This window comes from Notechis scutatus, chromosome 4, assembly GCF_049901735.1.
Source record: "Notechis scutatus isolate UNSWTSFEM ecotype Mainland chromosome 4, rNotScu1.2, whole genome shotgun sequence".
NCBI lineage: Eukaryota > Metazoa > Chordata > Lepidosauria > Squamata > Elapidae > Notechis > Notechis scutatus.
Genome location: NC_142012.1, coordinates 91,202,026 through 91,346,204, shown reverse-complemented (window position 1 = coordinate 91,346,204; position 144,179 = coordinate 91,202,026). Strand labels below are relative to the sequence as shown.

Sequence of the window (144,179 nt, the reverse complement as noted above, 5' to 3'; positions counted from 1 at the left end):
CCTCTAGGAGGCCAAAAAAGGCCTCAAATGGGCCAAAAATCAGCTGGGAGGTACGAAGTACAGGTAAGGGGGAGGTAGGGAGGATCGCATGCTCAGGGCGCGGGGGAGACTGTGTGCATTGCCTTCTGTGTGCTGGCGCATGAGCACGGGCATAATTTTTGGCACAGGAACCCAAAAAGGTTAGCCACCACATCTTTAGGCTCTACAGTTGATGCTAAATTGCATCATACGGCTCATATTTGTTCATTTTCTTATTTCAGTGCAACCATAGTAATCACAGTGTGGGATACAAAATAGAATTAAAACCATATAATCCCAACATGTTAAAACTAGGATGATCAGCATAGCAACAAATGTGCATCAATGAAGATTCGATTAAAAACTTCTTTGAACCAAAAGGTTTTAGTCTATTCAGCAAGCAAAGTGTGGAAGGTTTGGTACAGATAGTCCTCAATTTTTCATTGAATGGTTTTTCGAAATTACATCTTGCCTTGATTGGACTTATAGTTACAATTTTTATTGATCATGTTTTGGACTTGATTCTCTGCAGCCAAAGGCTGTTCCTGGGAGAGTTTTTCTCCAGCCAGAAGGTAACCAGGACATTGGGGGAAAAGTTGGAGCTATAAAGGGACTCTTACTGATTATCTGACTGTGTTGCCTTTGTGCCACGCCCCGGGTCATCACACCATGTTTGTTCATAGTTAGATTCCAAGTTGCAGTTGATTTTATTTCCAAATTAAAGCTTACAATGCCGTCTGCTTCTGATTTCCTTCTTGCCACAGGTTCCTTTCCATTTAGGGCTCCCCTTCTGTCACCCAACATCAATGTACCATCAATGTATCTGAAGAGAGAAATACTCATCTGAAGCCTTATCATTGACATTTGACTGTATGCATGATGCTCAGTCCTAGTGTGTCACTTACAGTGGGCAGCATTGTTATTGTCTGGAGAGATCCATGCATTCATTTCATAGGCAAGTTGGTGTAATATAATGGTTGATTTGGATGAGGAAATTGAGGCTGAAGCCCCACTCAGAAGGGAGCTTGCTGAATGAGTGTGGTCTATTACTTCCTCTTAATCCAATTTATCTTATGGGGTTGTATCTCTTGAAATAAAATTAGGTAAGATCCTTCTGTGCGTACGGTGGTTCCAAAGACAAGGTGGGATATAAAGTCAAGGAACAAAATCCACAATTAGAAATCAACATGTGCTTTACAAACCAGGCACAATATTTGTCCAAACAGTTCCCAAGCAAAAAACAACAACAACAACCCACGGCTCTTTCTACAGCTGTAGATGCTTAATTTATTTTTCTGTTATTTTCCTTGTAAAAGGTTTCCCACTGGGATGCATTAATAATTTTAATCCCAGCATCAATTGTATTCTGGCGTTCCTGTCAAACACACAAGCCATTTGCAAATGGGAACTGGAAAAAAAAAAGGGCTTTCTTAAATGCATAATTTTCATGCCTGGTGAGAACAAACAATAACATTCCAGAATGTAGTGGAAAATGCCATTTTTTGTGCCTGTTGTTTATATTTCTGAAGATCAACCATGCTAAACATTCTGGTCTGCATTCTGAGATAAATTAGTTTAAGGATGTTTGGAAAAAGAAGTTTTTTTCTGTCCTTCCCTCTTCTGCCCCCTGTTCCCTGAATTTTCAGAAAACGGGAGGTATAAATGCTGATATTTAGATGCTGCAGGATGACACCAAAATGGAGCATGGCATGGCATGGCTTCTCAAAGCAAACCCCTTTATATCAGATTCCTGTGAATGATGTTGGTATCAAAGAACCACCAACTCTGAATTTCTACTAAATCCCAATTCTTTATATATTTAAATGTTTTGACATTTTCAGTTATTTCCCCTATCACATCCAATGATGGAAGATGGAAGGATTTATATTCCTTGAAATCATCTGGTCATTAGCACTCTCTCTCTGAGAGTCGTTGAGGCCACATCTGTGGCCTCAGGGTCACCTAAATAACGCAAATGGATATGGAAGTGCTTCTTGGAAGTGCTAAAAGTTACAACACAGTCCTTTCAGCTGTTCCAAGAAGGTTCCACACGACTCTCAGAAAGAGTGCTAACGACCAGATGACTGCAAGTAATATAAATCCTTCCCATCTCCACCATTCAGTCAGAACCCAAGAAGCTTCTTGGAGGAGAAGTGAAATGTCTTCAAGGAAAAACAAAGAAAGTCCAGTTGCCTCTTGAAAAAGCACCTTTGGGAACTCTGGAGTCTGCCTAGTTTTAGCCGAATTATTGTCACATACCATATCTTTGCTGAGATCGTTACATGTTACTCTTCCTTTGTTCTTTCTCTTTTCCCTAATATCCTGAATGAGGGAGAATGGAGCCTCAGTAAATCTTTCTTTAAGGGTAGAATAAGCTCTTAAGTCACATTGAAACTATCAGCAGTTTTGGAAAGTGAAGTTTAGGTAGAAGATTTATGTTTCAGTAGGGAGCTTTGTGCTGGCATTCATTGTCCAGCTAGTGGGAAAAGCACTAAAAGGGGGCACATTCCTAAAGCAGGGCTCTCCAACCTTGGCAACTTTAAGCCTGGAGGACTTCAACTCCCAGAATTCCCCAGCCAGCCGGCTGGGGAATTCTGGGAGTTGAAGTCCTCCAGGCTTAAAGTTGCCAAGGTTGGAGAGCCCTGCCCTAAAGTACTTTGAGAATGATAGATGAGAGGGGGGCCTATTAGCAGGGAAGAAGGAAGGTCCTCACTTAGACCATAATAGCTTCCAACCCTTTTGTAGAAAGACATACATACATATAAAACTTTAGTTTCTAGCCGACGAGTTCTCTGCTAAGGAAAAGAAATAGTTTTTGCAGACTGAAATCATATTTCAGATGTTATCCCCTAAACATCCCCTTATTATATCCTCTAGTTTTATTCTTTTAACAACTACTAAGCATTTATTAATTTTTTTTAAAAAAATCCTCCTTTGTGTTTTACCAATCAATGCAAAGTGGAATTGCCATTCAGTTCACCCTAGTGGAAAGTGTCCTATATTAACTCAGTGGGGTGATTACTTGGGTAATGAAGAGTGACTGAAATGGGACACTCGTTGGACCATTTGTCCAGCAGCTTTTACTGTTTCTCCACTTTTCTCTTGAAATAATGACCAACTTTCCCTTGCAACTTAGTTGGCCCGATATCTCACGGGGATGCATTTGCCCACAGGCGCTGGGGCCAGGATGTTCGTGGAACAAGGTTTGCATGGTTTCACCTATTTATTGCCCCTAGATAATTTGTGATGAATGTCAACCAGAGGTGTGGTATTCAGCAGGTTCTGACCAGTCCTGGAGAACCGGTAGCGGAAATTTTGAGTAGTTCGGAGAATCAGCAAATATCACCTCTGACTGGCTCCGCCCCCCATCTATTCTCTGCCTCCCAAGTCCCAGCTGATTACCTGGGTCATCTTTTGTTGCCCTGCATAGGAGAACGGAGCTGAAAAGCAGGTTAGTGGGGTGGGGAGGGAATGGAGATTTTACAGTACCTTTCCTTGTCACCCCCACCAAGCCACGCCCACAGAACTGGTAGTAAAAAAATTTGAATCCCACTACTGGTGTCAATTATGAGTAGTTCTCAACTTAGAACAATTCGTTTAATGACCATTTGAAGTTACAATGCTGCTGAAAAAAGTGACCATGTTTCACACAACCGTTGGAGCATCCCCATGTCATGTGATCAAATTTCAGACACTTGACAACTGGCTCACGTTTTTGAGGGTTGCAGAGTCCCTGTGATCACACTTTGTGGCCTTTTGATTCACTTCACCTGTGTTACTAACTTAACAACTTCAGCAATTCACATAACAATTGTGGCAAGAAAGGTCGTAAAATGGGGCAAAACTCACTTAACAACTTTCTTGCTTTGCGACAGAAATGTTGGACTTGGTTGTGGTCATAAGTTGAGGACTACTTGTATTCTTTTTAATTGGTATTTATTTATGGCATTTTATGTTGGCGTTTGTTTATTGATTGCCCAGAATTACTTGGATAACATGGGCAGCCATATAAACTTGGTGACATAAAATAAATAACAATTGCTAAGAGTCAACGCCAACCTCTTGGCACAGAATCACAGTTTTAGTTGATCAGGCTCCCCAAAGCAGAAATCTGCTAAAACGTTTCCTTAGCGATTGGTTTTGATCAAGAAAATCAAAGAAGAAGCATTTTGATCTCTTTCTGAACCCGTAAAAGACCAAGCTCATGACCACTGCAAGGATGGTGAAGAGAGAGAATGTGTGTGTGTGCGGGGGGAGGGGGGGAATCACTTTCCTAGGACTGCAGATAGCTCAAAGCCATGAATGCAGCATAGAAATAAAATGTTGGGTTGCAGTGGGTCATACAACAATGATGAATATGAGCTGAATATGAGAAAGCGAGGATATCAGCCTGGCCACTGTCAGTTACACAAATCGTTAAGAACTGTATTTTTAGCAGTTAATTAATTCTTGCCTAAAAGAAAACACTAACTTAGAAACAAATTAATAGCATAGTAAAGTTTAGAGTTTATTCAAGAAGAAGAAAAGGAGGGGAGGGGAGGGAGGGAGGGAGGGGAGGGAGGGAGGAGGAGGAGAGGAGGAGGAGGAGGAGGAGGAGGAGGAGGAGGAGGAGGAGGAGGAGGAGGAGGAAGAAACAGCCTTGATTGTGAAAGTTGGACCTTAAAAAAGTAACACAGGAAGAAAATCAACTTGTTTTGAAAGCTGTGGTGCTGGAGAAGGCTCTTTGTATTCTTTGGACAGCAACGGTGACTAGCAAGCAAGTACTAGAGCACATAACAATAGACATGTCACTGGAAGGCAAAAGAATGAAACTGCATCTCATTGACTTTGGGTATGTCATGAAGGGGAATTCACCGGAGAAAGCAATTATGTTTGGAAGTGTTAGTGGTAAAAGGAAACCAGGCGGTCAAAGAACACATTGGCTGGACACTATCAAAGCTGACACCAGCCAGAGCATAGAAAAACTCAAAAAAGCAGTTTAAGATTGGAAGATGTGGAGAAACCTGGCCCATAGAATTGCCAAGAGTCAGTTTCGATTGAAAGGATAACATCATATTTTTAAGGAGGAAATTATGTTTATGATTTTTGTATAAGTTGCTCTGGGAGTTAAAGGATGAGATAATGTATATCTAAACAAATGCTCACGAGCATCATATTCCTGTGGTCTAAATTTCATTTGAAGAGTATTTCTATGAAATGTTGGATGTGGAAGTAGCTAAGGAGGGCCAGAGAGGGTTTCCTGTGGGGTTTAGTATCAAGGTGCTAGACATAGATTCAAATCTTCTTAGCAATAATGCTTATTGGATAATCTTGGTTAAGACTTAACCAAGATTTCTTCCAAGATTATAGATTGTACGAGGGGAATAAAGAAAAATCCCTTCTTTTTTAAAAATTATACATATTTGTGTTGATGCATGGATAAAAATTATACTTTATTCATTTATTATCTCATTCCAACATTTCAAAAAAGATGTTCAGATGCTGTCCTGTGACAATAATTTGCCTGTGACATCTGTCAGTATAAAAATTGGACTTTAAAGAGGCAGAATAGAAGTAGTACTGGTGCCTTTGAACTCTAGTATCGGAAATGATATTATACGACAGATGATAAAGAAAACAAACAAATTATAAGCCCAATCAATGCAGAGTTTTCACTCAAGGCACAAATGATCAGGTTTAAATTAATCATATTTCAGACAACACTATGGAAAGAGCAAGTTCTTTTGAGAACTCTAATGATTGGGAAAGGTGAAAAGAGAGGGGAAAAAAGATGATTAGTAAGATGGACAGACACAGCAGTGTCATGAGTCAACTTAAAGATCAGGTTGGGAACAGATCCTCCTGGGGAAGTATTGCCTGTGTAGTTGCTAAGAGTCAACACCAACTTCTTGGCATAGAGTAATTGTTTTAGTTGACACAGCTCCTCAAAGCAGAAACCATGTCCTGTGGTCTAGCCACCACATTATGATCAATTATGAGATGGAGAATATACTTAATACCTTCATTTAACTGCTGGTTTTGGAACACAGATATATAATCTGTGCATTATACTTATGGACATTGAAGTCAATTTTATATTGAAACGTATGATTTTGGTAGTGAATGCAGATAGTCCAGCTCTCAGATTTGTAATTTTTGAATCAACCAAGGCAGTTTTTGGTCACATGGTACCCATATTTCTCTCTCCACATCTTCCTACTCTGTTTCTTCCTTAAGATTTTTATGTGTAAGCCCACAGTAAAAATGGAGGGAAAACATGTTCTATAGCTTTATATGCTGCATTGAAGGACTATTATGAGCCACATCTATACATCTATGAGCCGTGATGGTGCAGTGGTTAGAATGTAGTACTACAGGCTACTTCTGCTGACTGCCAGCTGATTGCAATTTGGCAGTTCAAATCTCACCAGGCTCAAGGTTGACTCAGCCTTCCATCCTTCCGAGGTTGGTAAAACGAGGACCCAGATTGTTGGAGGCAATATGGTGACTCTGTAAACCGCTTAGAAAGGGCTGTAAAGCGGTATATAAGTCTAAGTGCTATTGCTATTGCTATTAGGAATTTGACTGTAGAATGGGACTGGCAAACATTCTAAGATTTGGTTCCAAATATGTAGCCATTGTCTCATCATCTTCTCATCGTCTAACACCATCACCAAGTACACCACACGTAACTCAACTGTACCCCAAAGGAGCAAGAAGAACAGGAGAATTTTCAATAGCTGTTCTTGCAACTTTGTTCTGAAAGCCAGAGAGAGAAAGTCTGAAGTTAAAATGGGATTAGCTCATTGGTGGGAATATCGTATTCTACCATAAGTATTAATGATCAAGATTTAAGATTTGAGACCACTTAGTAACAAGTATGAATTTGGCCCTTTGTTATGTAATACAATAGCCATTAATACATTCTTTTGCAAAAATCACTTCTGCAGCAAGTTTGACTTCTGGTGACTTCATATTTATATAGAACTTCTTGGCAACGTTATATGACAGATTTGCTATCCTCTGTTTCTGAGATGCTGTTTTCTTTTTAATTAGCACCCGGTTCAGTTTCAGATTCCTTGGCAGCTTCCCATCCAGGTACTAACCTTGTTTAGCTTCCGAGGCCAGACAAAGTCACTAGTTTTCCCCCCACATGTTAAAACATCTTTAGAAAATTGCACTGCCACATACTCCTTTAAAATCTTATCCTTAAAGAAGTTTTTAGGTGTCAACACCGTCAGTGGCATATGGCTTTCCAGCCGATAATGGGAAATTGTCTTCTTGATTACTACATAGTTTTGTAATTAATCCCCATCCCATTTCTCTCGTGTAAGACTCAAGAGTAAAAAAATGACTTGAAAGCAAATAATATAAGAAGTGTGATTCATAACATATGGAGTATACACATTTCACTTAATCAAAATCCAACTGAGGTGGCATAATCACTGGGTTACTACAGATGCTACTAAAGTTAATATTTTATTATGTCTGTGTTTAGTTGTCTAAACAACCACCCTTGGCGTTCACATGTCAAATTTTATTTCTGGGTGTCATTCCTTACTTTCTTGTGAGCGCAGTTACGTAGTCTTATAATTCCCAGACATTGTGTGCTACTTCAAGCTAATTCCTTAAACATGGATTGATGGGTTCCTTGGGTAGAAGCACGTGTGTGCAAATGAATGTGTATAAGCATAAAAGGCAAGCAATATTAAGCTTAAAAAGAAAATGTGTCTGGGTCCAGGCAGGCCTTCTCTTTTACAGCATACCATCTTGCTGTTTCAAATATTCAGAAGAATTCAATTTGAAAAATGTCAGTGATCATTATTAAAATAAGGGACATTCAAATTGTCATTCTACAACTATTTTTAACTTGCTGCATAGATATAGTCAGAGGAGAACTCTCTTATTATAGACTAAAAGTGTCCTTCTTGCTCGTGTGATTGATAGCTTGCAGATATTCTACCTGAAAAGAACAGAATGGGGCTAATAATTCATTTATCAGAATAATGAAGTTGAAAGGGATCTGGGAGTTCTTATAATCCATACCCCTGATCAAGAGGTCTGTAGGGTGCATGCATAAGCGCACCAATGTGCCTACCGTCCCTGTCCTACTGTTTCTTTTATTTTTCTTATATGTATCCATGTATTCATAACTATGTTTTTATTTATATCTATTATCTTGTAAGCAATTGACAAACCAAATAAATAAAAAATAAATAAATAAAGATGAAGACTCTATACCATTCTGGATATATTTAGGCTGCCTAATCTCTTCCTAAAAACCTCCAGTTATGATGGATCCACAACTTCTGAAGGCAACCCATTTGTCAAGCGCCAGTGAAATCAGGAGATTCATGCTGTTCAAATGAGTATAAAGATGTATTGCAAGCTTAAGCTCTCTATAAGAATCTGACCAACTAATGGTCAAAGAAAATGAGTGAGAGATAAGAAAGGCATTCAAGGAGGGCTGGACTTAGATCTCTTGGGCACGCAGGGACTCATGACTTATGATTCATTTGACCCCTCCCTCGAGCTAGCCTGGTCATCTCCTACCCCACACCATTCCACTGATTAATTGTTAGCATTATACAGAGTGTAAAATTTCAAAGAAAATGTCCAAGGGTTCTCTTAGCGATAAGCACTATTTTTACTTTACAAGGTGAAAGTGACAGCGCGTCTGTCTGTTCTTCTAAAATTCAACCTGCGCTCATTTGCTACTTCAGACAGTCAATTTGAATGTTGTGGTTCTTAGAGGCATTTGCCTGATGTTGTTTCTGAGATCTAGTCGCATTCTACTAGAGCAGCCTTGGATACCAGGAAAAATCACGTACACGTGGTTTAAGAAGAACTGCCTTCCAAACAGCCCATTTAATATTTGCCTTGAAATGAATCTAGTAAGTTTGTCCATATGTGGCTGCTGAGACATTTTCATAGAGCAGATTTTCATAGGTAATAAAACATCATAACTTCAGAAGTCTTTACCATAATTGGATACTAGGCCAAAGGAGAGAACTGTTGAAGTATCCAATCAGGATTTTATCTGGATTAACTACACACATGCAGAAATATGGCTTGTTTACATGTCCGCAAGTATCCTTTCATCCTGTGATTGTCAGATTGGAGCAGGGCATCCAGTTGTAGCATCCACTATTCAGTGGGGTTGAGACACAAAGAGCTCTCTTTATGTTGCTCTTCTTGACTGTCTGAAAGCAAGTGGATGTCTGTTTGCAAGCCTGCAGAAATGTGTGGTTTAAAAACCAGACAGAATTTTGGCAAATGGACATGACAGTGGAGGTGGGAGATGGCAGATGCTTCAAATAGGAAACCGTACAGTAAGATCGACTTACTACAAAATAATGAATTTGGTATCTTCTGATTCTTTCTGATCTTCTGGCAGTTACCCCACAGGTCCATTAAGTTTTCAGCAAGAGAGATCACAGGACACTTCCGCCTTGGCTTGTAAGGCTGCAGCTGGGCATAGATATTTCTGAAAGTTACAGATACTGCATGGGTGTTAAAGTGGAATTAAATGTCTCTCTTCTATCTGGTTAGGGTAGCTGCTGTTGGGCCCATTTTCCAGCAGAGAAATCCGATTTCTAGACTAGGTCATTTCTTTACCACTTGAAGGCTTCCGAGGCTTTTGAATCGTATCTGACTCCATTTCCTCCTTCCGCTTAATATTTTTTCATCCAAAGAAAATAGCTCTTCGAAAAATTCTGATCTTAATGTGACTTGAAAATTGCATTTTCAAACATTGATATGATTATTCCCCAGACCATGAACTCCTTTTGGACTTACAGAAGGAAAAGCAACCCCTCTTAGTTCTCATAGAAGCTGTGTAATTGTATAGGTGATCCTTGCTTAAATGCTTGTTCAGTGACTGTTCCAACTTAACAACGGTGCTGAACAAGTGGTAGTTATAACCAGTCCTCATAATTTACTTTGGTTGCATCATTTCCTTGGTCACATGTTGAGAATCACTTCACTAAGCCTCCTGGTCATATGATGTGGTGCTTTAATACCATCACTTATCGATGGGAATTCCAGTCCCAGTTTCCCTCATTAAGTGAGGATTACCTGTGCTCTGTCTCTCCATTGATCAAATTATAGCTAGTTATTGACTTACGACCACAATGAAGCCCAACATTTCTGTTGTTAAGTGAGACTTTTGTTAAATGAGTTTGGCCCCCCATTTTACGACTTTTCAGTTGTTAAGTAAATCTCTTCAATTGATAAGTTCGTAACCCGGTTGTTAAGTAAATCTGGCTTCTCCATTGACTTGGCTTGTCTGAAGGTCACAAAAGGGGATCCTATGACCTTGGGAACACAGCAACGGTCATAAATATGAACCAGTTGCCAAGCCTCTGCATTTTGATCCCCTGGCCATGGGGATGCCGCAAAGGTCATAACTGAATAATAGCAATAGCAATAGCAGTTAGACTTATATACCGCTTTATAGCCCTCTCTAAGCAGTTTACAGAGTCAGCCTATTGTCCCCAACAATTTGGGTCCACCTCAGAAGGATGGAAGGATGAGTCAACCTTGAGCCTGGTGAAATTCGAACTGCCAAATTGCAGGCAGACGGCTGCAGCGGAAGTAGCTTGCAGTACTGCACTCTAACCACTGCGCCACCGAGGCACATAATAATGGTCATAAGTCGCTGTTTTATTTCCATTATAACTTTGGACGATCAGTAAATGAACTGTTGTAAGTCAAGGACTACCTGTACTTCCTGTAGCAGAAGCAACGTTCAACAGAAGGGGTTATTGGTAATTCCCACCAAGACTTTGACTCTTCTCTGTGCAGTCAGTTTTCATCACACACACACACACACACACACACACACACACACACAGTGAACCTTTTTGAATAAGGTGCTGTGAATTCTGAATTTGGAAAAACCCCAGTGCTGCTTTAAATGAGTGCAAACTTAATTTAGAAAAAAAAAAAAGTGCACCTCCATCATCAGATTGCAGTGAAAAGCAACCAAGAAGCAACTTCTCACTTTTTGCACATGTTACTGCTTTTAATGGACCACCATCGCTCTGGCTCTTAGCAAGGAATAGCGGCCTCTTCCTATTTTTGTTTCTAAAACTCTGCCTCCTTTTTGTTGGCTTAAAAGTGGGAGTAAGCCCAACTGAGTTGGGTGAGTTTTACTCCAAGGTAAGCGGGCACAGCTTTATAGGCTTAAGCTTGGCCCTTTCTAGACAAGGAACTCATTGTGTTATGGGTTGGCTTATTCACTGATTTTTATGAAGGCTCCAGATGGCCTTTTCCCATTTGTGAATCTCCTTTGTTTTTTCCACCCTTGCTTCCACCCTTTCTCCTACTGCGAGACACCCATGAAAAGAGAGAAAAGGTGGAGTGGCTGCATAGAATACCTTTTGTCTGACCGTGTTGATGCCATCTGTTTGAAGGCCCCATTTCCCAGATAATTGCATTATTTCCCCCCAAGTTTCCGACCTCTTGCTTGCTTGCTTTCGTTCCATTCTATGAAGCTTTAATTGCTAATTTCTACTTATAGCAAAGTGGTTACTGTGAGCTGGAGGCTGGGTGGTGTTTACATTCACCCTGAAACTATGAATATGGATACAGCTACGTCGCCGCTGTTGTCTACCTCAGTGATTGCTGTTGTGTGGTCATGACTCAACTGAGGTCAAGGCAGGGACAGAAGAAGAGGATAAGGCTAATTCTTGGTTGCTGATTTTTTTTTTCTTCAGGAAAAGCAGCACTATATAAAACAAGGATTCAATTTATAGCTCGAAATCTCAACTGCCTATTCCTGGTTCTTCCCTTCCTGCCCCTTCCACGTTTATTAAAAAAAAAGTGAATGTTTGCAACATGTTTCTTTTTCTATTTCAGGGGTCTCGGTGTCTAAATAAAGAAAGTTTTAGCATGGAGCACAATTTAATGGGAACTTGGATGACCATATTTAAATATGACCCAGGGTTAGATCTTTTCCTAAAGTTGCTGGTTTTGCCAAGAGGAGTTGCTTTATTATTAGCTACTGAGGAAAGGGGAGGTTAGGGGAGGAACATTGCTCAAAGGATGCTAACCCTGGGTGGTTATGGGACTATAATGCTTCTTTGGAGGTTCTAGCAGGTTCTAGAGTGCAGTTATCGCATATCCTTCACAGAAGATCAATACACTCCTTCTATCTAGACTGGTTGTCCTCTTTCAGTGAAGGAGACACCCCTTCGCTAGCCAGAGTAGCTGAGTCAATCCTAGAAATCAATGGAGTGACAGATGTCACAGCCAGGTCGTCCTTAGAAGTCTCCTTACTATGTTAGCCCAACCTGAAGGAGAGTCTTTCCCTGCCTTCAGGTCCATGCAGTTAATGCACACCGTGTGTCTTTTTAGGTTTCAGGGATGTGGCCCTGGACGCTGCCCAACAGAAAATCCTGTCCATTTCCTCCACTTTAGAATTGTGGATTCGATTCTCTCAGTGGGCTTTGGGAGTTGGCCTCCATGTCTGAAGGAGTGCCCCGACTGGGGTAGCAGGATCCAATCTGGGTTGATCACCGGGACCAGAGGTTAGTCTTCCAAGCTTTTGGACTCATGCTGGAGCCCATCCTCAGGGAAACTTCTCTCTCACCAGAAAGTGTGCTTTGGGCTATGCATAGTATTTATGGGGTGCCTGGTTGCGTGTGGTTTTTTAGTTGTTGGTTGTGGTGTTGATGGCTGACTATTAAGTTGTTGGCTGTTGTTTCCTTGTGCTGTCAAGTCCTTGGCTCCAAAGTACCTGATAAGCTGGTGATAAATCATCACCCCTGTTGACTGACAAGGAGACTGGGCTCCAGCACGGGTCTGAAAGCTTGGCAGAGTAGGTGACTGACCAAGATTGGATCCTCCAACATTATCCTGGGACACGTATATTAGCTTTCATTTGTGAGACTGCGGTAGGCTGAAGGGGAAGCTTGCAAACTGCTGCCAGATTGGGGTATTTATTTAATATGGACAGATCTCAAATAGCAAGGTTGAACCAAGTCTGAAAGAATTTTTTTTTCCAGAGTCACTCTCACCTTGAGTTTGCAGAAACGTAATTTTCTTGGGGTGGAAGAATTCAGGATTCAAAAGAGATAGGCAGACGCTCCTGATTCTAGGGAACTTTCATCCAATCAACTTGGTTCATTTCTCCGCCCCGCCCCCCAAGAAACTAAACGACATGTTTGTGCCATCACCCCAATGCCAGCGTTTTCCTTGATCCTTTCAGTTGATCAGTGTGAGAGTGCCAAAATCAAGATCTGGCTCCACGTGTGTCCTTGCTTAGCAGAAACCCTTCTAAGCAGTTGTGATGGTATTAGAAAGAAAAGGGGTGCCATCAGTCCCAGCTTAGCCTCTTGTCAGTGGAGTGTAGTTCTGATTTAATGTTTCAGATACGAAACATTTAAAGGGTACTTTTGTGCCATTCCGAATGACAGATGTATTCTTAGCTTTTATGGAATGTGTCAAGCTTTTTGGCAGTAAACTACATCTGAAAATGCACAATTCTCACAGCGTCTTTTTCCCTAAAGATTTATTGAGATGATTCAGTTCTGCAATTGAACTATTTCCTTTCTGGAACCCATAAATCCCTGTATACAGTAGGAAGGCTTTTCTTTGTGTTTCTAACTGCCTTCCTTTGGTGTGATGGAGATTTTTTTTTCCCATTCATACAAGGGATATTTTCAATTCTCTATTCACATAACGGTTCTGGACTATCACTCTAAGAATCCATTCCTCTGTATCATATGACACATTTGCCATGCTTGTATTTCACTCAACTGTTGGCACAACTGTTAGCTTTATAGATCATTAAAACCCATAAAAGGTTATGTCACACCGAGTTGAATCTAGGAACGGTTCTTCCAACTGCATTTTTGACTTGACGCTCTGATAAAGGTCAGGATTATGTCTGAAATTTCATGCAAATTTCATGTGTGTTGCATTACTTCTGAACTGTGGATCTTTCAGATATGTTCCATATATGTTGTGTGTGTGTATGTGTGTATATCATGTATATATGCATTCATGTATGAAATCTCCATATTGAACTTAATCCATTTTTGGCAACAATGTGGATATGGTCTGCCATTACTGATGGTAGGATTTTTAAAAATTCATCCTGGTACTCTCTCATCCAAAAGCTAACCAGGTCTAATCAAACTTTGCTTTTGACATCAACCATAGTTGAGTAGGTGCTCAGCCCAACTGTTCTATAGCTTTTGATCCGGAAGTAATCCCCAGAATTGTGTCTGAGCTGTTAGAGTTGTGTTTTGATTTTTTTTTCATATTCTTCGTTAAAATGAAAATCAATCTGCCCATCTAAGAGTTGAAGGGCATCTGATTCCCAGCATTAAAGCCTTTTAAAATTACTGATTTCAGGGGAAAACTGCAAAGGAGGAAGCAGAAGTACAGACCTTACAGCTAAGGAGCCTGCAATTCTTGGAACGCTATATTTATCTCATTCTGTTCAACGCCTACCTTCACTTGGCCAAAAAAGACTCCTGGGAGAAACCTTTCAGTATCTGGATGCATGAGGTCAGTAGTCTTCAATGCCAACTGATAGCACTTGGATAACATTTTGTAGATTTTAGATTTTGATGGGCAATGCTAACCTTAGTGAATGTGGGAGTTAAGGCAGGCAGGACATATCTATATCTGAAGATGAATTTGCTCTCAGCAGGATTCATGGTCTATTTCCCCTTCTCACAGCTTAGTTAGTCTAAACTTGAACTTAGTCACATAGTTTCTGGATGTAATTTTTCAGATCAGAACATGTTGAGATGCATACATTTGTTTATACATATTTTGAAGCAGTATAAGGATCCTTAGATAAATAGAGAATAGGATGCAGTGAGAATCTGGATCTAACAATTCAGACTATCAAAGACCAAGATAATTAGGTTTAATAGGGAGAGTGGTGTGATGGAATTGTGATAGAGTGAATGTATCAGGAGGAAAGGAAGGACTGAATAAACTGATTGGATGGAACTGATGAACTGAGAAGTTTAAAAGCCAAAAGACAATTACCGGATGAATCAAAATATCAATATGATAGAAGCAAGGATGATTTGCAAGGACAGAAAGACATGGAGATGTGGTGTGCACTGCTGTAAGCTAATTCCTCCTCTCTTCAGTTTCTTTGGTTTATTACTTTGTACTCATTTTTCATAATGTTCGTAGGAAACAGAGTCGTGGGTTTGTACATCTTTACTACAAGGCACTTGAGTGTCCATAAACAAGTGGAAGGAGAAAGAGCCAGCAGCCTCTGGGTTTGTTCCTTGGTTGAAAGAAAGTCATGGGTATGCCATGATTGTTGGGACTGGAAAGACAGAATAGAGAGGGAAACAAAGCAGGTTGACAGAGTGATTAACACATACATTAGGTGGATCAGTGCCTCCAGATTGGCAGGATTTAATGGGATGGCCCAAGCATGTCTTGGACATCTCGCAGGAACTTAACAGCTTCTGGGTTATAGGTTCTCAAGTAGACTTTCCATGCTTATAAATATGTCTTGCTGGATTTGGCATTTTAGTCCACCCTATCAAGTCCTTCCCAAGGACCTGGGATAGGCAGATGTTGTTGTTTAATAAATTAAAGATATTTTTGCAGGATGTACAGTAAACTGTTCTCAGTAAAGCTGGCATTTACAATTGATTAATGCTAATTTTTTTTCTCAAGGGATGCTCCGTATGATTTTGAATTGTACCCAAAGCAGAGGTGGTATTCAGCAGGTTCTGACCAGTTCTGGAGAACCGGTAGTGGAAATTTTGAATAGTTCGGAGAACCGTCAAATACCACCTCTGACTGGAGATTTTACAGTATCCTTCCCCTGCCACGGCCACCAAGCCACGCCCACAGAACCAGTAGTAAACAAAATTGAATCCCACCACTGAAAAGAATCTATTACTGTTACTACTATCTTTGTTTTCTTTTGCCATAGTCATTCTATTTCTATTTACAGTTCTTTTTATTTTGTGATTTTTGTCTAGTTCTTTCTCTTTTCCTCTGTCTCCAGGTATTGCAATGTCCACTAAACTTTTTTTGTCTGTCTTATTGACACTTGTTAAGTCTGGGGTATTGTGTGGCAGACGCTTGTTTTTTTGAATTCTAAAGTCCCAGAACACTTTAGCTTCTTCATTTTTTAATGACTTCATCTGTGTTGCCGCCCCATCAGTTTTTGCCACAGACAAGTAGTATTTCTTGCAGATATTCCAATGCGCCATTGTTGATGCTGTTGCCATGCCTTTGTTTGTAATCACTCTATGCAGCCTTCTTGCAAAAGCTGGCTAGGTGGTCTGCCATTTCTTCAGCTTCTTTGCAGGGACAGCACTTGTTGTCTTCTCAGTTCTGGTTTTATATGCATTTGTTTTTAAGGCTTGGTCTTGCACAGCCAGAATTAGCCTTTCTGCCTTTTTCTTCAACTTTCCTGCTCTTGCCAGGTGTTGTTGTTTCTTTGTTTGCTCTTTAATTGACATTTAAAACACGGGTCTTGGTGCTCGAGTATAATATTCTATAATAGGCTCCATGATCTTGTTGTGAAGCAATATAGCCAGGATGGCGAACCTATGGCACATAGAGTTCTCTCTGTGGGCACACGAGCTGTTGCTCCAGCTCAGCTCTGCCACGCATGTGCGCATGCCTCCCGCCAGCCAGCTGGTCTTCAGGTCTCTGTTGCACATGCATGGGGGGCAGGGCGCATGCATAGGGTGGGGTGACAAACCTTTATAGGAACAGCATTTTATAGTCATGATTTTTTTGTTCCCAAATTTACATGTCTTCTCTCTTAATCCGAATCATTGCTCATAGCTGGTTGTAGCTTTCAAAGAGATCCTTCACAGGCCCAAAGAAAGATCCTGTTTTTCATCCCTGGTCATTATTGTTATGGCAGAATGCATTATCCTTGCATTCCTTGAAGATTCATTCCCGTGAACCACAGCTGTTCTTGTGAACTGTTGATGGAGTTCATTATTTCTCACAGTGTCTTTATTGAGTGAGCCTCTGAGGCAAAGAGCAAAGGCTAAGCCAAGTGGCTTCAGAGGACCAGAACTGTCCAGAGCTTCTGACCACAAGCCAGAAGTTTTAGCAGCTGTGGACAAGCAAGGGGGGGTAACTATGTTTGAATCATGGCCATTTGAATGAGAGTGATGGGAGGAAATTGGTGCGTCACAGTTTCCTTATTTCTGACTGCTTTGATATGTCTGCAGCCCTTGTTCTCTTTGGGAAAATGGCTACATTTCTTTACCTGATATATCCAGCTGAAAGGATTCAGCTAACTTTCTGCAATAATGCTGTCCCAGGGTTTAGCTGCAACCCCTAATTCTGAAGAAAGCATGCAAGCAAGACATCTGATCTTAGATCTCATCATAAATCTTATTTTTTGGATCTAGGAAACCTCCATCTAAACATGGCGATCTCATGTACGCCAGATCCAGAATGGAAATAGGGAATATGCTTTGTTTTTCTTTGTGATAACTATAAATCATTAGTTCATAACTGATTAAGTAGCCATCTTACTATAATGTGCTTTAACCCATTAGTTTGCCGTGCTCCGTATCACCTTGCCAATTGGAAAGGAACACTTTGAACAGTTCACTGTTCCATTTGGCCAAACTCCATAGAAAAATGATTTAACAAGTGTGTGCTAAGGTAATGTAAATCCCAGCATGGAAATTTTGGGAATTGTATTCCTGACACACCTAAGCTAAAGAATGCCAAGTTGTTACTTGATAAATGATGGTGAAATATATCCATTTAGAATGTTATTTCTTGGGACAAAGATCAGTCCTGCGCATCACAGGACAACAAACAACATGTGTGTAGCAGTTCTTTGGGGGAACTAGTACAGGCTACAGATAAGTGACATTTGACTCCCTTTATTGTACCAAAACCTCCAGAAAGAAAGAAAACTAAAGCTATCTCTTATTTCCAGGATTTTCCTATAACTCCTACAGACTCTTACCAATCTATCTTCTGTTTCCTTCTTCATGTGTATATATTTCTAAGTTTTATCTCTATAGTTTTTGTGTATCTTATTTTCATAGATTTCTATGTCAGTGGTGGGATTCATAAATTTTTACTAACAGTTCTGTGGCCGTGGCTTGGTGGGTGTGGCTTGGGCATGGCAGGGGAAGATTACTGCAAGATCCCCATTCCCTCCCCACCCCACTAACCTGCTTTCCAGCTCCGTTCTCCTGTGCAGGGCAACAAAAGAAGACCCAGCCAATCAGCTGGGCCTCAGGAGGCGGAGAATAGATGGGGGCGGGGCCAGTCAGAGGTGGTATTTGCCGGTTCTCCGAACGACTCAATATTTCCGCTACCGGTTCTCCAGAACCTGTCAGAACCTGCTGAATATCACCTCTGTTGTGTGTGTATTTAAGTCATGTCTTACTGCTATAGATTCCTACGAAATTCTATTTCTTTTCATCCTTTCTCACGTTTGATCTTCTATAGATATAGGCTGTTGTGTTAATTTTTAGACTTAGCTCTCTTTCTCTTTGCCTGGTCTCCCAGCGGTGGAGGGCAAAGAAACTGGTTGTTTCTCTGTTCTTTCAACCTCAGGCCTTTAGTTACCCCCAGGTTTAACTGCCTTGATTCTGAGCTAGTGTTTTCTAGTGGTGGTGACCATTCTTCACATGCCAGAGTTTTTAGGTTCAGTCCAGTACTTCTCCAGAAAACAGCTGAATCTGTAGAGAGCCATTTCCCATCAACGTAGACAGTACAGAGCGAGGTGGCTTAATTGTGAAATTCCACAGAAAGCGGTTAACTTTTCCTAACCAAGGTAACAGATTTGTTCAAGAATATCAGGATAGCTGCCCAACGAGAGAGAGAGTGAAGCCCGTCTTCTCGCAAGCAAAAAGGACATGGTACACTGTAAGGGTTAAGTGAAAGAAAACTTGAAAGTTACATACCGTGAAATATAGAAGAAGCACCCAAGCTCTAACCCACATTGTGACTGGAGTTCCAGAGAATTGTTGCCTCAGAATGAATCATTCAGACAGAAAGCTGAGAGGCCTCATGATATTTACTTTAGCTATGTTTTAGAGCTACTGTTTACTTGCTTAAATAGAAACACTTTGTGCTGGAAGGAAGCCATTTATTTCTAGTCTCTTACACCTCTATCTCTGCCCTATTCTTCCCACCAGAACATTTTCTTTTGGGGCTTCTTCTGATTATTTTCTCCATTTATCCTCCATTGGTCCTATGCTCAGGTGTCTTATGTCTCCCACACAACGGCCCACCCCTGTTTTCTCCAGAATCCCACCCCCCAAATTGCTTTCATATGCTTTCCCTGCTGTCAATCCTTTTACAGCATCCCTGGCTGTCACACCCAAAATCTAATTTTGTCCCAGAAAGAAATAATAGTGGTTTGTCCGCAAATGAACTTCTTGGTGTTTCAGTGTCTACTTTCCTATGGTTTCACCGTATGGCTTAGAAAATGCAAAATACCTTACACAAACTTGTTAGCTTTTGTTTCAAAGCTAATTCCCATTGCTATTGCTATTCTACTCTTTTCGTTTCCTTTTGTGTTCTACAAAAAGCACAAACAGAAGCGACAAATTAAAAATAACCTGGACGACAAAACAACATGCATTCCATTATGTCAGAAAGAGCCACTTCCTAAGTAAAGTGTAAATATGTATCTTGAATCTAAGTACTTTTTTTTAGAGGTTGAACAATAATATTTGCTTAATAAATCTGTATAATAGTAATATAGTAATTGTAAAATTGTGTAGTAAAAATAGTAAATTGCTAAGATCTACCTTAGTGATAGCCTTTAATTGTTTATTTAAAAAGAGCGTAATTATAGAATTTATCTAACGCACATCCCCATACTAATAGTAATAGTAATTCAGCTATGCCAAACTAAACAATCCAAAAGTATTTTAGTTGAATATATAGCCATTTGTACCAGCCTCTGGAATTATTTCAAAGAAATCACCTAATCATTTCCTAATTGTACCTGGAATAATTGTTTAGCCTTTTTGGTCACCAAATAGTTTCTAATAATCTATTTTCTAGCATGCATACATAAAATAAAAATACTTTGTATCGGCAAAAACAAAGGAAAAATTATACAACTTTATACTTATATAATCCTCCTGTAGCTACAATTATATCCCAACTCTTTAAAAGGAAAAACTAGGTTTTCTTTATTAACCAAGGCTGTCCCAAGAATTTTTTTTCCAAAGAGAGACATAATATGACATTTTCTAATTGGCAGAATATTTCATTAGCTCTCTGTCTTTTTCGTGGGTGCAATTTTTATTAAAACTTTTAAACAAGAAGATAAAAACTAACTGAAGCTAATATAAAGCAAAGAAGAAAAATAAAAAGAAAGCAAAGAGAGTCAAAAGTGCCAGAAAAGAAAAAAAATAGTTGAAGAAAAATAGAAAAGAAAGGGGAAAAAATGGCTTCTGATATTCTTCACAGCATTTTAAGTACAAACATACTCTGTTTAGTCTCTCTCTCTCTCTAAAGTTATCCTAGGTAGAAGCAGATATTTCTCTCTCTGGACAGAATGAGAATATATCTGCTGAACAGAACTCCGCATTGGTGACAGGAAGGGCATCCGGCCATTAAACACTCTGCTAGCTCCATTCCATTGCCCAGACTCCACCCTGCAAGGGATTATGGAGTCATTAAAAGACGATGAACAGTTTATGTTTAGCCACTATATACTTGCAATGTTTTCTATTTATCCAATGAAGCAGGCAATGATTTCAACGTCCAGTAAACAATAAGCAGGTATATATATATATATATATATATATATATATATATATATATATATATATATATATATATATATATATATAAAACTGAATTACTGTATATACTCAAAAATCAGGCCTGGAGCCCATCTTCTCAAATTCACTTCATATATAAGAATATAATCCATGTGTGATTTACCAGATTTATTTCTTTGGATAGTTTTTTAGATCCATCTATAATTTAATCCAGGGCTAAAAACCTTATTTCTGTGGTGAATCACCACAAACTGAATCTTCCGTGTTCTGATTTCATGCTGCAAATTATTTTTGTCACTTTTTCTATATTGAGGTCAATATAGTCCCATCAGAGTGTGGGAAGAAAAAATCTTACATGAGATCAGTTTTTCCTTCTTTCCAGCAAGAAAAGTAGTGATTCATATGGGTATCTCCTAAAACAGGGGTCTCCAACCTTGGCAACTTTAAGACTTGTGGACTTTAACTCAGAGGTGGGTATTCAGGAGGTTCTGGCCAGTTCTAAAGAACCGGTAGCGGAAATTTTGAGTAGTTCGGAGAACCAGCAAATACCACCTCTGACTGGCCCCGCCCCCATCTATTCTCCTCCTCCTGAGGCCCAGCTGATTGGCTGGGTCTTCTTTTGTGGCCCTGCACAGGAGAATGGAGCTGGAAAGCAGGTTAGTGGGGTGGGGAGGGAATGGGGATTTTGCAGTGTCCTTCCCCTGCCACGCCCACCAAGCTACGTCCACAGAACCGGTAATAAAAAATTCTGAATTCCACCACTGCTTTAACTCCCAGCTTTGCTGGCTGCGAAACTCTGGGAGTTAAAGTCCACAAGTCTTAAAGTTGCCAAGGTTGGAGACCCCTGTCCTAAAGCACAGCATAACAGTCTACATCTTAGAAAGTTCCAATATTTGAGGGGATGCCACAAAAGAGAGGGGTGTCAATCTATTCTCCAAAGCACCTGAAGACAGGATAGGAAAGAACAGATGGAAACTTATCAGGGAGAGAAGCAACCGAAAACAAAGAAGGAATTTCCTGACAGTGAGAAGAATTAACCAGTGGAATGACTTGCCTCCAGTAGCTACGGGTGCTACATCACTGGAGATTTTTAAAAGAAGTTGGAGAGACATTTGTCTGAAATAGTATAAGGTCTCCTGCTCGAGCAGGGGGTTGGACTAGAAGACCTCCAACGTCCCTTCCAACTCTGTTATTCTTTGATCCATCTTTTACAAATCTTTTTAATACAGTCTTGAGCTAACAACAGAACCCAGAGTTCATGTTGAGGAAATTTGGACTAGAGGGAGAAGGAGAAGGAAAATAATGGGTCATGAGATTTCTCTGAAGGACTGTGTGACTGGCTATTTTTACTGGACTTACAACTCTACGTTGGCTTATCTTATCTGAGATTTGCTTTCCTCTTTTCTTCCCCATTCCAACTTCCTATTCTTCTCTATAAAAGTCAACATTATCATGATTTTATTTAAGATATGCAAGCAGAGGAAAGATTCCCCAATTCTTATAAGAATGTGCAAAGACCTCTAGTGCAGGGGTCTCCAACCTTGGCAACTTTAAGACTTGTGGACTTCAACTCCCAGAATTCCTCAGCCAGCAAAGCTAGGAGGAATTCTGGGAGTTGAACTCCATAAGTCTTAAAGTTGCCAAGGTTGGAGACCCCTGCTCTATTGTATCTTTATTGTCATAGTGTTGGTTTCCTAGCAAATAAATCTCCATGCCATTTGACATAGGAAGTAAGAAATGAAATTTGGATGCCTTCTTCACAGATTATAGTGAATTGATCAGCTCTTACCATTTAAATGTCTTACGTTGGTCTTTCTCACCTTGGTTGACATGAATGCATTGTCACAGTACCGTGACAGTAAAGTTGGCCAAATGACTTTTCTAGAATAACATGCATTGTCTGGTATTTTATACAGATAGATTGTGTGCATGTAAACAATTCTTGTTAATATGCCTAGACTGCCATCCTATCCATAAAGGGAAAACTAAATAAACATGTAGGTTTTTCACAGATCAATCATAAAAGTTGTCCACAAAATATTCTTATTTTTATTCCATTTACTGACAATCAATGTGGATAAATTGAGCCAGGTTGGTCTCGTGGTTAAGGCACCAGGCTAGAAAGCAAGAGATTGTGAGATTAAATCCTGCCTTAGGCATGAAACATACCTGGGTGGATATGTTTACTGCCCTGGATTATTTGTAAAAATGATAAAGGCAGGATATGTGTGTGTGTATGTGTGTGTGTGTGTGTGTAGATGTAGATGTAAATGAAACCAACAAAATGTTAAAAAGTTATGATATTTATGTAGTTACTTACCAAGCACATCTAAATTATATTAAAGTAGCCAAAATATCTTTACGACCCCCAAGGCTTTCACAACTTTTGAGCAGCCCTAATGTTTGGAAACTGAAAGTTTAAAAATTTGACCCACGACTGAAGGCAAACAAGGTCCAGGCAGAAGTATAACTTCAAAGGCTTCAAAATCTACGGGACTGGTTTGGACAAAACTCAACAAGCACTTTTTCGTGCGGCTGTTGATAAAAATAGGATTGCCAACATCCGATGACAGATATGGCACAAGAAGAAGAAGATTTATTTAGATAATTATCATTGCAAGTGGATTTTTCTGTTTTGAAGGAGAAGCATCACAAAACGTGACTCTTTTAAGATGGTTACATTTTTTCCCCCTCTGTTGTTATCCTTCTGCTGAAGGCGCACTCTCCTAGACTGAGATGAGTTGGTCAGGATGAGACGAGTTACCTTTTGAACAAATAGGACAGGAAGTGATTCAACCCTTCAAAGCTAAATTAGATTCCAGACTCTAGAGCAGGCATGCAATAATTGTGTTCTTTGGGCAATGAAAACACCACTTTTTTTTTTTCCAGATCCCTATAGATGGAGTGGGTGGGGAGGACTCATCTGCATCCCAGTATAAGTACTGCCCCTATTTTTGGAATAGAGTCCTTGGCACACAAGGAAAACATAGTGTGGTCCAAGGAAGCTTTGCACTCTGCTGTCTGGGATGAGCTCATATTAAGGAAACAAATGAGATCAACTGCAAACCATAGCTGGTTTTGACAGTGAGTTTTAGAATCAAGCCCCATCCCTCCCTCAGAGCCCTTAATAAGCATCTAAAGTATCTTTCTTTGCTGCCTTATTCTGCACAAAAGACCTTTTGATGTCTTTGTTTCGTTGCATCTTTGGCTTTCTGCTCTCTTTTATCCATGAGCACTCAAATCTTCCCAAGCTGTTGTCAGCCCCATCCTTTAACTTGGAAAACTATGTGGAAGCAACAGGGGTGGTCCTCGTCTCCTACTTTTTCTCTTTTTGCCCCTAATTTGAAACTTTTTTTTGTAAGTGCAGGGAATTGCAGAGACAACTATTAGTTGGGAGAAATAAGTGTTTACAATATTAACTTCTAGCCTAATCCACCAGAGATGTAGAGGGCTGATGTTTCTGTTAGAAGCATAGTTATCTTACATGGGGCAACCTTGCACCAGTATTTCATGAAGAAAATGCATATAATGTGGAGATTATTACTGCATTTCTACATACTCATGTATATGGACTGGAAGTTCTGTTCAGAAGGTACAGGAGATCTTTGTTAAATATTTTTTATGAAATAGTTTGTTAAAAGAAGTCATGTTAAATAGTTGACTCTTCATTGTAGAACCAATATTTAATACTTGTCAGAGTTTTACACTACTGAGGAACTGAAAGCAACATCTGTGGTTTATCCACCCTATTTCACTTTCATAGGAACCCTGTGCACCTCTCTATATAGCACTTAGCAATAGCAGTTAGGCTTATATACCGCTTCATAGTGCTTCGCAGCCCTCTCTAAGGAGTTTACAGAGTCAGCCTATTGCCCCCAACAATCTGGGTCCTCATTTTACCAACTTCTGAAAGATGGAAGGCTGAATCAACCTTGATCCAGTCAGGATCAAACTTCTGGCAGTGGGCAGAGTTATTAGCCTGCAATCCTGCATTCTAACCATGCGCCACCATGGCTCTTAATATACACCCATTACAGTCATTTTAGGGTGGTATCTACTAAAATGCTCCCACAATTTCAAATAAAGATTGTCCTTGACTTACAACCATTTGTTTAGTGACTACTTGAAGTTACAACGCGACACTGGAAAAAAATACTTACGACTGTTTTTCATACTTATGACTGTTGCAGCATTCCCCCATAGTCATGTGATCAAAATTTGGGCCCTTGGCAACCATGGCTGGCTGAGGAATCCTGGGAGTTGAAGTCCACAAGACTTCAAGTTGCCAAGTTTGGAGACTTCTGTGTTAAGGGATACCATTTGGATTCCTGCCTACTTCAGAAGGGTACAGGGCTAGTGTGGAGAAACTAAGAAAGGATGTAGCTGTGAGACTTGTTACAATGAATGTTGGTATGTGAGTTTTATCTCCTCCTTCAAGGTCTGTATTTTCCAATGGACTATAGCTCACCAAAGTCATTCCATCGTTGGAGGTCTTCGGGAAAAGACTGGATAGCCATTTGTCTGGAACAATAGAATCTCCTGCTTGTGCAAGAGGTTAAACTAGAAGACCTGTGTTGCAGACAAGAGCAACAAAGATGATTAGGGGACTGGAGGCTAAAATATGAAGAACGGTTGCAGGAACTGGGTATGTCTAGTCTACTGAAAAGAAGGCCTAGGAGAGACATGATAGCAGTGTTCCAATATCTCAGGGTCTGCCACAAAGAAGAGGGAGTCAAGCTATTCTCCAAAGCAACTGAAGGCAGGACAAGAAGCAATGGATGGAAACTAATCGAGATCAAGGGAGGTACTAATACCACTCTATAAAGCCTTAGTAAGACCACACCTAGAGTACTGCATCCAGTTTTGGTCACCACATTATAAAAAAAGATGTTGAGACTCTAGAAAAAGTACAGAGAAGAGCAACCAGGATGATTAGGGGACTGGAGACTAAAACATATGAAGAACGGTTACAGGAACTGGGCATGGCTGGTCTAGGGAAGAGAAGGACCAGGTGGGACATGATAGCAGTCTTCCAATATTTGAGGGGCTTCCACAGAGAGGAAGGGATCAAGCTATTTTCTGAAGCATCCAAAGGCCTGACAAGGAATAATGGATGGAAACTGAACAAGGAGAGATTTAACCTGGAAATAAGGAGAAACTTTCTGACAGTGAGAACAATCAACCAATGGAACAGAAGTTGCCCTCGGAAGTTGTGGGAGCGCCATCACTTGAGACCTTCAAGAAGAGATTGGACTGCAATTTGTCAGAAATGGTGTAGGGTCTCCCGCTTGGGTGGGGGGTTGGACTAGATGACCTGTAAGGTCCCTTCCAACTCTGATTATCTGTTATCTGTTATGTTGGATAACCATTTGTCTAAAGCGGTGTAGGGTTTTCTGCCTAGGCAGGGCGTTGAACTACAAGACCTCCAAGGTCCCTTCCAACCCCATTATTCTATGTTCTGTCTCTCCTTCTACCTGAGATCATTTTCACTGAAGATATCCAGTCATCCCAGCTGCAAAGCATCTGTTCTTCCCCCAAGCTCTCTGTTTATTTCTTTCTAGTCAAAACATAACAACAGCTAAAAAGGGGATTGGTAAAGGACCAGCCAAGGGTGGTTTGATTTAAATGGAATTTGCCAATTAGCATTATCAACTTCTGTTGGATTTCAGGCATTCAAGTAAGAGTCCACAAAGAGTCCCTACCCTCAAAAACGCTTGCATCTTTTAATAAGCTCCACTGGATGCTCCAGTGGCTTAAATGATTCTTAATAGGCTTAAAAGCACTCGAAATGTAGCTCTGGTGATTAACTTTACAGTGGAATCACCCAGCAGAAGTACCCAGCAAATAATTACTTGGAATGGGAGAAGGTGATCGGGGAGCAAACGGGTTGCTTAAGCACATTTTATCTGATCCCTTGAGATTAGCCTCTCAACTTTTCTTGCTTGTGTAAACTGTAAGCAAAGAGCCCCTGCCTGATATGCTTGATGGGAAACCTTAGTCTCCTCTCTTGTCTCAGTTAGCTTTGCAAATTCATCTTGGCATGTTTGATCTCCTTGGTGAGAGATGAAAGAGGAATCTGCCAGCTGTGGTTACAATCACAGCCTGGCTATTCTCGATTAAAGAGATTTGCTGGAAAATGACATTAATCCAGTGGGTGGAAGAGAGATGGGAGTGAAATGCACACAGGTCAGAAATGTACTGCACGAAAGGGGTTGAGCAGGGAGAGAAAGAAAGTTCTTTGCACACATTTATCTTGCTCTTGGGAGGGGGGAAGCGTATTGTGTCATGGAACAGATTGTGTAAAGGGCACAATTGTTTTGCTGACTGCTATGGAAATCTTTTTTTTTTTTCCCCATTGTGAAAAATTTCTGGAAGCCACAATCCATATTGGTTGTCACGCCTCCAATTTCCTGATTCATTAAGTATTTGCCAGATCTAACAGATAGGTATGGACTGCTGGTGAGATCCAACTGTAAGAACTATGAATATATCTGGTTGATGGTATGGAAATAGAGATCTGGTGGTCTGTCTAACAAAGAAGCAGGGAACAGAGAAGAACAAATAAAGAAGAAGGAGTCAAGCTATTCTCAGAAGCACCAGAAGGCAAGACAAGAAGTGATGGAAACTGATCAAGGAGAGAAGCCACATAGAACTAAGAAGAAATTTCTTGACAGTTGGAACAATTAACCAGTGGAACAACAGTGCTCTTCAGATGTTTTAAACATCAGTTCTAGTCAGTCCAAGGAAGCATTGTAAGTGGCCCAAGAATATTGGGAATTGTACTCCAAAGCACCTGGAAGGTCCCAGTTTACCTCCCCGCTGTTTATATTTCCCATCCGTTTCTGGAGTCCTGGGAATATAATGTGAAATGCAACATACACTTTTCTACGAAACCAGTGGCCTCCAACCTTTTGGGCATGAGGGACTGATTCCGTGAAGAGAGGTTTTCCCATGGACTGGAGGAGGCGTGGTTTTGTGTACTGCCTGCATTCCATGGATGGAGCTTTGCTTGTTTATGTGGCCCAGTTTCTGGCCTGCCATGGCCCGGTACCAGTCCATGGACCAGGAGTTGGGGATCCCTGCACTAAACTATAAAACTCTTTTACGGTTCTTCAAAGCCTGATACAGAAAGTTGAGTGAGGCATGGTGGCTCAGTGGCTTAAAGACGCTGGAGAAGGCTGTGCTCCAGTGGTTTGGGTCCTAGCACCGCATGATGGGGTGAGCTCCCATCACTTGTCTCAGCTTCTGCCAACCTAGCAGTTCAAAAGCATGTTACATGCAAGTAGATAAATTGGTACCATTTCAGTGGGAAAGGCAGCTCTTTGAGCATCAGTATGGATTCAACTGATGCTGGACCTGCCCAAATGCGATGCCCAAATGTGAGGTGACATTGGTGGTGGGAAAAGTCCCAACTGACTCTGCAGAATACCATTATCCATCTGATTGCCAAGCCAAACCCCTATGGCGCGCTCTGAATAGCATGCAAGCATAAACCAAACAGACTAACTATCATCATCCCAATAACTATTTTGTCTTAACATTGTAGACTCTTGGCTAAAGAGCATCACCATACACTTTAATAAATACAAAAAGTTGAATTTCTTTATCTTACCTGCTTATCAAGGGGCAGATATTGCACATCTATAATTCCATGTCCTCCCAAAGAGATTTATCTGATTCAAGAATATAATTTCTAGGGACAGCCAACATGAAGCTGTGTGTAGGTTGCTGGATTAGGATTGGGAAGACCCCCCATTAAATCCCAGAAGCCAGCTAGATAACCCTGGGAGAGTCACTTCTTTTAGGTCTAATCAGTGTTAGATTCTGCAGACAAGCCAATGAGGATGTTACACTATGCATTCATAAGCTTCACTATAAAAAGTAGGCAAAAGTAGTATAAGAGGACCCTGTAACTAAGTGGAACACACACTGAAGAACAAACAACAAACATGTAATTTGTACATTATTTAATCAGGCTGCAAGCTCTTGTGGTTCTTAGTTAATGAAAGGCAGAAGCATGTTACATTGGTAATCACATTAGCATCTTTCATTAATCTGCTAGCGAAACTGAAGTATTTTTTCAATTCTCTGATCTGCATGTGTATAACCAGCTTTTGCTTGTGACAATAAAACTGAGACCTCGTTTCCAAAATTCATAGCAGATCAACAAAATGGTCATATTCATAATTGGCCCATCAACAGGGGCTACAGAAGGTCTTCATTTAATAATCATTCGTGCAACGATTGTTCAAACTTATGATCAGCCTGAACAAATGGAAATTACAACCGAACTTCATATGTATGGGCGTTTTAAGTGTTCTGTGATTATGTGACTGCAGTTTGTCACTTTCCCAGCTGGCTTCCCACAAGCAGAGTCAATGTGAAAGCTGGTAGGAAGTCACAGATCACGTCATGTGGATGCTCATTTATTGAACCACATGGTCCTCATTTAATGACACCAACCGGGACTGTTGGAATTGCTGACAGTAAGCATTTGGTCACGTGGTTTTCCAATTTACCTGTTGCTTAACAATATAGTTACCAGTCCCAATTACCAATCCCAATTAGCATTACCTGTACTCTGATATTACGAGAGTGTACATTTATGAAACTGCAGGTATAGTAGCTAAAGTTGAAGAAAAATAATATTTGTAATATACATATGTAATATACATATGTATGTATGTATGTATGTATGTATGTATACATATACATATACATATACATATATATATACACAGACGAACACAATACAGAAGCCTGTTGATGGCAGATGAGATTCTGGCGAAACGTTGCTACAACTTTAAAAGCACAACTATAATGACGTGGGAAAATACCTGAACAAAGCTGAATACCATACATTAAAGTACCCGCGTAAACTTAAGAAAACACACACACACACACACACACATACACACATATATACACCCTCCACCCCAGTGTTACAATTGGTTGAATTACTATGGGTCCCTTGTTCCCTGCTTTCCTTAATGATTATATTTTGCTCTCGATATTTATTTGGTTCTAGCTATTTATGATGATGTTGTTGTTTTCCTTTCATTTGATCTATGCAGCTGAGAGGCTCTTGGCATTGGGGCAAGTTATGAGATCTGTTACGTAAACAAAGAATAAATTTAACTCTGTTTAACAAGAAAAAAAAAGGTTCATTCCATAAAAAGGAAAACAACAAGATGTTTACGGCACTTTAGAGTAACCAATTGTTATGATCTAAGTTTCCATGGAATATAATCCATACATAGGCCTCTGGTTAGGAACAGTGAGATTATAGAGTAGTGGAATTGCAAGATTCAGTAATGAGCACCTTATTAGACATAACAAATTAGTGATAAAGTGAGCATTTAAAGTGAGTGCAACTGAGTTCTTCATTTTCTCACTGATAGGCCTCAGTGGATGTGATTTGGGACTAATATTTCTAACACCATATCCCTGAGTGCAAGTTCTCCTCAGGGCTGTATCCTAAGTCCACTATTGTTCACCCTGCTGGCCCAAGACTGTAGTGCAAGGTTTGCTACCAACTATATTGTGAAGTATGTGGATGATACAACAATGGTGGGCCTTGTTCAGGATAATGAGGGTGATTACCAGGAAGAGGTAGAAGGCTTGATGAACTGTTTTAATAAAATTATCTTGGGTTTTAATGTAGGAAAAACAAAAGAGATCATGATTCAACTGTGGAGGTAGTTGGTATATCAAGTTTCTGGGTGTGCAGTTGATGAGTAGACTAGATTGGATGTTCAACACTGGTGAAGGGGGCACAGCAGCGCCTGCATTTTCTGCATCATATGAGAAGAGCATATCTTTATCCTTACCACTTTCTATAGAGGGACGATTGAAAGCATCCTGTTGTATTGTAATAATATGTGGTTTGAATGTATTACTGTTTCAGACAGGAAAATACTGTGTTCCCTGATCTTCTGGAAACAAGACAGGAGATCCTCTGAGGGGCTTTAGTTAGTTGAGAACATGCAATAAAAATCTTTTTTTAAAAAAATTTTTTATTGGTTTTGAAAACAGACATAAACAAACAAAACATAAAAACATCAAGCCATCTTCCATAGGTATACATACAGTGTGCTGGTTGGTTTACAAATTGTTTTGTGCTTCCATTTCGTAGTCTTTAATTACAATTACATTGTATATAATCTCGTATTTTCAATCAAAAATTAAATACCTTAGTATCATTATTAATCAATCATTTGACTATACTTTTATTCATTCATGTTTTACAAGATAATCATAATTTACTTAGTTTGTTTTATAACAGATCATATTATCATCCCAAATCTATCCTAAAATCATTTTGTAGATATAATAAGAAAAAAGTACATCTTTATATATTTATTATTTTCTAAAAGTCTACATATTTCATTACTGTACTTTATTGTCCAACCATTGATAGAAAAGATCCCAAATTTTATAAAATTGTTTATCCTCTTGTTCTCTAATTTCAAATGTCAATCTACTCATTTCAGCACATTCCACTATTTTCTTAATGATTTCCTCCTGTGATGGTGTTTTCTCATTTTTCCAATTTTTAGCAAATAAAAATCCTAGCCGCTGTTAATACATTTACAATCAGATATTTCAAATCTTTACTATAAATTTCAGGTAAAATTCCCAATAAAAATATCTCTGGTTTCAAGTCTATATGTTTTTTTGTCATTTTTTCCAACCACATGTGGATTTTGGTCCAGTATTTTTTAGCATCCGCACAAGTCTACCACATATGGTAATATGAGCCAGGTGTCTGATGACATTTCCAACATTTTTCGGATTTATTCTTGAACATTCTTGCTATTCTTGTCGGGGGGAAATGCCACCTGTAAAACATCTTATACAAATTTTCTTTATATACTGTTGACATTGTCGTTTTATAATTTTGAGACCACAATTTTTGCCATTTCTCTAAATCAATCCCATATCCAAAATTCTTCCCCCAAGCAATTATAGTTTCTTTAACTTGTTCTTCTAATTTAGTTTCTAATAAATATCCATACAATTTTTTAATCACCTTTTCATCAGTACCTGTCAAAATCTTATCTAAATCAGTCAGTTTATCATAGAAACTTTCTATTTTAGAATCTTTATCATACCTTGAATGTATTTGCGCATATGAAAATCAATTCATCTTCATACCTTGTTCCTCTAGTTTTTGTATAGATTTGAGTTCACCCTTTTCATTCAATATTTCACCATATCTAACTGTTTGTTCCTTTTTGTATATTATAGGATAAGAAAATGCTTCAATAGTCGATAGCCAGACTGGAATTTTCAAATAACATTGTCTTTTAATCTTCTCCCAGTTTAACCACAGAGACTCCCGTATATAATGTCTTCTAAAATACCCCTGTGTTTTAGTTCCTTTATACCATAAAAAAGCATGCCACCCCAACAACAAATCATGTCCTTCTAATGTCAACAATCTAGTATTTCTTAGTGTTATCCATTCCTTAACCCACATCAGATTTGTAGCTTGATAATACAACTCCCAATTAGGCAAACCAAATTCTCCCTATTAGTGACAGTTGTAAATTTTCCCATTTCGCCAGATCTAGCTGTTATATGCCTCTATCTTTTCTATCAATTTTGGTGCTGTTTCTAGAGGGTCTTCTAAGATGAAAACCAGATCATCTGCAAATGCTTGCAGCTTAAATTCTTCCTTTTTGATTTTGTGTTATTACGTTTTTTCCATTTGTTTTTGCCTTCTTAATGCTGGACTGAAGGATGCATATACAGAGAGACAAATCACTGGATAACTGCAAATATACATTTAATTTCATTAATTGTTTTAAAAAGAAACATCGAACTAAACTAAGTTTTGGGTCCTTTTTCAAGCCTTTATAATCCTAATGGGTTATAAGCCCCCAGTTTACAGAGGTGATGGAGGCAAAGAGGCCGACAGCTTCCCCGTTGATTTTGCTTGTCGAGAAGACCTGCTCTTTTTATTTATTTATTTATTTGATTTGTCAGTCGCTGACAAAATAGTAGGTATAAGTATAAACGTGAGAAAGAATACAGAAAATAGGTACGATTAAATGGGGACAATAGGACACTCAAAGGCATTGTTTGCAGTTTGTTTTGTGGAGGCTAATATGTGACTTGGCATTCATGACAGGCTTTCTTGGCCAAGTCCCTTCACTTGTAAGCATCATCAGTTGAGCTTTTCTTAGGGAAGGACTTCTGTGAGTTCAAAAAAGGGGCATTGCATTGCAGAGACCTGCCTGGACAAGCGACCTTCTCTTTTTGTCTCACTGATTTGTTGGATGGGGAATCGCCCTTTTGGGCCAGGGAGGGAGTTACTACAGGGAGAAGCTTCTGTCCCGTCCCTGCTCTCTAACAAACGCAACATTGTCAAATTGCACCCACTGGTTCAAAATGTCCGAGAACTCAGTCCACGTGAATCAAAATGTGTGAATGTCTGGCTGGAAAATGCATAGATTGGAGTATTGCACGTACACCTGAAAGTACTTTAGAAAGGAGTAAGGAATTCTGTAGGACCTTGGTGCTCTCTGAGCTTGGTGGGTTTCTTGCAGGCATCTCATTAGCAAACCAGGTAACGTCATCAGTGCAAGAGGTAGAATATTACAAATAGTCTTTTCTACCAGGAAAGAATTTCTTCAAAATGTGTGCTTAATCATTGTGACAGATACACATGAACACACACACCTGGGTGCATATTTTGATATTTACTGCAAATGAGTTTCCTATTTTGTGCATGCTGTTATAGTTAGTCCTCGACTTATGACCACAATTGAGCCCAACATTCCTGTTGCTAAGCAAGACCTGTAATGACTTGGGGTGTGGCACAAAGGCAACACAGTCCAGATAATCAATAGGACTCCCTTTATTAGCTGCAACTTTGCCCCCAATGTCCAGGTTACCTTCTTGCTGGAAAAAAATGCTCCTAGGACCAGCATTTAACTGCATGGAATCAAGTCCAAAACGTGGTCAACAAAATCAAGCCAAACTAAGGTAATTTGTTTGGCAGGGGAGGAGCAAGAATTCTAGACATGAAGGCACAACAAAACTCACACGGTTAGAAAGACACCAGGAACACAGATAAGCAAAGACAACACAAGATAAAGTCACGTTTGCTCCCAGCAGCTGCCAACAGTCAGCATTCAGTTCTTTTAAACCCTCATTCCCAGGTGTGGCTAATGAAGGGAATCAGGGCCCTTTCCTCCCCCGTAACCCACGTTGCTCTCTTTTCCGTTCCTCCCTTCCTAGGATGAGGAGAGGGTGGGCTTGGATCTTCCTCTGAACTCCCTCTCCCTTGTTATATCTCTTTCCTGCTCTACCCAGCCAGACTTTGCCCTTCCCCAGTTTCCTCCACAGCCAACGGAGCCACACTCCCACTCCCTGTCAGCTGTTTGTCTTCCTCCTCAGATTCAGACTCCAACAGGGGCATGACAAGACCATTATGTGAGTTGTGCCCTCATTTTGTGACTTTTTTTGCCACAGTCATTGCAGTTGTTAAGTCAGGTGGTCACTAATGACCCGGACACTGCAACTATCATAAATACCTGCCAGTTGCCAAGCATCTGAATTTTGAATCTGTGATCATGGGGATGCTGCACTGGCCATAAGTGTGTGAAAGTTGATCATTTCAACAGTCACCAAATGAAAGGTGGTAAGTCGAGGACTAGCTGTTGTCAAAAAGAATAGATATCTTTTCTCTGCATTTTTGTGATGACCCAGGGTGGGATACAAAATAAACACAGTCACAAAAAACAGGTGAAGCCCCATTTTATTTCTTCAGTTTGCTTCCAGGCTCCAATATCCTTGACTGGAGACAAAAAACTCCCACACAAGCAGTTACAAGAAGGAGGAAATGCCGTTTATATTATAAAGAGTAAAAAACAACACAAACCAGGCAAGATAAGGGCTGGAGGACGTCCACAGATAACAGAACACACACTGGGAAGGATGCCAAACTCAGAGAGGAACCATAAACTAGAGATATTTACACGATTCGTTTTTAGCACTCGCCAGTACGCATGTCCGTCCTCTTATCCAGTTGTCACAGCTGCAGCCCATGAAGAGGATCAAAGCCCTCTCCTCCCATCTAGACCATATCTCTCCCTTATCCTCTCCTCCCTGCGTGCCCTAGGATGGAGAGGGGATGGGCCTGGGTCTTCCTCTGACTGCCCAGCCGGCCTCTGCCCTTCCCCAGCCTCCTCCACAACCTCCGGAGCCACACTTCCACTCCCTGTCGGCTGTTCCTCCTCTCCCTCAGGGTCAGTCTCCACAAGGTGCATGACAATTTTTTTTTAAAAAAAATCCTCTTAAGATCATTAAGATTTCTCTCTGCGTCTTCCAACTTCCCTCCCGATCCCCTGACTCGTTTTTCTCTTTTCCAGGTGGCAGCCAAGGCAGGTGTCTACGAGATCCTGAACCAGCTGGGTTTTTCTGAATTTGAAACTCTGGACAGCCGGGCACTCTCCCATCTTCGCTACCGCTGGCAGGAGCAAAGCCGTAGTACCCTGCCCTTCCGAGGAGAGTTCATTTAAGACCCAGCATTATTTAGGACCTGGATAATGTGGCTTAAATCACCACCTCTCTCTGTTTTTTTTTTTTTTTTTTGAAGCTTATGAAATATGTGCCTTTAAGAAGGATTGTGTTTCCAAGAAAAAGAGGTTAAACGGCCTTAAAGACATTTTTAGGATTTTTTTCCCCCCAGGTAGAATAAAATAAATTTAAACAAAGCTGATGCTCTATAACTTCTCTTGGTCCCCAGGGTGCCACAAAAGACTTTTTTTTTCCTGAGGACTTGGTGCCTAAGGTAATTTGTATATTATGTATATGCAGAAGTAGGAAACATTTAATGGGCAGCTCCATGTGGCTTAAGTATTTCTTGCGTGTGAATCTCGTTGTTTTGTTATGATGATGCCGATGTACATTTATGATACTTCAATTGGTAATCACCCTTGTTGGACAGTTGTACTGTGCCAAGGATGGGAGAAGGTTACCTACACTGCCCAATCTGGACCTTTCACAGCATGCTTAAGAGGATATTGAAATTTCTAGAGTGTCTGGAATTACACACACACACACACACACACACACACACACACAACAACAACAACAACACGGTGCTTCTCTGAATACAGCAAATGATTAATTCACCTGTCCTGCCTTCTTGGTCTGAATTGGGTGAGGAGCCTATAGACTTGCAGATGTTAAACTACAGCTGATCATTTTTAATGTCTGTGGAGATTCTCAATCATCCAGAACCTAAAAATATTCTTAGTACCTACACTAAGGCGAGGGATCTACAACCTAACAGATATTGTTGCCCCTATAACAATGCCAACAACAAGAATGATGTCCCAAGGGTGCTTTTTCAAAAGGCAGCTGGACTTCCGTAGTTTGGTTTTTCCCTTGAAAACGTTTCACTTCTCATCCAGGAACCTTTGTCAGAACTTGCAGAACTGAAGAAGCTTCTTGGATGAGAAGCCAAACTTTTTCAAGGGAAAAACCAAGAAAGTCCAAATTTGCCAAAGCACCCTGGGGACACACTCTTATTGTTTGGCATTGTTGATAGGGGCAATAACACCTGTTAAGGTTGTAGATCCCTCACCTTAGTGTAGGTGCTTCCTCCCAGCCATTCTTTTTTAGGCTCTGTGACACTCTCTACACTTGGTTTAATATGCAAAAGTATAGGTTGAATCAGTCTTGAACAAATGCTAGCTGCAGAATAGTATCAGCATCTGTATTTCTGGAGTTCTCAGATCCAAATTTCCACCTTTTTTTTCTTCCCAATGCAGCCGCCAGCAATAATGAAATGTATTTTTCTTCTGCACCAGGTCAGTCCAGTCAAGAATGTTGTGTATTCAGTCATCCTTTACCAGTTTCACATTAATTCACTTGACTAATCTGCATATACCAAAGACTAAGTGGGTCTGACATAGTTTGAGTCAGATGTGGAATTCTTTTCTCCTGCCAAGACCTATACATAATATATGAGATTTCAAACAGAAATTGTAGGGGTTGAATCTGAAGTCATGCAATCTCCCTCATGTCATTTGTAACTCTGCTCATGTGTAGCTCTACAACTTTTCTACAATACTTGTAAGGCTATACCGCCGAGTGTTCAAACACAGAACCATGCAAGTCCTAGAATGGAAATAGGAAGGCAGAGCATGCTTATATGTGAGTATGTTTTCTGCTCACAGCTCTTAAGAAGTTGTCTTACATAGTTCAAACAATCCCTAAGAGTAAGAAAAGAGTGCTCTTAAGTCTGTCTAGGCTAGTGTATTTCAACCGTGCAGTTTGAAAACGTGTTGGACTTCAACTTCTTTAATTTAGTTTACTTTACTTTATTGTCATTGCACCTCGTACAATGAAATTAAATACCATCTTCAGTGTACAGTGACACACACACACACACACATCCTTCACATTCTATACAATTGAATTGAAAACCCCTGACACTGCATTCATATTGCACTATACAGTAGAATTCAATAGAGTTACTGCTCTGGGATAGAAGCTGTTTTTCAGCCTATTTGTCCTTGTTTTTATTATCCTGCACCGTCTTCCAGATGGTAATAGTTCAAAAAAATAAGTGTGTGTGTGTGCCCAGGATGAGATGGATCTTTAAGAATATTTTGAACTTTCTTAAGGCAGCGGGAGCTATAAAGCTCTTCCAAAGAGGGGAGAGAGGGCAACCCATGATCTTCTGGGCAATGACGTTAACCCTCTGGAGTGCTTTCCTATCTGCCCCTGTGCAATTGGCAAACCACACAGAGGTGCAGTAAGTTAAAATACTCTCTATAGTGCAGCGGTAGAAGCAAGCCTGGCTGGTGAATTCTGGGAGATGAAGTCCACCCAATCTTAAAGTTGCAGGGTCGAAAACAACACTGATCTAGACAACTAGGACAACTGCATTTTGGAAGTTGAAACCCAAGCATGCAGAAGTTGCCCAGGTAAGTTAACGCTGATCTAGATCTTATTTTATGGACTGCCTTGAGAACTCATGGCTTGTTTTCCTTCCTACAAGTTCTGTTAAAAAGCAAAAAACCCGAGCCATTTCAGCCCTATAAAGTAGTCAGTTATTCTGGCAGCTCTCGTGAGAAGTCTCTGTGGTCCTTCAGAAAGATTCTTTGTCATGACGAGATCTAGCAGGTGTTCTAAGATCTCACGGTTGACCAGTCTCCTCTGAGAAACTGCAACTATTCTCAGGATTGAAGGAATCCTGTTGAGCAGCCAGTATTTAAACTACAGCAGTAGCAATAAGAGAAGGACAGCAGGACATACTGTTTGTTGTGTTATTAGTGCAAAATCTTGTTTGCTGCATTAGTGCAGAAAACATTGTATGACATTGATACCAGGTTGAAGTATTTATTTTTCTCTTCCTCAAGCATAGGAATACTAGTAATCCTCAACTTGCAACTATTCATTTAGTGACCTTTGGAAGTTACAAAGGCACTGAAAAAAGGGACCCATGACCATTTTGCACACTTAATGACCATTACAGCATCCCAGTGGTCATGTGATCAATAGTCAAATGCTTGGGTCACTGGCTTATATGTATGATAGTTGCAATATTCCATGCCTTCCATCACCTTCTGATGAGTGAAGTCAATAGGGAGACTCATTTAACAACTGAGGCAGGAAAGGTCATATAATGGAGCAAACCCACTTAACAACTGCCTTGCTTAGCAATGGAAATTTTGAACTCAATGGTGTTTGTAGATTGAGGATTAACTGTAGAGTCCTCCATTTATGATAGCATTTTTAAAACCAATGTATTCAACAGCAGGGCAAGTGCAGTATGAAGAAACCGCATTTGCTGTTTTTAAGGAAACCATCCTAAAGCAAGAGCTACCATTGCAAAAACTTCTCGCGAATTGTCAGAAGGAATGTTTTAACTTGGAAATTAAAGTTAGGTCTTCTGTTATACCACAATAAAAAGGTTCCTTTTAAGTGACACAGCTACAAGAAGTTTGATGATACCAACATGTCTTCTGTTCTTCTTGATGAAGCTAGTAACATGGGAAAACAGAAAATAGTGCTGGTTGTGAAAAATGTCTTCATGCAAAGTATTTTGAATTCAAGGTACTCTTTCTTGCAGGTGAAATCAATTGGTTTGAGGGTGGAAAGGGCTGCTGCAAATATTTTGGAAGTGTTTCTCCCTCTCCCTTAGGGTAACTCTTGCAAGAAACTCTTCTTCAGGCTGGAGTCATTTCCCTTAAACCTGAACTGGCTAATTTGCACTCGAGAAAGGATGTTTTGGATTTAAAGTCCTTTGCATATCTATCATATTGTATAATTTCTCTCCTGTTTCTGTTCTGGTTTTTTTTATTATTATTATTGCTTTGTTTCCACTTTTTATTATTATTTTTGCTTCATTGTTCTCTTAACACAGAGATGGGGAACCTGTGTACCCCTGTAAATTGCTGAAGTACCAGCCCAAACCTATGGTAGGGAATTGTCATTCAGCAACATATGGAAGGATACAGTTGATTCAACAGGGTTCTGCAAGCCTTTGTCAAAGTTGCATTTTCAGCAGAACAAGCAAGGAAGACTTTTCATGACATGCCGTGCCTTAAAACCTGCATGTTTGGCATGCACCAGAATGATACTGAATCGTCTCCATGGGTGCCATTTTGCCTTTCGCAGTCATCCTGTGCAAACATGCCAGAAACACGTTGTTTTGACAAAAAGAACCTAATGAATAAGATGCTGTGAAACCAATCCACAAACCTGGAAGAGGATAGTTTAGCTTGAACTCAGACAAGGCCACGTATAACATTTGAGTATAATGGGACAGGAGGGGACAGTATTAATAAAATATTCAAGCACTCGGGTCACCTTAGAACATTTATTTTGTGGGGAATAAATGAAGAGATGAGGTGGATGGTTAAGCCTAAGGAGTAAGTTAAACATAAAAGAGCAATTTATAAGCTTACCAAACAATAGTTCTTTTGTGAAATGTAAGTGAATGCGCCCATCAGTCAACAGGGATCTTTAGAAATCTCATTTACTATCTGAAGGATGTCTCAGTATGGTAATTAATTCAACTTTAATTGCATCAAAATCCACTCCTTTGATCATATCCATGCATGAACTAGAGGTTCAAATTACATCACCTGCCTCTCCACCACCCCCTTTCTTTTTCCAATTCAGCAGACTGCAAAACTAAAGGATGGCTTAGCAAACATTTCTTGAACTTTCAAATGCTCCTATGGTGTAATTTGGCATTACAATGTAACACCTGATCCAATCTTAGGTTGAAACAAACGATTACTGTAGTTCTACTGAAGTGTAAATTCAGATTTTGGTCACCACATTATAAAAAAAGATGTTGGGGCTCTGGAAAGAGTGCAGAGAGGAACAAACAAAGATTAGGAACTGTAGGCTATAATGGATCCCCCGGGCCATGGCATGCCAGAAACTGGGCCGAGCAATCAAAGCCCCATTTGGGGGTATAGGCAACATATGAAACCATGCCCCTTCCAGTCTGCAGAAAATCCACCATGGAAACCAGTCCCTGATGCCCAAAAGGTTGGAGGCTGCTGGGCTAAAACATGAAGAATGTTACAGGAATTGGGTATGTCTAGTCTAGTGAAAAGAAAGACTAGGGGTGACATAATAGCAGTGTTCCAATATTTGAGAAGAGGGGTCAACCTATTTTCCAAAGCACCAGAAGGCAAAAAGAGGAACAATGGACGGAAACTAATCAAGAAGAGAAGCAGAAATTTCTCTGGGAGTTGAAGTCCACAAGTTTTAAAAGTAGCCAAGGATGGAAACCCCTGGTCTAAAGCGGTGGTCGCCAACCAGTGGGCCAGGGACCACTGGCAGTCCACAAGAAAATTTTGGTGGTCCACAGAGAAGTGTCCCCCCAAAGAACCGGCCAGCAATTAATCCAGGCTGCACGGAAACATAAGACTGCGCCGGCCACATGGCCTGCCCACCCGCTGGCCCCTAACCTTTGGCCGAGTGCAAACCTTACCTTGAGTAGAGCCACTGGAACTGGAAGGTAAGACCAACGGTGTGGGAGGGAAATCCGCCCTGAGGTGGCTTTCTAACACCAGTGGTCCTCCACCCGGGTGCAATGGCCTGCCACAGACTGGAGGAGCAGCTGCTCCAGGATGACCAAAGGGCCAGTCCTGTGACTACTGCAGCTCTGGAATATGGGACCGACTTTCCCACCAATGTCAGCAAGCCACCATCAGTCAAAATTCATATTAGTGGTCCATGGGATTTAAAATTATGAGTTTGGTGGTCCCTGAGGTCCAAAAGGTTGGCGACCTCTGGTCTAAAGCATTCTCTTTCAATACCAAGTATACTTTGATTCACATTGTGGTAAATATTTTATATGTGTCCTCTCAATTCCTTATGTTTAGTTCGCATATTTCAAAGCCCAGCTAGCTTTCCCCAACTTTTTAACTACTGTGTCCAAAGGATATCCTTTGAGCTTAGCAAGAATCCTGCAGTGAATAAAATAGTTCTCATTGTCCATACAACTTCAAACTGGGATTTCAGATTTTATAACTGCTCATCTTAATCTCTTAATATGTGCTTTGATGTTAGGACCCTTTGCTAAGGAATAAATTTTTAAAAAGCAAATAGAAATCAGTTTGAAAAAACTCATGTTTCAGCAAAAACACAGCATGGTAAGTAACCCTATGACACAGCATTTCAATATTTTGGAGGAAGCATTTATTTATCCCTTCTCGCAAATCAGGAAAGGAATTTGTGACTGATGGATAATGTTGACTTCCACTTGGTGAAATGCTAGAAAAATGAGGTTAGTTTTCCACCCTACCTTTTCTGTGATTCTTCTGCCTATTATTTGGCGTTCCCTACATTTTTCATCATCCTCTTCCTATATACATAAAGTGAATATTGCTCTTAGCAACTTTCATGAACATCTTTGTTTAAAAAGTGCCTGCTGAAAACCATTTTCAAGTTTTAAGAAAATCACATATTCTTTTGACATGGAGTTATTTTCCTTGAGAGGAAGTTTCAAAAGTAGAATGAGGGATTTACCTTTAAAGCTTGGTCTCTTAATCTGTGAACTTCTGAAAAGTCGTTTGCGGGCTTAACAGAATCCTGTGACATGAAATGTCTTTTCTCTGTCTTCTACCTGTTCCAAGGCATGCCAAGAAAGAAACAGATCAGCCTTGTTGAAGGTCAGTGCTGATGACTCGGCAGAGGTCTTCTACAATTATGCCAACATTCCCACCCTATTTTAGGCTATAAGAATAGGTTGGCTAATATGGTGCTTGTATATAAATATTGGAAGGTCACCTTGTAACAAATATTTGATTATTTCCTTTTCACGTGGGGTTCTCCTGCTGCTAAGAAGATTCTGGTCTTACATCTCCAGTTCCTACTTGACAGCAAGCATCTCATGCAGGCAAGATAAATTAAGCATGTACTAGCCATGGGATGACACAATTGCTACTTTCAAAGAAGTAATTTATCTTTATTTTTCAGGTGTCCATTGAATTAAACTAGGTTTGACTTGAATGATTTAGGGGAACCTCACAGATCACTTGATCAGGATTCCCCAAAAAGAAATTTGTAGATTTGTTGGTGCACCGAAAATTTGCTTTTAGAGCATTAATTTCATCTGAGCATGCAAAATGAAATAGGAAAATAACTCATGTGTGCCTTTACTAGTCATCTGTTAAATGCACCTGGATTGTTGATTGATTGATGGATGGATGGATGGATGGATACATGGTTTCATAGATCATGTCAGAATTAAGCATTTTGCCCAAAGCACAGCTATTCAAAAATTCTTGTGAGTGCAATGGAATTCCTTCTTTTTGTGTGAACAGTTCTTCCAAACTTGCTCTCCCTTCCCTGAATATATCAAAATGTTCTGCAAATGCTCTCAGTTTCCAAATTGGCTTCCTCGGGCTAGTGAAGTGGCTCCCATTAAGGCAGGATTTGTACAAGAGGAGCCCAAACACCCCTTGAAGTCGTAGAGTTTGCTGCGTAGAGTCTGTTGTGAAAGCTACCTAATGCAAGACCACCTCAACCATAGTCCATTGTGTTTAGAAGGAACGACAGAGAGAGCTTTCCCAGAATTAAGTGTTGTTTTAATATGTCTGTCCTGCGGGAGATAAGGCCTAAATAATGCATAGCAAAGGAGGTGAAAAACGTTATCTCAAGCTGCTTTATGAGTTGCTTAAGTTCTTCCATTGTTTAAAGTGTCTGGAGTCTGTCTAGACGAAAACCTCTGAATCCATTTACTTTTCATCTGCAAAATGGTTGGATGGTTCCGCTTCCAAGGAAAATGGGGTATATAGCTGCTCTTGTTTGAGTTATAGTGATTAAATCCATTATATAAGAAGGGGACTATAAGGGTAATGTGTGTTTTGCCAATTTCTTGTCTTCAGTGCTCTAATAAACAACTCTTTTGTTTCTACTGGTAGAGTTACAGTAACCTCTAGTTTTTAACTCTTACTAACATTTTCTCTCTTTTTGGTCAGGAAAAAGCTTGTTTGCCAAGCAACTGGAAGACTTTCTACTGCAATGTGTTTATGAAGTATATGCTTGTATATTTGTTTAGGTAGCTTCCTAAGATTTTGTTTTTAAGCTTATAATTGTAATATCAGATCAGTTTACTCTGAAAAACAGGTCCATTAAAAAAAAAAATCCAGTAGCACTAATAGGGTAATATCAACCAAATTGCTGTAGTAGATTTTTTTACCCGATGGACCAATGTCATTTTTAGAAGTATCATTGCACACATTTGGTTTCAAATTCAGATCTGTTCCACATAATATATGAAAAAGACTTTTGGAAATACAAAAATTCTGGCTGGAAAGATTAATTATGAGCATCTATCTTTCCCATACTCTACTCCAACAGCCATCACCCCATTTTGACTTAATGAAGAGAGATTCTGAAATTTAACATTCGCCTTGTTCGCCTATGGAATAAAATAACAGATCTTGTGGTATATGCTTATTATGCTGTAAACATTTTGAGAATTTGATGTCCGTTACTTTAAATGCCTGATCACCCATTCTAAGCTAGGTGTCTTAGCATGTTTGAAGACACTAGAAAGCAAGAAAAAATAAGTGTGATCCGAAGAATATGAAAGGTGAAAAATACTGATTGTGTTAATTGTGCAGAAACCTGTCTGTAAAACTTCTACCTTACAAAGCTGTATTGATGATACCCCAAATATTCTGAAATTGATTGATTAATTGACACTTGTAATAGAATAAAAGTCTAGGATCCGAATTCAGGTGCCAGGAAAAAAAAAAAGAATGGATAAACTGCTTTTCTCTGGTTACATGCTGAAATCCACTGACATTTGTGTTAAAAAATGGCTGGGTTTGCATGGGAAAAGCCCCCAAAGTTGAAATATCTGAATATTGCCTACCACGTTGAACAATCTTGCATACTAATAACCTGAAAGTATTTGACTAAGTAGAAAAGATCCATTAGTATGTGATACTCTACTCAATCTACTTTTGTCTTTCAGATCAAAGAGAATGGGGGTAAAAATATGAGATGTGTAAAAATACAGAACTTTGTTTGGCTGTAAATACCATCATGACTTTTTTTTTAAACTCCTGGCTAAAATGTCCCTACTTCAGATGGCAGTGTGAGAATGCTGAGGCAGGCAAATTCCTCAAAGAACAATTTATTGGATACATCATATTGGCACAACTGGTGAAAGCCAAATCTGAAAGTTGCCACGGTTTTTGCCTAATTAAAAAGTAAAAGTTTCCCTTTCCCCTAAGTCACGCTGTCCAATCAAGGTGCTGTCTGGTTGCTTGGTTACTTTGCTCCTCCTCTGGCCAGCCACCTGTCGGAATGTCCTTAGTTCCCACAAGAAAACAAAACCCCATCTAGCTATTTACCCCCTTTCTGCCCCTTCTTCTATTTTGTGGCAATCCTGACGCTTCCAAGATGGCCTCAGCCAGATTGACATTGGAGCATTCTCCTATCATATCAACCTGATTATTATTGTCATTATTAGTCAATTTATTTGCTGCCTATCTCACCATGGAGCTACTCTACGTGGCTCACAACCATAAAAACCGAAGAAACGAAAAGGAAGTTTAAACCAAGTGAAAGTCAAATAATGGAACAATAAAATAAACAAGGAAAAAGGAAACAATGAAAATAAATCGATCTGATGTTATTCAGAAGCTGGATCTTTGCAGTGTTGTTTCAGGATTTCAGTTCTCCCCAAATCCCCTGAATGTCAAATCTAAAATGCTCTAGATGTTATGGAATTCTAACTCATCACCCCAATGAGTTGTGCAAATGATGAAAGATGATGGGAGCTGTAGTCCAATGGCTGTAAGTCCAACCACTTTTTGCTCAAATGGGCTTTCATATTCAGTTTCCCCATACTGAACTTGATTCAATGATCTTGCCAGCACGGCCCAGTTTGACCCCAAATGAGTTACATGGGAATTCTTAAATATAGAATGTATCGCTTAGTATGTAAACAGGACAGGTCTGATTTACCAAATAACTTTGCTTCGTATGTATCATGTGCTTTCCCAGATGTTAACAATATGCTTAAGCCATCAAAAATAGTTTATGCCAATAATCGGATGTGAAATATTCAGCATTCTGCTGTCTAATATCAGGGCTAACAGAGAAAACTTTCAAGACTTCAAAACACACCAGCAATCTTGGGTTGAGCTTCTTTTTAAAAAATGGAAAAGAAAATAATGATAATGACAATTGTCTTACATCACCATGGGCCTTGACCTTAACTAGCCTTTTCCCACATAATGTGCAGTGATAAATGCAGGTTTCCCACCCTGCGTAGGAAAGTTCCATTCCCTTTTACGTCCATGCCATTTCCTGAAATCATTACCCGGAGCTCTGCTTTGAATGAGAACTGGCCTTTGAATCAGAGGTGGTATTCGGCAGGTTCTCACTAGTTCTGGAGAACCGGTAGAGGAAAATTTGGATAGTTTGGAGAACTGGCAAATACCCCCCTGAATGGCCCCTCCCCCATCTCTTCTCTGCCTCCCAAGTCCCAGCTGATTGGCTGGGTCTTCTTTTGTTGCCCTGCACAGGAGAACGGAGCTGGAAAGCAGGTTAGTAGGGTGGGGAAGGAATGGGGATTTTACAGTATCCTTCCCCTGCCATGCTCACCAAGCCACACCCACCAAGCCACGCCCACAGAACCAGTAGTAAAAAAATTTGAATCCCATCACTGCTTTAAATGCTAGTGAGCTACCTCTTTTCAGTTCTTCACCCAACCCCACTGCACCCCACCTCGGAATGCCCACCTTAACAAAAAAAATAATACTTGGGATTGACTCCCTGGCAGCTGATAAAATAGTTATTATTTTCCTGGCCCTTTTAAGATTTTTTTTTTTTAAAAAAAAGTATGTTCTGCTGAGGCTGCATTATTATTGTTCTTGTCGTTCCAAATCAAAACTTTTAAAATTAATCCATGTTCACTCTGACCTCTCTTTTTTTTTTTTTAAGATTGAATACAATTTCAAAAAAGTTGAATACATTTTCAAAAAAAACCTTTGAAAAAATACATTCAAAACTCATTACGGGTACGGTAGTCCTTGACTTACAACAGTTCATTTAGCGGCCATTCAAAGTTATCATCATGACGTGTGACTGTTTTTTGCACACTTGTGATCATTGCAGTGTCTCCATGGCCACGTGATCAGAATTCAGGTACTTGGCAACTGAATCAAGAAGAACTTCAGAAGAACTTTTACTGAGAGAAAGTGATCGCAGGAAAGCAAGGCAGAATCTGGAAAGCCTCATGGGAAGCCTAAAGCAATTCTTTCATTTCACCAAGCCCAAGCCCACCCTGAGCAGTCCACTGCCAGCCAATGTAATGCCATAAGGTTGTTTTGAGAACGCTGAGGTGCTAGGCAGATGAGAGGTTGTTCTCAGGGCAAGCGGCCTTGGAACCAGGCTGGAACTGGCTGGGAGGAAGCCTGCTCCATCTCCAAAGACAGTCCCCCTCCCTAATTCCCAAGCAGTTATGTGAAAGCATGCAAAAAATGCTCCCCTCCAACAGAATGGCAGGACATCGACAGATTGACAGAGTTGGAAGAGACCTTGTAGGTCATTGGTTGGCATTTATGACAGTTGCAGGATCCTGGAGTTATATGATCCCCTTTGGCCAACTTCTGACAAGCCAAGTCAACGGAGAAGGCAGATTCACTTAACAACTGTGTTCCTAAGATAACAACAACTGCAGTGATTCACTTAACAACTGTGGCAGGAAAGGTTGTAAAGTGGGGCAAAACTCGCTTAACAAATGTTTCACCTAGCAACATAAAGTTTGGGCTCAATTGTCGTATGTTGAGGACTACTACCTGTATATATAGAAAGAAGAATGTGGGTGTGAGTTGGCTTCCCCATGGTCATGTGATCTAGATGCTTAGCAACTGACTCCTATTTATGACGGTTGCAGGATCGTGCGATCCCCTTGTGCGATCTTCTGACAAGCAAAGTCAGTGGAGAAGCCAGATTCATTTAACAATCATGTTAACTAACTAAACTGCAGTGATTCACATAACAACAGTGGCAAGGAAGGTCGCAAAATGGGGCAAAACTCACTTAACAATTGTCTTGCTTAGCAACATAAATTTTGGGCTCAATTGTGGTCATAAGACAAGGACTTACCTGTATAGGGATGAAATGCTTGGCATTCCTTTTGTCTAGTGGAATGAGAGGTATATACAGGACCGCCCCGTTCCAAGTTGTGCATACAATGAACCCATGAGGCACATGAGCTTATGGGAGAATGATTACCCCAAATTACCTAAAGAATGTTGTGGCTTAGTAGATAGTGGAAGTGGTTTCGCTTGGTCCGAGCCTCTTACACCAACCCAGCATTCCCAACCGGGTGCCTTACTCTCACCCCAGAAGTTTGAATTTTGCCTCCTATGATCCTTAGTGTGATGACCCAGGGCGTGGCACAAAGGCAACTCAGTCAGATAATCAGTAGGAGTCCCTTTATTAGCTCCAACTTTGCCCCCAATGTCCTGGTTACTTTCTGGGCTGGAGAAAAACTCTCCCAGGAACAGCCCTCGGCTGCAGGGAATCGAGTCCAAAACATGGTTAACAAAAGCTATAACTTATGTCCAATCAAGGCAAGATGAAGTAATTAGTCCCGCAGGGCAAGAGAAGGAATTCCAGATGTGAAGGAACGGCAGTAATTCACCCCAGTTGGGAGGATGCCAGGAATGCAGATAACCAAAGTCAACACAAGATAAACACACGTTTGTTCCCAGCAGACGTTGTACTCAGCTCGCATCTCTTCTAAACTCTCATTCCCAGGTGTGGCTAATGAAGGGAATCAGGGCCCTTTCCTCCCCCGTAAGCCACACAATCCATGTTGCTCTCTTCTCCGTTCTTCCCTTCCTAAGATGAAGAGGGGGTGGGCTTGGGTCTTCCTCTGAACTCCTTCTCCCTTGTTCTACCTCTTCCCTACTCTGCCCAGCCAGACTTTGCCCTTCCCCAGTTTCCTCCACAGCCAACAGAGCCACACTCCCACTCCCTGTCAGCTGTTCGTCTTCCTCCTCAGATTCAGACTCCGACAGGGGCCTGACACTTAGCTAATATAATCTTTGGGGCATATATGGAAACTCAACCTCTCTGGAGAAGATCAAATTAGGAAAGGCTGGATTCAAAGATACCTACACGATATTGGAGAAACTTCCATTTATGCCAGAGTTTTCATCTTTGGAAATCACGACAGTGAAGTAGGACGTTGTGTTGTTCAGTTGCTAAGTCATGTCCAACTCTTTGACACCCCACTGAGTACAGCACTTCAGCCCCTATCCCTTGCCCTGTCCACTGTCTCCTAGAGTCCCCCAATTTCATGTTCATTGCATCAGTGAAACTACCCATCTCAACCTCTTCTGTTGTCCCCTTTTCTTTTGCCTTCAATCTTTCCCAGCTTCAGAGTCTTTTCCTTTGGAAGTAGGACATACTGGATCATAGCTTCAGTTTTTGGCAGCTAAGGCAGGATGGATGCTGTATAATCCCTTTGCCAAGTAGTCAAACATCAGATCAAGAAGGGGCTTAACCTACAACCGAAAATCCAACTTTGGCATTAAGAAGCAGTCTAAAATGAAACATTCAATCATCCCTCAGCATACAACGGTTGGCCCACAGCCATTCAAATACTGTGGACATGGGAAGGGGAGGGAGAATGATCTTTTAAAAACAATTTCCATATTTTTTATTTCCGTGATGTTCCATTGTACATGAAACTCACTATTCAAATGTTGGCCAAAACCGCAGGAAAACCATCTGGGTTGCATTGAAAGAGCAAAAGAATATGATAATTAAGAAATGTCTTTGGAGCCAGGATTTTGAATATTTAAAAGATAATATCAAGTGGTGCATGTTATTGTTCCTCTGAATTTCATGATTTGTTTTTCCCTCTCTTTTTCCCTTATTGTCATTTTAATCCTTCCACAATTAATTCCCTCCACTATGTAACACCCAATTTTAACTTTTCCCACAATAATTCCACTTCTCACAAACTATGCAACTACTTTTCATTCTATGGCATTGAGAAGCAAAATTAGGAATCTACCCTGGAACAAAAGACAGATAAAAATTTGAGAATACCTAAAATGGGATTGTGGGCTTGTAGTTCTAGAGCAGGGGTGGGCAAACTACGGCCCGCGGGCCACATCCGGCCCGTTGGTCTGTCCAATCCGGCCCGCCCCTGAAAAAAAATTGCTGGGCGTGGCGTATTGCCCTGTGCCACGTGGCCCCCAAAGCTGCAAAACAGTGTGGAGCGCTCTCGGGTAGGAAAGAAAAGAACTTTGCAAAGGCCTTGGCTGGGAGTTCAAAATCACCTTCGAGTGCGACCTCTCCGAAGGTGAGTCCCCACCGATCCCCTTTTTTTTCCGGGGCTTCCAGGCTTAAACTTTGCAAAGGCAAAGTTTGCAGGCTGGGCGTCTTCCCGCCAAGGAACGGGAAGGGTTCCGCCCGGCGGGTGGGTGGGCTGCTTAAACTTTGCTCGGGCGGCACTTTAAAAGCCTGCACCCAGCACTCGAGCAACTTCCCAGCAACTTTCGGCTTCCTTTTTCCTCGCGGGCGCCGCGCCTGGCCCCGAGCCGTGCGGCGGAGGGGAACCCAGAGCGCCGCCGGTTGCCTCCTCCAAGCAGCCTGCCTGCCTGCTGGGTGGAACCCTTCCCGCTCCTTGGCGGGAAGACGCTCCCGCCTGCAAACTTTGCCTGTGCAAAGTTTAAGCCTCAAGCCCGGAAACCCGAGCAACTTCACAGCAACTTGCGGCTTCCTTTTGCCTCGCGGGCGCTCGCGCCTGGCCCCAAGCCGCACGGCGAAGGGAAGCCCGCGGGCGGGCGGGCTGCTTGAGGAGGCTCCGGGCTTCCCTCCGCCAGGCGCGAGCGCCTGTGAGTTAAAAGGAGCCGAAAGTTGCTGGGAAGTTGCTCGGGTTTCCGGGGCTTTCAGGCTTAAACTTTGCAAAGGCAAAGTTTGCAGGCTGGAGCGTCTTCCCGCCGAGGAGCGGGAAGGGTTCCGCCCGGTGGGCGGGCGGGCTGCTTAAACTTTGCTCGGGCGGCACTTTAAAAGCCTGCTCCCAGCACCCGAGCAACTTCCCAGCAACTTTCAGCTTCCTTTAACTCGCAGGCGCCGCGCCTGGCCCCGAGCCGCGCGGCAGAGGAAGCCCGGCGGGTGGGCGGGCTGCTTGGAGGAGGCGACCCAGCGGTGCTCCGGCAGCAGCAACAGGCAGTTCCACCCGGGCTCCGCTCAGGTGTCTGGCTGGGGCTGTCAGGAGTTGCTACCGCCGGCGCAGCTCCACGCGCTCCAGTCCGCGTTGCCTTGGGAAGGAAAAGGCAAAACCAGGAGCCGCTGAGCCTGAGCCTCCGGTGCCGCTGCTCCCGTTGCAAAGCACTCTTCCTTTTTGCCTTTCCCTTCCCGAGGCAACGCGGGACTGGAGCCGCGCGAGCCGCGCCGGCGGTAGCAACTCCTGACTCAGGGGCCTCCGAGGGGAGAGGAAGGAGGAGAAGAGGGGGAAAGGGTGGGGGGCGATTCCCAAAAAATCTTGTGCTGACCCGGCCCGTCTGTCAAATTTTAAAAGTCAATGCGGCCCCCGAGCCAAAAAGTTTGCCCACCCCTGTTCTAGAGCGATGAGAATGCAAGTGGAATTGTAACCAGTGCATTTAACCCAAAATAAAGACTAGAAATTGTCATTAGCAAATGTCTATTGCAAATCCTGTGGTCCATAGACTGAATATAACCCATTAAATCTTCCACCTGAATCAATGGAGAGGCTTAACTCTTCTGTCCATCAGCAGTAGCTTTTGAGTCAGTCTTGGCACCTATATGGGTACTCCTCGACTTACAACAACTTGTTCAGTGACTGAAGTTACAACAGCCCTGAAAAAGTGGCTTATGGCTGGTTTTCACACATATGACCATTGCAGCATCTCCCATGGTCATGTTGATCAAACTTTGGGGGCTTGGCAAGTGGTTCATATTTATGACGGTTGCAATGTCCCTGAGTTGTGTGATTACCATCTGTAACCTTCCCGGCTGGCTTCCAACAAGCAAAGTCAATGGGGGAAAGTCAGATTTACTTAATGACCGCATGATTCATTCAACAACTGTGGCAAAAAGGTCATAAAATGGGACACAATTCACTTGTCATGCTCCCGTCGGAGTCCGAATCCGAGGAGGAAGACGGAACAGCTGACAGGGAGCGGGAGAGTGGCTTCATTGGCTGTGGAGGAAATTGGAGAAGGGCAAAGTCAGGCTGGGCAGAGCAGGGAAGAGGTAGAACAAGGGAGGGGGGTTCAGACCAAGGTGCACCCCCTCTTCATCCTAGGGCATGCAGGGAAGAATGGAGAAGAGAGCAATGTGGGTTGCATGGCTTATGAGGGAGGAAAGGGCCCTGATAACAAGGCGAAGGGAGTTTAAAGGAGAGGCAGTTTGGGAGAGGTGTTTGTCGAAAACAAACGTTGAGTTTATCTCATGTTGGCTGCTGTTATGTGAGTTCCTGGCATCCTCCCAACTGGTTTGATATACTGCCGTGTTACTTCACTTTTGGAACTCTTATCTTGCCCTGCTGGGTTTATTACCTTATTTTAGCTTGCTGAATTCATAGTTTAAAGTTTTCTGTTTATAACGTTTTGGACGGGAATGTCTGTAGTCAAAGGCTGTTGCAGGTTCCTGGGAGAATTTTTCTCCAGACCTGGAAGGTAACCAGGACATTGAGGGCAAAGTTAGAGCTAATAAAGAGACCCCCTATTTATTATTCTGGCTGTGTTGCCTTTGTGCCATGCCCCAGGTCATCACATCACTGAACAACTCTCTTAGTTGCTTATCAATGTAAACTTTGGACTCTATTGGGGTTGTAAGTTGAGGACTACCAGTGATGACCTGGCAACATTTTGCAAATTGCAAATGACAATTGCAATATTTTGGAAGTGTTTTGCTCTTGCTTACTTGCCAGGGGAGTGCCCTCCTTTTGGGCACAGGGGACCGGGTTCCATGGGGAGAAGTTTTTCTGCAAACCCAAGGGGTGTGTGGTTTCCTGTGCTGCCTGCATCCCATGGATAGAGCTTTGCTTGTTTGCACGGCCCTGTTTTTGGCAGGCTGCAGATTGGTGCCTGGTCCATGGAGCAGGGGTTGGGGATCCTTGTCCTACGGCTGAGATAGAATGGCTCAAAGTCACCAAGTTGGTTTGTATGTTCTGAGGATGGACTAGAATTCACAGCCTCTTGCTTGTGGTCTTCAAACTCTCCATTAAACATGGACAAAACCTTCCACTGATTTCCACAGAAGACTTTTTCTCAAGACTAAAATGGACAGATGTGTCAGGGATCAAAAGGGCTGCAGCTGGCAAAGAAGAATGTGCACCTTTTGGTACCCTGTTCAGACTCTTCTAAAATGGCTGGCCCTAACCTGTTATTGTTGTTGTTGCTATTAATAAAAATCACAAACCTTGCAACTGAAAAAAAAAATGTTTACATTTTCCTAAAGGCTTCAAACAATTCCTCAAGCACTCCCAATGATAGTGTGTGTGTGTGTGTGTATGTGTGTGTGTGTGTAAGTAAATAAATTGTTTATATACCCCAGTGGTGGGATTCAACATTTTTTACCACTGGTTCTGTGGGCGTGGCTTGATGGGCGTGGTGTAGCTTGATGGGTGTGGTGTGGCTTGATGGGCGTGGCTAGGTGGGAGTGGTTTGGTGGGCATGGCATGGCATGGCATGGCTTGGTGGGCATGGCAGGGGAAGGATACTGCAAAATCCCCATTCCCTTCCCACCCCACTAACCTGCTTTCCAGCTCCGTTCTCCTGTGCAGGGCAACGAAAGAAGACCCAGCCAATCAGCTGGGACTCGGGAGGCAGAATAGATGGGGACAGGGGCAGTCAGAGGTGAGATTTGCCGGTTCTCTGAACTACTCAAAATTTCCGCTACTGGTTCGCCAGAACTGATCAGAACCAGCTGAATACCACCTTTGATATACACCTTTTAGGTTTGATCTACTTTCTTTCGGAGTGATGCACCTCTGGGAAGAAGCCTCCAAAGATCATTGTGAGAATTTCCTGTGGAATCGTAACTCTATATGTCAGTTTAATAAGCAGCTTGTTTAAAACGTAATTTTTTCTCCAGTGAAAACATGACTTTAGGAAGTCATGTTCCTGCTTCACTGTAAACAGTTAGCAGGAAACCTGGAGTGCTTATATTACCATTCCCAACCCTGACTTAAAGTGGATAGAAAGAAGCTTTGGCCAAGCCAGTCAGAGCCACATAAAACTTCTCTTTGCCTGAAGCGTATTCAGCTCTCCATATTGTATTACATATATCTTCTGATAGCAAAAAACACAAAAAGGGAGGGAAAAAACAATCTGTAAATGTGTTGCTTAAATTATAACGGGAAGAGAAAGGAAGGAAAGGGGTGAGAGGATTATGGGTCTCGACCAGTCTTGGTTTTTCACCACTACAAGCTCATATCAGTCTTCCCTGGGCAAATGCTGAGTAATCTCCAACTCTGAGATTTTGCTCAGCTAAACCACTTGAAAGGGTTTTGCATGCTAGCCTTGGCTTGGGTTTCTTGAGTGAAAAAATATCAAGTATTTCTTATATGAAGAATATAAGAATATTTAATATTCTTAAGAATATTCTTAAGAAGAAGAAGATTTCTAATATGAAGAAATATGAAGGAATTAGGTGTGGCTAGTCTAGTGAAAAGAAGGACCAGGGGTGACATAATAATAGTGTTCCAATATTTGAGGGGCTGCCACAAAGAAGAAGGGGTCAACTGCCAAATCCCACCCCTGGCAGGCCCTGCCCACCCCATCCTGCCCCTCCCACCTCACCCCACTCCTCCAAGGAGTCTACGCAGACCATTTTGGATGCGAGGTGAGTGAAGAGCCTGCGTGGAGGCTCAGGGAGGGTGAAAAATGGTCTGGAAGGCCAGAAACGGGCCCGTTTCCGGCCTCCGGAGGGCCTCCGGAGCCTGGGGGAGGCTGTTTTCACCCTCCCAGAGGCTTAAGGAAAGCCTCCGGAGTCTGGGGAGAGCAACCCACCCTCATAGTACAGGAACCCAGAAAGGCCACGCTACTCAGCAACCAGGCCGAGAACCTGTTGCTGCAATTTTGGAAGCCCACCCCTGGAGGAAGACGCTGTCATCAGGGGTGAGATGGCTGGAACAAACTCAACATTTATTACTAAAGCTCTTCCCTTCTTCACACACACACACACACACACACACACACACACACACATGTACGTTTGTTCAGCTTTTTAAAAAACTAATTCATTTTATAAAATTTGAACGTTTGTGCACCATTTTGGAATCTTGAGTTGGCTAATACGGAAACAATATTTTTTGCTATGAGTTGTTACTTACTGTTCAGTTCCTTTTTCCTCCTTGTGACCAGAATAACATCACTTCGTCAGGATAGTCTTATTAGTAACTGCTTGATTTCTAGCAAGCATCTGCTTGTGTCATCAGTGATAGGATCTAGTCAATGTGTTGTCTATCAGCCTCTTTTCTTATTGCTTTTGAGTTTTTCAAGCATAAACATTTTTTTCCCAAAGACTGTTGCCTTTAAAGTCGTGTTTGTCAGTCTCAAAACCTTTAAGACATTTGGACTTCAACTCCTAGAATTCTCCAGGCAGTTAGATTAGAATTCATGATTAATGTTTTCAGTGAATAATGTGGTTTTACTCCAGAACTACTAACAGAACTATTATTATTTTCAGTAAACCCTGTGGACTAGACTTGGATGTCATAATAATTTAGGTAATTGGAACTGTTTTAAAATTAGAATTGTGCCTGTGTGTAAGAATGAAGATTACTGCATTAACCAGTTAACTTTTTGTTCCCTTTTGTTCCGTTTGCCTTAATGCTAACTGGCATAGTTTTCTAGTATTTTAGAGAGGAATCCTTTCAGATTCGGATTGCCAAGGAATTTCCGGCCTTTGAATGCATGGATTTCAGCCACTTACATATAAAAAAGTTCCTTGTAGGAATTGGTTCTAGGAAATAAGGCTAAAATTGAATGATGTATCTCATTTGCCGTAGTTTATACCTCTTCAACATTGACTCCACCATATTTATATTTAGCCCCTATGAAATACAGACTCAAACTGATTAAACTGTTTTCCCAACTGTTAAAACTTGTACTACGTTATCTTTTGCTTAGTCTAGGATTTAGAAATTGGTGACTCAAAGATGATTTAGTAGAATCATACTTATTCTACCTTCAATATGAAGCTGGTTAGAAGATGGCCAATCTATCAGACTTTCATCAAAATGAATGTGTTATACCAGTGGTGACTAACCATTTTGGGCTCTCGCGATCCCTCCCACCACCCCCTTACCTGCACTGCACCTCCCAGCTGATTTTTGGGCCTTTTCGGCTTCCTAAAGGCTTGAGAGAAGCATCTGCAGCCTTTGCAGGCCGAAAAATGGGCCTGTTTCATCACTTCCGGTATTTCCGGAAATACAGGAAGTGATTAAATGGTCCTATTTTTTGGCCTGCAAAGGCTGCAGAGGCTTCCCTCAAGCCTCTGGGAAGCCGAAAAAGGCCCAAAAATCAGCTGGGGGGCACGTGCATGCGCAGTGAGGTAAGTTTGCCTGGGGCTCGCGTGTTGGCACAAATGGCTCTGTGTGCCACCTCTGCCATCACGGTGTTATACCATCACATTTCGGCATCCTTGTTCTTTCGTATTAAGAAATATAGGCTAAAGATTGGTCTGATCAAATTTGTATTTGGTAGAAGTTAAGAGGGATAGTGGATTCTTGAGAAAACAGAAATGGGATTAAAACTGAAAAATAAATACCTTTTCATAAATGAGAAAACACATACCTAAATTTAGATTCACATAAGGTTTTCTTAAGGGTGAATGACAAATGACATTTACAAGTACAGCATGAAGTTGGGAAGTGGTGGGAAGACCAAGCAAAAGATATTTAAGAAAAACTGTATATGAATCAACTTTATTCAAAACAATTCTGGGGGGAAAATCCTCCTGCATTACAAAATACAGGATTACAAAAATAGGGCATGTAAACTGTAAAGTAATAATTCTGCTCTGCTTAATTCTAACTAATCATATTATAAACAGTTGGAAGAGAAAACAATCAAAATAGCCAAGTGTGGGTGTAGTTAAAGGAAACATCCAGGAAGAAAAGTGAGCAACTTTCAGCAGACTTTTATTTATATAATAACTTCAATACAGCTGCCCTGTATTCATCAGGAGCTGGAAGAATATAGCAGAAAAATCAGTGCCAGTGTATCTATGAATCCCCTAAATCAAAATTATTTCAGATTAAAATATAACCCAGAACAATGAACAGGTGTGATTCCATACCAGAAGCTAAATTTTGCTGCTAAACCACACAACTTACACTCTTGTGCAGGATTGTCCAATGAATTTTAAAGTCAAGTAGCAAGAACGGAGTGGATTTCCTTTCCACATTCTTAATTTTTGATCTGAAAATGCCTTAAGAATGTGTTACTTTGGAAGAATTAATGCTCCCTGCATTTCTCAATTTGGAGTGCAGCTTATAACTTTTCAATTCATTTTGTTTCCTCCTGTATGATTCTCAGCAGCCAAACTCAGTTTGGAACCAAACTCAGTTTGGAAGGCTTGTCTCCAGGGGCAACCACTTTGGCTTGTACTTTGGATATTTCTCTATCTTCCTTGATCTATGGAATTCCCTTCCCAATTCTGAGCACAACATTGATATTGGCCTTTCAAGAAGGCTTTTACAAGTATTTTTCAATTGCCTGAAAGGCAGAGGTGGTATTCAGCAGGTTCTGACCAGTTCTGGAGAACCGGTAGTGGAAATTTTGAGTAGTTCAGAAAACCAGCAAATGCCACCTCTGACTGGCCCTGCCACCATCTCTTCTCTGCCTCCTGAGTTCCAGCTGATTGGCTGGATCTTCTTTTGCTGCCCTGCACAGGAGAATGGAGCTGGAAAGCAGGTTAGTGAGGTGGGGAGGGAATAGGGGTTTTGCAGTAATCTTCCCCTGGAATGGGGAGGGAATGGAGATTTTACAGTATCCTTCCCCTGCCATGCCCACTAAGTCATGCCCACCAAGCCAGGCCATGCCACGCCCACCAAATCACACCCACAGAATCGATACTAAAATTTTTGAATCCCACCACTGCTGAAAGGCTACATTTTTTTTTTCTTTTTAGAATCCTTTAGTCCAGGGCTGTCAAACTCCCAGCCCGTGGGCTGGATGCGTTCATGCGCTGGCCATGCCCACACCCAGTTTAGCGAAGGGGAAAGAAGTCTCAATACATCACCCGCCGCCGCCATGACGACGTGAGTTTGATACCCCTGCTTTAATCCCCTTGATTCAGGGTGGACTCAGGGCGACTGGGTGGAGCTGAGTGTTTACTAGACCTTCCTGAAGCCTATACAGAGTTTGCAGCAGATATTTTCTATTTGCCCATCGAGAGAGAAACATCTGCCACTAACTAGGACCAAATTCTCAACCTTCCTAGTGGGAAATGAGCATCTTCACCAGTAGTCCACCACGCCTGTCACGTGAAAGGTTACATTAACTGTTTAAAATGTTTTCATCTTCCTTCAAAAATGATAATTTATTCTCTTTTAAAATAAGGTTCTATTATTTTTATGTTTATTATATCTTTTATTTATATATCTCAAATTATGGCTTCTGGTACACCCACCCAAAGTCTTCAGTAATGATTGACTTAAAAACCAAAGGAAACGGTAATGTTTGCTGCCTTTATATATTTCTTATATTTAGAACAGAGTTCCATGAAGTACTGAAAATTTTCTGGAGATTTAGGTAGTTAGTATATAATACTACTTTTTTGTCTCACAAATAATGGAGAACTTACATAAATCATATTTTTAAAATGCACAAAATTTTTCTGAGCAAAATTCTTCAAACGTGTGTGTGGCCTCCATCTATTTTATCTTCATGCTAATATTCTTCATTCACCCATTTCTTGAAGTTCAAGATAGCATAGGATGAAAATCCATAGCAACAAGTCATGGAATACACACCATTTTGTCCACAAGTTTCAGAGATATCTCAATGCTTTCGAATCCAAAACTCCATACCGCAAGAACACTCCCTCCAATCTTCCCTTAATAGAGAGCACTGATTTAAAACTTACTTGATCAGCCATGGTTTAATGTCGTAGTATTGCTTAATCTGCATATTCAGGAACATCAAAGGGAGCAAGAGGAATCAATAAATCAAAACGATAGCCACATGTGCATCAGAAATAAACGAGTGAGACTTGTATCATACAATTGCACCAACCCTTGTTATTGTTTATATTTTCATTTTAACTGATTGATGTTTTAATGCATTGAAGACATAGCAATAGCACTTAGACTTTTATGCCACTTCATAGTACTTTACAGGTTTCTCTAAGCAGTTTACAGAGTCAACATATTGCCCCTAACAATCTTGGTCCTCGTTTTACCAATCTTAGAAAGATGGGAGGCCTAGTCAACCTTGAGCTGATCAGGATCGAACTCCTGGTGATAGGAATGCAGAGTTAGTCTGCAATACTACATTCTAACCACCATGTCACCCATATATTACTTGTAATCTTCATATATTGCCCAAGTATCTTTCCTTTGGGTGAATTGATATGGAACAGCAAAAATATGACACATGATTACATTGAAGTCTGTTTATTATCATCCAGAATGCTACGTTGGTTGAAAAGTCAAATTTCTCAATTGTCCTAGGTACAAAATTTTGTTTATTTGCTTCCTTGATTTCTTGCTCATTATCCTTCATGCAAAGAAATTGAATGCATCATATATTCTATCCTCTGTAATGAAAAATAATTGGTGATGAGAAGAGGGTGACACAAGATTTAGATAGAATTTAAAAGATTCAAAAGTTAACAAAATAAGTAACAAAACAGAGCACAGATAGAAGTAAATAAAAGCAAAAGATGTCTGGAATGCCCGGTTTGTTATTATTCAAAATGAGTTCATTTTCATGGAACAATGATTTTAAATATTCAAGTTTTACCGTAAAATTCAGGTCAGATTTGTTGTTTTAAAGTTTCCCTTGAGGAATTGATATATGTTTTTTAAGTACATTTCTTCCCAAATGAACATTAATAAAACATATTATCTTGTTTGCTTATCTGATGTTGGCTTCTGTATTAATTCCTCTGGAAATTCCAGTTTGCTATATCCCAAAATTGCTACTTTCTCCAGCTTCTATTTCTTTGAATTTTTATTTCTGCTTCAGATCTTCTTTCTTTTTTAATTTCCTGCTGATCCATTCCTGGTGGAGTCCTTATTCCCTCAGAATTTACTCCCTGAGCCACTGCTCCCTTTTATTTCATTTTCTTCCAAATGAGCTCAGCTAATTGGTACCACAGTTTGGAAATTTTGTGGTTTAACTGGATCTTCGCTCAGCTGTTTTGAGACCCCTGAAACTTAGTAAAGGAGCAAAATCACAGATAGTATGAAAAATGGTTGTCCGATGATCATCAGTATTTGTACTTAGCAAAGTAGCATGTTTGTCAGCCAACCTGGCACTTTATAAAGAAAAAATTAAAAAAAACCATTTCTTTATTCAGGTTTCCCCCCCCCCCCCAATGCAGTCAAAAGATGTTTGGCATGTTAGTGTCCCTGGTACTACCACTACTACTACTACAATAACAACAACAAAGGAAATAAAAATGAGAGAACTGCCATGTAACACAATCACTTAAAAATTACAAAAGCAAACAAAAATACAACTACAGAAACAGATGACAACTTTCAGTTGAAAAGCTCTCCTAAAAGGATCCCATGGAAGGACAGTAACCAATGGGAACCTCTGATACTAGAGATAGTAGGCACTGTATTGTAGAAAGTTAGCAATCCCCCCTAGAAGAATGAAACATTTTGAGAAATATTTAAAAAGGCAGAATATTATATTTCCCTAGATGAGAAATGGAGAAACATGCTCTTGAAAAGCAGCCCCCACCTTCCTTAATAGCTCTCATAAAGAGCTTATTGAGCACTAGGTAACTATTCATAGGCAAAAATTCCCTGCAGCAAAGTCTGAACAAAGGAAGCCCTCAACCATAATAAGAATTGCCCAATGCCCCTTCATTGCATCAGCCAAACTTCAACCAAGCTTAGCTCAGACAAACTCCTAGGATTTGTACATGGCACCATGGGAGTCTGACAACAGCCAATAGAATACATGTTCTTGCACAGGAACAGGAAGTTCAAGTTCAAAGCCCAAGAGAAGGTATCAAAACCCCTCACTCTGAACTCCATGTGGTCAGCTATACCCGAATCATGTGCTTGGTGATTCTGCTTCATCGTTAAACCATATTTCCAAGCAGCCTCCATCTTTCCAGTGTTTTTCTCCCAGCTTGGAATGGAACCAGATGGATGTTTCTTCCAACAGTATTCATGAGATCAGAAGGCAGGATTTACTTAGAAGCGGTGGTCTCTAAGACAGACTCTGAACTATATAAAAAAATTTAGATGATATCTGGGATCTTGAATTGCATTTGCAAACAAATCAGTATCCAGTGAAATTCTTATAATAAAACCAGTATGTGACAATATTACAGTATTACTACCGTATTGTTATTATTATCGGAAACCACACTCCACACCAGATGAATCTCAAGGCGGTCTTTCAGAGCAGCCCATATAAAGAGGCTAGAAGGTGACAAGGATGTGAATGCCAGGTTATCCAGTTCTAGGTAAGCCACAGAGAAAACAATGATATTATTCCCGTCAAATTCTTCAGCAAAAAAGGACTATGTAAAGGCCAATCTAATGAGGATATTATTCCCCTCAAATTTTAACAAAGCTTTTCCCCCCAGCCTTTTGTTTCTCAGTTGTTTTATCAGAAATATCTCATCTAAGGACAGTTCATTCTGTTCTAACTCAGCTTATGGACTGTTGCCCTCTCAGGACTAACTTTTCAAACAAAACTAATTTCCAGGACTAACTTTTCAAACAAAAGCACAGACAGATGTCCCACAATTGAATCATCTAACCTCTCACACATCACAAGAATTAGTAGGAAAAAGATGTGGTCAAGCAATAGCACAGGGTTTAAACTACACAGACAAAGTAAAAGTGTCAAAACTAAAGGACTGTACAGAAAAAACTGTGCATGCTTTGAAAAAGATTTGGAAGAATTCGTTTGGATTTCAAATGAATCTATCTGCTGTATATTAAAACATGAACACTTTATTTCAAGTTTCCTCACAAGGTCTTCTTACAATTTTCTTAAAAATGTACTTAGCCTTATTGAGCAGCAAGATGTTGTCTAAAGGTTGTTCAGGAAGTCAGGGTCATAGTTCAGAAGATAGAAAAGACTGTGTATAATTGTTGTTTTAATACCTAGTGGGCAACAGCAGGTTTCCTGATCTCCATCTATACATAGTTAAAATTGTCTTGAATCAGGATACAGGGTTACTTCAAATACCTCTTGATTTTCAACTTATTCATAATGCCCTCTTCCTTCTTTGACTCTCAATGTGGTACCACTGAAGGCTTGGAGCTTTGTCAGAGTAGAAGTCCAGAGCCACAGAACTAGAACAGGCTCTGCTATTGTATTTTTATTGTCATAGTGTTGGTTTCCTAGTAAATAAATCTCTATGTCTTTTGACATAGGAAGTAAGAAATGAAATTTGGATGCCTTCTTCACAAGGATGCCTTCTTCAACTTTGGGAGTTGAAGTCCACAAGTCTTTAAGTGGTCAAGGTTGGAGACCCCTGTGCTACGGTATCTGTATGAGGCCCTCAGTCTTCAGGTTAAACCTAACGGACTTTATGCTGGTTTTGTTTTCCACTTCAAGATTTTTCTGAGAAGGTCATGACAATTGAAGGCCAACCCCCCCCCCAAAAAAAAAAAACAGCTGGGCATCCTCTTCCTTCAGTCTCCCAAGAACAACTGACAACTGCTCATCCTTTAACAAGTTCTTCCATGGAACATATTTTGAAAATAACTGCTCACGACAACGTTCACCACAGTTGTGGTACTTCTGTCTAAAGAAGAGGCTGTGGGACCCTTCTTTCGCTCTGCTGTTGGAGCAGCCATAAATATTTTCCATTCCAATATAATCCTAGCTTTGCATGTTCGGGAGATGAGGTAATTCTCATTCACGGAGGACAGTGCTAGCAGCTTTTTGGTGGGTCTTTTCACGACCGTAAAAGATCTTAAAGATAAAAGAAAATTTCATGGTCTAATCTGACATGCCTGCCAGCATTAGACACTCAACGTATTTGCTTTCCACTCCTCATTTTGATGAGAAGCTTCAATCCTTTTTCAGTATCTGGTTTCATTTGGAAAGGAGAAAGTACTATAGATATACGGTAATTCTGCCATATTATAGCTTTGTTGAAAGAGGCACAGGTCAAGTGGACAGAATAAAGCAGGGGTAAAGATAGGCAACACAAGATTATTATTATTTTATTTATAAACCTAAAAGTGTGAGATATTTTTCCCTCAAACATCAAGATTTGGACCATCTAGACTTCCGGTTTGTCGGCTTCGCGAGTGGAAGGGATTCGCGATACTGCGCGATCCCTGCTGCGCTAGCCGTTTTTGGTGCTCCGATCCAGACGGGTTTGGAGCTAAGGCTGCCCTGCAGGGGTGGCTGAAGATAGGGGGGATCCGGAGAGGGGTTTGGGGGTGTTGCAGACCCCCTCCCCGGCCGGCAGAACCCCCTTTTCCCAAGACGGTGCAGCGGCGGTCTGTAATGGCCGCCACAAAGGAGCCGGCAGCTGGGTAAGAATGCGCAGGAGGAAGAGGAGAAAGCCTTTGAGAGTGAAAGTTTTCTTGATTGACCCAGGACTCTAAGACATATTTAACACAATTCCTGGAAATTATGGCTTTTTGAATGATTCTTTCCAGAAGAGAAAATAAGTGGCAATTTTGAGGTGCTGAAAGGAAAGTTTACTCTCCTTCCCTACGGAATCAATAAGTGGATACTGAGAAACCTGTCTTTTTCAGGTAAAAACTAGCTTTATGTGATAAGTGGGAAGGGAGAGGACAAAAAATATATTTATATGTTAAGATTTTGTTGGAGGAGATGCCTTAAGGATTTGAAGACTGAAATATATTCCAATAAGGCTTTAAGATACAGATTTGGATTTTCTTTTTTTTTGATTGATACTACCCCAGGAAGAGAAAGTGAGAACTTTGTCTTGGCTTGGATTGATTGAGGACTTTGGGATTGTTCTATTTTTTTGAAATATCTTGGTTGGTGCAAGAAGAAAGAGGGGAAAAAAAAGAAAAGAAAAGATTTATAATGGCTTTTTTTGCTGAGGAACTGAGAAAAGAATATGAGCAAACAAAAACAGATGGCAAAGATGGTGTGAAAGAAGCCTTCCTTTTTTTAGAAATGGCGCTTGCTAACTATCAACAAACACTACAACAGATGGAGGCAGAAGAAGAAGAAGAAGAAGAAGAAGAAGAAGAAGAAGAAGAAGAAGAAGAAGAAGAAGAAGAAGAAGAAGAAGAAGAAGAAGAAGAAGAAGAAGAAGAAGAAGAAGAAGAAGAAGAAGAAGAAGAAGAAGAAGAAGCCATCTTTAATGAATTTCAAAATTTAACTAAGAAAGAAGGAAGAAAGAAAGGAAGGAAAATGAAGGACTTAAGATTTAAAAAAACACTCAAGAAAGAGAAAAATGAGGTGCAAAATCAATATAATGATAGTAAACAAAAGAAAAAAGGAACACAACAGAGAAGGGAAGCCAGTAAGGCAGAGGCTAGGAGAAAGTGGGGGTAGGAAGGTTTGGTGGGGGAAGAAAGAAAGGGAAAAGGTGGAGAAAAGCCACAAAGTTTTGAAATCAGATGGGAAAAGAGGAATCTTTTTTAGGGACAAAGGGTAAAGTACAATTTCTTTAAAAAAGATTTTGCAAGGTACATAAGATGGTATTGTAGCATTTGTATTAGAAATAGAAAATTAGAATGGTTTAAGAGTTAATAAGAGATTAAAATGTTGAAATGTTTAGTAATGATTGATTTTAAAATTTAATAAAATATTAAAGGGAATGTTTAGAATATTGAGTTTTAATTAAAGAGTTTAATATGACTATGGTAATGATGTTATTATAGAATTATTATAGTAGCATTTGTCTTTGGAAAAGGCAATGGGAATGTTATAAGATTTAATATTTAGATCTATTATTTAACTATGTATTTAATTATTTTGGATTTATTATTTTTCTTTTATTAAAAAAAAATTAGTAGATAGAATGTACCAAGCAGAATCAGATTGGGTATTAGGTGTTATTTTAAATGTTAATCTAATTAATTTAGGGGGAAGATAGAAAGGCATCATACTCTGATTAGTGATTTCAGGAGAAATTCTTTTTTATTATTATTATTATTATAAGGAATGAGACAGAGGGATAATAAAGAATGGACAAAAGATACAAATATAATGACTCAAATTAAGATGGATTAAATAAGATAGAATTAAGAAGAGTGAAATGTGTGGAGAAACTAATATAGAAGATATAGAATGGTAAATAAAATAGGTAATGACATGTAAGATGAGCATGAATATAATTGAAGTCCATGTAGAGAGAGGTACCTGGGGCCAAGTTACTTTCCTAAAAGATTTTTTATATGTTTGTGTGTTGTGTGTTTATGTTTCTGGGAGAATTAATAAAACCTTGCAGAAATATAGAATGAGAATAATGGTAACCAAGTCAGAAAGAAATAGATGAAATAATAATAGTGAAATTGAATAAGAGTAAAGAGAAGTAAAGAGAAATTGGATAAGAGGTATTTGTATGCTCATATGGAAATGGTTTAAAATAGAATTATATTGTATAAAATAAGGTTTTATTTGACTTGTAAAATTTATAATGGAAAAAGGTTTAAGTACGTAATGGTTAATGATGATTTGTTTGTCTTTAAAATTAATAAAATTTGTTTTAAAAAAAAAAAGATTTGGACCATCTCATGGGCTGCAATAGCCCAGATGACCACTAGATGGCAGCAGAAGGGCAGAGGAAAACCTAGTGTTTTGCTGTTGTCCAGCAGTTGTTTGAATTTCTGCCTCCCAAGTTCCAGAAGGTGACAGGACATTAATAAGAGCCAGCAGCTGTGGATTTCCTTCTTCTGAAACTCTTCGCGAGTTATTTTTACCATTCAGTACTAATTTATAATTGAAACAAGAAAGATAAAAGTCAGTGACATGGTTCTCTCTGTGCCATCCCTGCCTCAAGGATGGAAAATCTGTGAAACTGGTTTGCAGTCATTTTAATATAAATCATTTTGCCTGGTAATTGACACAAGTGAGGGAAAACACAGGCATTTCCTTCTTATTACAGTGCAATTACTGAATTTGCAACCACCTCGTTCTATAACTTTCCGGGTGGTCTTGAGTAGGATTTCAATTTTTGGATGTTACAAAAGTGCCCTCAGCTGTTTTACAGTATACTTATATGAAGTATACTCATAGGAAGGAAAATAGTTTAGTAATCTATGGAACATCATATTCTTTTTCTTCTTCAGTATTATTACAAGACTTTTTTGCAGTCCTCTCAGATGCTTGATTGATGGGTCCATTGTTAAATGTCTCAGTTTAAAAACCCCATTCCACCATGAAAATCTCCCCCTATATGGGTAGTCCATTTGTTTATCAACTGGTCGAAGTTAAAAGGAGGCCCTGCAGATTTTATTCCGCTACTTATTGTCGACTTTAGGGGGCTGTGCTCATCCCTATTTCAAAGCCACTGAGCCAGTCTTGTCTGAAGACATTTCTGTGGTTATGTGGCCAGCATGATGTCATGGAGTGCTGTTACCTTCCCACTGAAGTGGTACCTATTTACCTACTTGCATTTGCATGCTGTTGAACTGCTAGATTGGCAGGAGTTAGGTGGGGATGGGAGCTTGGGTCTCAAACCTTTCCAAACAACAAGGCCAATGTGCTAACCACTGAGCCACCATGCCACGCTGTTCGAAGTTAAAATGGCAATAAAAACATGACTTATAACCTCACACTTATGATCATCACAGCATCCCCAGCCGCGTGTTCAAAATGTGGATGCGTGGCAACTAGCATCTATCTATGATGGCTACAGTATCCTGAGGTTATGTAATCATCATTTTCAACCTTCCCAGCTGGCTTCTGACAAGCACAGTTGAGTGGGAAGTCGGATTTGCCTAACAATTGCATGCTTCACTTAACTGCGGTGGTTTGCTTAACAACCATGGCCAAAAGGTTATAAAATCAGGTATGACTCATTTATCTTGGTCAGCAATGGAAAGTCTGCCCTCAATGGTATTCATAAGTTGAGGACTACCTAAAATGCAATCTATACAGTTTTTGAACATGCTAACCAGAATAATAAGAGATATAGTCCAACATATCTATCAGTTTGGGGGGAAAATTTTACTATGGCAAGGCCTGAACAAATCTAGTGGTATACAGGTGAAATTGTGAATTTTCCATAAAATCCTAGTTCTAACCAGAGTTCCTTGTAAAGAGTTGTAGCCCATAAAATTGATAACAGATTTGATACTCCATCATATTTTATTTTTGACTGTTCACTTTGGTAGTTATAATTTTAGGAGCTGCAAAAATCCAATTAGGCTTCCAGGAACAAATTCTTCTCCAGCTATTCCTTTTCATGCAACTGTTTGCACTTAATATCATATGGCAATGATTCTTCACTACTCATGATTTGCGTCGTGCAAAAACAGATGTTATCAAGGCTCAGCACGTTATTGTACTGTACATGAAAAGGAAAATCTCTGTCATACAGAAGAGAGAACATTTTCCTTCCTTGAAAGTATCCTGTGGCATAACTAATTTTAGATGAGCTGGAGCTCACTGGCAGATAACACAGTTTATTTAAACATTTATAGGGCTCCCCAATCAGAAGACATGACTCTGGGTGGAGTAATAAAAGGAAAAAAAGAGATACCATAGAAAGAAATCATAATCAACCAATACCCAAAGGTGCTTTTTTAAGAGGCAACTGGACATTCTTGTTTTTCTTTGAAGATGTTTTGCTTCTCATCCAAGAACCTCCTTCAGCTCTGACTGGATGGGGAATAGAAGAATGTACATTCCTTGCAAACATCTGGTCATTTGCATTCTTTTTAGAGAGTTGTTGAGGCCACTTGGGAGGTTTATCTCTGTCCTCAGAGTCACCCGAGTAGTGCAAATGTGTGTGGAGCCTCCTTGGAACTACTGAAAGGGTTTACATATCCTTCCATTCCCCACCATCCTGTCAGAGCTGAAGAAGTTTCTTGGATGAGAAGTGAAATGACTTCAAAGAAAAACAAGAAACCTCAGTTGCCTCTTGAAAAAGCACCTTTGGGACAACCATAACCTGTATGACTGAGAATCTCCATAGAAAATCAACTAATACTTATTTCAGTGAAGATGCAACAATACCAAGGAGATCCAAACGGACATCTCCTAAAATTGTTCACCCTGGGAATTCCAGTCATCCTGATCTCAAGGCTTGAGGAAAATGGTTGGGATAAACCACCTTTCAGAAGGCTTGTAAGGTTGAGGCCAACTGTATCCTGGAAAAGATCATTCCAAAGGGAAAGGAATTCCTTCTGAGTTACATAACATGACATTCTTCCGGTATGGAGATCTGGAGTATATCCCCTGCCTGTGGGATGGACAACCGCCTGGAAAACAGGTAGTCCTGCAAGTAATCCGATCCTAAATTGTGTCGAGCTTCATACAACACTTCGAGTTGCATCAGGAAGCCTATCTGGAGGCAATGCAACTTGGAGAATAGAGGTGTTCCATGGATACAGTGAAGGATGCCCATAATACTTGTGTGTTGCTTTCTGGAATGATCGAAGCTTCTGGATGCCAGGGCTCTGGCAACTACCCACATTTAAATCATGAGTCTCGAGCCAAACTTCCAAAACTTAAAAAGGATTTAAGCTCCAAGCCTTCAGTGGTACCACATTGAGAGTATGCTTATAATAAATTGGTTTCTACATTGGTCAAGCTGGAACAAATGGTTGGCTGGAACAAACGGTTGGCAGCAACTGTTGCTCACGTCCCAGAAGAGCACATGAGTTGCATTTGTTGCTGAAAATGGTAATGGTGAAGGCACTTTATTTACCGTCATCTCTAGAATAATTTCCCACAATTAACTAGGAACCAAGGGAGCTCCATTCCAACAATCCAGCCACAGATTGAAGAGAGTCTAGGACAATTAGATGCAGTCAACTAGGCATGGCCAACTAGCCATGGCCAATTCGCCATAGGACAACTTGCTGTAAGACAATTCAACACTATATTAATCTATTCATTCAATTACTTTTATTATTGGGGACCACATTTTTGATAGAACTCATTGTAATGGTTTTGGCCATGGTTCCTTTGACATTAATTTAAGTTTTGAATTTGGCCATGGTTCCTTTGACATTAATTTAAGTTTTGAATTTGTCGAATTGGATCAGCGGCAAATTGTCCCACGAGTTGACTGTGGTGAGTTGGCTGCAATGAGTTCTCCCATACTGTTTTGAGGAAGGCTGAGAGGAATTATTTTGTCCTAGGCTCATACCGCTCTGATTGGGGATTCCTGGGTTAGGTAGCTATCCTGTCTATAGCACCAGCCAAAATAGGAGGGAAAATGAAGCATCCTTCTCAACCATTTTGGGTTGATACCAAACAGCAGATTGTTAGAAATCGAATAATTTATGGCATATGTTAAAAGGCATATTTGTAGGGACTTCTGGCTCAAGAGGCAAATGGTGGGCAAAGGGTGGTGGTGAAATTACACTGGACTTGAATGGGTGAGTGCCATTCGCTCCTCTGATTTTCATTGGAAAATATTTTGGCTCCGCTGTGCCCATTTCTCAAGAAATGTATATAAATTTATGGGCAGAGAAATTGGGAGGCCCTTCTTTGAATTTGTCCAAAGGGAGGAGAAAAGAATATCTATGAAGAAGAGAATGCTAGGTGGTCTTTTTTTTTTTTTTCCTAAGGAAAAACAGTAAAAAAAGAAAAGAAAAAAAAATCTTAAAAATTTGGCTTAGTTCTATTTTTTCTGGATTGGGATATAAGCTATTCACACTTACTTAACTGTGTATTTCAACAGGAGTAATTGCCTCATGCAGCTGGGGCTTTTATGAAAATATACAGAATAATTTGATATTCATGCACATTCTATACTTGCCAAAATATAAAAGATACCAAGATCAGATGAGCCTTGAGTTGAATTTTTTAGAATAGTTTGTTGTGCCCGTTTTTCTTTGGTTGACTAAAGTTTTGAGATTTTCTGGTGTTTTCCGACCCTAATACCAACCAGATCCCCCATTTATTTATTTATTATATTTATATACTTAGTGAAGGTGGTGTAGGTCTGCCCTAGCTGGTCAGGGGGTTGGACTAGAACAGTGATCGCCAACCAGTGGGCCAGGGACCACTGGTGCTTCGCAGAAAAATGTCACCCCCAAAGCACCCCCCAAGCAATTAATCCAGGCTGTGCAGGAACACAAGGCTGCGCCACCCACATGACCCATGGGAAGAAAGAACACAAGGTAGTGAGGGGAGGGGGGAAAGGGTGGAGTGGGGAACTTGCCCCACTCGCCCCATGCACCTGGCTGCTTCTTTCTGCTTGTTTCTTCTTCTGCTTTTGGCTGCATGCAAGGAAAGCAGCAAAGTCTTTCTTTCTCTCCCGCAAACTCTGCCAGAAATGAGTCTTTAGGACCCTGCAAGGCATCCTGCTCCAAAAGGCTGCGCTGGCACGACAAGTGTCACAAAGACTCATTTCTGGTGGAGTTGGGGGGAGAGAAAGAAAGACTTCTGCTGCTTTCCTTGCATGAAGCCAAAAGTCTGTCTCTCTCTCTCCCCCTGAGAACGGAGCTGGAGACGGTATCCTGTGATCCCAAATAAAGAACGATCAATCGGTAGGAAGATGGGGTGGGGAATTTTCCTGCAGACTTTTTGGGGGATTTTCCCAGGATCTCTGTTCTGCGGGATTTAAAATTACGAGTTTGGTAGTCTCTGAGGTCCAAAAGGATGGCGACTCCTGGACCAGGAGACGTCCAAGATCCTTTCCAACTCTCTTCAGTTATTCTGTCCAGCTAATGGCTATGAGCACCATCTAAATTTGCAATGGAGCAATTATCCCAAATCACAACTAGAGCAACTCTCACACAGGCATCCCTCCACATTCAGGCAAAAGTTTAAAAAACTAGGCAGCTCTGTTAGGAATATAAGTCACCTAACAGGTATTTGGGTTAGAAATATATAAACCAGGATAAACATTTTAGTACTATATCTTTAAGAGATTGCAAAAACTGCAATTGGGTGTAAAAACGGCCATAAGATGGAGCCAGAAACCTGGATTGTCTTAGTCTGAGTCTCAGAAGAGAGAGTGAGTGTATCTCTGTTTCCTTCTGTTGGAAAGTATTGCTGTTCCTCCATTTCTTCTAATTGACTGATATTACTGGATTTAACGTAAGTCTGTTACTGAACTGTTTTTTGACACTGGACTTTGATATTTGGATTATCCCTGGATGAAAACTGACTGATTTTACCTGTGAATGACTTTGGATTGCTTATTTTGGACTTTGCTTAACGTTTCTGGAAGTAAAAACCTCTATTTACTGTACAGTGTATCTGTGTGCTGTATGTGTATTATCCAAACACTTCTCTCAAATACGTCTCCCTGTATGCGCTCATTCTCCTAACGGGGAATTACCTCAACAAGCTCCACACATCCTCTAATGTTACAAACCTTCTCCTGATAGACATACCAGAGAAAGTAAGTTGTTCTGCTTTCTCTGTTGGCTGGGAAAAAGGAACCATCAGCCAGGAAAGACCAGGTCTACCCGTGAAGGTCCAATTAAACTGATTTATTGCTAAAAATCCTAAGCACAGGAATCTCCTCAATTAAGCACTTGCTTGGAAGTATAGCAAAAAGTCAAAGGAATTCAAGGTCTGGACTTAGGTTTGTGGCCATGTAGGGATTCTAGGCTGATCCCTCTTTTAACTCTGCAGGTTCTGCCATTCCTCCTCCTCCTCCAGGAAGCTTCTGAGCAATTCAGAGCAACATATTCCAAGTTTTATTAAGGGAGTGCTCTCCAACCCTGGACAAATCACCCCGAATTGGGTAAAAAATGGTTTTTCTTTTGGTAACCACACCGACCAAATTACCCATCAAAACAGGGACATTTAACTAAGGACTTTCTGGGGTTGCAAGCTCTCCAGAGTCATTTGACAGTGAGATGGGAAGCATGCAGCTAGTTCTTGACTTACAACCTACCATTCACTTAGGGACCATCCCGAAGTAACAAAAGCACCGAAGCACCTTATGACCACAATCACACTTATGACCGTTGCAACATCCTCATGGTCACGTGATCGAAATTTGGATGTTTGGCAACTGGCATGTATTTCGGTCGGTTGCAGTGTCCCAGGGTCACATCATGATCACCTTCTGACAAGTAACGATTGTAGATTACTCACTTTTAACAACTGCACCAATTCGATGGTGGCAAGAAAGGTTGGAAAACGAAGCGAAATTCATGTCTTGCTTAGCAAGGGAAATTTTGGGCTCAATTGGGGCCGTAAGCCGAGGAGGAATACCTGAATAAATTTGACAAACAACCATTTTGAGTATTGAAGTTCGGGAAGCGCTGTGTGAAGAACAGAATACCCTATATCACCAGGCTAGAAATTCTGGCTTGAACTATGCCGCCTAGAATAGAACAGAACAGAACAGAACAGGATAGAATTCTTTATTGGCCAAGTGTGATTGGACACTCAAGGAATTTGTCTTGGTGCAAATACTCTCAGTATACGTAAAAGAAAAGATACATTTGCCAAGAATCATAAAGTACTACACTTAATAATAGTCACAGAGTACAATAAGCAATCAAATCATACTAGGAAACAGTCAATATAAATCGTAAGAATACAAGTGACAAAGTTAGTCATACAGTCACAAGTGGGAGAGGATGGATGATAAGGAATGATGACAAGATTTAACAGTAATAATAGTGCAGATTTAATAAATAGTTGGACAGTGTTGAGGGAATTATTTGTTTAGCAGAGTGATGGCTTTTGGGAAAAAACTGTCCTTGTGTCTAGTTGTTCTGGTGTGCAGTGGTCTATAGCATCGTTTTGAGGGAAGGAGTTGAAACAGTTTATGTCCAGGATGTGAGGGCTCTGTACATATTTTCACAGCCCTCTTTTTGACTTGTGCAGTATACAGGTCCTCAATTGAAGGCAGGTTGTAGTAATTGTTTTTTCTGCAGTCCTAATTATCCTCTGAAGTCTGTGTCTGTCCTGTTGGGTTGCAGAACCAAACCAGACAGTTATAGAAGTGCAGATGACAGACTCAATAATTCCTCTGTAGAACTGGATCAGCAGCTCCTTGGGCAGTTTGAGCTTTGAGTTGGCGCAGAAAGAACATTCTTTGTTGTGCTTTTTTGATGACGTTTTTGATGTTAAGGTCATTTTAGGTCATGTGATATGATAGAACCTAGAAATTTGAAGGTCTCTACTGTTGATACTGTGTTATCTGATATTGTAAGAGGTGATAGTATGGGAGGGTTTCTTCTAAAGTCTACAGTTTTGAGTGTGTTCAGTTCCAGATTGTTCCGGTTACATCACGAGGCAAGTTATATAACCTCCTGTCTGTATGCGGATTCATCGTTGTCTTGAATGAGACCAATCACTGTTGTGTCATCTGCAAACTTCAGTATTATTCAGTACTACAGTTGGTAGTACACAAAATTATCTGCTACAATGTCCTACCAGAAAATGACTACTTCAGCTTCAACCGCAACAATACAAGAGCACACAACAGATAGAAACTCAATGTAAACCACTCCAAACTTGATTGCAGAAAGTACGACTTCAGCAACAGAGTGGTCAATGCCTGGAATGCACTACCTGTCTCCTGTTGTTACATCCTCTAACCCCCACTCCTTTCACCTCAAACTAACCTCTATTGACCTCACCCCATTCCTAAGAGGTCTGTAAGGGGCGTGCATAAGTGCACAATCATGCCTACCTTCCCTGTCCTATTGTCTCCATTTATTCGTACATATTTCCTGTTTCACAGATTCATAGAATAACAGAGTTGGAAGGGACCTTGAAGGTCATCTAGTCCAACCCCCTGCTCAAGCAAGAGAGTCTATTCCAAATATTAGCCTCCACCTAGGATCGAACTCACAGCCTCCTGATTGCGAGGCGAAATTCCACCTCTAGACTTCCTCGGGTTTATACTTATACCTATTATCTTGTAAGCCAGGGGTCTCCAACCTTGGCAACTTTAAGCCTGGAGGACTTCAACTCCCAGAATGCCCCAGCCAGAAAAGCTGGCTGGGGCATTCTGGGAGTTGAAGTCCTCCAGGCTTAAAGTTGCCAAGGTTGGAGACCCTGTTGTAAGCGATTGACAAATCAAACGAATAAATAAAAATAAAAACCCTTCACTTTTTTTTCCAGACGGGACGCGGGCAGGTAGGATTCTACGAGGTGGAAGCCAGCTCCAAAAAGCGCGGAAGAGCGCAGCGCCCTCTTTCCCTCCCGCCTCCGAGACACCCACCCAGGCACCCGCACCCCGACGTAAACTCTCTCGGGACCCTTCCGCGGCGGCCCCAGGCCGGAGGGCGGCGCTTTGGCTCCGGGATTGGCCCTTGGCAAGGAGAGCCGCGTCGAAAGCGCCACGTGCAATGGAAAGCCTTCTTCTCTCGGTGGCGGTCCCGGGGAAGAAAGGAGGAGAAAGGCGGGAGGGTCTCCCCGCAGCCCTCAGCTCCGTTCGCGCGCGCGCGGGTCAGGTTGCCGGCCTGACTTGTCCCTCAGGAGGAGGAGGTCGTCCGGGAGCGCGCGCCCGAGCGCGGGAGGGGCGGGGGAGGCCTCTCCGGCTCTCCTCCCCTCCCTCCCTCTCTTCCCCGCGGCTCCCCTTCAGCCTTGCGGCGGGAAAGCGGCGCCTCCTCCGCCCCCGGGGCCGTTTCGCCTTGCATGGAGGGGAGGGACGCGCGTCCCGGCTCGGCGTCAGTGCGCTGCCGGGAGGACCAGCTGGCGGAGCGGCTCCTGCTCCCGCGGGGCTTCTTCTGCTTGAGGGGGGCCCAGCCGGCTCGACGGGAGGCGAGGAAGGCAGGAGACGACGCAGCGGGGCTCTCCCTTCGCGTCCTGGAGGAGCAAGAACGGCCGGGAAGCGCCTGGCGAGCTCCCCGGATGGATTCTCTCGTCTTTTATGTGGCGATGCTCTCCTGGGTGATGCCTCGGCGGTGCTGGGTAGCCTCCGGCAGGCAAGGCGGAGTCCAAGGTAGGAAAGCTGGGGGTGCGAGGGAGGAAGAAGGAGGGGACCGCCGGGCTGGGCTGGCGGGGAGCCTTCCCCGCGCGAGGGAGAGAAAGCCGGGTCGCCCCGTCTGCTGGCGCGGCTGGCAGATGGGGCGCCGCCAGCCATGGCTGGGTCCAGGTAGAGAGCCTCGGTCCAAACAAGCGAGGCTCGTTGCAAAGGCGGACAGCGCTTGGGGACCGGGGCTGCGACGGAGTTCCGTTGGGTGGCAGTGCGGCTCTGCCAAATCAAAGCTGTGTAGCTTTCCTGGGCGAGATATCAATGAGTGGAGTAACTCTGCTACTGCTTTTTCGTTTCGGAGTTTGGAGTGTGTGTGTGTGTCGGAGGGAGAGAGAGAGAGAGGAGGGAGGGAGGGGAGAGAGAGAGGGAGGGACAGAGAGGGAAGGAGGGAGGGAGGGAGGGGGGAGGGAGAGGGGGAGAGAGGGAAGGAGGGGAGGGAGAGAGGGAGAGGAGGGGGAGGGAGGGAGAGGGAGGGAGAGGGAGAGAAGGAGGAGGAGGGGAGGGAGGGGAGGACAGAGAGAGAAGGAGGAGGAGGAGAGAGGGAGGGAGAGGGAGGGGAGGGAGGAGGGAGGGAGAGAGGGAGAGGGAGAGAGAGAGGAGGGAGGGAGAGAGAGAGGAAGGGAGGGAGGGAGGGAGAGAGAGGGAGGGGAGGGAGAGAGAGAGAGGGGAGGGGGGAGGGGAGGGAGAGGGAGGAGGGAGGGAGAGGGAGGGGAGGGAGGGAGGAGGGGGGAGGAGAGAGAGAGGAGGGAGGAGGAGGGGGGAGGGAGAGGAGGGAGAGAGGGAGAGGGAGAGAGGAGAGAGGGAGGGAGAGAGAGGGAGGGGAGGGAGAGAGAGGGGAGGGAGAGGAAGGAGGGAGAGAGAGAGAGAGAGAGAGAGGGAAGGAGGGAGGGAGGGGAGAGAGAGGGGAGGGAGAGAGAGAGAGAGAGGAGGGAGGGGAGAGGGGAGGGAGGGAGGGAGGGGAGGAGGGAGAGAGGGAGGGAGGGAGAGGGGAGGAGGGAGAGAGAGAGAGAAGGAGGGAGGGAGGGAGGGGAGAGAGGGGGAGGGAGAGAGGAGGAGGGAGGAGAGGGAGAGAGAGGGGAGGGAGAGAGAGAGAGGAGGGAGGGAGGGAGAGAGGGAAGGAAGGGAGAGAGAGAGAGAGAGAGAGAGAGAAGGAGGGAGGGAGGGAGAGGGGGGAGAGAGGGAGAGAGGAGGGGGAGCAGGGAGGGAGAGAGAGGGGGAAGGAGGGAAGGGGGGGAGAGAGAGAGATGGGAATTCGTGTTTCCTTGCTTGCTTGCTTGCTTGCTTGACTGAATTTTGTGGCCACAGATTTTCAGTCACTAAATGTGAACACCCAGAAAGTAAGCAAACGCTTGGCTTAGGAGCTTTAGGCAACATGCTGAAGCTGAAAACTTTTGAAATTGTTTGTACATTTATATTTATATTTTCAATCAATCAGAATAGAGCTGGAAGTGACTTTGGAGGTTTTGCTCAAGCCAAAGACCTCCCTACTATTTCAGAGAAATGGTTGTCCTATCACTTCTTAAAAACCTTCAAAGATGAAGCATCCACAACTTCTGAAGGCGAGCCATTCCACTGATTAATTGTTCTCACTCTTTGGAAATTTCTCCTTAGTTCAAGGTTGGATCTATCCTTGGCATCTTTACAAAGCTCCCATATATTGAAAATGCTGAGTATGGATCTAGGTTACTTGGCAGACCGACTCACCCAACTGGGATTGGGTACCACTGAAGAGGCATTCTGTGAGTCCCATCAGCCCAATTATTCCAGTTTACAAGGTCCAGGAGGAGGGTCTTCTATGCTGTTGCTCCTGCCCTCTGGAACATCTACATGTCATTGAAAAATTGCCTTTTCACCTAAAGGATAAGTCGTGTCCTACCTGTGCACTCCTTTCTCTGCATTCTGCAAATCCTGCTGCCCAGATGATGGGCAGGGTATCCCTTAATCCAGGGTCCCCAACCACCGGGCCGCGGACCGGTACCGGGCCGTGGAGCACTCTTTACCGGGCCGCAAAGAAAAAAAATTAAAAAAATGGCGGCTTTCTTTGCCTTCGGTGAATGCTGCTGGGATCGGGATCAAGGACACAAATGAAAGAAGGGGAGGGAGGAAGCAACCGAAGCCTGTCCTGCTCTCTGGCTCAGCTCTCTCAGTCGCTTTCACTCCTCCACCAGCCCAGGAAGAAACTGCTTCAAAGAAGCCGGGGGCTTTCCTGTCGCCGCAGCTTCCCGAAGCGCCTGCCCCCACCCCACCCGCCGCTGCTCAGCAATCCAATCTGTGCTCTGCTCTGCCTGCCTGCCTGTCTGGTTGTTTGGGAGCAGCTTGCCGAGAATAATAACTATTCGCCTCTTTTATCAGCGCTGCCCGAAATGAAGAAGGCAGGCAGGCAGGCAGGTAGAACGGAGCACTGTGGATTGAACCGCGAGCGGGCGGGCGGGCGGGTGGGGTGAAACGGGCGCTCGGGGAAGCTGTGCGACAGGAAAGCCACCCCACCCCCCACCCCGGCTTCTTTGAAGCAGTTTCTTCCTGGGCTGCTGTAGGAGCGATAGAGTGACTGAGAGAGGAACGAGGCAGACACCTGAGGGAGGGAGGGAGGGAGACACCTGAGGGATGGGGCTGAGGGAGGCAGGACCAAGGCGCTCCCTGAACTTGGAGTTTGCTGGCAGACGTTTATTACCCGACTAGGTAACAACATCAGATGTTACCTAGTCAGGTAATGAAACGTCTGCAAGCAAACTACCAAAGTCGGATTCTCTCTCCTCCCCCCCGGTCCTTGAAAAAATGTTTCTGCTTGAAACCGGTCCCTGGTACAAAAAGGTTGGGGACCACTGCCTTAATCCCAGTAGATATGGAAACAATTCCCCGTCTGCCGCATGTTGCTAGTTACAGTGATATTTGAGCCTTTCTTTAGAACTGGCCCCCAAATTTCTAGGAAGCAGCTTCCACATTTCATGCGGTGTCTGATCGCACAGCTTTAGCTTTCCTGTTTAGAAACTGGAAAAAAAGACAGGACTTTTCTTCTATTACAAGGGAGAACGCAATTGCCAGTCGTTTAAAAAAATCCATCGTCTGCCTTGCGACCAGCATGAACATAAAGAACGGGTTTAAACTGTCCATTGACTGCTATTTTTCAGCCCCTGTCAATCAGATTTTAGTGTCAAACTTTTTAAAATAAACATAGGATCATACCAGACAGGTTTATGGATTTCAGCTGGACTGGCTTAGAGATCTTTGTGGTGTCCTTTGGATGTGGAAATCAATAGGCTATGAAGCAAAATAAAATACACAGCAGGAGTTTTGCAACATACCAATCAGAACTCTGTAACGAGAACCCTGTTTATCGAGAGACATTGTTTGATCATATTCTTAGTATGTATTATTTAAATGTTTAAATATTTAAATGTGAGGCTGTTAATCTTATTTTAACACTATTGCGCTAGCAATAGTTTTCATGAGATGAGAAGTTGGAAACTGCTGTGGAGTCTGTTCCAAGCTTTTTCCGTTATCTTGTTATCTTGCTGAACCATTTCATTTCAAAGGATTTTTCTCCCTTTTGGAGTATGTACATTATGTGTTACTTGGGGGTTGCAGAATAAATTACTTGGATGCTTAGTGTCAGCTGTAAGTGGCATCAGTGCGTGTCAGCAGGATTCCCTTCTGCTGTGTTAAACATACTGTATTCACTTGACAAACTGAAGTTTGTAAGGGGAAATAACTTTGTTTTGCGACTGGAGATGAAGCAGCGGTTCCTATTCATTTCAAATCTCCTTTACCAGGGCATGTGTGTGTGTAAATCAAAGAAAATGGCTACAAATGGGAGTGGGAAGGGGAACGCTTGAAAACAAAAACCCGAAGACTACATTTTTTGTATGCCCAGCTGCGGTAAGAACGAGGATAAAAAGATCAGAGTCAAATCACAATCTCTTCATCATTTTCACAGGCTTGTACAGCAGTCAATGCATCATCAAAACATTTAGCTGTGATGTCTGTATGCTTGTATCACTGTCTGTGTGCAGTGTAGGGGGAAAAAAGTGCAAAATGCATTGTTGGGTGGCACAGAATGGGCCTTTCTGAGCTTTTTCAGTTCAGAAGGCAGGAAGGTATACAATACAAACTTTGGCAAAGGCCTTTGATGTGAAAATATACTTTAAAGCAGGGGTCCCCAAACGTGGCAACTTTAAGACTTGTGGACTTCAACTCCCAGAACTCTCCAGTCAGCATAGCCTTAAGTCTTAAAGTTGCCAAGTTTGGAGAGCTCTGCTTTAAAGTATGCAGCAGTGTCTGGCTGAATACATTTTTTGTATTTTCAATCTCCAAAAGGCCTATATCGTCGTTTTTTTGCCCTATCTGGTAAGACATAAAAAACAACGGGAGAAAAAGTTACATAGGAATTTTGCAGAGGTACTACATTGGCATTCATGTATCTCAGCTGCAAAACTCAACCATTTTAATCCTCTATTTTTCTTTTCCTGGGTACCTACAACATACAAATTGTCAAATGGCCACACATACTAAATTAAAATACAGTTTTTGCGACATCATGCAAACTCAGCTAGAATTTACTACAACTGATGAAAGAAGTTCCCTGTTGCTGAAATTACAAGCGTAGATATTTAGGGGAAGGAAGGCTTCTTTTCGCACACAAAAGTTGTTTCATTTGAATATATTGAACTTTTGTCTGTTTGCATTTATTTCCGTAGAGCTGCTCCTCTCTGGAAAGCTAAGTGAATATGATGTGATTGTGCCCTTCAGTGTAGATCACCAGGGACGGTTCCTATCACACGTGGTGTCTGATTCACCAGCTCCTCCTGCACAACACTCAACTCGATACAGGACGGTTCGCAGCATCCCTACGAAAGCAGCCGCCTCTGGGAATCCCTTGTATTTCTTCAACGTGACTGCTTGGGGCAAGGAACTTCATCTCCGCTTGAAGCCCAACCAGAAGTTGGTGTCTCCTGGTGCTTTGGCTGAGTGGCAAGAAGATTTCCAAGAAGTCTTTCGGGAACCCTTGAAGCAGGAATGCGTCTTCATAGGAGGCATCACAGGCATGCCAGAGGCCAGGGTGGCGATAAGCAATTGTGATGGATTGGTAAGAAACAAAGGCCACTCCGTTCCATTCTATTTCTCACCCAAAACATTTAGACTTCCTTCTTGTATTGCTCACAATCGCTTGATCATGAGTTTTGCAAGTAGAAATTCTGCTTAACGGACTAATAAAGATGTGCAACTTTTGAAATAATTACACATTGAGTTATTTTCTGAGAACAGAATAAGATTAGTATAAGAAGTGACACAATTGTAGTATCTAGTTTGTACAATATTGTAGTGGGAAATAGGTAGGAATATTAGGAAGGTTTGCCATCTTGAGTGGATCGAAATAAATACATACAAAAGAGGAGGGATAAAATAATAATATTTCAGGTCCTTGGGAAGAACTCAATAGATGGACAAAGTATGCGAAATCCAGTCTGAAAATCTGGCTGACTGCTGAACAATAATAACTAACACATCAAACATCAACATCTGCCTATCCCAGGTCCTTAGGAAGGACTTGATAGGTAAATAAAATGCCAAATCAAGTGAACATCTGCTGATTGTATAATGAATCATAACTATAAAGGGCTTTGAAAATAATTAGGAAAAGTACTGTATGAGAACACAAATATAATGCCTTCCTGTAGCTCTTTAAAGCAGCTGCATCTTTTCCTGGGCTCATATAGCAATTGCAGGGGGGAACATTGGAAAAAGATGCAACAGCTGATACTGTAAAAAAATACAGAAGTCTTTATTTATATACTAGAATTACAACCTTCTGAGACAAGCAGTCAACGGGGAAGCCAGATTCACTTAACAACCATGTTATTAACTTAACTGCAAGTGGTTCACTTAACAATGGTGGCAAGAAAGGTCGTAAAATGGGGCAAAATTCACTTAACAACTCATTTAGCACCAAAATTATAAATTGCACTGAAGCTACTTCTCTATAAACTTCTTATAATGAAACCTTTAGTATAAGTACATTTATATTAATATACAGGGGCTTATTTAAAACTAAAATAAATACAGGTAGTCCTCAACTTATGACCACAATTGAGTCCAAAATTTCTGTTAAGTGAGACATTTGTTAAGTGAGTTTTGCCCCACTTTGATTACACGGGGATGCTGCCAAGGTCGTAACTGAAAAACAGTCATAAGTCACATTTTTCAGTGCTGTTGTAACTATGAACAATCACTAAAAGTACTGTTGTAAGTGGAGGACTACCTGTAGCGATGTCCAGACAGTAAAACTTAACATCTGGATGTTAACATTGGCTAATGAGTAATTTTGGAACTTCATTCCTTCTAGAGTGTGCCAAAGTAAATCTGATTATCTTCCAGAAGTATGTTGGCTAATTTTATCACAGCAAGCATTAACTTGCCAGGTAGAAATATGCAAGTTGTTTTAGTTGCATATTTTTTTTATTTTTATTTTAAAGTTTCATCCCCTTTACACTGCATCTGAAATACAAATGCAAAGAATAGTTTCTCTTTGAAGGTAGATCTGATGGCAATCAACTGTTAAATACAGCATTGATGAAAAAAATGTTTTGTTTACTTTTTAACCATGTATACGCACATGGACCATATTTTCCAAACTGATTTAGGAATTAGAAGTTGTAATTCCCATGGAACCAAAAGGATAAAGACTTGAAACAGTTTTGAAAAGAGCCCATCTATGGTTCCCTGTTCCTCGCTCGGGTCTATGATAATTCGCCATGGCCAACTCGCCACAGCCAACTCACCGCGGGACAAGAATTACGCTAATATCAAAGAAATAATGGAATAGAATAATTAAAGAATGGATGCAAAAGGAGAGACAAAATGAAATGTGAATGTGCTAAATTTTATGAATGATTTCCAGGTTGAAGTTCAAACACATAAACAAAAAAATAGATTTTGGCAGTGAAGATTTGGGCAGGGTGAAAAATATTTCATTACATTTTTTAGAATTGCAGGTATGTTTTAAACAAGGAAGATGTGGTTGCTTTATAGCAGTTTTTTAGCCATTGTGACTGGTACATTTCCTAAGTGGTATATTTCCTGAAAATGCTGGGGAGGTAGTGTGAGAACCTTTGTGTGCAAACAAGTTACTAAGCTTGTAGCCATGCTTACAGTCTTAGTAATTTAAAATACCTGATGGCTAATAGACTTCTGATAAGCGCTGGTCTCATCTCGGTGTGTAAAATTACAGTTGGCCATCCACTAAGAACAAGCTAATAGCTATAGAATGGTGCTGGTGGACTAGATAGATAGAATACAACGGTGTGCTAGAACAAATAGAAATATTAAAGATTGAATTGGATTTTGGACATAATTGTATAATTTGCTTACTATCTTATGTGACTTTGAACATGGATTAAACAGAGACGATCATCCCAAAAAAAGAAAGAGCAGAGCAGGGCAGGGCAGGGCAGGGTAGAGTAGAGTAGAGTCGAGTCGAGTAGAGTAGAGTAGAGTAGAGTAGAGTAGAGTAGAGTAGAATAGAATAGAGTAGAATAGAATAGAATAGAATAGAACAGAACAGCTTTCTTTGGACATGTGTAATTAAACACAAGGAATTTGTCTCCAGTGCAGAAGCTCTCAGTGTACAGTACATGCACAACAATAGAGTAATAACAATCACAATAATGATACCAATAAGTGAAGAAGAGAAGAGTAATAATAATACAGCTTATTTCATGGGTAAATATACTTAGACTTACAATACAATGTAATCTTCAACCATATCTAATACAACCTTAAACCATATTTCTTTATACATATAAAGCATTTTGGTATTTGTAGATGAACAAGAGCAATGATGACATTTATGTTTGGGAGTTGCAAGAAAATATGGTCTTTTCATATTTTCCTGAGGAATCTAACTTACTATAAATGATCTATGATATAGATGTGGAATTTTAAATTAGTTTTCATTGGGTATGGATTTCTGGAGCATAGTTTGGACTGGCTGGCGCTTAATCAAAAAATCAGCTGGATTTTGTGGGTAGCAACAGCAGTAAAGTTAGAGTAGCATTTGATGGCTTTGGTCTACATTAAAGGGGATTGTGTGATCACTTCTTTCCTCCCACCACACATTCATCCTTTTGCAAATCCTATTGCTGTGAGGTCAGTAAACCTCTGTGGAGAAATTGGCTTTAATCCATGCTTCTGTGGAAAATTTCAGATGGCCATTTTTGCAGTTTGATGGCAGTAATGATGGTTTGTGTTCCTTCTATCTAAAGTTTAGTTTATATAGTACTGTTCTGGAATGCATTAGTAGTACATTCCCTACTCTCAGGCTTAAAATATAGAAAAGATGCATCAAAAAAGGAAAAGAGATGGAGTGGAGTGCACACTGGAAGGAAGGAGATCTGCATCTATACATAAATTTGGTGCAAGCATGATAACTTGAATCAAAGCAAAATTGTGAATTGTAAACAATGCACATTAGTTAAATCAGAGGTCCATGAAAATAGAGCTTAAAAATATAAAATTAAAACTGAATTTAATTGAACACTAAGTTGATTCATGAGAACCAGTTTGGTCTAGTGGTTAAAGCATCAGGCTAAAAACCAGGAGACTGTGAGTTCTGTTCCTGCCTTAGAGAACAATGCTTTTGTATTCTGTATTAAATTTTGGAAGAAAGTAGTGGATTATGAAAACATTATTGTGCAATAAAAGCTATTTTTTTCAGATTCTATTCATTTGAATTATGTACCTAGCACTTGGAATTTGACAACTAGACAAGATAAATGGATTCTCTGTGTCTTTATTATAGCCAAAAGACTGATATTGCCACATTGGAAAGATAAATGTATTGCCACATTCTCCCAATGGATTGAAGACCTGATCACTTGCCACATGAGTGGATTACCTGTAGATGTAGATTCTGTATGGACAAGGATAATGAAACATGGGACTCATACAATATACAGCAAGTTAAAAAGAATTATATAAAGTCCGATGCCCTGTTAACTCGTGTGAAACTAAGAAGCAAAGGAGCTCAGTAGGGAAATGTTAATGCAATAAAGTCTTCAACATGCTAGCACAGAGGTCTCCAAATTTGGCAACTTTAAGACATGTGGACTTCAACTCCAAGAATTGTCCATCTTGTCACTAACACTATTGCATCACTGTTTAGAACTAAATGTTCAGATTCCCCTTTCCCTTCAGGGAGAATTGTTGAGATAAAACCTCCAGGCAGCCAAATGCACAGTCATATACTAACTCAAAACTTCCTCCAGAGTTTGCTTGAATAGCATCTGCAAGTTTCAAGAGGATTTGGCATGGAGGATCACTTTTGAGATTAGTTCATTGGCAAAATTCCTCTGCCTTGGTTTGGTAGTTTATCCACTTCCCTCAGCTGCTGAATTTCTCGCCAGGAAGGTTCAAGGTGGACAGAACTTTAGCAAAGAAAGATGATGCGAAATAGCTTTTGATTTTCTGATTCTGCTGTGGAGTGTTTGGCAAATCTTAAAGAATCACGAGTTTGAAGTTGTAAAAATTTTCAGAAAAGGCTGCAGAATCTGCAATGGATTTAAAGCACTGTCTATGTTTTGAAACAGCCTGCCTGCAAAACATATTGGCATGTGAAACAAGATCTCAGCAGGCTGGGCCAGGCATTGTATCATTTGCTAAACATTGTAATACTGGCTATTTTTGAATAACAGCCAGCATCCAGTGGGAGTTGTGAATTTAATGAGTAGATTTATCCAGTAGCAAAGATGATCATTTGGAAAACCGTTTTGGTTTCTGTCATCCAGACTCAATAATAGACATTTCTCTACTCCTATTTTATTTATTGAGAAAGAAAGTTAAACTAAAAAGTACCGAGAGATAGTAGTGTTGAATGTGTGCATATATGTGAAAAAGAGATACTGTTCCAAGAATAAATGTTAATGTTCAAACTCTTGTACTTAAGCAAATTTATATCATAATATATTCCTTAGGAACATTATTTATAAAATTGTTTTATTATGACAGTATTTAGTCTACTCAGGGGGATTTTGCAAGTTAGGCAAATTCACATTCTGAGTTTCACTGTTTTGAAATGTCATGACATTCCTATGGATTACTCTTCACCTGAGTTCCTATCCATCGGTTCACTATGAATCCAATTGCTGTTTCCTCTTTCAGTATTAATAACCAAAGTTTCCGAACTGTTTTCATCATTAAATCATTAGGCTAGAATAGAGGCCAAAACCAGGGAAAAGCAAATATATTACACATAGGAAATCCTAGATTTCATCTTTAGCATCTTCAAGTAGATTGGTGCCTGAAGAGACCTTATCTCAAACTCTGAAGTGTCCCTGGTAGTAGATAATTAAAAGTTAGATGTCCCAGTGACCTGCCTCCTTATAAAGCAGTTTCCTATCAATTTATCTCACTGAGTTATTGAAGTATGTAAAACATGGAACAATATTCTGAAGCGATAATGTTTCATCGTACAACATCATTTTTTTCTTGCTTTCATTTGGAAACAAATAATAAAGCATGCAAACCAACCCAATGCTCATTCAAAAGACTCAGCATTCCTATAAGAGAACTCTGTGCAGTAGAGGCTCTGATTCTGCTTCTTCTTCTTTGTATATCTCATTTAAATGAAACCATTTGGCACAGCGAAGATGATTCCGTTTATAGTGTAATGAGAACTTATTCTATTTTGATCAAAAGATAGTGATGGGAAGTTACTGTGAACTTCCATAGTCTGCACAAATACTGTATTACCATATTGCAGCTGGGTAAAAACCTGGCTTAATCAACACCTAGTAAATATTTCTATTATATTGCAAAAACACTATGTTAGACACTCTAAAATATTTAGTCAATGACAAGAGAGATGAGCTTGTGAATGTTTCTGTAATGGGTCCTGATGTCACTATAACTGCAATAGGTATATGCTTCTTAGATCTGCTGCAATGCTTTCCACTTACATGATCTAATACACTGTTAGAGCAGCATATAGTGTTCTTGTAAAATAGTTGATTGAATGTAATGCTTGATTGATAAGGATTCAGGAGATGGTTTTATAAACAGCCACCTGAAGGCTCCTCTATTATAAGTGAAAACCATTGTTTGTTTCAATGGTTTATAGGAAAGCTGTAGGAGAAGAGCAGGCAGAAGTGGGGAGGGAGTTAAGTGCATCAGCAGCTTAGAGTCATTTTGTTGCCACAAGCAGTCCAAATCCAACCCCTTCTGAATTCTGTTGACCTTTATCTGGCACCAATTGATTGATTAGAGTCTTGTGTATAGACTTGAATAAATCTTCCATGCTGCAATCTAATGTACGATCCTGATTGTTTGCGCCTGACAAAAACCATTGGAATGAAATGAAAGTCTCTACCCTGGTGGATTGGGAAATATGTTGGTTCTAAGGTGGAAATAGTTCAGTTGCTGAAATATTTATAATTCTGTTTCTTTCATATCAATAAATCTTGTTTAAAAAGGCTCCATGAGGCCCTTGCGTGGAAGAGATATTTTTGGCTTGAGGCAATCACCCAAAGCTTGATATTTATGGGAGTATGGCACCTTATGCAGATGTGTATGTTATAAAAGTGAGAGAGTAGAATTAAAATGACTGGAGAAAACGAAACCTTTGTTTACACACACACACACACACACACACACACACACACACACACCACAGGGTTTCTTTGTTTTCTCCAGTCATTTTAATTCTACTCTTTCTTTTATCATATGAACACAAATAAGAGAATCTTCTTATACACGATTCTTGTAATATGACATAATACTGTCCACCTCTCCTAAAATACTACAGATTTGTTGGTACAGCTACCATATGGATCAGCAGTGGCCAGCTTGAATACATAATTAATAATAGTATATAGTATTTATTGTATAAATAATGGTGACATCAGTCTTTGGTAATATAGACATACAAACAAATGAGACTAAAAATTAATAACTATAGGGCCTCAGGAAACAGTACACATACTGGCTTATATAGGCAACACTGAAGTAATAAATAAATGTATAAATAATGATAAATTGGATGTAACCAAGTATAGTAATATGGCTTGTCTTGGTGTCAGATTCCCATAGAGTTTTCTGTTTTAACAAGGCCAGGATATAACCACTATGTGTTAGAAAATAATTTTTGCCTAACCAACAGATCTAGTGAAAGAGCCTGGTGATCAAGCAGATTTAGTGATAGCTTAAGTCAGCATTGTGAATATCAGCAGTCAAAGTACGATTTGACCAGACTCCCATTTCAACTATTTTTCATTTGCATTTCAGCTATTTCAAATTCATTCTAACATTTCTACTTAAAATATCTTGTTCCATGTAGTGACTTCTGCCTAAGGATGTTACTCATTAACATTTCTATAGTGTGCTTTTTCTGACATATTTTTAAAAACCTGAATAATAGAGCTGTCATGAAAGGAAACTTGAAAGCCACTTCTGAGTACAACTTAGATGAAGTTGAATATTTTAGTTCCTGAAGCTCTTAAATCCACACTTAGAACAATATAGATAAATTGGAAAGAACAAGAATTGCATTGGCACAAATCCCCCATAATCAGATAATTAACTCATGATTTATTAATAATATCCTCCTGATGCTAAATATCCCTGAAGAACCAAAGTTTTGTATTTCTGATTTTTTTCACATCTACAATTTCAACTACTAATAGATTTTAATGGTTGTTGCATTGTTTTTAACTGTTGTTGGTTGTACACCACCCAGTCTCATTTAGTGATACGGACTGCTATATAAATATGATAAATTAATAAAAATATGGCTACGTACATTTGGTTCTGACATTTGATCAAACTTCATGTTGTCTGTATTTGTTTCCATCAAGAAATATTGGGATACACAACAACTATATTGTTGAATTGTGATAGAAAATAACACTTGAGTATTCCAAGAGATACCAAGAGAATAGCAAGAGAAATGATTAAACCTTTGGCAAATTCAAGGGTGTATCTAGATATTTCCTTTAAAACATGACGAATTTGCAGAAATTCCTGGGACTGGGGGCGGGGAGGAGAGAAAGAAGAAAAATAACATTCCTGATAATATGCATCCTCACAATGACCAATATTCAATTTCTTATTTAATGAATCAGAAAATAATATATATTTTCTTTATCTTTCATTCTTTTGCCCTGTGGTTTTCCAGGCTGGTCTCATTCGAACAGACAATGGTGAATTCTTCATTGAGCCTCTGGAGAGAGGACAGTGGGAGAAAGAAGAGGATGGGAGAGCTCACGTGGTCTACCGCAGGTCGGCTATCAAACAAGAGAGAACAGAAGCCTTCAAAGATTATCATAATGAAGGTATGATTAAGGAAACAAACACATTCATCTTATTTAGGAGACTGTATAGCAAGGGTGTCAAACTCGATTTCATTGAGGGCTGCATCAGGGTTGTGTTTGACCTTGGGGTGGAGTGGATGTGGCCAGGGTGGGCATGGCTAGCCCAACGTCACTCGTGTCAGGGGCCTCTGTGGTGGCCCGAGCACTCTGCCAGCGAAAACAGGCTCCCGAGTTCCATTTTTGGCTGTGTCGGCCTACTGCAACCCTCTGCCAGCAAAAATGAAGCTTGGGAGAGCAGTGGGCGGCCCTTCCGAGCTCTGTTTTCAATGGCAGAGGCACTGCGGGCTGGTCCTTTGCTGTTTTCAGGGTGGCTCCGTGGGCCAGGTCTAACCCTCCACGGGCCAGATCCATCCCCCAGGCCTTGAGTTTGACACCCCTGCTGTTCTGACCCAAACCTTGTTCCAAGGAAACGACTACAAAACGGAGGTAACAGCAAAACCTTTTAATGATTCTTTATGAATTCTGTTCCTTCCCGGTTAAAAGGCTGTTTCAAACTAATTGTCTCAGATAAGAACGAGCCTTGCCAAGGTTGTGCAAGGCTGTGAAGAACACTAGATAAAGTTGCCAATAAATATTTCAAATACAAAGAGTCTCTAAACACCAACCAAGATAGTCCGAACGTCCACAAGGCTTGAGTACAAAAACTTCTTTGCTTCCTGCAAAGAACTCCAGTTTCTCAGCTGGCTTTTATCTCTTAAGGGAGGGGCCATTATCCTGCAGCCTTACTCCCGAGTCACCTGTGCTGCTGCAGCTGCTCTTTCCTTCGAGCAGCCCTGCACGCATGCGCACTTGGCACAGGCTCCCGGGACCTCTGCATCATTGCTGCCAGCCTCCACAATCTCCGAAGGCAGCATTCCATTCGCTGATAGTCCTGGCCCCATCCCTACATCACACACAGGCCCCTCATCTGAGTCCTTGATCTCCAAGACCTCAGCCAGCGCCTGCTGCCGGCGAACCACAACACCTGCTGTACAGAATTCATATCTGGTCTCAATCTGCATAGCTTCAACTCCAAAAAGGTTTAATTATTCTTGAATGTCTCAAAGCAAAGACTCATTGACAAAAATGTATTGTTTGGTTGGCTTTGAGTTAGTGGGCTGTATAAACCTAGCTCTGTAGTTTGAAAATCATCATTTATATTCATATACGATGTGTGAATCCAGCTACTCTTTTAAATCCAGCTACTATTTTAAAATGTTTACCCTGCCTTTGTTTTTGGATAGGCAAAATAATGTACATACCTAATGCTTCTGTCTCCTATTTTCCCCACGAAAACCCTTTGAATTGAAATGGGCTGAGACACATTAGCTTTCGTGATGGTTATGATTCACTTAACAAACCATAGCTAAAAACGAAGGCTTAGCAAACCTGTAGGCTCATTTTGCCCTCACCGATTGGTATCGTTCCACTCATGTTTACAATTTTCAATGGAGCTTCTTTTAATATTGCAAATGGTAGGTGTTTCTCTGATTTGAGATCATAGCAGGAGCAAAAAGATTAATTCTCCTCTCTGCTACTCCAAAATGTAAATCTATGTTGGGCAATTTCCTAATTTTTTGTAGTGGTTTGGAAAAAGATAATTTCATTCTGTGGTCAGTTGGGAAATGAGGACAGGCAATGCTAATAAGGAAAGTATGCAGGTTACACCGTTAGCACTTTCATCCTATGCTAAGGGTAGAAGATATCCAAGATTAAATCTTTAAACAATAGAATACTTGTCTAGCATTTATTTTATTGCTCTATTTTCAAATTTGCAAGCAGAACATTATAAAAGTAGGTAATGTAACTTTGATGGCTTAGACCTTGTTCTTCCCATTGAGCTGGCTCTTCAGGACCTGTCTTATCCAGCTGCGGTTTATATATATATATAAGATCTCCAAATTTGGCAACTTGAAGACTTGTGGACTTCAACTCCCAGAATTCTCTAGCCGGCTACACACACACGCACACACAGACACACACACACACTCAGTTTGAATGCCTGGATTTGTGTGTGTATACAGATGTTATGGACCAATGCACTTTAAAGATACTATTTCATCCATTTATTATGTGGTCATTTGTTTTTAACTCTTCTAATTCTAGATTTCATCTTGGGTCAGCTCCCCCAAGGTCTGAATCTAATTGAAAATCAGATTGGTGAAGCAGAGAGGAAGAGGCGACATGCAAAGAAGGATGACTACAATCTAGAGGTTCTGTTGGCTGTGGATGATACAGTTGTACGGTTCCATGGGAAGGAACACGTCCAGAATTATGTTCTCACCTTGATGAACATAGTGAGGTTTTTTTTCATCTTGTGTTTCTTGTCTTGAAGGGGAGGGAAAGAAAGTAAAAGGAATTGGGCATAGTCACAGACTGAGTGTGATCACACAGCCTTCCTGTATGAGCATCAGAGAAGGTTTCCACATTAATTGCCCACATAAGAGGCCAGTTGTGTCTCCTAAAAATCTGTGTATGCGGGATGAAGTCATAGTACATAACGTAATATCTTGAAGCATAGCATGACAATGTGGTATTACACATTGCAGCCTTCCCTGATGCCTTCAAAGCACGTACTATGCCCAGAACATATTTACAGGTCTTGCTGCATGAAAAATTTGATACCTATTTGACACTCCAAAATACATACACATGCAAAAAAATTGGGCAGATGTTTTATAGAACATAGCGTTCACGAGGAAAGGATCTACTTCACTGAAGTATAACAGGATTGTAAGATAGTTTTATGGAAGATATTAAAGAGTTTTGCATGCTTTGGAGCAGTTATAACCTTAGTCATAGAACTTTGTGCTTTTAAAAAATGTTTAAATGGGATTATAATGTAAATATTGTATGCAGTTTTGGGGATGAGTGATGGAGTCCTTCTTGTATGGGTGGCCAGAGCTAGGACTTTCTTCCAACCTGTATCAAAATATATAAAAGCTGATGGGCTGTTGTCCATGGCATTCATTGGATTTATTGGGCAATATTGTGTCTTGCCTAGTTAATACCCACGATTACCACTATTTATTTAAGATTAAACATTTAAAGATTTCAATAAAATAAGGAGTCAAGGGAGAGGAGAATTTATAGACATGTTGTCTCATTTTTTTTTCTTGCAGATATTTAAAGTATATGTAAAAAAGTATATACAGTATCATATGTCAAACATACCTCTAAGTAGGTTGGTTTCTTTTTAAATTTTATTATCTTTTTACTTTTGAGCTTCCTACTTTGTTGACTGGTAAGAGTCTCTGTTTCTTGAGAAATACCGTCAAGACTAATTTCTTCTGCTTTTTTTATTGGGTTGTAATGTTGGGATTTCTGTTTTGTTTGGTAAGGAGTACTCATTCTGTTATGGATGCTACTTTATATCCCAGCATTTATTGTTGTATTGCTTTACACCAGGGGTCTTCAAACTTGACAGCTTTAAGACTTGTGGACTTCATCTTCCAGAATTCCTCCTCCAGTCATGTTAGCTCAGGAATTCTGGGAGTTTAAGCCCACAAGTCTTAAGCTTGCCAAGTTTGAAGGCCCTTGCTTTACACAGTGAGTTGCCTTTATGGTTTTCAACCCTAACAGTTGTCCTTTTGCAGTCTAAAAAGAGTGAAATGCTGGATCAGCTTCATATGATAGTGTTTTTAAGTCTGAATTCCCAACACAGCAATGAAAACAAATGATGTTGCTTTAACTACCGTACCAGGATAGATGCTTTTAATGAACGTATGTCAGGGAGGCAAGTGTAATGGAATATAAGTGACCAGCATGTTCTTTAGCTTGTTTCCTTCTGGCTGTTTGGTATGCCTAGTCTAGTGAAAAGAAGAATAGAATATTGCATCCAGTTTTGGTCACCATATTATAAAAAAGATGTTGAGACTCTGGAATGAGTGCAGAAAAGAGCAACAAAGTTGATTAGGGGGTTGGAGGCTAAAGCATATGAAAAACAGTGGCAGGAATTGGGTATGGTTAGTCTAGAGCAGTGGTGGGTAACCTTTTTGGACTCCTGTGCCAAAAATTGTGCACGTGCTTCCGCACATGCACTCACATGCTAGCACCCAGAAGGCAATGTGCAGGGCCCCCCACTCCCCCTGTGCATGCACATACGATTCCCCCCGCCGCCACCACCCCCTTACTTTCATTGTGCCTCCAGCTGATTTTCAGACGGTTTGAGGCCTTTTTCGGCCTCTCAGAGGCTCGAAGGAAGCCCCTGCAGCCTTTGTAGGCTGAAAAATGGGCCCGTTTTGTTACTTCCAGTATTTCCGGAAAAACAGGAAGTGATGAAACGGGCCTGGTTTTCAGCCTCCAAAGGCTGCAGGGGCTTCCTTCGAGTCTCTGAGAGGCCAAAAAAGGCCTCAAACCGGCCGAAAATCAGCTCGGAGGTATGCGCATGCACAGTGAGGTAAGTTTGCCTGGGGCTCGCGTGCCCACACAAATGGCTCTGCGTGACACCTGTGGCGCACGTGCCATAGGTTCGCCATTACGGGTCTAGAGAAAAGAAGGGCTGGGGTGACATGTTGTGAGTGTTTCAATATTTGAGGGGCTGCCCCGAAGAACAGGGGGTCAACCTATTCTCCAAAGCACCTGAAGGCAAGACAAGAAACAGTGGTTGGAAACTAATCCAAGAGAGAAGCAACCTAGAACTATGGGGAAATTTCCTAACAGTGGGAATGAGTAATCAGTGAAACGGCTTGCCTCCAGAATTTTGTGGGTGATCCATCACTGGAAGCTTTTTAAGAAGACTAGACAGCTACTTGTCTTGAATGGTACAGACATTGGTGCAGCTGGAGCAGGGGGTTGGACTAGAAGACCTCCAAGGTCCCTTCCAACTCTGTTATTCTGTCAGTCACATGTTCTAAAACTGCCATGGACAAATCATGTGTTTCTGTCTGTTTAAATGGTCCACTTTATTACCTATTCATGTATCCCAACAATGGTGATATACTAGAAGTAACATCAACCATATACATATATATATATATATATATATATATATATATTTTCTTAAGTTTTCGCTGGTACTTACATGTATGGTGTTCAGCTTTGTTTGGGTATTTTCCCACGTCATTATAGTTGTGCTTTTAAAGTTGTAGCAACGTTTCGGCAGAATCTCATCTGCCAAAAGCACTACTGTAATGACGTGGGAAAGTACCCGAACAAAGCTGAATACCATACATATATACATATACATATACATATACATATACATATACATATACATATACATATACATATACATATACATCTCTATCTATCTATCTATCTATCTATCTATCTATCTATCTATCTATCTATCTATCATCTATCATCTATCTATCTATCTATCTATCTATCCATCATCTATCTATCCATCTATCATCTATCAATCTATATCTATATCTATCTATCTATCTATCTATCATCTATCATCTATCTATCTATCATCTATCTATCCATCATCTATCTATCCATCTATCATCTATCAATCTATATCTATATCTATCTATCTATCTATCTATCTATCTATCTATCTATCTATCTATCTATCTATCTATCTTTGTGTGTGTGTGTGTGTAAATGGGTTTTCCCTTTTCCAGAAAGTAAAAGATTCCCTTTTGTGCACTGCTGTTTATTATTTTGCTTTCTCCCCCACTCCCCATTGTGGGTGATAGCACATGAAGCCCCAAACGGTCAGGTTTAATCAAAAACTCTCCAAATCCATTTCATGGTTCACCCTCAGTGAAGAAAGCATTTCAATTTGTCAGTATTTGGGACGCTGTAAGGATGGGTCCTGAAAGAGAGGTTCCGTTGCCTTTTGGGATAGAAAAACCTCCATCAAAAGAGCTTAACGAGCTAAAAGAAAATAAAGGAAATGTGACCTTTGCCCGAAGTGCAAAACGAATAGTTTACCAAACCATTATCTCCTTTGCTAGCTTTGAGACAAGTCTTTTCCTTTCCTTTTGCTTTGTTTCTGGTTTTGAGACTTTCTTTTTCCCTCAACCTTGTCAAATTTCTGGCAGACTTGGTGAGGAACACCCACAGCTTCAGGCCCTCCTTAGTTAGTTATCCATCAAGGCTGGTGATATTTTCAGAAGTCTGTCTTTAGGCTGGATTCCCATTAAGTGGTTATGTCACACAAAGGGCAGCAGTGTTTCAAAAGGCATTTGTTCGAGGCTTGGCAGCTTCCGAAGAAGCTTTTTCCCCAGAATTTGACAAGGCCTGACAAGGCCGCCTTCACTTTTTCCTGCTGCTAAAATAACTGCAGCATAATAAGTTATTAGATTTCTTTTAAAGAAAAACGTTCAGAAGGCCAAGTAAATAATGGGGACTGAGCACAGGGGCCAACTCAGAATGCAATAGGAGCTGGTTATATAGCCCCAATTAAAAATTATGGTTTTGCTTTGATTAGTTCAAGTACAGGTAGACCTCGACTTACAACAGTTCATTTGGTGACCATTCAAAATTACAATGCCACTGAAAAAAGTGGCTTATGACCATTTTTCACAGTTTTGCATTTTGCAGCATCCCCCATGGTCATGTGGTCAAAATTCAGATGCTTGGCAACTGGTTCATATTTATGTCCATGTCCTAAGGTCAAGTGATCCCATTTTGTGACCTTCTAACAAGCAAAGTCAACGGGGAAGCCAGACTCACTTAACAACGGCAGTTATTCACTTAACAACTGTGGCAAGAAAGGATGTAAAATGGAGTAAAACTCACTTAACAAATGTCTCATTTAGCAACAAAAATTTTGGGCTCAATTGTGGTCACAAATCAACTACTACCTGTAAAGGTGAGCAATGGTGTCTTCTTCTTCTTCTTCTTCTTCTTCTTCTTCTTCTTCTTCTTCTTCTTCTTCTTCTTCTTCTTCTTCTTCTTCTTCTTCTTCTTCTTCTTCTTCTTCTTCTTCTTCTTCTTCTCTTCTTCTTCCTCCTCCTCCTCCTCCTCCTCCTCCTCCTCCTCCTCCTCCTCCTCCTCCTCCTCCTCCTCCTCCTCCTCCTCCCTCTTCCTTCTTCCCCCCATCCATCATTGGATGTTAGCGATCATATTGGAGATCCTATTTTTATCAACAGCCACACGAAAAAGTGCTGTTGAATTTTGTCCAAACCAGTCCCTTAGATTTTGAAGCCATGATGTTCTTCTTCTGCTTGGAGCTCATTTGCCTTCAATCTTTACTTGGAGGATTAAGTGAAGTATGGTGTATTTTTCTGGGTGTCGTATCACATGTCCAAAATATTCCAAGTTTTGCTTTTTTATGGTTTTGATTATTTCCCTTGGCTTTCCCAGGTGGCTTATCACCTCATCATTTTGAACCAAGGTACCCTTGATTAGTGTTTTTTTGCAGCTTCATATGTTGTGTGAATCCAAGCCATTTGTTTAAATAAACAGTGAGCTTTCAATACTAAATAGTTTCTTTCAGATTCACAATTCTTTCAATATATTGTGCAATGAAAATGACTTAAGTCCATAACAGAGTCAAGCAATTGTGCAAACACAACATATGCCTATAATTAAACCATCTGTGCTACAGAGGGAGATGGTAAAGTCATTTTGAGGGTTTCTGTGATAATGTGAAACTGCTTTTAAAAAGCATACAGAAGATGTATCAAGGCTTATGGAAACCTATCATTCTTAACGTTGAGAGCAATGGGTTGACAACCAGTTTTTTTGAGTCTATTTCAGAATATTTAAATCCTTGAATGGTCTGCATTTTGGTTTTTCTGGTGAATTCTCATTCACTAAATTGTGGCACTGTTGCATTGCTCTGCTTCTCACTGAGTTACAAGGCTTTTTTCTGGTTCTTATCAGACTTGTTTATTAGAAATTTTATTTTGGGAAAATAGTGCAACAAAAACCCAGAGCCTTATCACATTAAACGTGATACAGTAGAACCTCTGGTCATGACCATAATTCATTCTATAACTTTGGTCGCAACCTGAACCTAATTTTGGAAATTTGGTGCTTACAAAAAAAAATGGCGCGGAAGGGGAAATCGGCCACGAAAAAATAATTGTGATTTTTTTTTTTAGCTGAAACCCTATTTGATCATGGTCAGAAGCATTCATGACCAAAGGTTCTCCTGCACCCTTCTCAATAACTGAGTCAGACAGCTTCTTAGAAGATGCTGCCTCTCCCGTGTTATTAGTCTTCAATTCACTATTATAAAAGAATATCAATTTACTAATGACCAAAGGGAGCAATTAAGTCAGAAGATCCTTCTAGTTTAATGTTATGCAGTGTTTTGGATGCTTTGGATTTGAAAGCAAAGTGGTGATTCAGAACAAGTGGGACATAAATGCAGCTTCTGTATATACAATGATTTGCAGTAGTTTTGCAAGAATTTAACCCTGGGGCCTATAACCCTGACTCTTTATATGTAAAATTTTATATTTGTGCTCTGTAACCTGGTTACATGGTTTACACCTCCCTTCAGAAATACATATGTTCTTTACTTTGGTTGAATTGGTAAAAAAAAAGTACAGTTAAAGATTTCCAAAAGCATTTGTGGGGCATCTCAATACTTATTTTAAAAATAATATAGAAGAAATTGTTTAGAAATCTACTCTAACCACATAAGGCTTTTAGCCTCTTCCAACTGTTACAAATCGGTTTCTGCTGTATTTTTATTTTGCTTGTGATCATTTGTGTTTTTATTGTACATAACATATTCTAAGGTTTGATTCATTAAAAATCTTGTTCAATCAAAATGGAAAAATAAAATAGTTCTTGGAAATCTTAACTTCAGTAATGGGAGTAAGCACTGCTTCAATATTTATTTTGAAAATAATACTACAAGTCTATTTGTTGATTGTTTAGGATTCTAGCCTAAATTTATGAGGCAACTGTTGAAATTTGGTTTGTCATATTTTACGTATTTTGCTTGGATTATTTGTGTTTGTTTATTATTATTATTATTATTATTATTATTATTATTATTATTATTATTATTATTATTATTATTATTATTATTATTATTATTATACAAGGCAGTGCAGCCGTTCTGGCGTTACAATTGTTATATATATATATATACATTTTACTTCACCATTTTACTATCCTTTTGTTTGATACACTGTTTACTAATTATTCTAATCATCATAGCTACTTACCTTCCGACCTTGCCTTCTTCTATGCAACCACTGATAGAATTTATTCCACATTTCATAGTACTCAGATTCCCCCTTGTTTTTTAATTCTAAGGTCAACCTATCCAATTCTTCTTTATTTGTGTTTTTAATTGTACATAACAACACATTCTAAGATTTGGGGCATTAAAAAAACTTGTTAGATAGAAATGGAAAAATAAAAGAGTTCTTGAAAATCTTAACATTAGTACAGGGAATAAGCAATGCTGGATGTTAACTTTACTCAAAAACAACGTACATTTTTTTGTTTATTTAAGTTTTGTTTTGCTTTTGCATGGCATTTCTTCCTCAATTAGGAAATAATTTAGTGGAATGTATACTTAAACCAAGTGACCTGCATTTTTGCAGAGGGAGGAGAAAAACTATGTTCAGAATTTATTAGAATCTTGCCCACAAATACAAACTGCAACGGGACCAAGGGCCAGCAAATGAATGCTAATCCTGTTGGTTCACGCCAAGACTATCTCCTGCCAAATTGTAAGAAGAAAGGAACTGATGAACTTAGCAGCCTGGCTGAGGAGAAATTATAGCACTGATAGCAAGGAGGCTTAAAAGTTGTTTAGAGATTTCTAGGTGTTTGTGATGTGTGACCGAAGGAATCATGTGAGACTTTCACTGAAAACCCATCAATGAATACAGAATGTATTTTGTTTTTCACGTTCCCTCAAGGGTTCCCATGGCAATTAGTTGCCTTTGAGGTGTGGTTTATTTGGAGAATAATAGTGTAGTATGGATTTAAGCAAGGGTAGTCACATTGACAAAGTTTTAACTGAAGCACTCATATCAGATCATTGTTGTGCTTTATTTAAGGAGTGTTTGTACTGCTTTGAAACAAAAGTTTTAATTGTGACGTGTGTGCATATCAATAACTGCAGAGTAAGCAACATTTCTCTCTTCATCTGAATTGGGTGTCTCCCTACTTGGCATTCAAAGAATATTTACAGATTATCTTTGCAAAGAGATAAGCTATTTCAGGAGCAGATCTTGTTTCTGAGAACCAACATCTACAATCTTTCCAAAGGAATACCAAACCCTATTCCGAAATGGACTAATTGGAGTTTTTCCAAAACCAGCCAACTTCAGACACAATTTTTGGATCATCAAGTTCTCTGGTTTTGCTCAAGAGCAGCTATGAACGAGAACATTGGGTAGTATTCTCCTTCCTTACCCAAGATATAATGTAGTAAGCACACAGTCCCATATAAAGGACTCACAAAATTATTGTACTCACAAAATTTATCCAACTTAAATTTAAGTTTGTTCTCTATAGTTGCAAGTTACACATATACATGGACTGAGCTAGTTATATTTTCTTATGTAGACATGCTAATAAATTAAATTTATGGTTCCAAATCATGGATGTGCTCATATGTACAGGTTCTGTATACCATTTCAGTCAAAGCTTGTTTTGGACTATCACAACCTTTCCCTGTATGGAAATTGTCTAGAAAGTCTTGACTTTGGCTATCCAAGATAAAGACAAGATCTCTAGGGAGAGGAACCTCCAGAACAAATTGTTTCACTGGATGATCTTTGTGTAGTTCTGAGGCTGCAATTCTGTAGTTTCTCCACAAAAGATATAAATACTGTGAGAACTCTGAAAAAAATCATGGTAGCTCTGCTTTGTGTGAAGATGAAGGTTGTTCTCTTCATCAGAGTACATAGAAGAAAAATTGTATAATGAATTTGATATTTGTTATGGTTGGGGAAAAACAACAGAGACAATTGTTTTGCATCCAAGACTCTCACAATATATTCTGGTCTTGAACACAACAACATCTGGGGTGAAAGAGGAAAAATCTTAGCCTTAGAACTTATGGTATATTTCAGAAATTTGTTGGTCTTTCAAACCATTCATCAAAAATGTTTATAAACACTTGTTTGGACTATTTGAAGTGGTGCTGTAGACATTGGTCTTCGCTTTGAAAAAAGCAGATAGGATACCTATTGTGACAGTTAAAGTACAGGATTTAAGGTATAATTATTTGCCTACTATCTCAAAAGTGAATGTCTTGAGTGGTATTTTGAACAAGCAAGTTCAAATGTTGCAGGACTACCCACATGGCATTTTGCATGAGAAGGGAAGGAAGGGATCAGTTGTTTAGGTGAAAAGCTTCCAGGAGCGTAAATCCATCTACTGTTGCAACAGAAGTAAAAGCTAGGCATCCAATATGGCTTTTATCATTTATACTCCATTTTCTTCTGTATTGGGCAAAGCCTCAGAAGTATTTAAAATTATCTGCTATTGCACTTGCTGGACTAATAAAAGGCAGGCCAAACAGCACCACATGTTTATTTATTCATTCATTTATTTATTCACAACTTAATCCCACTTTCTTTAAAAAAAATAATCTGCTATGAGAATTAGTTTTTCCTTACTTGCTTACCTGGATTTTATAGCCAGAGATTTTCAATCTCTAAATATGAACATCCAGAAAGGAAGCAAATGCTTGGCTTAGGAGCTTTAAGCAACCTGCTGAAGCTGGAAACTTGGAAATTTGCAGAAATGGGAAATGTTTGTATGTATATAAGTATGTATTCATATTTTCAATCAAACAGAGTAGAGCTGGAAGGGACCTTGGAGGTCTTCTAGTCCAACCCCCTGCTCAAACAGGAGACCCTATACCATTTCAGACAAGTGGCTGTCCAGTTTTTTTGTTAAAAATCTCCAGTGATGAAGCCCCTATAACTTCCGAAGGCAAGTTGTTCCACTGGTTAATTGTCCTCACTGTTTGGAAGTTTCTCCTTCTTTCTAGGTTGGTTCTCTCCTTGCTTAGTTTCCATCCATTGTTTCTTGTCTTGCCTTCTAGTGCTTTGGAAAATAAGTTGCCCCCCTCTTCTTTGTGCCACCAAAGACTGGAATGCTGCTATCACATCACCCCTAGTCCTTCTTTTCTCTAGTCTGACCATACCCAATTCCTGCAACCGTTCTTCATATGTTATTGTCTCCAGGCCCTCAAACATCTATTTATTTATATTAATTCAATTTATATGATTGCCCATCTCACCTAAATGGCTCTGGGCAGCTCAAAACAGATTAAAAAAGCGATCAATAATAAAGCCAATGTAGAACCATATAAAATATCCACTATTAATTTAGAAAACACAAAATTTGATCAGCAGCAAAATTCATCCTAGGTCAGCTCAGTGAAGCCATTGTAAGAATTCCCCACCATTGTCAGAATTCCAGGTACAGTGGCACAGCCCTGTGCTAGTGCTGCTTATGTATTACATTCCTAACAGTTGTGTTTACAAATGAAAGGGTAAAGCTCTTTACACATTGTTTGTCTACACGAAGCTGAGAGATGGGAACTAGCAGCTACGAGCGGTTCCTGCCACCTTAATCTGATTAGAGGGGAGAGGGGAAAAAACATTCTTGTGATAATCTTGAAGATAAAATTGTAACTGGTACAATTTAGTACTAATTACTTACTGTACAGTGGTTGAGACATTCATGCTGGGCTATCTGGATTCCCATTAGAACCTGGGGAAATATCCAAGTAGCTAGATTTTTTTCAAATTACAGCCTTGACATTTATTGCACCTAGAATACCTTTCTGGAGATCAGTTTTTCTCAACTTTGGCAACTTAAAAATGGATGGACTAACTCCCAGAATTCCCCTGTTCAGCCTTGCTGGTTCGAGAATTGTGGGAGTTAAAGAACTCCCATCTTAAAGCTGCCAAGGTTGAGAAACATTGGGTACACACACATACATATATTTACACAATGTTTCGCTATAAGATAGATAGATAGATAGATAGATAGATAGATAGATAAATAGATATAGATAGATAGATAGATAGATAGATAGATAGATAGATAGATAGATAGATAGATAGATAGATAGATATAGATATGTAGAGAGTGTTTTTGGAACAAAAGATCAGCTTTATTACTAAGTTGCAACATTGATTCTATAGGGCAGGGATCCCCAACCACCGGGCCCTGGACCGGTACCGGTCCGTGGATCATTTTGTACCGGGCCGCCTACTTTGCTTGGGCGTCGCCATCTTGTTTCAACAGCGCTTGAGAAAGTGCTTCCGGGTGAGCTTGTCACCCAGTTGGAAAGCGGCGTTTGGGTGCTGAAGGAACTCGCGCCTTAGTTTCGTCAAGGGGGGGGGGCTTTGAACAAAGAGCCGTCCTGATGGCGGTGGAGTCTCGCATTACTCAGGAGGAGATTAAGAAAGAGCCCGAAAAGCCCATTGACTGCGAGAAGGTACAAAGGAGGAGTTGAAGGTGGTGGGGAAAAGCGGGGGATGGCTGGCTGGCCGGTCACTCGGCTCGCCTCGCCTCGGTTGTGCGTGCTGGATCATTTTGTACCGGGCCGCAAAGAATGAATAATTGTGAAACTAGTCCCTGGTACAAAAAAGGTTGGGGACCACTGCTATAGGGCATTACATTGTGTCTCTAAAATGTTTAGATTAGGTTCTCTCTGGAGGACTTCTTGATTTTTCATGGTGTTTGCTAGCGTCAGGTATACCACCTAAATAAGACATTGCATCACAGAGCTCCCTTCTCTTTTGTTTTAATGGAGACATGCCGTGATATTCCACATTTACTAAGCATGGTTTTTGTGGCTTCAGTTTGTCATGTACAGCTAAGTGATCCAGTTATTGAGAATGGAAACAAACAAAACGCATTTAAGGAATATGTTCTGTTGTCTTGCAAATGAAATGTTAGTTTCCGAATGAGTGCTGAGTGGAACACCTTTTTTTTTTTTGCCAGAAGTTGCAAATTGTGTGTGTGGGGGGGAGTTTTCTTTTCTTGGTTTAACTATATAGATGACAAAACTTTCCACTGTATTCCTTATGGCAGTGGCCGTCAAACTTTGGGCCCCTGGGACCGGTTCCATGGAGAAAGTTTTGCATGCTGCCTGCATCCCACGGATGGACCTTCACTTGTTTGCGTGAGCCGGTTGCTGGCATGCTGCAGACTAGTGCCAGTCCATGGACGAGGGATTGGAGACCCCTGCCTTCTGGTTCTTGCACATCCAATTATAGCATCAGGCTTTAGTTGACAATACATAGTCTCTTAAGTTTCTTCCTATTTGGGTTGTCAAATGGGGTAATTGTGGACTAAATTCCCTTAGGGAAAAATTTAATCTGGGGGTATTCATCAATCAAGCTTTTGGCAAAGTTGAATCTTCCTCTGCCCTAATGAAAAGCTGGACTAAAGGTAACATCCTCTCATTATTAAGAACAACTGTGGGGTGGTGGGAGTTCAATAAACACTGCTCCAGGACAAACAGTTACTCTTCCTTCTACGGTATTCTTTCAATCCCAGTCAGCTCTCCTTTTGTGCCAGATATTTATTTAAACAGCTTGAGGCACAAAAAGACCTTGGAAACGAGGGGAGAAGGAAACAAGGAAGCCCTTAATTGTCTGGTAATGATAGAATCTGGGAATGTCAAAAAAGCATTTATGGGAGAAGTAGATTCTGAAAGTTTTTTCCCATGTTCTCATTCTCTCATACTAAATATTGTAGCATTTGCATTTTTACATCAGTATGATGTAAAGGTTGGGAAATGTAGTTTATTAAATGTAGCTTTGGAAAGTACCTTGGAGTTGTGAGAGGAAACCATCTGAAGATATTTTCATATTAAAAATGCAGTTTAATGCACTATTAATACTGTTGCACTTCTTATCTATATTCTTTTTTTAAAAACCCTGAAGCTCTTTGATTTAGCCTTTTGAATATTTGTTCGTACTTGCTGCCTGAAACTTACTTATAATTACATGTTTTAGCTTGCCCTCATCTAGGATGAATAAGTGAGATTGATGCAGCAATAAAATCTGTTCACTGTTATCTGAGTAGTGAAAATCTTGTGCATGCCTTGATGTGCAGGAAATGCAACGTATTATTGCAACATTAAACTTTGTATCTAAATTGGGTCTGATTAGAGCTAATGAATGAGGGATAATGGATTTTCAGAGCAGGTAAATGCCATTTGTGTGAAGAATTTTCTATTCCAATATTTGAAGATTTTTCATGTATCGATTTTACTAACTTTGTATCTGCTAGTCAGATGAAGATTTTTGTCTAAGGAATCACAAATAGAACAACTTTTCTTATTATCTTAGTTCTTGATTAAATTATTATGCTTCTCATCCTAACAGTATACTCACAAGATTTTTAGAAGAATGAATGGATGTCAATAACGTAAATTTTACATCCATTAATTTTTCACAGTATTCCAATGTGGAATTACGATTGAAAGAGATTTCTATTTTTTTTAATAAATCCCACTTAAGAAGTTTAAAAGTGTGGAATGCACAGCATGGCATAAAGCAATGTGTTCTCAACTTTAAGATGTGTGGGCTTCAGTTCCCAGAAGTCATCATTCTGGGAGTTGAAGTCCACAGAACTTAAAGTTGCCAAGCTACCTTAAAAGATAATGATGCTTTTATTTTACAAAATCTTTTCCTATGAAACATTGGCCTTTTAAGAAGTCAAAGAGCATTTCCTTGTTACCTGCAGTTCCTCACTTGTTTCTGGGGCTTTGCAAAGCATTTAAAATGTTTTGATAAGGAAATGTAAAAGATGTCATTGACACTGATATAATGATGTATAAAGTTTTATTTTATGTTTTTAAAATTTGAAAACTAAATAAAATTTACTAAATTAAAAAAAAATTAAAATGAAACGTTTTGATTAAAATTGGGTACCTCTTAAAGCATTGGGACTGTTGCATCTTCCAGAAAGCTCAGTAAAATTGGTCTAAATTGCTTCTCCAGATTGTCTCTCTGGATCTCCGAGAGTTCTCCCTAAGTGTACAGACAAAACTACCTCTGGGGCTGTGGGTGAAGTCAAGCAGCTGGGCAGTTAATGTGAAGATCAACTGATGAAGTTTGTGAGGTTGTATGTCAAGCCTGCCAGAAAAGCGTGCTGGAAAATCCATCTCCCCCAATGCTTCTAGGAAGTCAATTTGATTTGTGTCAGTGCACTTTGAATGCTGATAACTTACAACTTTCAACAGTGAGATTACTTTTCCCTTCCCACAGTAAACTTCTAATGATTCTCAGAGGGGTATATATAATGCTCGTCTCTTTCAGTTCTAACTCAGCTTTTCCTTTCAGCACAAACCTGACTTTGTGACATGGGTATCTCTGCCTTTCCAGTTATCTGCAGGAAGAAGGCCATAAGTATTTCCTGCAGAGGGCTAATAGCCAAATACGTTTTTTCTACTCTCTCTTTACCTCCAGCTGAATTCAAAGCAGATGCATCCACAAGCAACCAGTTAATCTGCTTCGAAGTATGGAAAGTGGGTGAAAGGGGTTCATTTAGCAATGCTGCTACTGCTCAGCAGCTGATCTTTGTTTGCTTAGCTTAGGATGTGGAATAACAACAGAGTTGGAAGGAACCTTGAAGAAAGATCTTCTAGTCCAGTGGGGGCGAACCTATGGCATGCGTGCCAGAAGTAGCATGCAGAACCCTCTCTATGAGCAGGTGCGCCGTCACCCCAGCTCAGCTCCTCCATGTTTCTCCGTGGCATTTTCCTGCAAACGACGAAACAGAAGCTCGCGAAAGAAAAAGATCTCACCTCTTGCAGAGCTGCCGGTGTTGGGATGCCGCGCCTCCCACTGGCCAGCTGGTCTTTGGGTCTCCGCCATGCATGCGCAGGGGCGCGCCTGTGCGCCTTGCAGTTTGGGCATGCACATGTGCGCTTTGGGCACTCGGTGCCTAAAAGGTTCGCCATCACTGTTCTAGTCCCTATCCCAGTGATGGCGAACCTTTTCGTTGTGGTGTGCCGAAAGCACACGCAATAGCGTGCATGCCGGCACCCACAGTGCAATGTGCCCCACCCCTCCGAGCATGCACGCACAACACCTCCCACCCCTTACCTGCAATTTGCATGCACGCGCCTTCCAACTGATTTTCGGCCTGTTTGAGGCTGTTTTCACCCTTCCAGGGGCTTGAGAGAAGCCTCTGCAGCCTCGGGAGGCCGAAAAACGGGCCTTCTGGAAATGCCGAAACAGGCCTGGTTTTCAGCCTCCCAAGGCTGCAGAGGCTTCTCTCAAGCCCCTGGGAGGGCGAAAAGACCTCAAACGGGCTGAAAATCATCTGGAAGGCGCGCACATGTGCAGTGCAGGAAAGTTGGGCTGGGGCTCGCATGCCCACACAAATGGCTCCGAATGCTACCTGTGGCACGTGAGCCAATAATGTGACTAAGAAACCTCCTTTTTGTTACTCATGGTCTAACAAGAGTTCTCACAGAAAAATCCAAGATGAACTCTTTCCCTTTTGCTGGCTAAGTTCCATTCACATTTTGACCATTTTATTTGCAAAATTCTTGCAGGAAATTCATGGCTAATGAACTCCCCATAGGGAATCCGCAAGTACTACGTTCGTTTTGGTGATATGTCACCTGTTTTTTCTCTCTTCTAATTTGTACATTTTATTTATCAAAGGCCGATTTGTTTATTGTAAAGAAAAAAAGGTTTCCTTAGCACCTGACAAAATAGGAAAGAAGAAATGTTAGTAATCTGCAAGAACATTTTGAAAAACAAACATATTTATACATGTGATGTTGTGCTTCGAATGTTTTGTGTAAATTGTTGCTATGTCATTAGATGTTTCAATAGAGGAAAGAAGAAGAAAAATGCTGTTTGTTCAGTCAATGACCTGCCAAATTAAAAAAAAATACAGGAATAAAAGAATAATAAAGGAAGCAGTTCTGGAGTGAGAGAGATCACTACTCATAGTTGAGAATTCAGCTGCTGATCTAAATGGATGGTTGTGTGTGATTTAGTTGTTTGTGAAAGATTAACATTGTTCCGACACTTTCTTTTGCAGGATTGTACATAGAAATGCTTATTTAATTAAACAAGTTAATTAAGATGGAGGGGGTTGTGCCAGTATTTCAGAGTTAAATGTCTATGGAGATGCTCAGCCAACCAGGTCACAGTTGTCTCAAAGGTGTTTTTTCAAAAAGCAGCTGGACTCTTTTTTTTTTCCTTGAGGAAGAAGATTTTCACTTCTCATCCAAGAAGCTTCATTAGTTGTGCCTGGATGGTGTGAGGGGGACAATGACTAGAAGGCTTTATATTCCTTGCAGTCATCTGGTTATTAGCTCTCTCTCTGAGAGTCATTGAGGCCACTTGGAGGTTTATCTGTGCCCTCAGGGTCACCTGAATCAGAGTGCAAAAGATTGAAACTGTTGAAAGAACTGTGTTGTAGAAAGGAGATGGGTGGTGTTGTATTCTCCATTGAGGGAGAGCAGTTCTAATATAGATTGACTCTTTTACCCCTCTTTCAAACCAATGGTCTTCTATATCCAAAATGTGGACAAAAAAGGTTATTCTTTTAAAGACAGCAAAGTTCACATTTTGGATAGAGAGGATCAAGTCTTTGCAGTTTTCTTGGCAATGTTTTTGGGTCTGCCATTGCCTCTTTCCTAGGGCTGAGAGAGAGTGACTGGCCCAAGGTCACCCAATTGGCTTCGTGCTTAAGGCAGGACTAGAGCTCCCAGTCTCCCAGTTTTTAGTCTGGTGCTGGAACTGATATTGAGAGTAATAATCACAGGGTTAATGTGTGGTCAAATGAGGTGAGGGGAATCTTTCACGTCCAAAAGATTTTGCATAAATAATTGTAATTTGTGGGTTTCTTACATGTTTTCTTTTGCTTTAGGTCAATGAAATTTACCATGATGAATCCCTGGGAGTCCACATAAATATTGTCCTTGTTAGAATGATCATGGTGGGATACAGACAGGTAAAATACACACAGTGTCACTCTTGCCCACATATTTAATTTAAATGTTTGCTTATGCTTTAGAGAGAAGTGAAGATTTTTTAAAAGAAGTTTATAGTGGTGAAAGAATTCTCCCTGTTCTTCCTCTTGTAACAGCTGCTTTTTAAAGTGATGTAACACAAACATTTCCGCTGCCATAAATAAATGGTACTTGTCCATCATCCTCTTAGTGAAAGGATGTCCAAAAATAAGAAAAAATGGGAGCGTCGAAGAACTCTTCCAAAGAACACAGCCTTAGTGGGTATGTGTAATCACAGGATACTAAAGATGGAATTAGTCTTCCACTTGCTGAGTTTTGTTTTGTTTTGTTTTTAAAAGACATTCTTGCTTGAATGTAGAATTTATACAAACCAAAGACTCTTAATGAAGATGAAAGATCAAACACCTGTTCTTGGCCCCTAAAGAACTTGATGGTGGCCAAAAGCTTTTGTCTCATTTGACATATAGACTAGCTATAGTGTTTATTTTATTTATTTATCAGATTTATTACCATCTTCAATCCCCAAGGTTCTTGATGGTTATAAAACACAGGAACTACCTATGACATAAAATGAAAACGGCATATTTCCAGAAACATATTTTTTTTAAATTCATTCCTTCTAGATGGGATGTCTGCAGGGATGTTGTTAAATAAATCAAGTTGGGCCACAACAATGCAATCCTTCATTTGACTACCTGGTTGTGGCTGCCATTTTGATTTTTCTTGTCCCTCCCCTGTGGATATTCCTGCTTCTAGCCTTGTGCATTACCATAAGCCTTCTGGTACAGCTCTGCTTTCAAATGTTTCCAAAAAGGCAAAAGCTGGAATGGCTTCATTTTAAGTTGGAAGCTATTCTTCAATGTAGGTGATGTGACAGAGAAGTGGAAACGGGGGACTTCGCAGCGGTCTTTTTCTTGGACAAATTAGGTAGGTTGACTTTTGGTTGGAGAAGACAGCCCTGAAGTTGCTTCGGGGTTAGAGATGCTGACTTAATCTTGTCTTTTCTTATTCCCTTCAGTCCATCACTTTAATAGAGCGAGGGAACCCCTCTCGAAGCCTGGAGCAGGTGTGTCGCTGGGCTCATTCTCAACAGCGATCAGATCCTGCACATACTGAATATCATGATCACGCTATATTCCTCACCAGGCAAGATTTTGGTCCTGCAGGTATGCAAGGTACTGTATTTACCTCAATCAGATATGTGCAGTTTGGTGGATACCACTGGAAAGGCCCTTTTATTTGACCCAAGCCTTTGTAGAAGTGAGTAAGTTTGAAACTTCAAAAGTTTTAAACTTTTAAAACTTTAAAAGTTTTAAAGCCAAAGTGATGACTAGATGCATTCATTCATACTGCTTTCTGAATAACGATCTGGAATTGGCTCACTATTGCCTTCTTCAAGGACTTTTCAAAATTTTATTTTCCAATCTGATCCTTAGCTCTGTTGTTTCCTGGTGGTTTTCCATGAGGATTCTAAAAGTTTTGCAAAAGACAATTACATTCGGGTTTCAATTTAGGAACACTGCAGGCATCGATATATTTTGCCTTCTTGTGTTGTTTATAAAATTGTGGTTTCTGAAGCAAAAAAGGGGGAAATTGCCTGTTTATACTTGCAACAGTTTTAACCCAAAAGACAGTCCTGTGCTTCTGTATGCTTAATAATTCCTCCTAATTCCTTTAGAATTACTCTTTGATTTTTCAGACAGGTGATAAAAATCAAGTTTTATAGAATCATAGAATTACAGAGTTTGAAGGGACTGCAAGAAACATCTAGCCAAGCCATTTGCAATGTGCAAAAAAATTATAGAATTTTTATTGACAATGATATCTGACTTTCCAACTCCGTTTACAAAAAGATGGAGACCTCTGTTATGTGGAATGTAGCGCTTGGGAATGGTGTATGATACAGTCGTTTATTATACGGAGAGGAAAATATATATTTCTTTACCATCTCCTTTCAATTAATTTTTTTAAACTCCAACCAGCCTTCCACTGCTTGTTATTGCTTAGTGCAGGAGTCTTCAAACTTGACAGCTTTAAGACTTGTGGACTTCAACTCCCAGAATTCCTCCCCCAGTCATGTTAGCTCAGGAATTCTGGGAGTTGAAGTCTACAAGTCTTAAACTTGCCAAGTTTGAAGACTCCTGGCTTAGTGTATTGGGTCTGTTGGTTGAGAATTCTGGAAGTGCAGACTTTTCAGGGTACAGATTGTTCATGTACATTGACTTTGTAGAGATTGTCTTAATTGCCTCGAGGGAGGAACAGAACAGAGAATAAATGGCAGTCATATTTTAAAATATTGCCTGAATGGTGAAGGCTATTAACATTACATCATGGAAAAAATGAGGAGTGTAACATTAACACATTTGCCATTTTGTTCTTGGAAATGAAAAGCAGGGTGACTTAATAGCAAACTCAGTCTTCTCTACCCTCTCGACAATTCACCAAAATCCTTCACCAAAGGAGATATTTGGCAAAGTCCTTTGGCATATGCCTCTTCCTTAATGGCATTCGTTGTACCTTCTACCAATAGTTCTGCCAGCATTTTCCACATATGCTGTTTTCTAGATTTTTCTGCCGCTACAAACAGTTTCAAGATTCAAATTAAAATAACGGAGTATCTAAAATCACAATAAAGGGAATAACCAAGTAGGTTATGTCTAATTTTCTGAATTATAGATATTGTTTTTAATATTGAGATGTTACAGAACAGGGATTCCTAAGTTTTGCTTTAGATTGATGGGACCTAGGTTTTTTTTTTAAAAAAAACAGAGCTCTGAGATCTACTTCCTAGTTCCAATCATAAGTAGTAGATCGACCAATTGCAGATAAGATTTGGAAAAAAGTCATATGTCATGACAGTTGTTTGATTCTTTTAAAAAAGAGACCGTTCGCAATTGCAATACAATACTACCTGTTTTATATATTTGAATTTAATGCAGTATGTACTATAATGACCCTGTTAGAGTTCAACATTGCATATGAAGATTTCATGCATATTTAATAGAATAGATTCAAATCAAGTCTTACATTATAATGCTACAAATTCTCCTGGCCTCTTAGGTCCAAATCTCATACCAAATATACTGCAACCTCTATTCTAACAGTTCTCAAGTCAACATAATCAACATATTTGGAATCACCAAACTGGGAAATGCTATTTTGCGATGTTAAACATCTCAAGAAAAAAGAAAAGAAAAATCAGGCATGGAATGAGTAATATAAGAAACATTGGTGTACAATATTTATTTCTTTTTCCCTGCCTGTGTGAAAATGTGAAGAGACAGATACAAAAGTCATTTGCATGCATACTATCCTTTTTCCTTGCCAATAGGCCTAGATTTCTTTCCTATTGTAAGCTTACACAGCTTGTGACACATCAACCTGAATGTACCTCACAGCCATACATGTTGGTCCATAAAAGAGCTAGTGAGCTTTCTGCTTTTTTGCTTTCTGCCTGGGGCTCCAGAATCCAAACTGGCAACAGGTCCTTTGAAGGTCAAACTACTTAATTGGTGCTCTATATTTAGCTAGGTATAACTTGGAGGCAAGGAGTCTTGCTATTAGATTAAATTTTGGGGGAAGGGAATGATACAATAATAAGCGTGTCCTTAGATTTAAGCCATTTATCATTTGGTTAATGGTTCAAAGCCTAGTTGCTTTTATGAAATATGTGGAACAATCTTATAGGTTCCTTTTATCTGGCTATGTAGTTCTGAGACACATGTTTCTCCCAGAGGAGAACTGAGTGTGAAATATGATTAAAATGGTTCCAGCATGAGGTTCCTTTTTTCTAATATGTCCTTTTTCATTTTTCCCCCCTCTCTCTCTCCCTCCCTTTTTGACTCTCTGCTTATTTCAGGCTATGCTCCTGTCACTGGCATGTGCCACCCTCTGCGTAGCTGCACTCTTAACCATGAAGATGGATTTTCTTCAGCCTTTGTAGTTGCCCATGAGACAGGACATGTGTAAGTGACTGGAGAAAGTTGTTCTTTAGTTGTCCGGGGTCTTTGTTGTGGGTTGTTACTTCTTTATTATTATAGAATAGAATAGAATTCCTTATTGGCCAAGTGTGATTGGACACACAAGGAATTTGTCTTGGTGCAAATGCTCTCAGTGTACATAAAAGAAAAGATACATTTGTCAAGAGTCAGGAATCATAAGGTACAACACTTAATAATAGTCATAGGGTACAGTAAGCAATCCAGTCATGCTAGGAGACAGTCAATATAAATCGTAAGGATACAAGCGACAAAGTTACAATCATACAGTCACAAGTAGAAGGGGATGGGCAATAAGGAGTGATGAGAAGATTAATAGTAATAGTAGTGCAGACTTTGTAATAGTTGGACAGTATTGAGGGAATTATTTGTTTAACAGAGTGATGACGTTCAGGAAAAAACTGTCCTTGTGTCTAGTTGTTCTGATGTGCAGTGCTCTATAGTCTCATTTTGAGGGTAGGAGTTATAATTATTACCTTTATTGTCAGAGTACAACATGTATACAATGAAATTGGTTGAGCCTCCCTTTGTGCACCCTCCCCCCAACACAACTCACAGTGAGGACAGAAGTCCCTAACCCAGTCCCAATCTTATTACACTATGTGATCTTGTTGCACAACGCACCAGCCCCGCAAGTCTATCATACTATGTTGACATGAAGTTATTTTCTGTTCAGGAGTCTGACAGCCCACAGGTAGAAACTGTTCTTCAGCCTGTTGGTGCAGCTGGCTATGCTTCTATATCTCCTACCCGATGGAAGGAGAGTGAAGAAGTGCTGACCGGGATGTGAGTCGTCCCTGAGGATTTTCCTCACTCTTCTAAGGCAGCGAGCCCTAGCGAGATCATCTAGTAGTATCAGGGAACAGCCCACAATGTTTTGTGCTGTGCTCACCACCTTTGTGAGGGAGCTGTAGTAGAACACAGAATGTCTCGAGTTCCAGCTGCTCTTAAAATTTTCCAGATTAATGTAACAGCAGGAAACCTTGTTCAAAAATCTGTAACTCTTGAAGTCAACTTCTGGCTGTCAAAGTCAACTTCTGGCTGTTGAAAGTTTGCTTCTCGTGCAAAGCTGTAGAAAAAGCTATTAAGCATTCAGTCTCAAGGGTACTTTAAAAAACCTTGACTTGATCTCTCTGTAAGCAATTTCTCCCAGGGCTCTGAAATCAAGTAAGGGAAATTGTACATTGCTGATTTCGTGGGACCTGCACAGCCTGTAATACATTGACTGTGATGGGTTGAAAACTCAGCAGTGGGACTTTGATTATGCAACTCATACCTGTGAGAACATTCTCGGAGGATGAGCATGAGTTTTTGACTTTTGTTGGGTCAGAAATCTTTCAGTAGATGTCATCCACAGTTCAGTGTACAGGTAGCCCTCATGTTACGACCACAATGAGCTCAAAATTTACATTGCTAAGTGAAACATTTGTTTGTCCCATTTTATGACTTTTTCTTGCTATAGTTAAGGGTATCATTGCATTTGTTAAGTGAATAACATGGTTATTAAGTGAATGGTTTCCCCATTGACTTGGCTTGTCAGAATGTTGCAAAAGCTGATCACATGACCTTGGGACACTGCAGCTGTCAAAAACACGAATCCATTGCCAAGCATCTGAATTTTGATCACGTGACCATGAGGGTACTGCAATGATTGTATAAGTGTGAAAAATGGTCCTAAGTCATTTTTTTTCAGTGCCGTTGTAATTTTGAACAGTCACTAAATGAACTGTTGTAAGTTGAAGATTACCTGTATTCGCTGTTTAGAAGGCAATGGATTGGAGAAAAATCTCTTCATGTTGTATCAACTCTTCCTTAATATGTAGATGATACCAACTGACTTGTTCTCATTGTTATTGACTGACATGTGTTTGGCGAGGTAGGCCCATTTCCGCTCTTTTAATGAGTGAAGCAGACCTGGTTATATTAATAGCAAAAACAGTCGTACGCAGTTCAGACCACACGGTGATGAACATATTGGGATACTCAGTGGTATTCAGAATGCTGGCACCGTTTCATGATTTAGTGCTTCATAGACCTCAGGAAATACTGTACCATTGTTGATATTTTGATTATCATCCAGTCTATAGTGTTAGTATGCTCCAGATAGCTGTGCAAGCCTAGGAAATTAATAATATAATAAATAGCGATTCATCAATCATGGGTCAGCACGTGTTTATCCCTTTCTCTCTCTCTCATGATACTATCATCTACTTTTCAAGTATACAACTTTAAACATGCCAAAGGCACACCCAATAATTGCAGCATCCCTATGATGACTCGGAGTGTAACACAAAGGTAACAAAATCCAAAACATAAATAAATGTCCTTTAATGCCTCCAACTTGGCCCCACTGTTCAATAATTCTCAGTTGGAGATAAAACATACTCAAAAATAGTCTTCAATACAATACACTCCGAACCTAATGAGCAGATAGAGGTGAAATAAAAAATCAAACAAACTACAATGATGAATTTTTCACAGTGGAACAGGATAAGTAATTACCAAATTCAAGGAGATAACAAGGCACAGTCTGTTGGAAGGACGCCATCCAAGATAACTTCAGACCAAAATAACACATGCTTTGCTTCTGGCAATGCTGTGTTGCAATCGTCTCTCTTATATACTGGTCTCCCCAGCTGCAACCAGTGAGGAGGATCATGGCCGCTTCCTCTCTCGTAAGCCAAGTTGTTTTCTTCTCTGTTCCTCCCTGCATGTCCTAGGATGAAGAGGGGATGGGCCTGGTTCTTCCCCTGACTGCCCAGCCGGCCTCTGCCCTTCTCCAGCCTCCTCCACAACCTCCGGAGCCACATCTCCACTCCCTGTCGGCTGTTCCTCCTCTCCCTCAGAGTCTGACTCTTATCAGGGGCATGACAACCACTTTTTTTTTTAACAGGTTAGGTATGGAACATGATGGCCAAGGTAACCAATGTGCTGATGAGACTGGCATGGGCAGTATTATGGCACCACTGGTGCAGGCTGCATTTCACCGTTATCACTGGTCCCGATGTAGCAAGCAGGAGTTGAACCGTTATATATAGTAAGTTTACCAATAAAGGAGACTATTTGTAGCTCAGGGTTGACATGAGGGGTCCTTGGTGCTCTCTGAGCTTGGTTGTTTTCTTGCAGGCATTTCATTACTCAAACTAGGTAACATGTTTACTGGGGAACCTATTTTGGGTAATGAAATCTGTGCAAGAAAGCAACCAAGCTCAGAGAACACCAAGGACCCCTCATACAATAAGTTTAACTTTTTTTTTTTTTTTGCTTTGAAATCATTCTTTCATTTTGTATGGGATAAATTAATGGGTAGAAAGAATACAGTTGAAACAAAAAGGCATTATTATAATTGACAGAACCAACAGGATGACAGATTCTGATACAAAAAAACTTGAATATTGGGGTTTGAGAAAAATGCCACTTATGATTTATTCCAAAACTTGTTTTTGTGTCGGCTGATTAATTAGGAATCAACTTTCTTAAAATTGTGATGTAGTCTGCAGCTCAGACAATCTATTTAAGAATAATGGGGGGAAACATGCCCATAGAAGTATGGATGCATACAATGCATAAGTATGGAGTTTCTTGCGGATAATAAGAAAATATATACAATCTAATGCAGAAATAGGGTGAAATAAATTTCTGATCAGGAGAATAAAAAGGAAACGTAAAGAGTGCCAGGATTTTTGGAGCAGCTGAATGAATCTGCAAGGAACATTTAATCTTTAATGCACAATCTCTTGTGTTTTTTTTTTTTTCCATGCTGCAGTTCTTACGACTGCCTCTTAGATGACCCTTTTATGCAGGACTGGCCCAGACTCCCAGAACTGCCAGGAATTGATTACACTATGGATGAGCAATGCCGCTTTGACTTTGGTGTGGGATACAAAACATGCACAGCTGTGAGTATAGAAATGTTGTTGTTGGGGATCGTTTCTTCTTCCTTCTGTTAATTCCTAGAGTTTCTTTTCTTAATGAATCACATGTTGGCTTCAACCCACTGGCGGCTTTGCCTCAGATTTTGTCCCCTTGCCATGTCCTGCAGCTGCTGCTGACCTATTCCATTCAGTTGCACAGAATCCCTTCAGCCCCTGGAGTAGTTTTTTTCATGATAGCGTGATGGGAAGCTTATGTGCAGAATATAGAATCATAGAGACGGAAGGGATCTTGGAGGACTTCTAGTCCAAGCAGCCTCCTGCTCAATAGCAATAGCACTTAGACTTATATAATGCTTTATAGTGCTCTCTAAGCAGTTTACAGAGTCAGCCTATCGCCACCAACAATTTGGGTTCTCATTTGACTCACCTTGGAACGATGGAAGGCTGAGTCATCAACCTTGAGCCGGGTGGGATTCGATCTGCCAAATTGCAGGCAGCCGGCAGTCAGCAGAAGTAGCCTGCAGTACTGCATTCTAACCACTGTGCCACCAAGGCTGTTAGCTCCCTTGCTCAGGAAGGAGACTCTATACTAAGTGGCTGTCCAGTCTCTCCTTAAAAGCCTCCAGTGATGAAGCATCCACAACTTCTGAAGGCAAGCCGTCCCACTGGTTAATTGTTCTCTTTTTTATTTTAATTAAATTTTATTAAGTTTTTTCCAAATTTTAAAAACATAAAATAAAACTTTATACATTGTTATCAACATCAAGACATCTTTTGCATCTCCTCACATTTTTCAGTATATGTATTTACTTATTCCTTTACCATTACATCTTACTCTTACTATAAAACAATATCTTTTATCCTTACATCTCAATCTTCTCCATGGTATATTTACATATTTACATATTCCCTCATTCTTTTCCTAATTGCCATTTTATTTTCTTTTTATTTCTAAACCACTCATACCAGGCATCATATGTTACATATATTAACAGCTGCAAGGATTTCGTATGCATAACTCGGGAAGGAAAAAAGGGTTCCACTGGAAGGCATGTTTATAAAAAAAATAATAGATTGTATAGAGATGGACAGGCTAACGATGAAAATTAAAAGACAGAGAAGATTCAATTTGTTATAGGGCCTGGTTAATTGTTCTCACTTATAGGAAATTTCTCCTTAGTTCTAGGTTGCTTCTCTCCTTGATTAGTTTCCATCCATTGTTTCTTCTTCTGCCTTCAGGTGCTTTGGAGAATAGCTTGACACACACACACCTCTTCTTTGTGGTAGCCCCTCATAAACTTAAAACAGTGAAAATCTGATTTTTGGGATGAGCTGATATTTTCTATCCATAAAGCTGCAAGTTAAAATAACAAATAATGTTTTTGAGGGTTACACTTTTAAAAAAAAGATATGAGTGAGATGAGTCTCATAAGAATCTGCAGCAAACAAAGGCACACCAAAATGACAATATATATGCAATGACATCAGAATGCAAATTCTGCTGGATAGGTTCCTAAATTGTGTTTTTTAAAATGAGGATAATGTCATGATATATTTAGCCATTCTCCCATTCTACTCCCCCCCACCCCGGCAGAGGCTGGCTATATTGGAAAATAATAGTAAAAAAAATCCTTAAAGAAGGCCATGATACATCATATAAGAGAGTATCTTTGAAGTCACCAGGGGTTGAGCTCAAGTTGGAGAAGTCATGAGCTTTTGAGATGAAGAAATAAGATCTTGCTTTGAATGAGGCAAATGCGGTTGGAAAAATCTATGCTGAACTCTTCAATGTGAATGTATGTCAAACTTATTGGATCAGGAGTTGTGCAACTAGCAGACAACAGAAAACTTTAATAAATCCTTAATTTATGAGATTATTCTTTAGTGGCTGCACACACCATTTCTTTTTTTTTTAAACCCTGTAGCCATGTAGAGCTTCAACTGCACTACATTAAAGGATAAGATATTGTTCAAAGCAAAGTGCACTTTGTTTAAATGGAGAAAGAATAATGAGCTTTATGTGGTCTTTCTCCTTTTCAGTTCAGAACTTTTGACCCTTGCAAACAGCTGTGGTGCAGCCATCCAGATAACCCTTATTTCTGTAAAACGAAGAAAGGGCCACCTTTGGATGGAACGGAGTGTGCTTTGGGCCAGGTATTTTATTTATTTGATTTGTCAATCGCTCACAAGATAATAGGTAGAAGTGTAAACATGAGTAAAATACAGGAAATAGGTACAAATAGGGACAATAGGACAGGGACGGTAGGCACGATTATGCACTTATGCACGCCCCTTACAGACCTCTTAGGAATGGGGTGAGGTCAATAGAGGTTAGTTTAAGGTGAAAGGAGTGGGGGTTAGAGCAGGTAACAACAGGAGACAGGTAGTGCATTCCAGGCATTGATCACTCTGTTGCTGAAGTCGTATTTTCTGCAATCAAGTATGTCTGCTGTTGAGTGGGATGTCAGTCACATTTTAGCAGGAGCCCAAACAGTTTTACATCCATATATGGACAGACAGACGGACATACTGTATGTCTTACGGGCCAAAATAGACAATGTTATACATTTTTTGTCCTTTATCTCATACGCATCTTTCTTTTCTTTTAATGCTAGAATGAAATAAGATTATGGGGAAAAATAGTTAACATGATTATGAATATGTTATTCGATGTAAAATGTAAAACACCCAGGTGTCATATTGTTCACACATTGATACATATGTAATATAAAAAAAAAAAAACTTTGGGGGAAAAATTGACCATACAAGTGGTCCTCATTTAGGAACGATTGGGAATGGCAACCCAATTGCTAAGTGTCACGTCAAAAGGGCAAAAGAGAGAGGGGAAGGAAATAAATTGATCAAATAATTAAATAGCAATCTTTGTTATTATTTTTGATGAATGGATTAATAATTAATTGTTTTCAGATTAACCAATTAAGTTGATTACTGTATATACTCGAGTATAAGCCTAGTTTTTCAGCCCATTTTTTGTGCTGAAAAAATCCCCTCAGCTTATACTCGAGTCAGATTCCCTCTGAAAAAAAAATGGTGTGGAGTCGCGGCCTCCGGCGGCAGCGACTCCCAACAGCCCCAACCGGGAAGGGAAAGGCAAAAGCGCTTTGCCTTTCCCTTCCCGAGCGGCGGGACTGGGGCCACGCCGGCGGTAGTGACTCCTGACTCAGGGGCCTCCGAGGGAGGGGAAGAGAGTGACTCCTGCCTCCCGCTGTCATCATCATCTTCTTCTTTTGGGTTAGTGAATCAATTAAACCTTTCATGATAGTGAGATCGTTTCCCAAATTAATTATTTTTATTTTTGAAATTTACCAGTAGCTGCTGCATTTCCCACCCTCGGCTTATACTCGAGTCAATAAGTTTTCCCAGTTTTTTGTGTAAAATTAGGTGCCTCGGCTTATATTCGGGTCGACTTATACTCGAGTATATACGGGTAGTTAAATTTGTTTGCTACTGCGATTCACATACCCATATATATCAAGGTCCAGGTTTAAAATAAATTTTAAAATGAGTGAGCAGCCTCCACTCCCAATTGGATGCAAAAATATTGTGAGGAGGGAGGAAAGATGCTGGAGTTGTGGCTAAAGTCACAGGATCCCCAGAAGTTACTCCTGTAGTCAAAAGAGTAATATCCTTGCTTTTCTTATAGCCTTTCCCAAGCTTCATATTTCTCACAGATGTGAATTTAACTTCTGCCATTCCTATTCTGGCATTTTGTGCAATTAGAGTTGCTGTAATTAATTAGGCCTTAATTTAATTTTTGAGCGCCTGAGACAGTTGGATGGGGTATGCATACCAATACCAATAGCACTAAGTACTGCTCCACAGTTCTTCACAGCCCTGCCTAAGCCTCTTTACAGAGTCAGCCTATTGCCCCCCAACAGTCTGGGTCCTCATTTTACACACTTCGGAAGGATGGAAGGCTGAGTCAACCTTGAGCCGGTCAGGATTGAACTGCTGGCTTTGGGCAGAGTTAGCCTGCAGTACTGCATTCTAACCACTGCGCCATCACGGCTCATAAATAAACAATGATTGAAGTCTCATGTTCAACCACTTTGCACATTTTCCTAGCACTTTGCACATTTTATTTTGCACTGATGGGTTTTCCTTGATATTCCCTGCAACACTAAAATGCTTCAGGTTACACTTCCTGGTGAGTAGGAAAAAAAATGATTGTTGCCTTTTAACGTATGTGTATGGCAGTCAATGTGTATGGCTGTTTGCTGTTTGTACTTTGTGTTCGCTACGTTCATGGAAGATAACACGTGAAGGTTTAATGCAGGGCTCTCCAAACTTGGCAACTTTAAGACTTGTGGACTTCCATTCCCAGAATTCCGCAGTCAGCCATGCTGGCTGTGGAATTCTGGGAATGGAAGTCCACAAGTCTTAAAGCTGCCAAGTTTGAAGTCTCCTGGTTTAATGTCTTCCCATGACACCCTTTTGGTTTTCCCACTGAAAATACAGATGGTGTGTGTGTGTGGGGGGGAACTAAGGTAAGGATAGGAGTCAGCATGTTGTCGGATTGTGCCAAGATTCAGAGTTGGTGCTCTAGAAGTGATAAGGTTTTTTTCATGCCTGTCCTGTGCCACCCAGGCCCCCCTGAGACCTTTTTTTATTGCTCCACAGTCATCCCTGTCTGCCTGACCAATGAAAGTGGGAGGAACAGATTCCGAACCCTATTGTAAAGCTGGGTGCTTCTGTGGCGGTAGAACTGCTCTCCTCACTAACACTGGACAGATATGAAGAGGCAGGTGTTCAGGTAACCCTTATTTCTTCTCCTGTTCCAGTGGTGTTTCAAGGGTCACTGCATCTGGAAGACTTCAGAACAACCTTACAGCCAGGATGGCAGCTGGAGTTCCTGGTCCAAATTTGGTTCCTGCTCCAGGACATGTGGGGGTGGGGTGCGTTCCCGCAGCAGGAACTGCAACAGACCACCGTAAGTCTGGTTTTCCATGGGATAAAGGTGTTCAAGAGCACCTACCCTATTTAGCAGAGTAACTCTATAGTTCCCTGAACTTGTGCGGGTGTGGGTGTGCCTTTGAGTCAATGTGACAACTTCCTGGATAAGTCTCTGCAATTTTCTGGGCAAGATTTTGGAAGTAGGTTGCCACTGCCTGCTTCCTAGGGGCTCAGAAAAGTGACTGGCCTAAGGTCACCTATAAGGCTTTGTGCCTAATGTGAAATTAGAACTTATGGCCTTCCAGTTTCTCACCTGGTACCCTAATTACTACACCAAACTGGCTTTTCCCCCAATATCTTCTTCTTGTGCCATATCTGTCATTGGACATTGGCGATCATGTTGGGAATCCTATTTTTATCAACAGCTGCACAAAAAAGTGCTGTTGAGTTTTATCCAAACCAGTCCCTTAGATTTTGAAGCCATGATGTTCTTCTTCATTTGCCTTCAATCTTTCCCTGGAGGATTAAGTGAAGCATGCCATATTTTTCTGGGTGTTGCATTACATGTCCAAAATATTCTAAATTTTGCTTTTTGATGATTTCCCTTGGCTTTCCCAGGTGGCTTATCATCTTCTCATTTCAGATTTTAATATAGCCAACAATAATGAAATTATTTTATGCTAAAAAATCATAGAGCAATTAATAAATGCCAAAATATAAGAATAATCTCTCTTCCCCTTATGGCCTTTTGGTACAATGTCAAATGTCAAATTCTAACAAAATTAGGTCTGTAAATATTGTGCATTTTTGTGGGTGCACATACATAAACAATGATGTACAGCTAATATAAAGCTAGAGCTGGAGAGAGGCTTCTTAACTAAGCCAGTCTTAATTATCAGCAAAGATCTTTCTCAAGATTAATCCCATCATTCTATCCCATTCCTTTTGGGCATCATATTACAGTGGTTCTTCTGTTCCTGCATTCAGAGCAATGTTCAAAGAACAACAGATTTTCATTAGTTAGTTCCACACCAGGAGGTCCTATTCTATCCTCAGTGATAGATGTATCCACCAGGAAATTTAGAGTAAATGTTCATTAATATGCTATATTCTGATTATGATAAATCAGTTCTATTTGTCCTCTTTAGTCAGAGCACGATCTGAGGATGAATCAGGCTAAGCCTGAATCTCATTGTAACCTGAAGACTACCTATATTGTCTTAGAGCTTATCTTTAATAGTAAATATGCTTTATTTGCAAATGTTTTGACAGTTTTTAATACTGCATTTACATGCATTGTATGCCTGTTTTGAGATTTTTTTTTAAAGAATATAACAATGTAGAACACAGGTGTCAAACTCACCATGTCACACTGCCATCGCGTGATGTTTCGTGACGTTTTTCCCATTCGCGGAGCTGGGGTGGGTGTGGCCTGCGTGTGACTTATCGGCCTGCAGGCCACCAGTTTGAGACCCCTGAATATAATTTTTATTCATTTATATAAACCAACAATAGAAATGTGATGACCCGGAGCGGGACACAAAAATAACGAAGTCACAAAAGTAGAATAAATTCCCTTTAATGCCTCCAACTTGGCCCCCAATGCCCAGTTATCAAACTCTTCTAAAAACAGTCTACGAAGGGAAGAAATGCAATCCGAACTCAAAGTAAAGATAATTAGAAATTTTAAAAAACCAACACAAACCACATTGAAGTAATTAACATGACAGGCCAGGATGATAAATTGCAGACTTCCAAACACGGCACCCGCAGTTGGGAGGACGCCAAAACCCAGATAAGCCTTGAGAAAGATAATGCATACTTTGCTTCCAGCAAGGTGCTGTGTGCAAACGCGCTTCTTATATCCTGTTCTTCCAGTTGCAAATAATGACAGGGATCAGGGCCCTTTCCTCTCCATTAAGCCACGTTGCTCCCTTCTCCATTCCTCCCTGTGTGCCCTAGGATGAAGAGGGGATGGTCCTGGGTCTTCCTCTGTATGCCCAGCTGGACTGTGCCCTTCCCCTGTTTCTTCCACAGCCACCGGAGCCACACTCCCACTCCCTGTCAGCTGCTCAATCTCCCCCTAGAATCAGACTCCAACAAGGGCATGACAAGAAAAGATTAAAATGAATGAAACCGAATACCTTTCCTGCTTGCCTTGGGTTGCAGAATGTGAGTACTCTGGCCCTTAATTAACTCTTTGTTTCTTTTCCAGCCCAGCTTATGGTGGCCGCCAGTGTCCAGGTGCCATGTATGAATATCAGGTTTGCAATGCCGAAGAATGCCAAGGTCCCTATGAGGATTTTCGTGCTCAGCAGTGTTCCAAGCGGAACTCTTATTACACTCATGAAAACTCTAAACACACTTGGCTTCCCTACGAGCACCCTGAGGGTAAATGTATTTATTTATTTATAGATGTCTGATAACTGCTCATCTCAAGCAGTAACCCTGGGCGGCATGCATGACAAAACATAAAAACAATTGGAACAATACAAACAAATATATACGGCAATGCTCTCACTGTGGATATAAAAAACAATTATGAAATATGAAAATGAATTAAAATGGCAATGTTTTTAAATACAAATTGGAAAAAAAACAACCATAGGTTCACAGCAGAGATAGTGTCTTCTCTGTCATTGCATCAACCACCTCCAGGTAACAGCTTCTTCCTCAAGTACCCATGCCAATCAACAGAGCCAGATTTTAAGGGTGGGGAGAGACTTTACCTCTGGTAGCAAGATGTTTCAAAGGGCAGGGAAATATTTCTTTGATAGAAGAGACTATTTGTAGCTCTGGATTGAACTGTGAGATCTCTGGTGCTGTCTGAGCTTGGTGGTTTTCTTGCAGACATTTCATTACCAACCAAGTGACATCATCAGGGCACAGACGATGCAATCTTTCTTTATTTCCCTACAGCTTTGACTACTACTTCTTTCTGAACAATAGAAACAAGGATCCTAACGCTTTTAACCTTATCTTTACAGTAAAAAAAACAACACCTTATCTCTACAGCCACTCCAGCCCAGAAAGAGCAATGAGTAAATTTCAACCATTCTTTAAATCCAGAGAAACTCATTTACTTGTTCTTGTTAAATAGCTGTTACTGCATTGAATGTAAAATATGTTACATTCACTTTGGTGACTTCTCCATGAGATGTCACTACCCCACCATATCCAAATGCCCTTTTGATCAATGTCTTGTCCAGATTGGTAACTGTGAAGAATCCTATGCAGAAGACTATCTTGTCCACAGGGAATCAGACGAGGGACCATGCTAGTTAATTCTCCTCTTATTGTTGTGTGATTTTTTCCCCCCCTTGAGGTGAGAGGTCTGTGCATAAAATACACTCTCTGTGTGTTCTGAGTACTCTTTGCTAATATTTGAGAACAATGATCCAAACAGGGTTAATATTGCATGAATAATCACCGTGGGATGACTTGCCATCACCAACTTTGATGCACGGCTATTCTTCTATGAATGAAATAATGTAACTTGTCAAACCCTTCCGGTCAAAGCTTTTATCAATGTATAGAAATTGTATAGAACGTATAGAAATAAGACGCTTCAACCCATGGCAAAGCAATGGTATTGATTGGTTATCTGCAAATATATTTATTGAAGATTATTTTTGTTTCTATGATCCAGGTGTTCCAGTTGCATATGCACCCATTTAGGCCAAGGATGTCCAACCTTAGCAACTTTAAGGCTTGTGGATTTCAACTCCCAGAATTCTGGGGCTTGAGTTCCATAGGTTCTAAAGTTGCCAAGATCGGTCACTCCTGGTTTAGGCCGTAGGATCATTGTTCTCTTCGAAAAGAAGGGAGGATTAATAGGAGGAAGAAACCATCATAGATTGGTTTCCTTGATTCCCAGGAAGTTGAATTGTAAATATTAAGGGGCGTGCATAAGTGCCCCATCGTGCCTCCCGTCCCTGTCCTATTGTCCCCATTTAATTGTACCTACTTTCTGTTTTCTTACTCATGTTTATACTTATACCTATTATTTTGTAAGCGATTGACAAATCAAAGAAATAAAAATCAAATAAATAAAAATAAAACAAAATATTGAGTTCCGCTTTGCATCTCAATTGCCAGAGCATAGAACCAATCTTTTCCGTGTATTTTTTTCTTCTGCAGATGCCCAGAAATGTGAACTGATTTGCCAGTCTGAGAAAACTGGGGATGTGGTATTTATGAATCAGGCTGTCCACGATGGTACCAGGTGCACCTACAGAGACCCCTACAGCATCTGTGTAAGGGGTGAATGTGTGGTATGTAACTTGCAGGTCCATTCAAGTTTTAGAAACTTTTCTGAAGGACTTATAATAGATATGTGATAGACATTCTCTGATTTCAATGCCAGCAGTGGCCATGGTAACTCTTGGTAAATTCTTAACGTTATACAGGTAGGACCACGTTTGAACCCCAAATTTCCATTGCTAAGCAAGGCAGTTGTTAAGTGAGTTTTGTCTCATTTTAGACCTTTCTTGCTGCAGTTGTTAAGTGAATCACTGTAGTTGTTGAGTGAATCATGCGGTCATTTAGTAAATCTGGGTTCCCCCATTGACTTGGCTTGTTGGAAGCCAACTAGGAAGGTTACAAACAGTGATCACATGACCCTGGGACAGTACAACTGTCATAAATACAGGTAGACGACAACTTTAGGACCATAATTGAGCCCAAAATTTATGTTGCTAAGTGAGAAATTTGTTAAGTGGGTTAAATTTGATTTAACAAATTTGATAAATTTGATGGTTGCCCACAGAGTAAATCAATGCTGACTGAGGAATTCTGGTAATTGATATCCACGCAACTTAAAGTCGAGAAACACTGAAGTAGATCATCCTGTCATACAGAGAGAAATAGTTAACAATATTCCGCCAGGCCTATTCTGAGTTCATTCAGAGGATTGCCATTTTGAATTTGCATCCTCAACCCCATTTCTTAATTCTGTGTTTTTCTTCTTCGAATGGCAGCATGTTGGATGCGACAGAGAAATTGGCTCTCTGAAAGAGGATGACAAGTGTGGTGTTTGCGGGGGTGACAATTCCCATTGTAGAACAGTGAAGGCGACTTTGGTCAAAACCCCCAAGCAGTCAGGTGAGAATGGAAGAACAAATGCTACTTGAAAAGGTAATAATAGTGGATTTAGTATCACAATTAAAGGTAAACATAGCTTTCTATTCTTCAGCATTCCACAGCAGTTCTTTAACATCAATAATGTGCTTCAGTCCTCTTTAAATTTTCAAAGTCTTGATAGTTGTGGGAGATGATATAATCAGTTCTTGGAAGCTATAGGGAAAGACAATGGGTAGTTGGCAGTAATATAGAAATGGATGCTGCTTAAGATTTTTGGAATGTTTTCCCACTACTAACTAGTCTAGCTAACCACTCTGGCCATCCACACTATCATTTCTTGATTGTTTATAAATGCAACCCTGTTTAGATGTTCTTGAGGTCAACCAAAGTCAGCTAGATCCTGCCAGCTGCTCTACTTTGGATAGAAAGCCAGACATGGATTTCAACAGCAATGAATAACACTTTCATAACTGTGACAGCAAACTGCTTTTAGGAGGCCTTGGCATAATCCAGGTGATATTTAAGGAAATTTGAAGTACCTAGAGAAAGTAGCAGACTTTTAAAAAAGTCTGGAAAAGTCCAGTAGTAGACATGGTTGGTAGGTATAGGTAGTCTGAAACTATAACCCCTGAGTGGAGGTCTGAGGAACTGAGTTATTACAAGTGAACTGAAGTGTAAGTAAAAGTTTAGCCAATCGTGGGGTGGCTGTCATGAGAATAACATCTAGACTTTGATTTGTGATAGTTCCCAAGAATTTTACTCGAGGACTCTATGGACAAAGGATGCATCACTCCAAGTGAGATTAGGGTAAATACAGGTCTTGATGTATGTTATAATGTGGGGCTACTAGAAAATGGTCCCTTTTAAATACTCCAAAATGCCAGCTATAACTTTATTTACCTCAAAAAAGAAGGGGAATATATGTAGTTGTTTTGGTGCGGTTCAGTGATGGGATTCAATTTTTTTTACTACCGGTTCTGTGGGTGTGGCTTGGTGGGCGTGGCAAAGGGAAGGATACTGTAAAATCTCCATTCCCACCCACTCCTGGGGGAAGTTTACTACCAGTTCTCCGAACTACTCAAAATTTCCGCTACCAGTTCTCCAGAACTGGTCAGAACCTGCTGAATACCACCTCTGGTGTAGTTCCTCCTGTTCCCCCCAAAAGTGATCCACTGAACATATTCTGAGTACCCCCATATGAACTCTGCTTTTGCTGAACACGGATTGAATCAGTTAGAAAACAAATTTCTCTTCTTTTCCTCAAAGTCCTCACCATGAGGAAATGGAGCATACTTTACTGGCTACAGACTGGAGGCTGGTGGAGGATTGTAAGTTAAGAAGCATCAGTCTTTTGTTAAAATGAAAAAAAAAGAACTAACCTGGCTTGAGTGACCCTGTGGGAAGTTTATAAATGCCCCGCATTCTTGTGGTTAGTTCAGACCACTCTAGGGTATATTCTGTACCTTTCAGGAATCAGTATGGTGCCAACAAGCTTCCTTCATGCCAAAATTTCCTTACTAAAAGAAAATAAAAATGTACATTCATGGGAAATATTATTCATCAGTCTCTGAAAGATTAAGGGGCTGCCTGACAATTCTGTAGTTGGGTACTACTATATTTTCAAACTCAATTCCCATGTTGGCAATTAAAGGCAGCTAAATATTCATGATCTTAACCCCTGGTTCAGGAAGTGGCTTATTCCTAGAAGTCTCTCAAACATGTGACTGAGGAATAAAGGCATATAAGCACAGAAGATTTGCCCACTATGATATGCAGAAATCAAAGCCTTAAATTATTATTTTTTTCCCTTCAAACTATTTATAAACAATGCATACTTGGTCATTTTCTATATGGTCATGAAAGATACCGTATCTGGGTTAACATAACAGTTCTTTGTAGCCTAGAAACTGCTGGTTCCCATCTCAGCAGCTTCATTTAAAAATATATATATTTAGCACTCATTTTAAAGATGGCTTATTTCTTTTGCAATTTTCAGGAGGTGCTCTGAAAATGTTTGAGATTCCAGTAGGTGCCAGGCATGTCCAAATTGAGGAGATGGAGCCTGCATCCCATACAATTGGTGAGAACAGATTGCCTGGGAAACAGTTGTGTATTGTACTGTGTATTCAGAGGGGTGTTTATTGTACTGTGTATTCAGAGGGATGTTTAACAAATGCTCGTCAAAAAAGAGAAGGGCTAAATCTATTCAAAATTAAAGTTCAAATAAAACAGATACTTAATTTTCTCTCATCAAGGCTGGTTTTTGGCTGAGTTAATAATTTTTCCAAAGGTGGCCTTTGCATATCATCCAGTTAATATTTTTAAACAATTACTTTATATCCTGTGCCTACTTTATCCAGTTGTCATTTCCAAAATATAAATAGGCACTGCAAGATTGGCTCCCGCATAGATTATCTATTATTAAAGTAGACAAAAACACAAGAGGTAATTTTATGCCAGTAGTATTTCAGTTCCTAGTGACTGTATGGACAAATGACTTCTAACAACAACAACAACAACCCACTTTCAATAGAATAGAAAAATTTGTCTCCACCTAGCATTTTGAAGGAGACTGATTAGCAGTAGAATAGCATATTCTACTGCTAATAGGAATTTCTGATTAAATTCTAGAGAAAATATGCTTTTTCCCCGTTTTCCTATAGTACATTAGTTCTCACAGTTAGTAAAGGACAGGTGCATACACCACATTCTGTTGTTTTATAGGTGCAAAAAATTACTGAAATAGCTGCAGATTTAACCCAATAATCAAAATAACATTTAACAGGGAAAAACACGTTCCTCTATGACTTCAGGGCTTTCTATACTTAAACAATCATTTTCATTTTCCTCTCTTCCTTTTGAAGGATGTTGATGAGAGCCATAATCCAAATAATGTCAGGAGCAAGAAATCAGGATCCAGGACAGAGTTCAAAAGTAGTACCAGTTAATTTCATGCTAGCTATATACAAGAATCTGAGCTACTAATGGTCAAAGCAAATTGGCGATAGACAAGATCCATGGATCGTGGGGGTTGGACGTGGTTCTCTTGTGGGAGCCTCGTGACTCTAAACTGATGATCTGTTTGACCCCTCACTCTCAGACCCGGCCTGATTATCATCTGCTACAAATAATTTCTTTTTCCTTCTCTAGCTGTTAAGAACCAAGCCTCTGGTGACTTCATTATCAATCCCGGCAGCATCAAGGGTGTCAAGAACCACACCTTTCTAAAGGTGGGTTTGGAATGGGAATACACCACCGAGAATGGCAAGGAAAGCTTGAGGACTAGTGGTCCCCTTCATGAAGCTATCAATGTTCTGGTAAGTCCTGAGGACACCTTAGGCTCCCACACACCTGTCCAAGAAAAGCACAAGTATTGTTTTCTTGTTTGGAACCAGGGGTGGGAGAACTGCACCCTGCAAATCATCATCATCATCATCATCATCATCATCATCATCATCATCATCATCATCACTTTCTGTGGTCCTTCCCAGTTTCCCCCAAAGGGTGTGGGACCGGAAGTTTGGATTCCAGTTCTTTTGTGGTTTTAGAGATAGGGGATGTGACCTTATTGCTGTTCTGAGCAAGTGGAAGAGAACTACTTCTCTCCTCTGTTTGCTGTCCTGTCCCATCTACAGGTAGTCAACTTATGAACCACCATTGGAACCAGAACTTCCATTGGTAAGCAAGGCAGTTGTTACGTTGAGTCATGCCTAATTTTACAAGCCTTTTTTTTCCCCACTCCAAAAAGTTAGGAAGAAAGGGACAGAAGAAACTTAGGAACATAAAGGAAGCATTTTCTTTATTATCCTGTTTCCTTTGATTCCAGGTCATCCCACAAGATGATAGTTCCAAAAGCAGCTTGATGTACAAGTACATAATTCATGAAGACCTTCTCCCTGTCATCGGAAACAATAATGTCCTTCTTGAAGAAACGGATATCTATGAGTGGGCTCTTAAGGGCTGGTCTCCGTGCTCAAAAGCTTGTGGTGGAGGTATTCTCTCTGTGCTTAGAACCGTGGCGGTGAACCTATGGCACGCATGCCACAGGTGGCACGCAGAGCCGTTTGTGTCAGCATGCGAGCTGCAGGCAAACTTACCTCACCGCGCATGTGCGTGCCTCACAGCTGATTTTCAGCTTTTTCGGCCTCCCAAAGGCTTGAGGAAGGCTTCTGCAGGCTTCTGGAGGCTTTGAAGGCTGAAAACTAGCCCCATTTCGTCACGTCCTGTTTTTCCGAAAATACTGGAAGTGACAAAACGGGGCTAGTTTTTGGCCTGCAAAGCCTCCAGAAGCCTGCAGAAGCCTTCCTCAAGCCTTTGGGAGGCCGAAAAAAGTGCAGGTAAGGGGGCGGTGGTGGGGGATTGTGCACACATGCGTAGGGGGCATGGGGGGCGCGCATTGCCTTCTGGGTGCTGGCACGCGAGCAGGAGTATGCAAGCACATGCACAATTTTTGGCACAGGAACCCAAAAAGGTTAGCCACCACTGGCTTAGAACTACTTTCCATATGCAAGCTTGTCCTGGAATGACCCAGCTCAGATGGGTCTATATTTAAATATGTAGGGAAACTCCTTTCTAGAAAAGGCACTGGATAATGAACAACGAAGGCTACCGGATCTGGAGTATCAAACTAACATGAAATGGAAGGAAAAAGATTACAAAATGTTTGTGCTTTGTTAATTCTGGTGTCATGAGCTTCTTCATACCGCTCACAAAAGATCTATGAGTGATTTTGAAATATTGTCCAAGTCAAGAATTGATGACAGTAATCTTTGATTTTACGACTATAATTGAGATCAGAAGTTCTGTTGGTAAGCAAGCAGTTACTAAATGAGTTTTATAACCTTTTCTGCCACTGTTGCTAAATGAATCACTGCAGTTGTTAAGTGAATCTGAAAGTCCCCCATTGACTTTTATTGTCAGAAACCAGCTGCAAAGTTTGCAAGTGGAGATTCTGTGACCCCAAGTTCCAGTCACAGGAAATACATGCCAGTTGCCAAGCACCTGAATTTTGATCACATAACTATGTATATGTATATATCATGTAACTGTGTGTGTTTGTGTATGTGTATAAAAAGTGTAAAATCCAATTTTTTTTCATGCAGTAGAACACAAATAGTAAAGTTACAGCCTCAGCTCTTTACTTCTACATATTTAGTAACTACTAATCATTTCTATAACAACAAGCTAATCTAATCAACAAATCCCAAAGTCAAAATTTTTATTTTTATTTTTCTGCCTCAAGCACAAAGCTTAGAAGTGGTTTCCAAGTAGAAACAAAACCAGACGTATTGTTTTCTTCAATTAGAATAGTTAATTTGGCCATCCCTGCTAGTTCCATCACTTTTTCCATCCGTTGTTCCATTGTGGAGATTGGACACACCTTTCCATTTTTGCAGATAAAGAATGCTTGCTGCAATCCACATACAGGAACAAAATCCCTATGCAGTATATATATGTATATACAGTGTGTGTGTGTGTGTGTGTGTGTGTGTGTGTGTGTGTGTGTATGTGTATGTGTATAGCAAGTGCTTTATGGGCTAGTCCTTAAAAGGAAAAGAGAGAGAGAGAGAGAGAGAGAGAGAGAGAGAGATTTATGGGCTAGTCCTTAAAAGGAAAAGAGAGAGAGAGAGAGAGAGAGAGAGAGAGAGATTTATGGGCTAGTCCTAAAAGGAAAACAGATAGGTAGATAGATAGATAGATAGATAGATAGATAGATAGATAGATAGATAGATAGATAGTGCTTTGTGGGCTAGTCCTTAAAAGAAAAACCTTTGGTTTCACTCTTATATTCATTTTAGGAATCTTCTGCATTAAAATATTCAGCATTTCCTTGCTTTACTACTGGTTCACCAAAGAGAATAAAGCACTCCTTTGCAGTTGCATTTCCAACATGCATTAAAATGCCTTTATCCTTCTGTGATCTTACAGGAATACAATACGCCAAGTATGGATGCCGGAGGAAGAATGATAACAGAATGTTACACCGGAACTTCTGTGGCAATGGAAAGAAACCGAAGCCAATCCGCAGAAGGTGTAACATACAAGAGTGCTCTCAACCGATGTGAGTGCTGCTTTTATTAACAATACAGGTGGTCCTTGAATTACAACTCTCCCTTTATTGATCATCTGAAGTTACAACAGCATTGCCCAAAAAGGGGAGCTTACAACTGTTTTTTCCACACTCGTGACTGTTACAGCATCCCCATGGTCATGTGACAAAATTTAGGGGCATGGCAACTGGTGTGTATTTAGTATAATTGCAGCATGATGGCCATGCAGTCACAGTTTATAACAAAGCAAAGTCAATACGGGAAGCCAGATTCGCTTAAGAACCACATGGTTCACTTAGCGACCACAGTGATTTGCTTAACAACTGTGGCTAAAAGGTCATAAAATGGGGTGAAACTCAATTGACTGTCTTGGGGAGCAACAGAAATTTGGGGCTCCACATTGTATTCATAAGTGGAGAGATAATTTGTGTGTTATAATTTACAAACCACCACTATCCATTCATATCAGTCATTTCTTTATGCGCCTAAATGTGTGTAACCAGCCTAACTTGCAAGCTTACATAAATGTGCATAAGTAGCATTTTTGGAAGATTTATGTTCTTTGTTTTAAAAAAAACCTTGGATGCCAGGCCGAATGAGAGAAAGAAAGAAACCCCTTGTTTTCTTATTTTATTATATAAATATATAGAGAGGACAAATTAAACTACTGACCAATTAATCTTTGTATGTATTATAAGAAAATATATTTTCAATGGACAATTTCCTGGCCCCTGGTTCACAAGGGTATAATATTTTTGTAAGATGTATGACAGAATCACAAATCAGCAAATCTTGAATACCAAGAAAACTGGTTGTTAAATTATTTGAATCCCACCACTGATTCAGATGCTGGGTCATATTTATGATGGTTGTAGTGTCCTGGGGTCATGGGATCCCCTTTAGTGACCTTCTGATAAGCAAAGTCAGTGGGGAAGCCAGATTCACTTAACAACCATGTTACTGACTTATCAACCACAGTGATCCACTTAACAGCTGTGGCAACAAAGCTTGTAAAATGGGGCAAAACTCACTTAACAAATGTCTCACTTAACAGCAGAAATGTTGGGCTCAGTTGTGGTCATAAGTTGAGGACTACCTGTATTTCAGATTGTATTTGGGAGCTCATATAATCTAGATCCATGTTTTTCAACCTCAACATCTTTAAGATGTTCTTCAACCCTCAGAATTTTCCAGTCCAAGAGAAAGGAGCTCCTTAAACAGACTATTTAACCTCATTGAATTTGGGAAACAATGAGTTGCTTTTCAGCAATAAATAAGGCTATTAACCAGAAAAAAAAAACCTTTAATGTGAGCAACAACAAAAGCTGCTTTGGTAATACCATTTTTTTTAAACAAAAAGTTGTAGCCACATGGGTACTCGACTCTTAATACTCACAACTGGAACTGTATTTCTCTGCCCTAATGATTTCTTCCAATAACCAGTTCACCAAACAGTTCAGTAAGCTAACAACCGGTTCTCCCGAAGTGGTGTGAACCAGCTGAATCCCACCACTGGTCTGAATCACATGAGCACAGGGATGTCACAAAGGTTGTATATGTGAAAAATGGTCATAAGTCAGTTTTTTCAGTGCCGTTGTAACTTTGAATGGTCACTAAAAGAATGTGTCATATCCCTGTTGGAGTCTGACTCCGAGGGAGAGATGGAACAGCTGACAAGGAGTGGGAGTGTGGCTCCGGTGGTTGTAGAGGAAACTGGGAAAGGGCACAGGCCGGATGGGCATTCAGAGGAACATCCAGGCCCATCTTAGGGCACGCAGGGAGGAGCGGATAAGGGAGAAACGTGAGTGGCATGGTCTATGGGGGAGGAAGTGGCCCTGATCCCCTGCATGGGCTGCAGCTGGGAGGACTGGTTAAAAGGACAAACTGCGCATGGCAAAGTTGCTGGAAGCAAAGTATGCATTCTTGTCAGAGCTTAACTGTGTTTTGGCTTACTCCCAACTGTGGTTGCTGCATTATCTGGTAGAAGTCTGCAATTAATCATCCTTACCTGCCATAGTAATTCCTTCAGTGTGGTTTGTGTTGGGTTTTTTATTTCGAATTAACTTTACTTTGGGTGCAGACTGCATTTACTCCAGTGGTGGGATTCATTTTTTTTTTACTATTGGTTCAGTGGGCATGGCTCGGTGGGTGTGGCAGGGGAAGGATACTGTAAAATCTCCAGTCAGAGGTGGTATTTGCTGTTCCTCCAAACTACTAAAAATTTCCGCTGGTCAAAACCTGCTGAATACCACCTCTGATTTACTCCCTCCGTAAACTGTTTTCTTTAAGAGTTTGATATCCAGCCGAGGATAATTGGACATTGGGGCCAAGTTGGAGGCATTAAAGGGACTTTCTTCTATTGTTGTGACTTGGCTATTATTGTGTCAAGCCCCGGGTCATCACAGAACGGTTTAAGGCGAGGGCTACCTGTATTACCTCAGTTGACATTGGTCAGAAAGAATGAGGACATTAATTGTTAGGAATTCACAGTCCTGCTTTTTGCTGTTCTCTTGGCAGCTGGGGGACTGAGCAGTGGGGAGCTTGCAGTAAATCCTGTGGCAAACTTGGGATTCAGGCCAGAGTGGTGCACTGCATACAACAGCTACAGAACGGTACCAACCGGACCATGCATTCAAAGTACTGCGCAGGAGAGAAGCCAGATACCCGGAGGCCTTGCAGCCGCATCCCATGTCCTGCCCAGTGGAGGACAGGGGCTTGGTCTCAGGTAAGGCATCAGTCCCATGTGGTCCCATCACTGCCTTAACAGCTTATGGAGATACTGGATCTGGGATCTCTTCCTCCCGCAGGTACCCCTGAAACGGAGACAGAAAAGAGTCTCTTCGTTTGGATCATTTCAAAACATCCTGTCCCAACATTTGGAGGTGGCTTTGTTTCCCCAAAACAAAATGCAAAATGTTTTTGAAAATAATACATAAGTTCCGAGAGGTGGGACAGCTTTGAATCACATCAACTGAAAACAGCACAGAGCACCTAGCTGTCCTGCTCAGAATGGCTGTGTTTTTGTTTCATCCACCACCCCAAATTCACACAACACCTGGGTTTTGTTTGGCGTGCAAAATCCCTGAGACAGCTGGTTCACACTTGAAACATGTTGAATCTGGTCCATTTTGTAAATCTTTTCTACCTATTGATCTCTTCAAGTGATGTCTTGCCAGGGTATAGAATGAATGTGTTGGGAAAAAAACATAGGAGATGGAATTTGTCAAATCCAATCATTGATGTACTTTACTTGGAATGTTTTATCCCAACTTTTTTCACTGGGTATTCCACAATCTCTCAGATATATTGGACCTACAATTTATTTCAGATAATGGAAAAGGATGTAATGATAGCCGCCATCAGCTGATTGCATGGTTAGAATTAATGCTGATTTGATATTTCTCCAAAACCTTGACTTGGCACTATACTTTTGATATGAAACACATTATTACTTTTTCTCTAAGCCTTGGTGAGCATTGATCCTAGCGTTGTAACATGTGAATCCCTCAAGTAGTCTAGCCTCATATTGTCAATTTTAATTAAGTGTTTTTTAACTTTTTATGTTTTGGTTTGGTATCTATTTTGTTTGCATTGTTAGATACCTTGGGTACTTGTGTTTTAATTGGGTCTGCCTCCAGGATCACATGCAATATGGCAACATAAATTCAATAAATAAAAAGGAGAGGAGAGGAAAGGAAAGGAAAATCCAGCTACAGCAACTTTTTTCAAATTTGGCTACTTTTAAGATGTGTGAATTTCATCTCCCAGTATAATGGCTGGGAAATTCTGGAAGTTGAAGTTGATACATTTTATAGTTGCCAAATTTGAAAAACTCTGAGCTAGGAGAACCATTTGTGCACCCTGTTCTAATCACAATTACATTTTTGGAGCTTCCTCAATGGAGCTGCCTTATTCATTTAATTGAAGACTCTTTTTATTAGCTACAACTTTCCTTCTTTTCACTTCCTTGATCGATCTGCTTCTTCTTCTCCTATGACAGTGCTCAGTCAGCTGCGGAGAAGGCATTCAGCAACGCCAAGTGGTCTGCAAGTCCAAGGACAACAGCATTGGTCAGTGTGATAATGAGAAGCCAGAAGCTTTCCAAGTTTGCCAACTGGAGGAATGCCCAGGTGAGAGAACCTGGAATTGTGGAAGGAATTAAATAACAGTGTCTATACATGTGTAATGAAATGAAATAGCTCCATTGTTGGAAATAAACCAAAACCAAAATGTCAGACTGCTGGTCAACATGCACGCGAGTGGCTCTATTCTTGCACAGACTTAACAATATATTTTTACATTTCTCGGTGGCTTTTTGGCTGTCTCTTTGGGAGTTCAGTTCTCTATTGAATTCTCTATTCAAGGCTTTCAGTGACAACAGGTTGACTTGGTGTGAGGAGCAAACTTCCAGTTAGAGAAAAGAAGTGGAGGAGGATAGAAAGCTGTCATGTAATTCTCTGGGGTGCAGAAATTACTCAGCCTATCAGGCAGTGAGGGAAAAAAAGTAGTTTGTTCTCAGCCACATGGGGAAGAAGAGGGAATTTCCACACTCACAACCCACACCTACACATACTACAAATAACAGAATAACAGAGTTGGAAGGTCTTCTAGTCCAACCCCCTGCTCAGGCAGGAGATCCTATACCATTTCAGACAAGTGGTTGTCCAATCTCTTCTTAAAAACCTCCAATGTTGGAGCACCCACAACTTCTAGAGACAAGTCCTTCCATTGATTAATTGTTCTAATTGTTAGGCAATTTCTCCTTAGTTCTAGGTTGGATCTCTCCTTCATTAGTTTCCATCCATTGCTCCTTGTCCTGCCTTCAGGTGCTTTGGAGAATAAGTTGACCCCCCTCATCTTTTGGCAGCCACTGCTATCAAGTCACCTCTAGTTCTTCTCTTCATTATTCTAGACATAGCCATTCCCTGCAACCATTTTTCACAAGTTTTATAAAAAAAATTACAAATGAGAACTACCAAGGCTGAAAACACCTTGTGGACATCTATCTGTTTTGAATGAGCCACATCTGTGGGAATGTGTTTGTGTGTGGGGGTGATTGTGAGAGTAGTGTGGCACTACTATAAGTTCCATCCCTTTTATATGTTAAATGTGCATTGCATATACATTTGAAAGAGGTGGGAGCTTATACAGATGGTGCAACGCTTTCATTATGTTAATGAAAGTGGTAAATTCTACAGATGCCTCTGTCCTGATAATCTTGGAGCTGCCTCCAAAAATATTATTTCAAGGAAGCTTAGGCTACAATAAGTTGTGTAAAGTAGTGGCCCCTAACCTTTTGGGTCCCAGGGACCGGTTCCATAGAGGGCAGTTTTTCTGTGGACCGGAGAGGAGGTTTTGTGTGCTGCCTGGATCCCATGCGTGGGCACATGGGACTTTGCTTACTTGCGGGGTCCAATTTCTGGCGAGCCATGGACTGTAGCCAGTCCACAGCCCGGGAGTTGGGTACCCCTGGTTTAAAGGAACAAAGTACATGTAGCCCTTGAATTATGATCACAATTGGGAATTTCAATCGCTAAGCAATGCAATCATTAAGTCATCAATGACCAGACCCAGTTTTATGACCATTTTTACCATAGTCTTTAAGTAAATCATCACAATCGTTAGGCAAATCTGGTTTTCCCAACTGACATTGCTTCTCAGAAGTCGGCCTAGGATGCTGCAACCAGTTGTAAATGCACATTAATTGTGATCATGTAACCATGATGCTGGTTCAACTGTCATAACTTGAGGATGGGTTATAAATAACTTTTTCTGACGCTATTATAACTTTGAACCATCGTTAAGTGAATAGTCATGAATCAAGGACTACCTGTACACCTGTTTGGCATTTTCTTCAGGAGGCTTCAACCAGAGGTCTCCAAACTTGGCAACTTTAAGACTTGTGGACTATAGCTGGCCGGAGAATTCTGGGAGTTGAAGTTCACAAGCCTTAAAGTTGCCAAGTTTGGAGACCTCTGGCTTAAACCATCTCACTAAAAATGGAAAATTATGCTGGGGAAAGGTTTAGTGACCCCATCTACTTTGAAGCTGAGATCCAGATGAGTTATTTTATTTCCGTTCTTTTAGGAAATCCACCAAACACCAGCAATCACGTGACTCCACAGGTCCAGTGGGTTTCAGAGGAGACTGTCCAACATCCCGTTAGCAAGGTATCATCAAGTAAGTACAGACTTTCATATTCTGAATCAACTTCTCTCAACTCTTTTATTCTCCTCAGCATAAGAAGATTCAGTCCAGGAAGCCTTAGAATTTCCATTCAGGTTGTGACAGCTTTACCATAATTTCTTGTACATAGTATTAGTAAAATGCCAAAACAGAAGAAGATTTTACTCAGAACAAGGAGAATCTATTCCCAAAATGCATTTGGGGTTCCTTGTCATTTTTCTGATCCCCAAACTAAATTTTGAATTACCCCAAACTTTTTCTGGAATACTGAGAAGATAGGATGCTCTCAATCTCATTGTGTAAGTGAATGAATACATTTACTAAAACCTACTAAAACCTTTTTTTTAAACAATCGCTTGCTAAACCACCAAGCATAATTTGGTTTGCCAGCTATCCAAGTGTGCATAAGTCAATGAATCACATTAAACTAATAAAAAACATAATAGCCAAAAATGGATCTTTGTAAAACAAAATCAGAAGGATGCTGCTGTTATTGTCCAGATAACTATCATCTGCCTAACCACTGAATGGAAATAATGAGAGACGCAATTCTTGAGAAGAACAGAATGATCTTACTTTCCTGGGGACAATAAATTGTTCCTTATGTTATAGTACACCAAGCTTAGTAAATATTTTCATAATGTAGAAAGTATTTAATTTGCTTCCACTAAAAAAATGTACAGTCCCAGGTGAGATTAATGCTGATTCATTGGTATCATTCTTTATACATGTTTACTGCACGTGTTACATGTGTTTGTGGCTTTACATGTGTTTATAGCAGTGGCATTTACTGCTAGGAAAGCCATGTAGGATTAAAGCTTTCCAAGATTGTATTCCTGTCTGCAGTGGTGGGATTCATTTTTTTTTACTACCGGTTCAGTGGGCGTGGCTTGGTGAGCGTGGCAGGGTAAGAATACTGTAGGTGGTATTTGCTGATTCTCTGAACTACTCAAAATTTCCGCTAGCGGTTCTCCAGAACTGGTCAGAATTTGCTGAATACCACCTCTGCCTGTCTGTTCAGTCATGTTAGGCTAATATCTACTCAGAAATAAAGTGGATGAGTTAGAGAGGCGTAGTCTTGAGGTAAGTATGTTCAGTTTTTTTTTTCTTTTTAGTAAAATCAACTGCCATTCAGCATCCTTTAGGTATTTGCAAATAGCCCAGATCTATCTACTCCAGAGGTATCTAAACTTGGCAACTTTAAGACTTGTGGACTTCAACTCCCAGAATTCTGGGAGTTGAAGTCCACAAGTCTTAAAGTTGCCAAGTTTGGGGACCCCTGATCTATTCTGTTTAGTCTAAAAGCTGTTTCTTTGCATTAAGTTTAATCACATTTCTATGTTGGTATTTCTGCTTGCCTGGTTTATATTTTTTACACCGCCTTAAGTCAGGTTGGTGTAATGGTTAAAGACACTGTGCTAAAAATCAGGAGATGTGAGTTGTAGTCCTCATTAGTCAGAGACCCAGCCAGAAGATTATGGCAACCCCTCAGCTCTGGGATGGAGGCAATGGCAGCCACTTTAAAAAATATTGTCAAGAAAAGTTATACTGAGATTCTCAGTCATCCAGGTCTTGGTTGTCCCAAATATGTTTTTTTTTTCCAAGAGGCAACTGGTCTTTCTTTGTTTTTCCTTGAATATATTTTGCTTCTCATCCAAGAAACTTCTTCAGATGAAACGTCTTCAAGGAAAAACAAAGGAAGTTCAGTTGCCTCCTGAGAAAGCATCTTTGGGACTATACTGACTGCTCATTTGAGACTGACTCAAAAGTACAACCCCCAAACCTGTAAAGATGCTGCTCAGCATCTTTGCTGTTCATCTCATCATCTTCCCTTCTGAGGCTTCAAACGTAACATTCTATCTTGTTGAGCTACTCATAAGTTTAACGCGAACGACGTGCTTATTCTTGTCTTCCATAAGCAGTGAAGGATAGCCCGTTCTTTTTTTTTTTTCCCCTGAACTGGCATTGATTTAAATCAAATGTCTATGTTGCAAACTTCTTTTTATAAAATGGTTTATCTCGAGAAACAGAAAACGTCCCACTTCTAAAGCCTATATAACAGTAGAGCAAGGCTTTTGAGGTTGGGATTGACAGTTTCTTCAGAGCAAAAGGCGAAGGGAATGCTCATTACTCATTTATGACTCCTGACACAAATCATCATATCATGATAAAAATACCACTGACATCCTGAATTTCTGATAATCCTGTTTAGTTTACTCCATATGTTTCCCTTGAAGATTATTATGTAGTACTAAAAATTCTGTGGCTCCTCTTTTGTCTAACCCTGTCTCTTCTCTTTTTCTTTCTCCTTGTTAATAACTCCTAGCCTTCTAGTTCTCATCTATTTGTGTATGCATCCGTGCTACTCTTTCAGTATTGCAAGAATGATGTAGACATGGTTGATTTAATTTGGATGTACTTGTATATAACGGGGGGTTGTATTTGCATAATATTTATATTATTTTTTTGGACAATGATCGTACAACCCAGAATGTTTATTAGTTATATTTGAGATAGTTACAGGTAGTCCTCAACTTATGACCACAATTTGAGCCCAAGATTTCTGTGGATAAATGAGATGTTTGTTAAGTGAATTTTGCTCCATTTTATGACTTTTCTTGCCACAGTTAAGTTAGTAACCCGGTTGTTAAGTGAATCTGACTTCCCCGTTGATTTTGTTTGTCGGGAGGTTGCAAAAAAGTGATCAACATGACCCCAGGACATTGCAACCGTCATAAATATGAATCAGATGCCAAGCAGCTGAATTTTGATTACATGGTCGTGGGGAATTGTCGTAAGTGTGAAAAACAGTCACAAGTCACGTCATTCAGTATTGTTGGCAACTCTAAAAAGACCGTAGAAATATTTTATGAGGGTGACAATGAATTCAATGAAAGCATCTTAGATTCTGCTTTATGTAAGCACTGGACTTTTCCCCTTCAACTGAAAAGAATGAACTTCTGAAAGCTAGATAGTTCAAAAGGAATTCTTTATTGAAAGGAGTAATCCAGATACTAGTCAAAGCAGAATCTAAGATGCTTCCAGGCGTACAGTAATAGATAAAGGGAGTTAGAACCCCTCCCCTTATTCGGATGTGGATTTAGTCAAACAAGGAACCAACATGTTAATTACCTCCCCTCCCCCCTTTTCTGGGAACGTATCTTAGAAGAGTTTCCCAGGGAGTATCCTCCGGAGCTGGAATTTTTATGGTCCCTTCTCCTCTTGCTATCTCTCCAAGAGGTGACAAGTTTCTAGACATCTGGCTCCAGTCCTCCAGTTGTATATCATGTGCAGGTTATACAGATTCAATATAAGATTTAAGATATTCAGGTTTACATCAAAAAGGATTACTTGTACAATTCCCCCCCACCCCCTTCTTCTTCCATTGAAGAATGGCAGATACACAGATCTGACAATGAGTCTCAGATTCGGCTACACCCAGGCAGTGCTGGACGTGTTAACTCCCAATAAATCCTTCTGAAGTATTGGAAGTTTGGCTCGAGGCTCATGATTTAAATGGGGGTAACTGCCGGAATCCTGACAGCTGTTTAGATGGTCACTAAGTGGACTGTTGTAAGTCAAGGACTACCTGCATTGTGGTTGTTGTTTTTTTAACCCTTCCAACTCTGGGCATTTGGCAGCACTTTGTCTGCCTGAGTAAAGGGTATTTTCACATCACTTCAAGAAACCTTTTTGTGATTTATTTTTTCTCTCGTCACAGAGGTGTCTTGCCTTGGGGACAAGTCTGTATTCTGCCATATGGAAGTCCTGGCTCGATACTGCTCCATTCCCAGCTACCACAAGCTGTGCTGTGAATCCTGCAGCAAGAAAGTTGCCACCACTGGGCCTCCTGGTGTTGACCGCACAGCCCCTGAGACTGAAGTACAGGAGGGAACTGTCCTTCCCAGCCTTTTGCCACCACTGCCTTTCCACCCCACAGCTGTGAGTCACCTGCAGAGGATAGAGGCTACTACTCCAAAGGAGACGCAGGCAGTTCATCCCTTGCCCACCAGTTTAACGGCTCACAGCTTATGCCGGGCAACTGCCCCCTGGCACTGTCCTGGCAACACCACCGCAAGAGTTAGAAGATCAGGCCGGCTGTCTTCTCTTCGCCAGCTGACAGCTGGGTGGATTCCCGAGAACCTCCAGATTAACTCAACGTTCCAGTGGTTCCCTTTAATGTTGGACAAAATTTTAGCTGCATCGCAGGGAGACAGCAAATCCTCCCATGTCTCTTCAGGTGTAGCAGAACAGGGAAGGGACAATGGGGTGTTGGAAGAGCCAGCTGCCATTTCCAGGACCTCTTCCTTGACACTGACATGAGCATGGCTATTTTTTTGCTAGAAGTCTCTCTCTCTCTCTCCCTCTCCCTCCCTCCCTCCTTCTTTCTTTCTTTTTTTCTTTCTTTCTCCACAGATTCTTCGGGGCGCCATCAAGACGTTCCTCCTTTGAGGGATGCAAAGCAATAGCCCATTCGTTTCTAATAGCAACAACATTTTTGCTCTTTTTCTAAAGGCTTAAAAAGCCAAAGAAAGCCAGGAGCAAAAGGGTACAGTTGCAGCTGCCATTTTCCTTACAATGAAAACCCAAGAGTCACTGCCTCTAGTCTAGATTATTTAAGAACATTATCTTCAGTAAGCAGCTTTTTTCTTTAAAGGTGCTAACAAGAGATGTTTTTTAAAGCAATATAAGGGAACAGAAACAAAGCATCCAAACCCAGGGATCTTGTTTTCTTCCTCCTTGGTTTCTTACCCATTTCTGCTGCTATTCCTGTCATTCTGAAATGGGTTTTTTATTACATAGCTTTAGCCTGAGTGGAATATGAACCTGTCAGTTTTAAGCCATATAAGGAAGATTTCGTGTGGAGGAGAACAGTGAAGAGAACTAGTTTAAAAAAAATAGGAGAGGTGTGAATGTACAATTCTGATTAAGTAAGACTCCTAAACCCACAACACAGCATCCAATCTGATTGGTTGGAAGTCTTTGGGAAATTACAAACTTTATTAGAAACCAAGCGGGGAGAAAGTACGAACATAATGGTTCACTGGTTGGATCAGATCAAATGTCCATTTATTTTAAACGAAAAGGGTTATCTAGTTGGTCCACCTTATGAAAGCTGGGTTTTTTTTTAAAGGCAGCTCACCTCCCTGCTCAACCTTTAGTGGGACATGATGAGTAGTACATTTAGAAGGGCAGTGGGTTGAGATGGCCATGGGTGTCAATAGGACTAGAAACAGACAGGATGCTGCCCTCCTTGCCTGGAGTCTTCAAGGAAGAGTTAATCCCTCTACTGTAGGGTGCTGTCACCGAACCCCTGTTTGGCTTGTCCCAACTCTTACCTGTTCAGTAAGTGCTTGTTGTCTAATTCAGACAACATCTCTGATTCCAGCACTTCATCTATAGCAGCCCTTGGCTAGACAATCACAAGTGATGGCTTTCATAGAAAGGAGCAAGGACAGTAACATGCAATAGACTGCTTTTGCTTCTGAAATAATGTTATGGGGATTAAAAAGGTTGTATAGAGGATCTTTTTTTCAATATTTTGGTTTCTGTTGTGGTTCGTGCTTCATTTCCTTTGAAAGTATTATTTTTCATTGGCATGGGCTGTTTTGGATTCTGCTGGAGGTGGAAAGTGAGAAGTCCAATCTCCCTACTTTTAATATGATATGCGCATCAAGACATTCAGTATACATTGGATCAGGGATGTCCAATCTTGGTAACTTTAAGACATGTGGACTTCAACTTCCAGAATTCCTCATCTAACCATGCTGGCTGGGGAATTCTGGGAGTTGAAGCCCACAGGTCTTAAAGTTGTCAAGGTTGGACACACTTCATTAGATAATTGACTAAAGACTTATTTAAAAACTGCTCAGTGACACATAACCAGGAACGCATTGGTAGTTTTGACCTTATGTTGAAGAACTTAAGAGGCATGTGCTGTAAGATTACTGTCTATATATGGGGAATGACATACAGGGAAGCTATCAACCTCATGTATTTTAATCACTAAATCAAGCCTATCTTAAACACCCCATTCCATATATGATCTTAAATCTCTTTATTTTCAGGGGATGTGGTTGGTTTAGATTTTATAGCAATCACCTTTCCCTTTCATATTCGCATCACACATGCAAGTTGACAGTCCTTCACTATCTGTCCTTTCTTGCCCCTTTTTAAAATGGTACAAGCATAATCTCAGGGATCAGAACAACTTTTACTTGCAGTAATCTGGGTTAACTTCTCAATTCTCACATTTTTGTTCCCTGTGAGATGATCTGGGTGTGGCTATGAAAAACTTCCTTTTTTAGGGGAGTGGGAAGGATACCATGTTTTTCTTTTTTTAAAAAAAAAATTACTAGATCTCCGGCAAGCCTATAATTGTTTGCATTCAGAATAGATATTTAACATTTGCTTTCACTGAAACTCTAGGAAAGATAAAAAGTACACCTCTCACCTTTTGAGAAGCTTGTTTTGAAAGTCCACTGTTGTGGGAAACTGATACTGATTATATAGAATTGTGGGAAAGGAAATAAAAAGAAGATTGGCATTATAGTTTTATTTGGTTTAAAAGATACAGGAAATCCCTTGATAGCAGAGGTCAGAAGCATTTGTATATTTTCAAGGCCATCAGCAAAACACTTGGATGGCTAGTATTGCATTCAGTATGTGAGGCCTGGTAGTGAGGCCACACCTGGAATATTGCTTCCAATTTTGGTCACCATGATACAAAAAAAAAAAAGATACTGAGACCCTAGAAAGCATGCAGAGAACAGCAACAAAGATGATGGAGGGCCTTGAGGCTAAACCATATGATGAACAATTGAAGGAACTAGGTATGTCTAGTCTAACAAAGAGAAGGATTAGGGGTGACTTGATAGAAGTCTTCCAATACTTGAAGGAGAGCCACAGAGTAGAGGGGGTTGACTTATTCCCCAAAGCATCCGAGGACAGGACAAGGAGCAACAGGTTAAAGAGAGAGCCTACTTGGAAGTAAAGAGAAATGTCGTAGCAGTGAGAGCAATAAACCAATGAAACAGCTGGCCTCCCAGAGTTGGTGGATGCTCTATCACTGGAGGTTTTCAAGGAAAGTTTGGAAAACCGTTTGTCCAGGATGGAATAAGGACCCTTGAACTGGGTAGCAAGTTGGACCAGAGGCCCATGCCTATGATTCTAAGAAAATAATGTGAACATTGGCTTCCCTTAATCTCGCATGCTGCCCTCCTCTGTGGCCAGTCTCCTTTTCTCTCCTTTCATTCCACTGTTTGCTTTATTCTCATTCTTCTTTTGGCATCTTCCCCTTTAATAGTTCTGTCTTCTAGCTTCATAGCAGACATTCTATATGCTACAATTAGTTTCATTCCTCCTCCTCCTCCAACCCTTTCTTCATCACAACAGCTTAGCCAACAGCTAGCAGAAAAGTCAAGATGAGAA

The 144,179-nt window shown here is 40.5% G+C and overlaps 2 protein-coding genes across 5 annotated transcripts in view; both read left to right on the top strand.

Annotated features, from left to right (window-relative positions):
• The window catches only part of PALD1 (phosphatase domain containing paladin 1), a 131,371-nt gene extending 95,916 nt beyond the window's left edge, over nt 1-35,455 (top strand). For all 3 annotated transcript variants that reach the window (XM_026681233.2, XM_087964096.1, XM_087964095.1), the window contains exons 19-20: nt 14,362-14,517; nt 35,111-35,455. In XM_026681233.2, coding sequence (XP_026537018.2) covers nt 14,362-14,517; nt 35,111-35,260 — 306 coding nt within the window. In that variant the 3' untranslated portion in view covers nt 35,261-35,455. The remainder of the gene's footprint in view (nt 1-14,361; nt 14,518-35,110) is intronic.
• Nucleotides 35,456-73,979: 38,524 nt separating this feature from the next.
• ADAMTS14 (ADAM metallopeptidase with thrombospondin type 1 motif 14) lies at nt 73,980-143,443 on the top strand. Of its 2 annotated transcripts, none has more exons than XM_087964093.1 (22): nt 73,980-74,420; nt 79,148-79,536; nt 87,616-87,772; nt 89,897-90,087; nt 106,541-106,624; nt 107,662-107,818; nt 110,503-110,608; nt 113,535-113,678; nt 114,408-114,540; nt 116,557-116,670; nt 119,319-119,467; nt 121,646-121,821; nt 123,571-123,704; nt 124,410-124,533; nt 126,509-126,592; nt 127,663-127,829; nt 128,339-128,504; nt 130,441-130,573; nt 133,080-133,287; nt 134,563-134,692; nt 136,650-136,742; nt 140,470-143,443. In XM_087964093.1, the coding sequence occupies exons 1-22, from the start codon at nt 74,114-74,116 to the stop codon at nt 141,069-141,071; spliced, it is 3,948 nt and encodes a 1,315-aa protein (XP_087820219.1). In that variant the 5' UTR covers nt 73,980-74,113; the 3' UTR covers nt 141,072-143,443. The 2 variants fall into 2 exon arrangements, with proteins under 2 accessions (XP_087820219.1, XP_087820218.1); XM_087964092.1 differs by having other exon boundaries at nt 74,003-74,420; nt 107,662-107,809.
• Nucleotides 143,444-144,179: the final 736 nt, after the last annotated feature.

What these genes read in the sequence shown, in the direction of transcription:
- ADAMTS14 (XM_087964093.1), top strand. Translation starts at nt 74,114, where the DNA reads ATGGAGGGGAGGGACGCGCGTCCCGGCTCGGCGTCAGTGCGCTGCCGG. An exon ending in CAGGCAAGGCGGAGTCCAAG is followed by an intron (nt 74,421 to 79,147) that starts GTAGGAAAGCTG and finishes TTATTTCCGTAG; the next exon opens with AGCTGCTCCTCTCTGGAAAG. An exon ending in AGGAACTGCAACAGACCACC is followed by an intron (nt 119,468 to 121,645) that starts GTAAGTCTGGTT and finishes TTTCTTTTCCAG; the next exon opens with CCCAGCTTATGGTGGCCGCC.